This window comes from Stegostoma tigrinum, chromosome 12 (assembly GCF_030684315.1).
Source record: "Stegostoma tigrinum isolate sSteTig4 chromosome 12, sSteTig4.hap1, whole genome shotgun sequence".
In the NCBI taxonomy this organism is placed as follows: domain Eukaryota; kingdom Metazoa; phylum Chordata; class Chondrichthyes; order Orectolobiformes; family Stegostomatidae; genus Stegostoma; species Stegostoma tigrinum.
In genome coordinates this window covers 23,391,981-23,500,506 of record NC_081365.1, presented here as the reverse complement: position 1 = coordinate 23,500,506, position 108,526 = coordinate 23,391,981, and the positions used below count along the sequence as shown (strand labels likewise).

At 42.1% G+C, this 108,526-nt stretch overlaps 1 protein-coding gene across 1 annotated transcript; it reads left to right on the top strand.

The window, feature by feature from the left end:
- Positions 1 to 34,428: 34,428 nt before the first annotated feature.
- LOC125457017 (interleukin-10 receptor subunit beta-like) lies at positions 34,429 to 83,159 on the top strand. The gene is made up of 9 exons (XM_048540697.2): positions 34,429 to 34,578; positions 59,135 to 59,252; positions 65,285 to 65,442; positions 67,995 to 68,106; positions 70,857 to 71,044; positions 72,483 to 72,646; positions 76,846 to 76,993; positions 78,086 to 78,243; positions 81,162 to 83,159. The coding sequence occupies exons 1-9, from the start codon at positions 34,527 to 34,529 to the stop codon at positions 81,459 to 81,461; spliced, it is 1,398 nt and encodes a 465-aa protein (XP_048396654.1). The 5' UTR covers positions 34,429 to 34,526; the 3' UTR covers positions 81,462 to 83,159.
- The last annotated feature ends 25,367 nt before the right edge of the window (positions 83,160 to 108,526 follow it).

The following is a 108,526-nucleotide window of genomic DNA, read 5'->3' as shown; positions in this document are numbered from 1 at the left end:
ATCTTCAGCACATATATACCAACCTTTTCCCAGCTACAATCAGTCCTGAAGGAGGGTCACGGCATCCGAAACATTAACTGCTTTGTCTTCAGAGATGCTGACAAACCTGCTGGCCGCCTTCAGGTTCTGTTTTTGTTTTGGATTTCCAGCATCCGCACCCGCTACTGCCTGCCCCTTGATTTTAAAATGGATATTGTTATCGTCAACACCACAATAAACCTGGAAGGTATGGTTCAACATCACCTCCTCATCATTCCTTGTGGTTGAGAATGATGGCTTCAATGACTAATCAAAACAATGAGATAGTGTCAGCAGCATGTGCATGAAGAGGCAGTGTTTCAATTAATCAGAACTGGAAGAGGATGGAGATTTAACATATGCAAAAGGTGGGAGTTTGGAGAAAAGAACAAAAATAAGGTCTGTAATGGATGAAAAATGAGCTGATTAAGTGTCTAAAGGAATGAAAGAACAAGGTAGAAGATGTAGTTGATTACTCCAGGGACGATGATGTAGATACAGATTTTCCCATTCTCACAGTGCAGTATGACAGTTTGAATGTAGGGAAAAGAGAAGACTGGTCACCTGTGTGCACTTAGCTGAGACCAATGGCTCATCACCCACTGACTCCTAGCCCTTGCTATGATACCAAACAGTCACTTTTCACTCATGGGTGGTCTGCCCAATGTCTTCTGCTATATTACAATAAAGATAGGAGAATGTGCTAAAGCCAAGGGTGTGTGTGTTTGAGACTGAGATGTATGGTTTGATTGATGTTAGTTCAGGACTAGGAATAGGATTACAGATCTCTGTGACTGAGGTCTGTTGCTAAAGGATCTCTGGTATTGGCAATCTCTAAGGACTACTGAGCACCATTGTGTCTGATCGGAAACACATTAGACATGCTGGACACACTTTGCTAGGAGGTTGAGTCGTACCATCGTGATTTTTTGAAGGACTTTTATTCCACCCACTAGATAAAGCTACTGTATCTAATGTCATTCAAAGATAGTGAGAGCTGCAGATGGTGGATTCGGAGTTAACACAGTGTGGAGATGGAGGAAAACAGCAGACCAGGCGGCATCAGAGAAGCAGGAAGTTTGACATTTCAGGTTGGGACCCTTCTTCAGAAATGGAGAGAGGGAAGGGAGCTCAGAACTAAATAGAGAGAGGTGAGGAGGGGTGGGGCTGGGAATGGTAGGTGGGATGGTAATCGGTGAGTGCAGGTAAAGAGTAGTGGGGAGTGGTCAGTGAGGTGGGAGAGATGAACAGGTTGTGTCAGGTCAAGGAGACAGGGATGAGAGGGAGGGTTGGTCATGGGATGAGGCCGGGTGTGTGGGGAGATTTTGAAACTGGTAAAATCCACATTTAGGACATTGGGCTGTCGGCTCCAGAGGTGACATATGAGGTGTTGCTCCTCCAGTTTTGCCAGTTTCAAAATTTCCCCACCCCCAGCCTCATCCCATGACTAACCCTCTCTCTCATCCCCGCCTCCTTGACCTGATACAACCAGCCCATCATCTCTCCTACCTATTCCCTCCTCCCACCTCACTGACCAATCCCCCCCACTGCCTACCTGCACTCACCTATCACCTTCCCCAGCCCCACCCCTCCCCTCTCCCCTCTCTATTTATTTCTGAGCTCCCTTCCCTCTCCCCCATTTCTGAAGAAGGGTCTCGATCCAAAACATCAACGTTTCTTCTTCACTGGTACTGCCTGATGCTCCTCCTGCTCTACATTGTGTTATGTCACATCCTGTTTACCAGAGTCACTTGCTGTGACATCAGTCTGACACTTGGTGGCAGCATTTCACAGAGCAATGTCCTTTCATGATCCAAATTTCTCATTACCTTAGACCATAAGTCATAGGAGTGGAAGTAAGGCCATTCGGCCCATCAAGTCCTCTCCGCCATATAAATCATGGCTGATGGGCATTTCAATACCACTTCCCTGCACTATCCCCGTAACCCTTGATTCCTTCTGAGATCAAGAATTTGTCGATTTCTGCCTTGAAGGCATCCAACATCCCAAAACCTTCTGCAATTTTAAAATAACAAAGTGTGGAGCTGGATGAACACAGCAGGCCAAGCAGCATCTCAGGAGCACAAAAGCTTAGGTTTCGGGCCTAGACCCTTCATCAGAGAGGGGGATGGGGAAAGGGAACTGGAATAAATAGGGGGAGAGAGGGGGAGGCGGACCGAAGATGGAGAGAAAACAAGATAGGTAGAGAGGAGGTAGGGAGGGGATAGGTCAGTCCAGGGAAGATGAACAGGTCAAGGAGGTGGGATGAGGTTAGTAGGTAGGAAATGGAGGTGCGGCTTGAGGTGGGAGGAAGGGATGGGTGAGAGGAAGAACAGGTTAGGGAAGCAGAGACAGGTTGGGCTGGTTTTGGGATCCGTTGGGGGGAGGGGACGAGCTGGGCTCATTTTGTGATGCAGTGGGGGGGAGGGGAAGAACTGGGCTGGTTTTGTGATGCAGTGGGGGAGGGGGAGATTTTGAAGCTTGTGAAGTCCACATTGATACCATTGGGCTGCAGGGTTCCCAAGCGGAATGTTCATTATCACTGATGCAATTTTAAAATGTTCAGTTTCTTATGATTGCTGTTTAAGCCAATGGATTCTAAAACTGGTCTTGGATAAATGTTTACAATTTCTGTGTTGCATTTTGTTTACAGGCAATTTGTTTTCTACAACACACTGTTCAGCTGAATAAAAGTTATAATACAGTCTTGCCTGTTGTCCTTTTCATTCACAGTATCATGGGAGCCAACTTGGAGCATAATTGTTTCAGAGGTGGAAGACACCACCATGGTCTTCACCGTTGTGTCGAGGTGCACAATTCCACAACTTACACAGAGCCTGCAGCATGTTTTCAATACCCTAAAGTTCGTCTTCGTTGCCCGCCATGCAGAGTCAATACATCTGTTTATCCAATAAATTGTCACTGGCACTGAACACATTGTACATGTTTAACCTGTAGTCTCAGTTAATATGCAGGACTTTTTTTGCCTGACATAACGAACAATTTAGCGCACAATCTCTCCCCTTCATTCTGTACTCATTGACCTACAGTGGAACAGTCCTACCGGGCCAGAGGGCTGCTCTCTCATTAGACAGAGATGACTGGTGATGGTCGAACCTAAGCGTCCCACATCTCAGGTGAAGGAGGAAATTAAGAAACCAAGTCCTTCATATAACCTCAGCAAGTGTTGGAATTAAACCCACACTGTTGGTGACCCTGTGTTTTGCAAACCATTTTTTAATGTCCTCTAATATAAAGGCACTGCTGATGCTAGAGAGATAGTGGAGACTGCCAATGCTGGAGAATCTGAGATAGCAAGGTGTTGAGCTGGATGAATACAGCAGGCCATGCAGCATCAGAGGAGCAGGAAAGCTGACGTTTTGGGTCTGGACTCTTCAGAAAAATTTTTCTGAAGAAGTGTCCAGACCCGAAACGTCAGTTTTCCTGCTCCTCTGATGATGCTTGGCCAGCTGCATTCATCCAGCTCTACATGTATTATCTGCAGATAATAGATTTGTCAAGCAAACGATATATTGCATTTGACATGTTAACTTGGTGTTTTTTTTCTCCCCACAGTTGCTGTCAGATCTACTGAGTTTCTCCAGCATTTTTTTTCCCAGATACTCCATGGCTGTCTTTGTAATTCTGACATTCAGGAATCGATCACTTTGTTTAATGAGTCAAACCTTCACCACTCCCCAATGTCTGACTTACTGCATCACTAAAGAGCTGAAGTCATGGTTGGACCAGAAATGTTGCCTCTTAATCTACTCAGGCAGCAGCTTACTCTGCAGAAATTGATCTGCCTCTCCTGTACACAAGCAAACATTCAGAAAGATTTGACACCTCTGTCCACGACAGCAGAGTTATAGAGTCATAGAGATAGACAGCACAGAAACAGACCATTTGGTCCAACTTGTCCATGCCAACAAGATATCCTATATAAATCTAGTCCCATTTGCCAGCATTTGGCCATATTCCTCTAAAATGTTACTATTCATGTACCTATCCAGGTGCCTTTTAAATGTTGTTGTTATAGCAGCCTCCACCACTTCCTCTGGCAGCTCATTCCATGCACATACCACATCCTCCATGAAAATGTTGCCCCGTGGGTGCCTTTTAAATCTTTCTCCTCTCATCTCAAACCTATGCCCTCTGGTTTTGGACTCCCACACCTTGGGGGAAAAGACCATATCAATGCCCCTTATGATTTTATAAACCTCGTAACGTCACCCCTCAGCCTCCAATGCTCCAGGGAAAATAGCCCCTCTCTGTTCAGCTTCTCCCTATAGCTGAAACCCTCCAACTTTGCAACATCCTTTTAAATCTTTCCTGAATCCTTTCAAGTTTCACAACATCTTTCCTATCAGACGGAGACCTATAAAATCCTGCATCTGTGCAGAGAGAATTTCACAACAATGGGATCAATCCATATGCTTTCCAGTCAGTTAAATAAATTTGACATTTAGTTGTTGCAGGAAACATGTCAGCCAATTTGCACAGCAGGTTCCCTCAATAGAAATATGATAGTGACCAGACAATCTGTTTTTGTGATGTTGATTCGGGGATAGATATTGACCAGGACACTGGAGATAACTCTCCTGCTCTTCTTCAATATAAGTGTGGAGTTTCATACCTTCACCTGAGAGTTTGGGTTTGGTTTAGCACCTCATTTGAGAGATGGAATCTCAGAACTGTGCTGAGGTATCATTGTATATTTTTCTGCTCTTGTCCTGTAACTGCTACATGATGTAATTTTTTTAGTCAGAGAGTTGAGTGGTACTGACTGAGCTATACCTGAAAGGTTTTCTGTAGGTATAAGAGGAAATAGTTAATGAAAACAAATGTACGTCAAACAGGGGAAGTTATAATGAGGAACAAAGAGATGGCAGACCAATTAATACATACTTTGTTTCTGCCTTGTCAAAGAAGCATACAAATAATACTGCCAAAGCATTGGGGAATTCACATTCTATTGAAGTAAATCAGTATTGATAAAGAAATGGTGTTGGGGAAATTGGTGGAATTGGAGCTGATGAATCCCCAAGCCCTGATAATCTACATCACATAGTACTTAAGGAAGTGGTCCTAAAATAGTAGATGCGTGGATGTCCATCATCCAAGATTCTATAAACTCTGCAACAGGTCATATGTATTGAAGGGTAGACAACGTAAAGTCTTTATTTTAGAAAGGAGGTACAGTGAAAACAAGAAATTGTAGACTGATTAGCCTGACATTGGTGCAGGGAAAATGCTACAGATCATAATAAAAGGTTTAGTAGCAGATTTAGTAGATTCTTGGGAAACAGTGACAGGACTGGGCAGAGTTAGCGTGAATTTACAAAAGGGAAGTAATGCTTGACAAACTTGCTGGAATTTTTTGAGGATGTATCTTGTAGAATTTATAGGAGGAAGTCATTGGATGTGATTTACTTGACTTCCGGTAAGCTTTTGAATTGATTCCTTGAGAAGATTTTTGAGAAGATTTGTAGTTTGGGTTGTTGATGTGGTTGTTGACTTGCTCGCTGAGCCAGCAATTTTGTTTGTAGATGTTTCTTCACCATACACAAAAGTGTACCTCTGGTGAAGCGTTAGTGTTCTGTCCCATTTGCTATTATGTATCTTAGTTATTGTGTAACACAAGATGGTACCAGAACATGGCAACATTGTCCACTTTTCAATGAACCTAGGTACAAGCGACAATATTAAATAAATCTAAATCTAACTCTGTTCTAATTTCTCTCTTTTTCCAACTCCACCTATTAATTAACCATTTTCTATTCTAGATCTAACTTTCTCTTCCAGAATTTGATTCACTGTGATTTTTCTCTCTAATATTCTCTCCTCGTTCCCACACCTCTGCCATTTTAGTTTAACCCCACCCTAACAGCACAAACAAAGCCCTCAACCCTCTTAAGTTTGTTCAGATCCAATCCCGCTGGCTTGTACATCTTTTCCACAACACATTTCAGTGTCCCAGGAATCTAAAGCATTCCCACCTACATCATATTTCAAGCCACCCGTTCAGCTGTCTTATCGTCAGTGCTCACTTGGATATGGCACGAGGAGTAATGTGGAGAGTACTACTTTTGAGGTTTTGTTTGTTAATTCTGCACTCCCTAAATTCTTACTGCAGGCCTCTATTCCCCAGCCTCTATGTTATTGGTACCAACATGGACCATGACCTCCAGCTGATTGCCTTCACCCAGAAGAATGCCCAATAGCTGCCTGTGGCAACCTTGGCCATGGCACCAGAGAAGTAACACACTATTCTAGAGTCACACTGAAGGCCACAGAAACACCTGTGTGTTCCCCAAAGGAATGACCTAATGTTACTGCTTTCCCACCATTCTACCTGCCTGTACAGCTGAGCCACCAGTGGTACACTCCTCCAACAAACTACCAGCACCCAAAATAGAAAATAATTTCATTTCAGAACTACCTGCCAGGTGGTCACCTATTCTCCCATCTGCCACATGTTCCTTTCCCGAGGTGTGAAGTTTTCCCTAAAGTGCGATCCACATATTCCTCTGCCTCATGGATGTCCCACATTGACTCCAACCACCACATGCCAACTTTCTGCAGCCACTGGGGGAGATTTCCCCTTTCCCGTTATTTGCTGTGTAATCATGCTAGTTAGACAAGAAGTATCCAGATTATTCCTGACCTAACCTCTAAATCTTTGAGAGATTAATGAACGTTATTGAATTTTACACCATTGAGGTTCAATGCAGAGAAAATTCTCCGAACCGTTAGGTTGTGTTTCTTTTCTTCATTTGCAGCTGCTTTCTTATGTCTACAGTCATTTTGATATGAAACTGAACAGAGATTCCCAATATTATATTTGCACACAATTCAGCACTTAAACCTAAACATCAATTCAACACAGAAATGTCTGCAACAGCAAGTACTCCCACATCCCATTACTGTCATTTGTTCAATAAGTACAATGTTTGCAATCTATCAGTATTGTAACTGATAACAAAATGGCAACCTGCAGTGAGTATGCAGCATACCAGAGGTCACCTGGCAAACCAGGAAACACATTAGTGCAAAATTGCATTTCAATGCAAGGATCCCATTTTCAAATGGATGCATTTGCATGCATTTTCATTTAAATTGTGAGTTACCCGAGATACTTGTGATGCATAGGACTATTCTCGTGCATTAATATTGTTCAAATTTGTCTCTCTTTTGTCAGTAACTTCTCTGGGGGTTGATTAGCTCAGTTGGCTGGACAGCTGCTTCGTAAAGCAGAGTGATGCCAACAGCATGGGTTCAATTTCCAGACCGGCTGAGCTTACCATGAAGGACTATCCTCACCTGGGGCATTGGTGACCCCTACATTAAACCACCACCACCAGTCACCTCTTTCTAATGAGAAATAAACCCTATGGCCTGTCAGGACAGTGGTGGCTGACCTTGCCCGTTTCCAGGTTGTTAACTTTCCCTTTAAAGTAGCTGCTTGAAATGATGTAGTCAATAAGAACTGCAGATGCCGTAAATCAGAAACAAAAACAGAATTTGTTGGAAAACCTCAGCTGGTCTGGCAGCATCCATCAAGAGAATTCCTCAGTGTCCTGAGGATGGGTCATCAGGCCTGAAACATTAACTCCGATTTCTCTTCACAGACACTGCCAGGCCTGCTGAGATTTTCCAGCAACTTCTGTTTTTGTTGTGGATTCTGTTCTGAAATTTTCTTGGCTGAGTGCTGATATGCATTATTGTCTTAGCTGTCTCTTTCCTTTAGTTGCATTATTTGTATCCCCAAGGCAAATTTTTAGTTTAGTTTAACTTTGGCATCCTTTGTGATACCGCAGTTAGAACTTTTCTGCCTTGCACTGTTTGTTTATCTGTTCACTAATTCATGTGACCAGCCAAGCATTGTAAATCTTTCCTGATATATTTAAGGCAACAAGACTAAACTTTCAAATTGCTTCTACTGTGTTGCTAAGTGGAGTAGCTTCATGCCTATCATACTCTGATACCCTGTCTCGCCTTTGCATTAGGTTCTCGGATTAATTTGTCATTTTGGACTCAGCATTGTTCCCATAACAGAGATAATTTTGCATTTGGGGATTTCAGTTTTGGTTTGCCATCTGTTGTGACTTTACACAGATCTGCAAAGCTCATAATATTACAGGAAGCACCAGTCTCCATCCAGTACATGATTTATTGATGCTCTCATCCTGTTACCTTCATTGCAATTGTTACAAATATTTCTTCCTTAGGCTTGTTGTTGCTCTAAGATTCAACTGACTCCTGATTAGTACCTACAATTAGAGTCGTTGTCCAACGTGTCCATATCAATCATGTCTACTAGTTACAGAAGCTAATTTGTCTTCTTCTTAGCTGAACAATCGCATGTAAAGTGATTGAGATTTTTGCAGTTAGCACACTGTTTTCCCCTTGCTGCCTTTCTTTCATTTTATATGATGACCTCTGCAATATTTACAATCTACCCCTCAGCCTCAAGCTTTCTGCTTGTGTTTAAATGGATATTTGTCACCATTGTCAACATTGTTGCTCCTGTGAGATCCCAGCTGCTTGTCCATATAGTGGACAGATCTGAGCTACTGATAAAAATGGAGCACAGATCTTGGTGGTTCTCAACATGGTGCAGAAACTCTTCTGTTCTCCCATGTGTGTGCTATAGCTTCTAATTTACAATCAAAAGCTTCTATATAAGTTTCCAGTCTTAGAGACGTAGAATCATACAGCATGGGAAGAGATCTTTCAGTCCAACCAGTCAATACCACCCATAATCGCAAACTAAAATAGTCCTACCTGCCTGCTCTTTGGCCCTTCAAACCTTTCCCATTTATGAACTTATCCAAATGTCTTTCAAACACTGCAACTGTGCTCGCATCCACCACTTCTGAAAGGTCATTCCACACACAAAACATGCTCTGTGTAAAAAAAATTGCACCTCATGTCCTTTTTAGATCTTTCTCTTCTCACTTTGGAAAAATGCCCCCTGGTCTTGAAATGCCCCTTCCTCAGAAAAGACACCTGCCATTCACCTTATATATAACCCTTATGATTTTAAAAACCTCCATTTGGTCATTCCTCAACTCTTACACTCCAGTGAAAGAAGTCCCGGCCTATCCAGCCTCTCCCTGTAACTCAAACCTTCCATTCCCAGCAACAACCTGATAAATCATTTTTGAACCATCTCCAGTTTGACAATATCCTTCTAACAACAGTCCTAGTCTTGAAAAGTTCAATTGAGACAATAACCATAGCATTTAAGCGGTGGTTAGCGAGGGAGGGGGTGCAGCATCCCATTCCATATTTGCACAACAATCAGTGTGATAAAATGCTTCCCGGTTTCACTTCGAATTCAGCACAAGTGAGGAATTGAACCTAAAACCCTAGCAACCAGCTGAAAGATGCCGTTATTCCAACTGGCAAGCTGTTAAATATCTTAAAGTTGACCTATGTAACAGGTAGCAGAAAGAGAAGACTTTTATCTATAAGCCTGGCTACCTACCAACAAAATGTGTTAATTCACAGTGCCACAAACACCCAAATACATGTGCGACATTTTAGTTTGCCCAATGGAAATTCTATCACACATTATGTAGATGTTGACATTGTTTATATGGATTTTAGCAAGGTTTTCAACATGGTTCCTCATGGTAGGTTCATCCAAAGGTGAGATCCATGGTGACTTGGCTGTGTGCATTCAGAATTGGCTTGCCTATAGAAGACAGTGGGTATTGGTGGAAGGACATTTTTCAGGCTGGAGGTCCGTGACTAGTGGTGTTCCACAGGGATATGTACTGGAACCTCTGCTGTTTCTGATACATATAAATGACTCAGATGAAAATGTAGATGGGTGGGTTAGTAGGTTTGCAGATAATGCAAAGATGGGTGGAGTTGTGAATGGAGTGGAAGGTTGTCAAAGGAAGCAGCAGGATATAGATCAGTTGCAGATATGGGCAGAGAAATGGCAGATGGAGTTTAATCTGGGTTAATATGAGGTGCTGCACTTTTGGAGATCGCATGTTAAGGAAAAGTATACAGTTAATGGCAGGACTCTGACTAGCACTGATGTACAGAAGGATCTTGATGTTCAATAGCTCCCTGAAAGTGGCCTTACAAATAGATAGGTGGTAAAGAAGGCATTATGCATGCTTGTCTTTATTGGTTGGGGAATGAAGTACAAGAGTCAGGATGTCATGTTGCAGCTTTATAAGACTTTGGTCAGGCCACACTTGGAATAATGTGCTCAGTTCTGGTTGCCACATTACAGGAAGCATGTGGAGGCTTTGGACAGGGTGCAAAGGAGATTTATCAGGATGCTGCCTGGATTAGATAACGAGAGGTGAGAAAAATTGGATTGTTTTCTCTTGAGCAGTGAAGGCTGAGGGGAGACTTGATAGAAGTTTTTAAAATTATGAGATGCATAGATAGAGCTGACATTCAGAATCTTTTACCTAGAGTTGAAATATCTAAAACCAGCAGGCATGCAATTAATGTGAGAAGGAGCAAGTTCAAAGGAGACATGAGGGGTAAGTTTTTTTTTACACAGAGAATGGTAAGAGTCTGGAATGCACTGCCAGGGTTGATGGTTGAGGCAGGCAGGTAAGGGCATTCAAGGGACTTTGAGATAAGCACATGAACATGCAAGAAATGGAGGGATATGGGGCAATGGCAGGAAGGGGGATTAGTTTCATTTGGCATCATGTTTGGTACAACATCGTGGGCCCAGGGGCCTGTTCCTGTGTTCTACTACATTTTCTTTGTGAGGCATAGTGCTACTGTTGGACTTTCTTCAAATCTCTTACTCTTTTCAAAACAGCAGAAAATGCAAAGATTCATTGGATTGCACTAGTAGACATTTTTGGTCGGACTTGTACAGGAGAAGAAAAAAGATTTGCTTTTGATGATTTCGTGTCATTGCACATTTGCACATGATGACCGAAGACCATGTGCCAACATAACTTGTCCTGAGGCTTGAGACCCTGCGAGGACATCAGAAAAAATCTCCCCCAAGAGATTCGTGCTGATCCCTTGAGCCGTTACTTATTTTTCACCTTTCAAGAAGCATGCATCACTGCATCAGCTGCCACAGCAGAAGACATTAACAATCTGCTCATTGAAAGATCAACCTGCAAAAATGAGAGGAAGGGTAAAAATAGAACAGAATGGTAAAGAAATTAAATACAGAATAGAAACCACTCATCTCCATTTTAATGTTAGGTTCTATTTGAGAATATATTTACAGTTAGCTATTTTCCAACTTCCATAAATGTAAATTCATTGAAAAGTCTATGTACGCACATTAAGCAGCACCTGCTCAGCAATAATGTACTCACTGACACCTAGTTTGGGTTCCACCAAGGCCTCTCAGCTCCTGACCTCATTATGGCCGTGGTTCAGACATGAACAGGCGAGCTGGATTCCTGAGGTGAGGTGAGAATGGCAGCCCTTGACATTAAGGCTACATTTGACCAAGTGTGGCATCAAGGACCCCTAGCAAAACTGGAGTCAATGGGACTTGGGAGATAAACTCTATGCTGGCTGGAGTAATATCATTAGACATAGGGTGATGCTTGTGGTTGTTGAAGGTCAATAATCTCAGCTTCAGGACATCTCTGCAGAAGTTCCTCAAAGTAGTATCCTAGATTCCAACCGTCTCCAGCTGCTTCATCATTCCCTCCATCATAAGGTCAAAAGGGGGGATGTTTGCCAATGATGGCATAGTTTTCAGCACCATTCGCAACTCATCAGACACCAAAGCACTCCATGTACAAATGTAACAAAACCTAGACAATATCTAGGCATGGGTTGACAAGTGGCAAGTAATATTAGCACCACACAAATGCCTGGTAATGACCATCAAGGAACAATCTAACCACTGCCCCTTGATATTTAGCCGTGTTACCATCACTGAATCCCCAACAATCAACATCCTGACAGTTACCATTGACCAGAAACTGGATTCACTACATAAACACAGTGGCTACAGGAGCAGGTCAAAGATTATGAATACTGCAGGGCCTAGCTCACCTCCCGACTCCTCAAAACTTCTTGGGTTGTGTCACAGAATATTGCGCACTTGCCTGGATGAGTGCAGCTCCAACAACATTCAGGAAACTTGATACCATCCACAAAGTTGCCCCTTTGATTGTCACCACATCCACAAACATATACTTTATCCACCACTGATGCTTAGCAGCACAGTGACTACTACAAGATACACTGCAGAAATTTACCAAAGATCCTTAGACAACACCTTCCAAACCCATGATCACTTCCACCTTGAAGGACAGGGCAGCAGATGCATGACAACACCATGACTTGTAAATTCCTGTCCAAACCACTCACTATTCTGAAATATATTACCATTCCTTAAGGATCACTGGGTCAAAATCCTGGAATTCTCTCTCTAATTGTGGGTCCACCTCCAGCATATGGACTGCAACAGTTCAAGAAGGCAGCTCACCATCACGTTCTCAAGGGAAACTAGAGCCAGGCAGTGAATGCTTCCCCACATCCCCACAGGTGAATAAAAGAAAAACCAAATCTCAACAAACCACTCCAGTTTGTATTTTTCTAGCACCTTTAAGTAAAAGAAGAACACACAGTGTCACAGGAATGTTAGATAACAAGGTGTAGAGCTGGGTGAACACAGCAGGCCAAGCAGCATCAGAGGAGCAGGAATGTTATTCACTTGAATTGGCAGCCAAGTCACATGAGAATTTAATAAGATATTCAGAACTGTACTTGCTGACCAACACTAGTTTCCAGTCCATTAATGCCTGTATTTTAAATTCCTACCCATATGTTCGAATCCACCCTGCCGAACTCATTTCTCCTCACTATCTTTGTAATACCTTCCAGCATTCACTGAGAATTCTATTTTCCAACAACTATGGTCTTTAGTGTTTTAACTACTCTCTTCACTGCTCCTCCCACCCCACTCCCACCACTGGTGACCACATCATCAGCCCTGAGCTCTGTTTTAGTTATAATAATTGCAAAATTGTTATTCGATTCTGGTGAATACCATGGCCCTTCTAAGTCTTTCATTGATTTTGGTTTTCTGTATTGCTGCAAATTTCCAAGTTTGGAAAATAAACCAAATACATTTTGGACTGAACACTTCCTCCGACAAAAAGACAAAGGAACGTTCATTTCGTAACTTAATTGTGTGCTTACAATTTCTTTTCTGCAATTCAACTGCCACTGATCTGTCAACCTAAATACTTACAATTTAATTAAACATTTTAAAAACAACTTTTGTAGTTGAGTTCAACAGTCAAATGCATTTTTTTCCCTTTATTCATTCATGGAATGAGGATGTCCATTTATTGCTCATCCCTAATTGCCCAGAGGGCAATTAAGAGTCAACCACATTTCTGTGGGTCTGGAGTCACATGTAGGCCAGACCAAATTAAGGATGGCAGTTTTCTTCCCTAAAGGACAGTGGTGAATCAGATAGGTTTCCCCCCCACTGACAGTCAGCAATGGATTCATGCCCATCATTAGACTCTAAATTCCAGATATTTATTGAAATCCATTTCCACTATCTAGCATGGCAGGATTTGAACCCAGGTCCCCAGAACATTATCTGGGTCTCTGGATTAACAGTCCAGTGATAATACCACTAGGCCATTGCCTCCCCTGTTACAATATTAAATGTTACAATTTTTGTGTGCCTGGATTTAGTTGGCCACAGAACATGTTCTCAATTATTCGCAATCCAATTCCATTTCACAGGCAGAATGCAGTATAGCGACAGTTGTGACTTCAGGTTGTAGACTTGCTCGCCAAGCTGATGTGTTTGGTCTCACACATTTTGTCACCCTGCTGGGGAACATTGTCAGTGCATCTCTCGTGAAGCGTTGGTGTTCTGTCCCGCTTATTATTTATATGCCTCGGTTTGCTGGGGTGGTTGGTATTACTTACGGTTCTGAACCTGAAGTGATGCCAAACACCCCAGCAAACCGAGGCATATAAATAACAAGCAAGACAGAACACCAACGCTTTGTCAGAGCCGCACTGATGTTGTTACCCTCACAGGGTGACAAAATGCTTGCAGTCAAACACACTGGCTCAGTGAGCAAGTCTACACCTCATCCACAGCCCGAGCTACCAATCTTCTCAAAAACTTTAAATAGTCACTTGAGCTGAAAAGTACAATGCAGCAAATACTATGTTGGCTGCTGCAGAATAATACAAACTGAAAGGTAAGTGTGCCAATCCTGAAACTGAACATAAAATGAAGAGGAAGGTTTACATGTGGACAACAGGCCCATTGGTGTCTTCTCAAAGAAAAAAAATGAATTGAGAAAAGAATAGGTGTAAGGTCAGAAATTGTAAAGATAGCATACCAATGAAATCAAATTCAGGTAGATTATGAGAGGAAGGGAACTGTTACCTCAGTGCTGCACTGGAGTGTTAGCCCAGACTTTATACTAAGTTTGTGGAGTGGAAACTCCTAATTCAGAGTCAACAATCTTGCTGCTGAAAGACAGCATAAGTAAAGATGGACCTGAATAAAAATAATTTAGAAGTGAAATCAAAAAAATCCTATAACTTATTAAAAGAAATATTAGGAAGTTATTGAAATGATTAGCATTTTGGCAAAGAATAGATTTGCTTTTCAGAAGACATCCCACATCAGAAATATTCTCTACCCAAAATACTAAACTGTTCTTTCCTTTTTCAGATCCAGTCAGAATCTGTTGTGTGTTGGTAGCATTTTGGCACGGTGGCTCAGTGGTTAGCACTGTTGTCTCACAGTGCCAGCGAAGTGGGTTTGATTCCACCCTCAGGCGACTGGCTGAGTGGAGTTTGCACATTCTCCCCATGTCTGTTTAGGCTTCCTCCAGGTGCTCCGGTTTCCTTTGACTGTCCAAAGCTGTGTGGGTGAAATGGATTGGCCATGCTAAATTACCCATAGTGTCCAGGGGTGTGCAGGCCAGGTAGATAATTAGCCACAGGAAACGCAGGATTACAGGGACAGGGTAGGAGTGTGGGTCTGGGTGGGACGCTATTCGGAGGGTCAGTGTGACTTGATGGGTCCAACAGCCTGCTTCCGCACTGTAAGGATTCTATGATTTTGTTTCCTTTTCAGAATATTCATAACTTATTCAGGGCATACATGGTACCCAGCCTGCTGCAACCATTCTGACATAAAAATGAAACCTGCTACTACCTCGAAGGTCAGTCCTGTTAAACAACTAGTAAGTTAAATTTTTGTACAGTATATTAGTTGCCTATTTAGCAATGCTTGGTCAATGTTGATTTTAGTTTGTTTGTGGAATGTTATCCGGTAATTTATTTATGCATTCAATGGGAATTTATTTTTCAAAGACATAACCATCTGGAAGGTCAGCGAATGTGCAGGCTTCTCTCAGAATGAGAAACATGTCATTCAGAGAGCAAAGGGGTAGCATGGTTAGCACTACTGCCTCACAGCTCCAGGGACCCAGGTTTGTATCTAGCCTTGGGTAGCTGTCTGTGTGGAGTTCGCACATTCTCCCTGTGTCTGTGTGGGTTTCCTCCAGGTGCTCTGATTTCCTCCCAGACTGCAAAGATGTGCAGGTTAGGTGGATTGGCTATGCTAAATTGTCCGTAGTGCCCAAAGATGTTTGGGTTAGACAAGGGAAATTCAGGTATGGGGTCTGGGTGGGATGCTCTTCAGAGGAGCAGTGTGGACTTGTTGGGCCAAGTGGCCTGTTTCCACACTGTATGGTTTCTATATTTTGAAAAAAAGTCAACATTTCAACCTCGTATCTCCAAAATAGTCAGAAGAAAAGATGTCCTGAGTGTCTTAAAAGTTAATAAAAGAAAAGATCCACAAACATAAGACTATATATAATGTGTCAGAAGGGAAGGATCACCCCACAAGGCTGCTAAAGTGTAAGGAAATAATATTCACATAATCACTGAGCTGTCAAGGCAAAGGGAAGCCATTTGGCCTCTTGTGTCTGCACCAGTTTTACTACCTAGTGCTATCCCCTGCCATTTGTCCACACCATTACTGCCCAAAAATAAACCCATGTCCTCTTGAATGTCTTTAATGTCTCAGTTGAACCTGCCTTCACTTCCAGGCAGTGTATTCCATGCCATAACTAGAATCAAACAATACAGAAGTGGCCCTTCAGCCCGTCAAGTCTGTACTGTCAAAGCTAGAGTAAATCTACAATGGCCCTGCTTTCCAAAATTAGGCCCACAGTCTTGAATGTTATCACATTTAGAGTTCTCATCCAAATACTTTTTAAAGGTTGTGAGTTTACCCACCTCAACTACCATCCCAAGCAATGCATTCTAGATCTCTATCAATCTCTGGGTGGAATTGGTTTCCTGAAGTCCTTTTCAAACCTGTTGCCTTTCACCTCAAAATAATGCCCATTTTCTAATTGACCCTTCAACTAAAAGAAACAGCTACTTTATATTCACCCTGCCCATGCCCCTCGTAACCTTACACATCTCTATCAGGACCCCGTCAACCTTATCTGCTCCAAAGAAAACAACCCAAGCTTATCCAGCCTCTTTTCACAGCTAAAGATCTCTATCCCAGGCAAGATCGTGGTGAATTTCCACCGCACCTTCTCCAGCCCAATCACATCTTTCCAAAGTGTGGTGATCAGAATTGTATACAGTACTCCAGCATGACTTCACTAAAGTTTTGCGCAGCTCCAACTTCATCACCCTACTCTTATAATCTACGCTCAACTGATGAATGCAAAGACAAAGGCAACCACTTGCTGAATGACAATGCTTTTCCTCACATTACGCTTGCTTCATTTGCACATCACTTTAGTTCTATGCCCTCTCGTTCTGTTTAACGAGCAGAGCAGTTTCTTCCCTCTGCTCTATCCAGCTCCCTCATGGTTTTGAACACCATGATCAAATCTCCTCTCAGCTATCCTGTACAAGTTCACCATCACTCCCTGCTTTTGCACTCTATGGTCCTGTTGAAAAACCGAGAACACTGTCTTGCCACAATCAATGAACTGTGTACATATACAACTAGCTGCCTCTGCTCCTGCACCCCATTTAGAACTTATTTTTACCCATCATTGTTCTCTGCACTGACTGTCACCTGCCACCCACATATCCACTTCACCGACTTTCCATCGCACTTTTGGAGTTCCAAATTCTCCTCCTCACAGTTTACAATTCTTCAAAGTTCAGTGCCATCTGCACACTTTGAAATTGTCCCCTGCACACCAAGATCTAGATCATTAATACATACCAGGAACCCAATACTATCACCCTGGGGAACTCCACTACAAAACTTCCTCCATACCAGGAAAAAATCCATCAACCATTATTCTCTGTTCCTAATAATCAACAATTTTTTTCAGAAGTGTGTTTGTCACATAGCTGCTGGCACATCTTACGCCATTGGCATTAACATAGCAAGGTGCCATACAGCTACATGTCCCGCTGCCTAACTGATCACAGCTGACAAACAAGACAGGTTAAGAGATAACAAAGTGTAGAGCTGATCAAACACAGCAGGCCAAGCAGCAGGTTAACTGGATTTGTGGCTGTGCTAAAAGGCAAAGTGAAACAGAAGTATTGTGACACTATAAGTTCTGAATAATATGACAATGCAGAAAAAGATAAGGTGAACTGAGCATCTAGTGTATGCAAAGTAAGTCAACACTAAGAGTACAAGCTAAGAGTCCTGACACCAATGCATGAGCTGAGTCCCTTTCAATGTGTGCAAGGTGGCCTCTATTCTAGGTGATATGGATGTGTGCCATGATCATACGGTGATGCTGGTGTAGGTCCAATGCCAACTTTCTTGGATGAAGGATACAAGTAGTCCCTGCCCATGGAATGGGCTCTGATTTGTTGACTGCTGGCCAAGGTGGAGGCCAAATGAGCAAGCAGTGAGATGAAGCTGCCACTCCCACTTCTTTCTTGGGAGTTATTGCTGTTTACTTTCTCCTCACTGCCTGGTAAAGCAGCAAACTACATAAACATGGGGCGAGGTTCGGTAACAATGAGATATTAACGCCTGCAAATGGGCCCCTCGTCACTTACTACAAGATTCTCATCTCACCATTAAACTCTTGAGTGCAAAGGTCGGGCCTTTTCTTTTCAATGTCAAGAGTCTCACTTTTCTGATCTTACCATACTGGAGGAAGAGAAATCTATGGGTGAAAAACATTTTAGTTTTAGGGTAGAAAAAAAACAAAAGAATGCCAAAATAATAAAGGAGAAAGCCTCGAACCTAAAAGTAAGGTAAAGAAAAGAGCGCCGGTAATGCCACTCCCGCTGGCGACCCCGCTGATGTCACTTCCGCTGATGATGCCGACGATGACATTGACTCCACACCCACACACAGCCCTAGCTCTGCTACCAGCTAGCCCCAGCCCCAAGCCCTGCTGGGTATTCAACATTCACCCAGACCTCCCGCTCACCAAGGATGAATGGTCAGTCTTCAATAAAGGGCTCACCTTCATTCCCCTCCGCCCATTCATTCAATAAATGCCATTCACACTTGGTCATCAAACTGTTTTTCTGCCTCCTTTGCCTCCATGTTTATTTCTTTAACTGGGAGTCTAACCCATCCTCTACAAACCCCTTCACATATCTTTGTCCGGGGCACCACCCACGCCGTCCACCCCCTGCAAAGTGTCCAATTTCCTGGTCCCCAAAATCTCATCTTCACTATGGATGTCCAATCCCTGTACACTTGCAGTCCCAATGTGGATTGCCTAAAAGTCCTCCACTTTGTTTTTTTCACACAGTATTCACATAGAAATCCTACAGTGTGGAAACTGGCCCTTTGGCCCAACTGACCCTTGCAGCACCCCATCCCCTTATAACCCACCTAATCTATACATCCCTGAACACTACGGGCAATTTAGCATACCCAATCCACCTAGCTTGCACATCTTTGGACCCTGGGAGGAAACCGGAGCCCCTGGAGGAAACCCATGCAGGCACGGGGAGAATGTGCAAACTCCACACAGATAGTTGCCTGAGGGCAGATTCAAACCTAGGTCCCTGGCGCTTTGAGGCAGCTGTGCTGACCACTGAGACCCCATGCCACCCCCACTGCTTCTTCGTCTCCCACAGGCCCAACCAGCCCCCCTCCACCAACACCCTCATCCGCTTAACTGGATTAGTCCTTACCCTTAATAATTTCTCCTTTAATTCCTCCCACTTCCTACAGACTAAGAGGGTGGCCTTGGGCACCCACGTGGGCCCAAGCAATGCCTGCCTCTTCGTAGGGTATTGGAACAATCCCTCTTCTGCTGTTACATTGGTACTATTCCCCAGCTCTTCCTGTGCTACATTGATGACTCAAGCTCCCACGAGGAGCTTGAACAATTCATACTAACACTTTTCACCCCCACCTTAAGTTCACCTGGACCATCTCTGATACCTTCCTCTCTTTCCTTGACCTCTCCGTCTCTAAATCTGGTGACTGCCTCGAAACTGACATCTATTTCAAGCCCACCGACTCCTGCAGCTACCTGGACTATACCTCCTCTCACCCACTCTCCTGCAAGAATGTGATCCGATGCTCCCAATTCCTCCACCTGCGCTGTGTCTGCTCCCAAGATGGGGTGTTCCACTCCTGAACATCCCAGACGTCCTCTTATTTCAAGGACTGCAACTTCTCCCTTCCAATGATCGAAAATGGCCTCAACAACCTTCTCTTGGGATTCCTGCACCTCTGTCCTCACATCCCCTCCCCCCAACAAAAATAAAGACAGAATCCCCCTTATTCTCACATATCCACATCCAACATATCATTCTCTGCCACTTCCACCACCAACCATCTGACCTCAACCAGAGATATTTCCCTCCCCATCTCTATCTGCCTTTCATGGGGACTGCTCTCTCTGCGACTCCCTCATCCGCTGCACACTCCCACTAGCCCCACCACCCCCAGCACCTTTTCCTGCAACCTCAAAAAGTGTGATGCCCGCCCCTACACCTCACCCCTCACCTCCATCCAAGGCACAAAACAAACCTTCCTCATTACACAGGGGTTCACCTGCACATCTGTCAACTTGGTCTATTGTAACCACTGCTCCCAATGTGGCCTTCTCTACATCGGTGACACCAAACGTAGACTCTGAGACCATTTTGTAGAACATCCTTGCTCTGTATGTGACAAATGACAATACCTTCCAGTCGTCAGCCATTTTAACTCCCCCTCCCACTCCTAGCGTGACATCTCCATTTTGGGCCTCCTCCAGTGACACCACCCGCAAGCTAGAGGAGCAACACCTCATATTTGGCCTTGGAAGCCTACAGCCCGATGGCCTAAACGTGGAATTCATCAGTTTTAAAATCTCCCCACCCCAGCCTCATCCCATGCCCAACACTCCTTCTCATCCATGTCTCCTTGACCTGACACAACCTGTCCATCTTCTCTCCCACCGATCCCCCCGCCAATCCCACTCACCAATCCCCACCACTCCCTACCTGCACTCACCTATCACCATCTCACCGACCTTCCCCAGTCCTACCCCTTCTCACTCTTTTTTTTCTCAGCTCCTTTCCCCCTCCCCAAAATTTCAGCTTCCCTGCTTCTCTGATGCTGCCTGGCCTGCTGTGTTCCTCCAGCTCCACGCTGTTGTCTCTGCCTCCAGCAACTGCAGTTCTTACTATCTCATAAAGAAAATGCTACACTTTTATTGTAATAATAGAAGAATTAACACAATAAAGCTAATTGGTGGAAGTTAAGTAGGAGACCTATTGCAGTCGCCCAAATACCTAAGGAATCCTTGTCAAGAAAGGAAATAAGTGTACCAAGAAAGAATGTTAGAAGTGTAGGAGCAGTACAAATGGATTTTGTTCCCTTGGAACCTAAGTGGAAGGGAGAGATAGCTCCAAACTGGCAAATAAATTCTTCCTTGATTATTGCTGAAGAAAGTCAAGCCTTTGGAGGTTTTGAATATTTTACTTTATTTCAAAGGTAAGTTATTCCCTTTGTCTTCTAATCAAGGAGATAAACCTGCAAATATATTGAGAGACATTGGAGGAAGTCAGTCAGTTCAGAGCCTCCAAAGCAGTAAGGGGAGAAAAAAAGAAATTCTGAATGGTCTATACGTCAGTTTCGGAAAAGCCCCAGAAACAAGTTGTCAGATAGGAAACCATCCTGCAAGGTTGTGGAATGAATGTGTTTTAAGGAACTCATGTTAGTCAGTAATTGAGCTGCACTAGTAGCTTACTTAAGGGTTTGTAAGAAGAAAGCATCCAGTGAATGTGAAGGTTTGCTGGAAGAAAACCAAGCACAGCAGTATCAACTAAACCTTTAATGTGGAAACAGGGTGCTCCTTCACTGAGATTTGAGTTTCCTTAAACTTATATTTGAGGGTAATAGAGTTGAAGTTTTATTTCTGAGGTCTGTAATAATACCATGCAAATACTTCTTAAATAGTGTAAAATATTTTACATTTGATGCTATTTTGTTGAAAGCACAGTAGCAATTTCTATGAATATGTTCAGTGACTGATCACCGTGGTAACCAGATGGCAAAAGTACAATTTATGGTCGCTCAAGCCGAGTTTTACTCTGGAATCTGACTTGTCCAGTATTGGCGCAGCTGGGATCATAATATAAACACTAAAAATTAAGTCAAGCAACAACCTGCTTTTCCTTCAGGTTGTGCATTTAACAAAGTTACTGATGTGCTCTCCGTACCTGCAACTAATTTGAGCAAATAGTCAATGAGTTGGCACGGTGCCTCAGTGGTTAACACTGTTGCCACACAGTGCTGGGGACCTGGGTTAGGTTCCACCTTCGGATGACTGTCTGTGTGAAGTTTGCACATTCTCCCCATGTCAGCATGGGTTTCCTTCCTATTGTCCAAAGATTTGCAGGTCGGGTGGATTGGCCATGATAAATTGTCCATAGTGTCCAGGGCTAGGTGGATTAACCATGTTAATATGTAAGGTTACAGGAATAGGGTGGGTGTATGGTGGGCTTGGGCAGGATGCTCTTCAGAGGGTTGGCGTAGGGATTCAATGAGTTGTTATAGTTTACTTCATTGCAACTTGAACTTCTGTTTGCATTCAGAAAAGGTCTTCCATGAGATCATACCCAACACAATTATTTTGGTTAGGAGTCATTGTTTTCTGAAGAGACTTATTTGGAGGAGCAATAGGAAACAGAAAGAGACCTACAATTCCATGCAGGATTGACTGTTCTGCCAGTAAACATTACTGTGGAGCCTATGGAAATCAAATGGGGTCAAAACTGAACAGTAGGGCATTTAAAAAGGAATGGGTTCGATATCCATCGTTCCTGTAGGTAATGCAATTTACCACTGCTGAATTTTGTACCTGGAAGATGAATGCCTAAAACAAATGGAATCAAATTAAAGTCCATTGTGAAAGTTGTCCCGAAGATCAATGATGCCATAAAAGGTTAATTGTTAAACTATAGTGGATCCAGGAGCAGCAGGAAGGACTCGGCCACTGCTCCTTCAGGATACTGTCTACTTTCCTGGTCCCTTATCCCTGCCAACACCATGATTCCAATCTGCCTCCCATCCTTCCACCCAATCATGTACCACCTAACTGGTGGCTGTCTTAAAGCACCTATGATATTTAACCAACCAGCTACTAATTAACTTCCCTTTACCACTCAGATCTCGTAAGAACTGCAGATGCTGGAGTCAGAGATAACACAGTGTGAAGCTGGATGAACACAGCAGGCCAGGCAGCATCAGAGGAGCAGGAACGCTGACATTTCGGATCAGGACCCTTCTTCAGAATTTTCAGATCTTCTGATTTTCAGATTTTCTGAGAAAGGGTCCCGACCCGAAACCCCAGCGTTATGGTTCCTCTGATGTTGCTTGACCTGCTGTGTCCCTCCAGCTCCACGCTGTCCTTTACCACTTGTTTAGAATATGCAACTAATAAGCAGTTTATAAATGAGGGTCTGGAGTTAGGATAGTCAAACCTAGTGGTATTATTGCTGGACTGTTAATTTAGAGACCCTGATAATGTTCTGGAGACCAGGGTTTGAATCCCACTACGGCAGATGGTGATTTTGAATTCAATAAGTATTTAGAATTAAGAATCTAATGTGACTGTGAATCTATTGCCAACTGTTGGAAAAACTCATCTGGTTCACTAATATCCTTTAGGGAAGGAAACTGCCTTCCTTACCTGGTCTGGCCAACATGCAACTCCAGACCCACAGCAATGAGGTTGACTGTTAAATGTCTTCTGGACAATTAGGGACGGACAATAAATGCTGCCTAGCCAGCAACACCCTCATCCTGTGAATGAATGAAAATAAAAAATTGACAGCGTGGAGTGCAGGCAATGGAGCTTTAGACAACAGAAATTGTTGGAGAAACTCAGTGGGTCACAGGAAAGGAAGCAAAGTTAATTATTCAAATCCATTCGTCCTTCTTCAGAATAGTGGAAAACCTGTCTTTTTGGACACTCCAGACAGAAAAAGAAAAATGCAGTGGAGTACAGTCTTCAATTAGTCCCATGGACTTATTTCCTCATGAGCAGATCAAAAGTCAAGCATTGAGAACTACTACTTCCTATGTTAATTCTCAGTGTATACTCACAAGCTGCATGTGCCAATTGTTGGTTCCCTAATCGTAAAGCCAGTGATTTCTTGTAAACAGGTTTTTTTAAACTTGAAGGTGTTTTCCCCAAGTCCTCGCTTAATCATACATTTTGATTATCAGAGGTCCTCACTCCAAAGGCTATTCTTTATCTATGTAGTAGGTATTACAGGCTAGTATCACAGCCAGATACTACTCTATCCTTGCACAAAGTTTGTGTTGGCAATTTTCCAAGCAAGACATATTGTGAAATAGTCAGAGTTAATAACGAACTGTAGCTAATTAATTGCCCTTCCCTTAGGGCAGCACAGTGGCTCAGTGGTTAGCACTGCAGCCTCACAGCGCCAGGGACCCAGGTTCAATTCCAGCCTTGGGTGACGGTCTGTGTGGAGTTTGCACATTCTCCCCGTGTCTGCGAGGGTTTCCTCCGAGTGCTACGGTTTCCTCCCACAGTCCAAAGATATGCAGGCTAGGTAGATTGGCCATTCTAAATTACCCATCGTGTTCAGGGGTGTGTAGGTTATAGGGGAATGGATCTGGGTGGGATGCTTCAAGGGGCAGTGTGGACTTGTTGGGCCGAAGGGCCTGTTTCCACACTGTAGGGAATCTAGTCTAATCTAAACCAAAGAAATTCAGATGTCAGTGCTATCCAGCCATAAATTGCTAATATCACACAAACTGGGAATTAAATTCAGATTTTCTTGCATTTAATGTTCAACTCTGTTAAACAACTGGCCTGAATTGTAGTTGTTTTGTATCATTTGATGGTTGTTAAGGTGAGAAATATCCTTTGCTTCTGCTTCAAACTCAGTCTTAAAAGCCTCAGTTGTCCTCATAATTGCCTAAGAGCAGGTTAGTTGTTTCCATTTTACCTTCTATTGCAATATCAGTCAAGTATTGCAAAAACCAAACACAAAGCAAAGCTTCCTCTAGTCTAATGCTGTAACCCAGCCCTACAAGGGTTGCCCCGCCCATTGTACTATGGCCTGGTTTATTTTGGAAATCAGGAGTTCTGCCCCCAAAAGGATATAGCTGCTAGGACAACTGAGGCTTTCAAGATTGAATCAGTGATAATGGGAACTGCAGATGCTGGAGAATCCAAGATAATGAAATGTGAGGCTGGGTGAACACAGCAGGCCCAGCAGCATCTCAGGAGCACAAGAAGGGTCTAGGCCCGAAACGTCAGCTTTTGTGCTCCTGAGATGCTGCTGGGCCTGCTGTGTTCACCCAGCCTCACATTTCATTATCTTTCAAGATTGAGTTTGTTTGATTTTGTTATGGAACAGAATCAACGGAAGTTTTGCTAAGACAGGTAAAAAGCTGAGGTACAGGTCAGTCATCCAATTGGCAGAGTGAGCTCGGGGACTGAATGGTACGCACCCTGTGCAAAAAGGAAGTCATTAAGTCATCACTATTCCTTAAATAAAAGTACCATCATGAGCAACATAATCTTTCTAGGTGTATCGCCCAATAGATAGTTGGTAAAAGCATTGTTTTATTTCAAAAATATACATTATTCATTAAAAAAAAATCTATGTATATGTACATAGACACAAATGCAGTTTGGTTCTTACAGCCGCTTATCAAGGAAACAAAGAAACATTTGAGTTTGGCTGTATCCAAGCAAACCAAGGACATCTCTTACAAGACTATATTTACATAGATTTGAGGCTCTAGGAGGGTCCGATCACTGAATGGACTCCATCTACCTTCAGTAGGAAGGCCTCTCGATGGTCTTTCCCCACTGTACTTTGGCAGTAGCTGCACCAAGCTTTAGTGTGTTCCTCAGCATGTAGTCCTGGACCTTGGAATGTGCCAGTCTGCAACACTCAGTCAACTCCTTGTTCTGGAAGACTAACAAGTTTCGGGCCGACCAAAGTTTCAGGTTCAGTCTCTGATTTTCAAGGATTCTACAATTCAACACATCCTTCCTGAACTAAGGACAGAAAAAATGCCTTGTTCTGTAAAGTTGGGCACACAAATTGATTGTTTGAAAGAGAAAAGGTCAGGCACAGATACAACCAGGCCAGCTGCTAACGGTCCTAACACCTCACCTCTCAGGGATGTCTTTCATAAATAAGAGAAAATTATAGCAACACACTGTTTATTTCCAAACAAACGTCTAACTAAAATAGAAACATAAGTGAATATATGACAACCTCAAGCACACAGCACTTAAATTTAGTTCAGGTTGCTTATGTAAATCAGCAACAAAATCTCAGTGGGAATTAACAAAGTCATCTCAAATCATTGGAAGTAAAAGAAAGATCTTGGGAAAAAATTAAAATTCTATCCATCTTCCACTATCCATACACCTGATCGCATCTGAAATTCTACTATTCTTGTTTTAATTCACATAAAATTCTAATCACCCATTATCCCTCTGTTTGTAGATCTACATTAACTGCCATTCCAAGAGTGGTGTGAATTTAAAATTCTCTTCTTTGACCTAAAATATCTCTATGGCGTATGCCCCTCATTGTCCCTCAACAGTCCTACAAAGCACTGAGAACACACTCTTCTTACAATTATGGTCCCTGTTTTTTAATTCATTCACAGGATGTGGGCATCTCTGGCCAGGCCAGCATTCATTGCCCAGAGGGTAGTTGAGAGTCAACCTCTTTGCTACAAGTTGACAAGTCATATAGGCCAGACCAGACAAGAATGAGTTTACTTCCCTAAAGTACATTGGTGAACCAGATAGGTTTTTTCCAACAATCAACAAGAGATTCATGGCCATCATTATTTTTATTGAATTCATGCCATGGTATCTCCAGGTGACTAGTCTAGTGATAATATCATTAAGCCATCACCTCCCCTCTTGTGCATCTCCTACTTCCTTCACCCTGTCATTGATATCTTTGTCTTTTACGATCTGAGCTCCAAACTCTGGAACATAGGACATAGGAGAAGTATTGGGCAATTTGCCCTCAAACCTGCTCCACCATTCAATAAGGTCTTGGCTCATTCTGGCTGTAGTCTCAACTTCACTTTCCCATCTGCATCCCACATGCTTTGACTCCAAACTTTGGAGTTCCTTCACTAGATCTCCACCTCCTTCAAGAAGTTCATAAAAATTTACCCGTTTATCGGCACATTTGGCCAAACGTATACATGTCCCCTGCTTTGGCGGCATGCTAGCTTTTGTCCTGTGAAGTACCTTGGAACTGTTTACAATATTCAAAGTGCTGTATGAATACAGGTTGCTATTGCAGGTGATAGATCAATTGTGTTGCAAATGTCAATCACTCATTTCAGGTGGCAGTCATGTGAAAACTATTCTCTGAAACCAACAAAAACTGCAGACGGCAAAAATAGCCAACTGGTGAAAATACTTCCCTTATTCATTTCCTTGGCACGTGTTATGATTGCAAAGTGTGTCTCAATTCAAATAACTTGAGATAATGTTACCTTTAAAGGGGAATCTGAAATAATAATAATAGAAAATATTTAAATTACACTCGAATCTATGGATAGCTCAATGTTTTAGCTGGAAATGTTTAACCCGTATTTTACTTTAAATGTACAATTTGCTAAAAGCAACTTGGCTGGTAAAGAGAATTTTCACTCTAGTGTAACTGTATTTGGTTCCTCATACCTTTGCTCCAGAACAGATGGTAGGGAGTGATTAACCTTCAGGATGTTAAAAAAAAAACACTCATATTAGGTGGGGTGAGGCTGGGGAGAGGGGATGGTTTAGATCTTAAAAAAATGAGCAACGTGAAATTCAAACCCAGCTCAAAGCATATCGAGAACGCCCTTGACCGCGTCTCCCGTATTTCCCGCAACACATCCCTCACACCCCGCCCCCGCCACAACCGCCCCAAGAGGATCCCCCTCGTTCTCACACACCACCCCACCAACCTCCGGATACAACGCAGCATCCTCCGACACTTCCGCCATTTACAATCCGACCCCACCACCCAAGACATTTTTCCATCCCCTCCCCTGTCTGCTTTCCGGAGAGACCACTCTCTCCGTGACTCCCTTGTTCGCTCCACACTGCCCTCCAACCCCACCACACCCGGCACCTTCCCCTGCAACCGCAGGAAATGCTACACTTGTCCCCACACCTCCTCCCTCACCCCTATCCCAGGCCCCAAGATGACATTCCACATTAAGCAGAGGTTCACCTGCACATCTGCCAATGTGGTATACTGCATCCACTGTACCCGGTGCGGCTTCCTCTACATTGGGGAAACCAAGCGGAGGCTTGGGGACCGCTTTGCAGAATACCTCCGCTCAGCTCGCAACAAACAACTGCACCTCCCATTTGCAAACCATTTCCACTCCACCTCCCATTCTCTAGATGACATGTCCATCATGGGCCTCCTGCACTGCCACAATGATGCCACCCGAAGGTTGCAGGAACAGCAACTCATATTCCGCCTGGGAACCCTGCAGCCATATGGTATCAATGTGGACTTCACCAGTTTCAAAATCTCCCCTTCCCCTACTGCATCCCTAAACCAGCCTAGTTCGTCCCGTCCCCCCACTGCACCACACAACCAGCCCAGCTCTTCCCCCCCACCCACTGCATCCCAAAACCAGTCCAACCTGTCTCTGCCTCCCTAACCGGTTCTTCCTCTCACCCATCCCTTCCTCCCACCCCAAGCCGCACCCCCAGCTACCTACTAACCTCATCCCACCTCCTTGACCTGTCCGTCTTCCCTGGACTGACCTATCCCCTCCCTACCTCCCCACCTATACTCTCTCCACCTATCTTCTTTACTCTCCATCTTCGGTCCGCCTCCCCCTCTCTCCCTATTTATTCCAGTTCCCTCTCCCCATCCCCCTCTCTGATGAAGGGTCTAGGCCCGAAACGTCAGCTTTTGTGCTCCTGAGATGCTGCTTGGCCTGCTGTGTTCATCCAGCCTCACATTTTATTATCTTGGAATTCTCCAGCATCTGCAGTTCCCATTATCTCTGGCACACTTTTTGCTGCTTTTCCACTTCTGGATAACAAGTTGCACCTGTCTTGGAGAGACAGGGCACTTTTATCAACATCTGTAAATCTGGTTTCCAATGTGCAGTTGGGGCCCTGATGTAAATTTACCTGCTGCTGGCTCCAGAAAAATTAATTGCCTTCTGCAGCACTGCTCATGGACCAGGAGAAGTAGGAGTGTTCCCCTGGATCATTTAGGGAAGAATTTGGCCTCCTTTCTACTAGTAATGTCCTCTCTATATTGTCTCCAGCAATCACAACAGATCACACCTTCCTCCACACTCAACCCTGAGCCCTGAACTGCAGTCTACACATCTCCTGATTTCAGGGACTGTCCCCCAAAGTAACTCTGACTGCAATTTCCTGTAGCGGGTTTCTCTTTTGACAGCCTGTCAATTTTCGCCATCTGGGGGACATGAAACAGGATTTAAAAAGTGATAATTAGGTCCAAACATCAAATTAGTAAGACCTTTACAGTCCTGGCCTACGCACTGTATTCATTTATTGTCATAGAGATGTACATCATGGAAACAGGCCCTTCGGTCCAACTCATCCATGCCAACCAGATATCCCAAATTAATCTGGTCTCACTTGCCAGCATTTGGCCCATATCCCTATAAACCCTTCCTATTCATATACCCATCCAGATGCCTTTTAAATGTTGTAATTGTACCATCCTCCATCACTTCTTCCGGCATTCCATACACATACCACCCTCTGCATGAAAATGTTGCCCCTTTGGTCTCCTTTAAATCTTTCCCCTCTCACCTTAAACCGATGCCCTCTAGTTTTGGGCTTCCCCACCCCGGGGAAAAGACCCCGGTTTTTCACCCTATCTATGTCACTCATGAGGCTATAAGCTTCTATACTTTCAACTTTCCTCCTTGGTCCTGTTATGTATATATATTGAAAAGTTTCATGGTTTCATCAGTTGAATTCTCTATTTTATGTGTCCTCCTTTCATTTTACTTATGGCTATGGTTCTGTGGATAACAGACATCGATTTTTAAATTGTCTTGGAATGTAGACATCTCTGAAAAGTCTAACATTTATTGCCCAACCCTAACTGTCTTCTGGAAGGTGTTAGTGAGCCGTCTTTTTGAAATGCTGCAATCCTGAGCATAAGTACACCCATATTCCATGATTTTGACCCACCAACAGTAACTTAACAGCGATATCTAGTACTTCCAAGCCAGGATACTGTGATACTTAAGAGGTGAAGTTGTGTGTAGAGGTGTTCCCATGGGTCTGCTGTTTTCTATTTCCTAGCTAGTAGAGGTCATGAGTTTGTAGCTGAAGGATCTTTAGGAAGTTGTTGTTAACATATACAACAACATATACTGCTGCCACTATGTCCTGACAGTGAGGGAAGGAACATTTAAAATAATGGATAGGCTTTAATCACCATCATTTAGTACTGGACGGTGTCAACCTTCTTGAGTATTGTTGAAGCTACACTCATTTAGGCAAGTGCAGGCTAGTTGATTAACCATTATGGGGGGGAGGTAAATGCAGAGTTATGGGGATAAGGCAGGGGGCTAGGCCTGGGTGGTTGCTCTTTGACATGTTGATGCAGACTCGATCCATCCTGAAATCATAAAATATTGGCTAAAAAGGTTGAGAGTGGTACTTACACCTCTGAGTGAGATGAATTACTGCAAATGTTCCAGACAACTCTATCACCATTGTAAAGTAGGTCCTGTCCTACTGGTTTCAATATCCACCAGACGTATCAACATAGTTGTACACAGTCGGGAGTTACTAGTCCTGGGAATACTCAAGATTGATTCTGAAGACCATGAAAGTCTCAAAGGTTCAGATCAATCACCGCCAAGAAAACCTCTTGACGATGGGTATTTTTAGTATAAGGTAATGTTTATGAAGGATGCCTGACCAAACGTAGCTGGATTTATTGCTATCACATAATAAACTTTCCTGTTATCTCAGAACAGTGGCTCTTCTAAAGGTTCACCGCAGTAATGTATCCTCTAAGACTAATTATATATAGAGAAAACAAAGTCAAACAAGTATTGATGGCAGCAATCTACCTCAAATAACCCGTACCAGTACCACATACTGCTAGAGGTGGCAAATACCACAAGCAGCGGTCATCTGGGAAAAATACCTCATCAAATGTGGACAAAACCTGTAGACCTCAGGAGCCTATCAACGAATTAGTCGATTGGCAAGCATAAGCATGTGGCAACTAGAATTCAACTTAGAAATGTGTGCAATAATCTATTTGGGTAGGGCAAATAAGGCAAGAGATCACACAGTGTATTAGTGAAAACTGAAGTGTAGAGAAGCAGAAGGAGCTTGAAGTGAAAGTCCAATGATCTCTGAACCAAGCAGGATAGGTCACTGAGCTAGGCTTCTTTGTTCATGTGATGTGGGTATTGCAAGTGGGGCCAGAATTTATTGCCCATCTCTAATTGCCCTTGCAATCAGTTTAGAAACATCCACATTGCATTTGTTCTAGTGTCAAATGTCAATCAGAACAAATGAGGAAGGCATCAGAGATAATGGGAACTGCAGATGCTGGAGAATCCAAGATAATAAAATGTGAGGCTGGATGAACACAGCAGGCCAAGCAGCATCTCAGGAGCACTGATGAAGGGTCTAGGCCCGAAACGTCAGCTTTTGTGCTCCTGAGATGCTGCTTGGCCTGCAGTGTTCATCCAGCCTCACATTTTATTATCTTAAATAAGGATGGCATATTTACTTCCCCAAAAGGGATTTTATAACAGTGATAAATTATGGTCAGCACTAATGAGACTAGCTTTTAATTTCAGAGTTTTTAGAAACTTAGTTTAAATTCTAACAGTTGCCATGGAGGGATATAAATCAACATTCCCCAGAACATTAACCTGGGGTCCTGGACTACTCTAGTCTAGCGACATTACCAATACTCCAATATGTCCCCTCAAAAAGGTTAAAAAGATTTAACTATTACTATCTCATATTGAATGAGACATGGAATACAAGATAAGGAAGATAATATGCTACACTTTTATAAGCACTAGCTATGGCACAGCTAGTCCTGCACACAGTCTGGTCATCACATTCCAGGAACGATGTGAACAAACCAGAGAAGATACAACGTAAATTTGCAAGGATATTGCCAGAACTGGAAAATATTAACAATGAGGAAAGCCTTAAAAGGCTGGAGTTGTTTCTTTGAAATAGAGGACACTGAATGGAAATTTACTTAAAGTGTTTTAAATAATGAGCTGCCTAGCCAGAATGGACAGGAAGGATTTCCCTGAGCAGAGAGACCAATAACTACGGGGCACAGTTGTAAAGTGTTGTGTAGCCATATTAGAGGGGAGTTAAGAATTTTATTTTTCAGCCTAAGGATCTTGATATCACTGCCTAATCAGCTTCTAAAAGTACTTGAAAATGCACTTGAGCTCACTTGATAAGCACAGTTCCAAAACAATCTTGAAATGCAATATCATTTAGAGCAACTTCACTTAATCAGTACCCTACCTTAAAGCCAGCACTGGTTCAGAGTACATGGCAACAATGTGCATCATCTATAAAGTGAACCATAACAACTTGCCAAGTCTCCATCAACATCATCAAAGGTGGAATCTCAGAAGGTTGAGAACGCCAACATCTCCAAATTCCTCTCCCAGTCACACATCTCGATGGAAAATGTACCAATATGACTTCATTGTTACTATTTAAACAGCACTGGGCGTATCTTTAACAGAGTGATTGCAGCGGTTCAAGAAGGTGGTCCATCACTATCTCTTCAAGGGAAATTTGTTATGGCCAATGACAGCAATACTTGCAGCACTCCATACGGCAAGATGGCAGAATCAACTGACATCTGGAAATAGGTAAGCCCTTTTAATTGTATAAAATGATTTTTTTTTCCTTTTTTGCATTTTGTGTTAGAATTGCTTTAATAGAGTGGACTTTTCCTAGCAGTAGCCTTTTAAATTCATGTTTTTAATACATCATAAGGATGCTATGGCATCTTTTTTTAAGAGAGGGGATGTACATTTTCTTTTCTTCAGTGCAGTTGTAGCCTTCAGTCTTGATTATATTTAGAACTTTGGCTCGGAACTCAGACATGTGATAAATGGCTGTTTCAAGAATAATTTTTCAAGAGATGTCACTGTTGCAATTTGCTTTTTACCCTTTAGTTTCAATTTACCATCACCACCATCTTCTAGTACTCATTTACTGCCATAAATAACTCCACAGGTTTTGATATGTTACTACATGTGCTATATGTCACGGAAAATTGGGTTCATATTGAATTAGATATCTGCAAGTTTGCTAACAACCAACAACATACATTCATGTGACATTTCAGACTTATATATACAGTTTGATTTATGTCTTGCTTGGGTAACTATATTACACATTGAGTTGACTGCACAACAAACAGTCTGATTAGCAGATTGGCCGTCCGCCATAATGAATGATGACTGATGGATCAGAGAGTAAGAACGAGACCTCCTGTATGAGCGTTGCATGTTTTGATATTATCTATCTGTCTCAAAGATATAATGTCTTTCTGAAATCTGTGCAACAATACAATAGAAAGTATTGAGGACCTCAGACCTTATTCAATTCAAACAGAAAAATAAGTCACTGGTGTCAAGCCAGACCACAACATAAACTTGTTGGTCTTGTTTGGGATCATAACATGGGTGAGGATGTGAGTGGGAGAGGGGTTTGGTGGAAGGTGGATGAGGGACCTGGTGTGGTTAGAAATGTAGTTACATTAGGTAGGAGGGGTTGTCAGGGATTTGGGCAGGTTTTTCTTGAGGTAGATGTCTTTAAGTTTATTTACAACACTATTTACACAGCTGCAATATCATACACTTACAAAGCCTGTTCTTTTTCCACTGATGTTACTGCACATTACATACAAGTAACTGACTAAAGACACTAAAATGACTCTATTTAAGATAGAGTGACTGAAAGTGAGGTGGGCACTTTTATAATACATCACATAAAGGGACAGTACTGGATGGAATCTGTCAAAATGCAACAGGGCTCTTGTGCAGAGATAGTAAGAACTGCAGATGCTAGAGTCAAAGAAAACGCAGTGTGGAGCTGAAGGGACACAGCAGGCCAGGCAGCATTAAAGGAGCGAGAAAGTTGACGTTTCGTGTCGGGACCCTTCACAGTTATAATGTCCCCGCCTCTGACCTCGGACGCCGGCTTTAAGCCCCAACTGCTCCAAAGGTGCGTTATAACATCCCTGAGCATTGGTCAGAAAGTATCAGCAGCTTTCGAATAAATAAATCAAAACCCCCCAAAGTCTCCAGCTCTAACTCAAAGCTGGAGACGTTAGAGATGCAGATAAAGATATCAGAGATAATGGGAACTGCAGATGCTGGAGAATCCGAGATAACAAAGTGTGGATGAACACAGCAGGCCAAGCAGCATCTTAGGATTTCAGATAAATATCGAGTTCCTTGTTAAAGCTTCTGGAATATTATCTAATTATACCTGATCTCCAGAAACCGAAGACCTGGATCTCTCTCTCCCTTTCCTTATTCTATCAAAGCCCTTTCACAATTGTAAAGACTCCAATCAGGTCCCACCATAGCCACATCGAGATAAAAGATCTCCATCCTGTCTTATTCTCCCCTGACAGCTATAACCATTCCCGGTCTCAGACCATTTCTGCACTCTCTACAATGTCTCATACAAACATTTCCACAATATGTAGTAAATCTGAGTTGATTAGCAGTTGAAGGTTGAAGAGTGGCGTGTTGCTTTTGGGCTGTCTTTGCTTAGGAAGTTGTCATCCTTTGTGCACTGGAAATGCAGGGGATCTTTGACCAAGAGGCTGTTTTTGTTATTTTGATTTGAGAGCGTTGTGTTTTGGCTCGGGTCCCAGTTACGCTTCGCGTCACGCTCTGTCGGGGAAGGCGGTGAGGAGGAGGCAGAAGGAGCCGGGGTTGGGTAGTGTGTGTGTGCGGGGCGGGGTAGTCAAGTCTGCTAACGGACAGCCACCCAGAGAGGGAGCTGAACACAGTCTACCCGAGAGGGAGCAGCTCAAATATGATCTCTCTGATACCCAGGATCTCCGTCTTCGGCTTGTTGTGGGTGCTGGGTAAGGAGCGTGTGTCTGCAACCTTTTCCTGGGTTAGGGGCTGGGGAGACTGGGATCTGGCCGGAGGTAGGGCTGGGCGAAGCTGCTGTGTTCCGAGCCCAGGGCCGGCCTGAGGGGCACACCGTGCGGCTGGGTCTGGAGGGACCCGGCCGCCGGGACTCTGTAAGCACTAGGCACGGAGGCGAAGAGGGTGGGGGGAGTGCTGGTGGACGGGGATACAGAGAGGGTGGGATCGCCTTTCTCATTCACGCAGTGCCTCTCCCCACCCACCTCCCCGGATCGTTCGGAAACCTTCAGCCGGAGGAGACACTGAGAGCTGGGCCCGGCTTTCTCATTTCGAATCGCTCACTTCCTTCTCCCGACCTTGTTTCTCTTTCTCATCCGCAGCCAAAGAGATTTGAGTTCATAGACCCAGTACTCCCTCCTGACACCCTTCCTCCTCCGGCTCTCTAGTGCCGGCTCCCCTCCTTCACTGCTTTCCCCCTCCGGATCCTCACTCGCCCCATCCCCCCCATCACTCCCATCCCCCCCATCACTCCCATCCCCCCCATCACTCCCATCCCCCCCATCACTCCCATCCCCCCCATCACTCCCATCCCCCCATCACTCCCATCCCCCCATCACTCCCATCCCCCCATCACTATGTCCCTCTTTCCAATTTCCTCTTCCCCTCACTATCCTCCCCACTATCCCCTATTCTTCCCCACTATTCCCCTCTCCTCTGCCGCTAACCCTTTTCCTTCCCAACTATTCCCTCTCCTTCCCCCGTCATCCCCTCTCCACCCCCACTACCCCCCCTCCACCCCCACTACCCCCCCTCCACCCCCACTACCCCCCCTCCACCCTAATTATCCATGCTCTGCCCCCACAATCCCTCCTCTGCCCCCACTATCGCCCTCTCTGCCCCGACTATCCCTCTTCTGCCCCCACCACCCCCCTCTCTATCCCCACCACCCCCCTCTCTATCCCCACCACCCCCCTCTCTATCCCCACCACCCCCCTCTCTATCCCCACCACCCCCCTCTCTATCCCCACTATCCCCACTGCCCTCACTATCTTCACTGCTCCCTCACTGTCTCCATCATCAAAACAGCTCTCTCCCAATATTCTCACCCACTATCCCCCTTTCTCTACTATTCTCCCTCACCACTATCCTCATCAACACCTCCTATCAATGGCCTTTAAATGATTGATTTTGTTTGATTAAAAAAAATCTTTACAGGGGTTCGATAGTGGGCCATTTATAAATGGCAGATGATTTGTGTAAATACAGTATCTGTGGAGCTGGATCGTGACTGAAACCATAGAATCGTAGAATGTTACAGTGCAGCCAGTACTTTCTGGTTTTACTTTCACAAATTTACAATCTATCTCACATTCATTGAAGCTTCTCCTTCCTGAGTTCTCTGTGGGAAAAGCTGGTTTGTCCCACAGGTCAACAGTATCCACCATGTACCCATGGGGACAGCTCCTAAACCAACCCCCAACTCAAAACAGTGAAATCAAAACCCATTTGAGCCACACTGGCTTTCAAGCCAATCAACTCCTCCCCAGAAAGTTCCAGTTGCTATAGCAACATATAGATTTGCATGCATGCTATATCTAGAGGTAGGGACAGTGATGGTAAAGGCTCAAATTTGTTTCAGCCATGTGACTGACCAGGATGATCTCCTGCTCTTATTGCCTGCCATGTGCAATTGTTGGCAGCATTTACAAGTTGATTCTCAATGTGTTTGGCCATGTTATGAATGCCTTCAAGCCCTGAAGTGGGATTTGAACCTGGAACTTCTGGCTGAGAAACATGGGCACTACCCACTAACCAGACTTCCTACACTTTGGAGCATCATGAATACTAAATAGATGAGGAAAGCCATTGAGCCCATCTGAGGACTTACGTACAGAAATAACCTGCAATTCTACCAACTACACTTGATTGTCACTTAAGTAATTCCATTTTTGTTTGCTCTCCCACTCTCGCTCCAGTCAATCTATCCTGAAACTTGTTTCACATTAGTCTCTGTTTGTGTGAAAGCTTTCAAACATGACTTCTAAACTGATCTTACTTAGTACTGAACACAGCCAGCTCCCGTATCCACTGGAATCTTCATATTTCATTCCCATTCTGTGGTTCTTAATTATAAACAAAATGTGTTATCTGAACATATGTTGCATATAGTTTTAAGTACCAGAAATCCTTTTGTAAGACAAAAGCAAACATTTAATGTCTAATTCTCAAGTTGAAGTTACAATTGGATTTAATAGCAAAAAGGAAAATGAAATCAGCCAGCCATCAAGTTTCCCAATTACATTTGAACGATTCTTCTGGAAGGTGTGTATTATGGACTTTGGGAGAGGGTAGGGTTGGGTTTAGCCATGGTCTTCGTACAATTGATTATCCTGCCAATAATCATTGCATATGGCCAAGATATTACTCAGCTTCTGGAACCTTAAAGATTATTGCAACGAGACTCAATCAGGTTGAAATTGATCTTGAATGGCTAATTGGACAAATCTGGATAAATCAGATTGAAATGAATAGACTGTTTTGTACCATGCCTGAAACCTCAATGAACAATAAATGGGTGTAAATTGGGTTCCTGATTTGCTGTGATCGATTTAGCAACATCATCCAAAACCAAATTCAACCACCATGTTCCCCCATTCAGCATCCCTGTACAATAAGAGAAAGTATGTCGAGGAAAGAAAACCCTGGATAGCATTTTGGCCATCAACATTTTCCTTTTGTCAGCCATGTGCAAAGTGTAGGAAGGAATAGTTCAGAATCTTGTGGCTTGAAGATTTTATTTTCAATTTTGCTCTGGAAATATGGGTGATGATTTTAAATTTTCATTTATTGCTCATCCCTAGTGAACTTAACGGGGTGATGGTGGGATGTCTCTGTATTCTGTGTATATGATGTCATGTGACAGCTTATTTTGTTGTAAGGAAAATTGTTTAGCAGCAATGCCGCTATGCTATTTCTAAGATGTGGCATTTGATACAAAGCAGAACATGTATAATTTGTTGTGGGTTAGACACTACTTACTCTGTGAATAGTGTGTTGATGTAGCTGGCATGCTGGAACATGTGTTTGTTAAGGTTGATTGAAGTAAGATAGACATTGCATGATACATTGATTTAAAAAGATGAAATTCTGTTGAAAAACCAAGCCTGTGTTTCCTTTCTGTGGAAAAAGATCTTGAGTTCCCAATTTGATTAATGGCATGCAGTTAAGGAGGAGCTTGTTGGTTGCATCTGTGGTTTGGGTCATTTATACTTGTGATTTCTTCCTTTACTCTTAATGTGGATATTCTTGAGTAACAGTGATATGTTTTGCAGTAATAAATCTGAAATGGAGGATTTACAAAGACTGACAAAGAGTGGAAGATTCCTTACAAGCAGAAACACATTTAATCTTCAGTGTTCTCATCATTTAGCTATGTGTCATTTTACCAACCTCATGTGGAGATTCACGTCCTGATTTTTGCATACGACTGAGACTTCCTCTTTAGCTGTAGGTACTAATGATATGGATGGTATTGTACATCTGTCAAAGATGTCAAGCATACTATATCTCTAGAGATCGGGTGGCGCAATCATTTAAATGAATGATCTTGTACCACCTGGGACTCTTGTTTAAATCTAACCAACTGTGATAGCTGATAATCTTATTTTTTTGGTAACTGGGATCAGTCCTGAATGAAATGAATTTAGTCAGTGTGAATTCAGCTTCTGCTCGTCATGGACCTGAAATTGGTTAGCTGCTTGCTGTCTATGAGCAATTATGGGAATGCAACCTCAGAACTTTGGCAAGGTCGGGTGAGATCATCTGCTGCACTTCCTTTGATGGCTAAACAAGATCACTTCTGGAACAGCAAAGTCTGCCATGAATGCCTGTCATGAAGTTATCCCTTGCTGTTGGAGTGAAATGATCTTTACTGATGCCTTAGTTTTCAGGCCTGCTGTTTTGGTCTTTGGATCGAAATGGATAGTCATGTGACATTTACCATGAGGCACACATTCTATAGGCAGACATCTTAAGTTTCACTTCAGTAAAGTCTTAGTGTTGAGGACACTGTTGTGCTGTATTTTTGCAAGATGGTGTCAGAAGTGATGTGTGTCCAGATCTGGTATAAAAAGCACAGCTGTGAGCTGACTGATACAGGAAAAAAAAATGAAGAACATGCACTTCTTAAAGTAAACTGGTTGCAACTTTTCTCCTATTAACACCTGTTCAATTGACTGGGGATCTGAAGCAAAATTTGGAATTCTTCCACGAACAGTGAGAGATTTATAGTTACAATAAAAGCAACTAATTATAATGGTTTCAGTTTCCCAACTGTAAATTCTCCCTTTCTGATTCGTTGGAATTTTAAATATAAATAACAAAAAGAGAGAACTCATAAAAGCACAAGAGAAGGTTGTGAAATATAACTGAAAAAAAGGGGACAACTTATGGGACTGGTGCTGGGAGAATGTCAAGGGTCATCAGTCCAAGCATTATGCAAGCTCCAGCTGAGATGAGTGACATTTATTTGTTGTGTATGCTATGGAATTCCACATCCTTGCTCGTGTTGTCACAATGGGTCCTCAGAGTAATCTGCCCTCTCAGCACAAGAATGGTGTCATTATAAAGCTTTAACCTTACTTTCGAGGGCTTCATTTTTGGATTGCTGTTCACTTTGCCCATGTCTGTGAAGATTACGATGTTGCACAGTGTTTTTTTTATTAGTTCACTCATGGGATGTTGGTATTGCTGACTGGCCAGCATTTATTGTCCAGTTCTAGTTGCTCATGACTAACTGATGGTGAGCTGCCTTCTTGAACCATTGTAGTTCATGTGTTGTAGGTAGGCCCATGGTACCATTAGGGAGGAAGTTCCAGGAGTATGACTCAACAATGCATGAGGTTATATTTCCACGTCAAGTGTTGAGCAGCTTGGAGAGGAACTTGCAGATGGTGTTTTTTCCATGTATCTGCTGCCTTTGACCTCTGAAATGGAAGAGGCCATTGTTTTGTGTCTATCTGACATTCATATTGACCTGATGTTTTTCTTCTGCAGTCCTCATTCCAAAAGTTACAGTTGAACTAACCTATTGTATGGCATATAGTGATTTGTCAGAATCTTCAGCCAGTATCTCTCCGGTGGCTACCTGCACCTGTTTTCTTTTAGTCACGTTCTTGCATGCAAAATGATTCAGCTTCTTGCAGTGCGAGCACTATTTTACACCCAGTGGAGATGCCTCTTCACTTTGCATGATGCCTTCCACAGCAGTTGCATCCTACCATTAGCCTCAGTTGTTCTACCCCATATATCTAGAGTATCTGTCAGCAGAACACAAGACCTGATCTGTTCTGCCATGAATATGTTGATTTGCAACCTCAGTATTTCTGCACAGGAAAATTGCTCTCCTGAGTGCACGTTTGTCTTCTCTCAGTTGGTATCCTTTCAAGTTTAGATCCATTATTCCTAATACAATCCCATCTCTATTTAGCTTATTCTTTAATTGTGCAAATTTACAGGTTTCTACAAGCTGAGTTAATAATGTTGCATGCTGATAAATGGACTTTTTTTAACTTTGTTCCCTAGTATTGAATATGTATTATGATGTGGAGGTGCCGGTATTGGACTGGGGTGGACAAAGTCAGGAATCACATGACACCAGGTTATAGTCCAACAGCTTTATTTGAAAACACAAGCTTTCAGACCTTTGCCCCTTCTTCAGATGTCTGTGAGAGAGGTGATCAATTGATCAATTAAATATTAATCATTTTAAACCTTTTAACTGATTGGAGATTTAACAGCATCTGAGGTTTCTTTAGTACATCCTCATCAGTGGTGTGACCCGTTGATCTTTTGCTTGTAAATTCTGTGCCTGATACCCATCTCTCTCACAAACATCTGAAGAAGGAGCAAGGCTTAAAAAGCTTGTGTTACCAAATAAAGATGGTGTTGTGTAATTCTAAATATGTATCATGCATGTGTACTTCGTCACTTGGAGTTCAAAGTCTTCCATCAAAACTTTCACAGTTTCTGATGTTCACAGGGATTTAAGATGGAATATATTTTGAAACAATCAATCCTTTTCCCATAAGTGATTAAAAGATAGTGATTTGTACTTCTTTACTTGTTCTGGCTTGCTCAACGAATTTTGACTTGCCAAAAGAACAATCCTAGCTGAGTACAAAAATGTGTTCACAGGTTTAGGATGTCTTTATGGAGAAATAGATAAGAATTCAACATCTTTTGAGGAAAGTTCCAGCTGCCCTCAATACCAGCCAGAAAGAAAAGATAGAAGAGCTGAAAAAGAAGTGATCTCTTTTGTAAGAGCTGTCACTTTCTTGGTTAACAGCATGTCACCAATGAAACAACCTGGAAAGTTGAGAACATGTATTGGCCAAAAAAAAATTAAAGCTTTGAATAGATTTCACTAACACATGTCATCCACTGAAACAATTTTGCTGCAACTTGCGAAGCCAAAATTTTTCATCATTCTAAATCACATGATAATTATTGGCAAACTAAACTAGATGAAAGCAGCAGTTTTCCAACTATATTTTGGTCACCATCCTGGAGATACAGATGGTTGCACATGTTCTTTGGCATTCCCACTCCTCCAGAAGAGTATCAGTGAAGACAACATGAAATAATTAGTGGCCTTCCTCAAGTGGAAGCTAAAGCGAATGATCTGCTAGTATATGGAGACACAATGAAAGAAGCCATTGCTGACTGTGACCAAATCTGATGCAACAGCTCGCTGATTGAACAACAAAAATTACAATTGAGGATGCTCAATGCCAAGCGCATTGGCTATGTACTGACGCGTCCGCCTAGATCTTGAAAAGGTGAGAGCTGTATCTAGCAGTAACGCAGTGCCCAACAGATGTAAGTGCAGTGCAGCAATTTATCGGATTTGTCAATTATTTAGCAGAACTCTTGCTTAATCTGTGGTTAGAGTGTGAATCATTATGCCAGCTCATGATCAAGGACATGTAGTGGTACTGGGGCACAGAACAAGAAGCAGTATTCATTGAAATCAAAGAACCAGTGTCGAAATACAGTGGTATAAATGGAGAAGCCACCTTACAGTGTGAAACCAGTGACACAGGACTTGGAGCAACTCTAATGCAGAAAGATCAACAGGTTTCATTTGTATCCAGAGCACAAACAAATACAGAAAGACATTATTCTCGGAGACTGAGAACGAGTGCTGACACATTGTCTTTGCCTGTGACCACTTTCTTCAGGATTTAATTGGAAGTAACAAAGTGACAAGCCGCATCAAAACATTTTCCTCAATCTGCTACGATCTGCTGCAGAGCGACTGCAAGAATGTTATTCTGGTTACAGAGATACTGTATGATATACAAGCAAGGGAGGCAGAAACATATTGCAGTCATGCTTTCAAGAGCAGCTTGCCCATTGAAGAAAATGGCACATGCGAAAACTGAGTACGATATCTACCAGATTCAACATAAAGCAGCAGCTTATCATGTTCCGGAAGTCATCAGCCCTGCAGAGACACTGAATATTACAGACAAGATCCTTGCTCAGATCAAGCAAGCGATCCAACACGATGCAAATCTAAGTATTGTAAGAACTAGCAATATTAAGATGGTTCGAGAGTATCAAGGACACATCTTTTGCTATTGGAATATATTGGGTATGCAGAAATGAATTGGCAGGTCACCTATTGCACAAGTGAAATAATAGAGTCACTGTCCCAAATGTGTTGAGAGGTACTAAAGTGCATCTCTGCAGGCTAGCAAGGAATCGAATCAAGTCTGAGGAAGGTAAAAAACACGATTTACTGGCCAAATATGAGCACCAAAATCAAAGATGACATCAGCCAATGCAATGCACCTCTGGACCAGGTGGGACTTGAACTCATGCCTTCTAGTTCAGAGGTAGAGACAATACCAGAAGATTCCCCAAATTGGCTATGCAATGTCAAACCACGCAAGCTAGCGAGATCCCAGACAGACCATGGATGAAACTGGGAGAAGAACTCTTCACACTCGCAGGCGCTGATTATGTTGGCACCACAGGCTACTCTTGTGACTACTGGGAGTGGACCAGATGACTTCAATGTTTACAGCAGAGATTGTCGAGAATCTAAAAGCACACTTTGACCATTTATAGCATTCCTGATACAGTTATGAGTGACAATGGTCCTTAGTTCACAAATGAAAAATTTAGTCACTCCATGAAAGTTTGGGAATTCGACACCAGCCATCATCTCTACACTAGCTCCAGTCAAAATCATCAAAGGAATTGTAAAGAATTACGGCAAATCCAGCACATGCATCCTCAAGCAGAAAAACACCACAAACTGAGAGCATGGAAAGAAGCTCAGTACAATGTCTAATGTTGCACTGCAGACAAACCACTCTTCCAAAGCTTAAAAAAAACTACTGAAGCCAGCGGTAGTGACTTGTGTGAGAAAAAAATCAGTGAAATAGCAGAAAGTGAAATTTCATTTCAAAAAGACTGCTAAACTCATTGCCAGAGTTAAGCATTAGAGAGCCAATGTGAGTACGAACATTCAGTGATCTCAAGAAAAGCCAGTGGCAAGGTGACAGCATGAGACTTGCATGGACTAGTTATCACGTCAATTGTAGCGAGTGACTAGAATTATGGTTGTAATGACAGGCACATATACCAGCTAAAGCTGTGTTCCTCAACTGCAGGCTGCTGATCAGGGTGAGTTGAATGCACAGTCTATACAGAACACAGATTAGACATCAGAACCGGAGATCCACAGCAGCCCAACAACAGCTGCCATAGCAACAACGACTGATGTATGATGGAAATAATAAACTCCTAAGGCATAAGAACAGTGATATCTGTAGTTGGTGACTTCCCTGGCCAAAACTGTATGTGATAATTCTGAATTTTCTGAAGAAGGGTCGAGGCCCAAAACATTAGCCTTCCTGCTCCTCTGATGCTGCTTGGCCTGCTGTGTTCTTCCAGCTCTACACCTTGTCATCTCAGATTCTCCAGCATCTGCAGTTCCTACTATAAATGATAATTCATGCCTTTTTCTTCATTTCAATGTCAAAATAGGATGTTTGAATATAAATGGAATTAAATAAAATGTCTGTCCTAGTCTGCCATAGTCATGTGATCTCTATCATGGGGCACACACCCTGGAGGCAGACATCTTAAGTTTCACTTCAATAAAGTCCTCATGCTGAGCACACAGCTCTGCTATACACTTAAAGCAATTGGTTTTGGGCTTTGGTAATACCATGGTGGTGGCAAACTCCTGCCCACAGCTTAACATTGACTACCTCCCCAAAAAATATTTCCAGGCGGAAGCAGCTAGCTTCCAAACTGACTCCATGCCAAAGACAGCAATCTTTGATTAGAACAGGAATGCTTGGCTTAATGTTTTCCCTCAAAGGGTTTAAAACACACAATGGTTAATACTATTTGGCAGTAAGTTGACCAAATCAATCAGTAGGTTGCAAACAAATTTGTGCCATAAATGGTTCTATTTTGAGTGGATCCTATATTGCATTGTTTATGGTAACTTGGATAGCACATTGTTTTATTCCATCAGTCTCTGCACATGTATTCCACACATAGTCCTTAAATTGGACTGATCTCTTAATGGTATTCATGGGTGTTGCTATTGTTGGTTGCTCGTCTGAGTGATGTTGTTTCACCAGTGAATGTATGGATTATTGTGTTGCTATGGTGTAACTGTGTATATCCTCTTCACTTCCTGCACATGGTCATAGCCTGTGGTCAAATAGTTATTACTTTACAGAAAAACCTTCCCAAAAATTGGCAGAAATTTTCAAATGTGTCTCCTAGAACATGATGGGAGAAAGTGGATGTTTTCAACGTAATGGACTACAGTATTTTGAAGTGTGCTAAAACCAATCAATGTTAGCAAATGGCTTGGAGCCTTACATATGGTAAGTCAGAGGGTAGATTTCTATGAGAGCAAATGCTGCAGGTGTGGCACTAGAAGTGGGGATGCATCACCAGTGAAAACATTGTCTAGTCAGACGGTGCAGTTTAGGGTCGTCAACTGATTCTTGAAAATAAATAGCATTTTGTTACACACAAATAAATCTGCATGCAGTATGGGGAGAGTAGCTTTTCACTTTTCATGTTGTGTGGATATTGCATGAAAATATATATAGGATTTTGGAAAAAATGTTACTTTTAAATGTTGGATTTTGAAAACTGTATTCAGAGAAGTACATGAGACACAAGGTAATTGTAAACCCAATTTGAAATTCTTTCTCCAAAGTCTTTAAAACTGTAATTCACTGATCCAGCTGCTTCCCTAATTTGTAGTATGTCTGTTGGAGCAGGCACTGGCTAGCTTGAGATACTTTGACAGAACTAGGTTAACAAGTCTTCCAAAGGATGATTAAAATAGAGACTACTACCTATTCTTCTATCAATGCAGCAGGGTTAATATATTTGAACTTTCAAAATGATATTCAGTATGTTTCCACACAGTAGCTGTGTCTAAACTCAAACCATTTGGAGTTGGAGGACAAGTAGTAAGATAGCTACAAACACGGATTAGAGACTAAAGGTAATTGCACAGATTACAAATAGTGCGAAGTGATTATTCTACAAGGCTTGGTGCTGGCACCACTATTCAGCATTTGCACAAACAATTTAAGCATCAGAAATGCAATTTGAGAATTTGCAGACATCGCCAAATTGTCGGACAATGGCAGGGTGATATAGTTAGTATGGCATACAGAGGAGGATTGTGACAAGTTGCAAGAAGATATTAATAAACTTGCTAAATGGCAGGGTAAAGGGAAATGACCTTTATCAGAGATAATTATGAGGTAATACATTTTGATAATGTAACTAAGGAGATAAAATATTAAAATGTGACAAAGAATCAAAGGAATCTGCAGACCTAGATTACTCATCATTAAAGGTAAGAACGCTGTATTAAAGATAGTGGGAACTGCAGATGCTGGAGACTCCAAGATAACAAAGTGTGGAGCTGGATGAACACAGCAGGCCAAGTAGCATAAGATGCAGCACAGTACAGGCCCTTTGGCCCTCGATGTTGTGCCGACCTGTCATACCGATCTCAAGCCCATCTAACCTACACTATTCCATGTACGTCCATATGCTTGTCCAATGACGACTTAAATGTACCTGAAGTTGGCGAATCTACTCCCTTTGCAGGCAAAGCGTTCCATTCCCTTACTACTCTCTGAGTAAAGAAACTACCTCTGACATCTGTCCTATATCTTTCACCCCTCAATTTAAAGCTATGCCCCCTCGTGCTCGCCGTCACCATCCTAGGAAAAAGGCTCTTCCTATCCACCCTATCTAACCCTCTGATTATTTTATATCTTTCAATTAAGTCACCTCTCAACCTTCTTCTCTCTAACGAAAACAGCCTCAAGTCCCTCAGCCTTTCCTCGTAAGACCTTCCCTCCATACCAGGCAACATCCCAGTAAATCTCCTCTGCACTCTTTCCAGAGCTTCCACATCCTTCTTATAATGCGGTGACCAGAACTGTACACAATACTCCAAGTGCGGCCGCACCAGCGTTTTGTTCAGCTTCACCATAACCTCTTGGTTCCGGAACTCGATCCCTCTATTAATAAAAGCTAAAACACTGTATGCCTTCTTAACAGCCCTGTCAACCTGGGTGGCAACTTCTTAAAATCAAAGCACTAGGGGCTTCTAGAGGGATTCAGTTGGAAATTATGTTGAACTAGCCTTAGATGGACCACACTAGAAGTGCTGTGAACAATTTCAGCTACTGATTTATAAAAAAAGATTAAAGAGGCACTGAAGCACATACAATAAAAGATTTAATAGAAAATGAAAATTTTCTGCCCGTCAGAAAGAATTAAAACTCTGGGGCTTTGATCAGCCTTATCCCCTGGCCATGCTCCTGCTGGTCTACACCTGAGGCTAAGCCCACCTCAATTTGAAGACAAGTTTGGCATTTCATGATGTTGGGTGTTCTGTCAAGAAGAGAAGTTGCAAGTTACTGATTCAAAACTTGATTGAAACTTAGATTTCCAGGCATCTAGATCAACTTTGCATGCCCCTCCCCCACCAGCACTGCCCATCTTCCATCCTCCTGTCTTACTATCAGGCTAACATGTTCCTGCTTTTGATAATTTGATCCTGATGGTTGTTGACTTGGAAGATGACAGCATGAGAGCCACTGAAACATACCTGTTTCGGAAGAGACAACATTCCAGCAATACACACTGGAATCAGCTTTTTTAAAAATTTATTTACATTTTATATTTATTTGCGTTGACTGAAAAACAGCACATCTTGGGAAACAATTATTTGCTTTGTATGTGAAATTATTAAAACTTGGAATTCTGCCAACGCCAACAGTTTCAATGAAGATATGGCAAATGTTTTTCAATTGGATCTGCCATGTTCAAGGTAAATTGGAAGCTTTCAAAACTGTCAGTGCTCCATTCAGAAGGAATATTGAAATTTGTCAAAAATCTGGACTTCTGTCCAAAAGTAGAGCTTTAAACCTCATGGAAAACAGACGGAAAGTTTACTAACTTCTAGGTATTTCCACTTGTCAGAAAATATGAAAACATACAGCCCTTGCCTATATGTCAGGAAATACAAAATAGTAGGCCAGCATTATCTCCTGTCTATGAATTTTCCATACAGAGGAATATTTGGCCTACAGTCAATCAGTTCCCATAACGGATTACCTCAAATTAATGAGTCAACAAATAAAAGTAGCATGAATTCAAACCCACTTTGTATTTTCCCATGATTTCTTGGAGAGTACTATTTCATCATTTTGTAAATTACCACAGCATATTTGTTGATATTCAGTTAATTTTGCATCATCACTTTTTAACAGTCAAAAGCATTAATTTGCTTTTGAACCTAACAGCGTTACTATAGGGTAAGTATTAGGACCCAATTTAGCTTCAGCCCATCCATGGGATTGCAGTGATTCTTATCCAGAAAGGCCAGAATGAAACATTTCAAACATCTCTCCTTGTCTGTACCTTTCCTTGATAGTGCAGCTTCTACTGACAAGAATGATAAGTCAGTGTTCTACTAATCCTCTTTCCACTGCGTCTAGAGTAGAATGATTGAGCTGGGGTTGGTGACAAAAGTTGAGACACAGAAGGTTATAGTGGGTCATAGTGCATCCCCTGATCAATCTGTCTCTAAATAAGAGCTCTATGTTCTTGCGCTGGATTTCCAAGTACAGTTTTTTTTTAAATGCAGGCATTGACTCAGGTTGACAATGACAGAATATTGAGAAAGGAATTTATTTACGCAGGGCTGTTGTACAGATTTGGCAACTTAGTGGATGTCGGCAGTGCTCAGTAAAGAATGTCATTCAGATTGTGCCCTATGAAATGGCTATAAGACTGATGAATGGTGCTGTAGGAATGAATTTCTCTTCTGTTAAGTTCTTATGTGGTAATGAGAAAATAATGAGAAAAAAATGAGTGCTGATGAGAAAATATCCAATCTTGACAGATGTAGAAGAGCTTTGAGCACAGAATGCGTAAGTGTGGGAGGCTGGTATCACTTGTGTCCAATGGGTCCCTGGAAAGTACAAAATTATGGGGTGATTGGCAGTAATTTCTTTGAAGTAAATGTTTACTGTTTCTCACTGTTACAGCTAGATAAACTTCCTGATAAATTGTAATGTGCTTCAAAATGCTCAGATTTTTATTCAAATCTTATTGAAACCAAGTTGGGGAGTTCCTGCTTCTAGGGTAGAAGTACAATATCTGTTCTGGAAATCTGACATTTTCTGGAAACCTTTAGTACTGGGCTTTTTTCTGTGAGTTTCTGAGATATGAAACTTGGGAACTACACTTGTACTCGTTTTGTGTAGAATTCACCTCACACAGGGAATTCCTTCATTATAATTTTATCTGTGTGAATTTGTGGTGTAGGCAGGGGGATGTTTCCATGAGAGTGGAAGTGCGTTGCCATGGCTGAATTAGTTGAAGATTGACATTTGAGTGATGGAGTCAGAGACTGAAGCAAGAATTCGAAATGGTCCACAAATGAAATGGGCAAGTCCCAGGCAGAAACATGGAGGGAAATGTTCCTTGACTAAAGATGGAGTTTTTGGGTGTGTGCATCCCCAAAAAGTGATGTCCAGCCAGGACACCATTATCACTCTGCCCAAAATCTGGATTTCACAGGATTGGCTTTGAAGACAAGTGAGGAATCCCTACAAGGCTGTAAAACTTCTGTACAATAGTTAGATACTGTTTGAACCTTTAGTTCAGCCAGTCCACCTATTCCCTGACCTGTCAGCAACTCAGCAGGGTCACAGGGGTTTGTGCAAAGATGGAAGAGGTTCTTCAGCGAAACAGACAAGCTGAGGAGGCATTGAACAATTACACTGAAGAGCTCCAGATATGGCCATGCAAGAGGTTCAAATCACCTCTGAGAGAATGTACTATCACTGACTGTCACCTGTCTGGCACTTCATTCACCTACAGCTGTATTACCTTCCTGGCAGCATGTACCAGGCTTTAGCGGCAGATTATGCAGCTTCACTTATCAGGGGGGCAGGAGGATCAGCAACATGAGCACCAGGGGCAGGGGCAGGACCAGAAGCAGTATTAGCTATTTTCTTCTCAGGCACATGTGCCTCAAGAGGGGAAGGGGGATGGACAGGGGTCCTACTGGACAGGGAGGAAGACCCCCAGACACGGGCTGTACAGTCAGAGGATCAGTCCACTCAACATGTCTGAGTATGGCTCAGCATCTCTTGGCAGATCACTGCTGACACCTGCAGCATCTTAGAAACAGACCTCCTTTCCAGTGGGGCTTGTGCACATGCGTTGTCTGTAGTCAAGGAGATGCCTGTCATATTGTCTCTGTCACCAACAACATGGGATATCCTGCTCTTCTGAACCAAGTGGAAACAGGGCATTGTGACCATTTTTGACAGCTTGTGTGATTTGACAAAGGTGGCTGTGAGACTTGGAAGGCAATAGGATGAAAGGCAAGGTGAATGCTGAGTGAGGTAAAATGTGAGGTTCCATGGGGAACCGTGGGTCTGCATGGGGTATTGTTCTGAGGGAGTGTTGTGCAATAGATACTGTGGAACATCTGAGTGTGGGGCCTGAAACAAGAAGCTGCAACACCACTCGCAAACCATGCAGCCCTGGCACCCTGGATCCTTTTGCTGCACAGTTTCCACGTTCAAGGGACTGCATATCTGCTACGCACTTTCTTTGACTAATTCCATCCCCGTCTGCTCGGTTGGTGAAGCTGTCCTCTTCCTCCCACCGCTTGCAGAGCCCACTTTGCTGCAGCCCCTCAGATGCCACACCAGGAGCTTGAGATACGAATGAGGAAGCTGGGAGTGGGGGGATGGTGCGGTTTTCCCAAGCCTCCACTCCATGCCTGTGGTTGCTGAAGCCTCAAAAACCCAAATTCGGGTAAACGTTTGTAATCCCCCAGCATGGCCCCTTTAATTAAAATCCTACCATTGACAGATGCAGCGTATTATCCCTCTCGTTCCCAGGAATGTCCAAATGTTAATACTGTGATCAATTAACGTAACCATTTGGCAAGTGATAAATTTGGGAAAACACTTGCGGTGTACTGTAATGGGTGGGATTTTGCTGTAAGTAGTGCAAAGCATTGGTTCTTACTGCTGACCTTGGCGGGGGAAAGCTGTCTGCAAAAATGTTGCAGTCTCTGTGAAATGTAATTCCCCCTTCTAAATGGCAATCGATGTCTGGAACGAAGCTAAGGGGGATCTCCAGGCATCCAGTAGTGACAATCCAAATTGGTTGCCAGCGTCATTCCTTGTACATTCAGTATTATACAACAAATGTTGCCCAATTATAGAATCACATCCACTTTTCATCACTGTGTTCTGAGATTTGTAAGTAAAATCACTGACAGTAAGTTCTGGATTTTTGCATTACTTTGTACATGTGTGAACTCTTGAATTTGTTGTTAGTTTCATTTTAGGAAAGTGACACTTGCACTGTCAATACCACTATAGACACCAGGCCTATGAGTGCTTCCTACAAAATAGACAGCGGCATTTCACGAACATTTTCTCAGCAACACCTTCCAAAGTTGTGACCTGTACTCTCCAGGAAGATCATGTTGCTGCAGACTCTTGGTAACACCAATGCATGCAATTTTCCCTCCAGCTCAGACATCAAACTGACATTGAACTATATTGCCATTCCTTCATTATCACTGGATCAAAGTCCAGGAAGCCTCTTCCGAACACTAATGTGGGTTGATGTAAACAGATTGCAATGGTTCATAAAGATATTTCATCTTATCACCATTTGCTCAAGGCACATTAGGGATGGATAATAAGTGTGGTCTAGCCAGTAGAGCCCCTCATTCTATCAATCAAAGAAATAAAAATATTTTGAAATTCTGGTTTGCAGAATTCTGCATTTGGGGGTAGAAACCTTTTCCATCTGTCAGAGTTCTGCCTGTGATGTAACACAGCTTTTTTAACAAGAAAATACATCTTGTGGGCTTTCCAGTTGCAGGTGATGAATCACCACGCAATGCTGAATGTTTCCAAAGATGTCAATATTCATAGACATACATTCAGCCTGTTTTTGAGTGACCAGTATTGCAACGTTTGACAGCTTTGCTGATGAGAATTTTCACAACTATTTCTGTGTTTTGGTTCAAAGTCAGGTGACGTGTCTATGATAAGAAAAGATAACCCGTGTTGTTGCATCCCAGTGAAAAGTGACAAAAGAATAAAAATAAAATGAAAATAGCCGAATGCGGGGGTGAAAAAAAAGAGGAAAACAAAACTGAGGCTTCCAAAGTGTGTGTGTGTGTGTGTGTGGGGGGGGGGGGGGGGGGGGTAGGGGTGGGGTGGTGGTGGTAGGGGTGGGGGGCGCGGGGGGGTGGTGGTGGGGGGCGCGGGGGGGTGGGGTGGTGGTGGGGCGGGGGTCGCTGGTGGTGGGCACGCGGGGGTGGTGGTACGGGTTGGGGGGCGCGGGGTTTGGTGGTGGTGGTGGGGGGCGTGGGGATGGTGGTGGGGGTGGTGGGTGTGGGGGGTGGTGGTGGGTTGGGGTGGTGGTGGTGGCGTGCGCAGGTGCGGGTTTGGTCGAGGGTGAGACTAATTTGGTTGAAGTTTCTAAATTCGGTGATCACACTTTGCCTTGAGTTTTAATTCAGAGCCGGGAACTCAGAGTCATGGATAATTTCCAGATCCTGGGCCCTCAGTATCTGTGTTGCCTACGCAGCACCACTGTCAAACGTAAATGCTCAAGTTGTGCCAGAGATGTGGTAGGCACTCACTTAGTAAATGCCATATGCTACCAGGGGAATAGGAGCTGCCTGTAGGGCAGCAGTGGCAGATGGCAGTGAAGGTGGGAATTACAGAAAGAGGGAGGCAGTAGCCTCACTGTGCCCTCAAAATGAATCTGCGAAATGGCCATTTCAAGAGAATGCACCTCCATCTGGAGTAATATCCCATCAGGACTCAAAATACCGACATGTACCAGATGTTCGGGAACACTGATGTACCATCTTGAAGAGCTACTTGTGAAGTATACCCACTCTACCTCTAACACCTACAAACAGTTGAAAATCTGGCTTAAGCATTGCAGGGGGAGGGATCTTAAGCATTGAGAAGCACTACCAAGCAAAGTTTGACGATGTTACAAACCTTGTATAAACCCTACCTAGTGAAATCATTGATCAGATACATTCTACATTCTGCTGATTCTCTAATCCGGCAGTTTTCACACTTAGATATTTCAAGCTATTGCCACAACCTTGCTGAACTTGCTCAAATGTTCCTGAAGTTTTTGGTGAATTTGATAGAACAATATGAAAGCCAAATGCTTGGGGAGGAGGCAGGGGGTGTATAGGTGGCAGGGATGTTTACAAGTGAAGAGTCACAAGAGGTGCAGGGTGAATATGATCCCATGAACCTGTTTGCAAATCATTTTTAACTTTATGGTTAACCTTTATTTATTGCCTCCTATTGTCTGTATGCCTGATTTCAGACTTTGGTTCTGCCTTTCCCTTACATAGAACATTACAGCACAGTACAGGCCCTTCGGCCCTCGATGTTGTGCCAACCTGTCATACCGATCTCAAGCCCATTTAACCTACACTATTCCATGTACGTCCATATGCTTGTCCAATGACGACTTAAATGTACCTAAAGTTGGCGAATCTACTCCCGTTGCAGGCAAAGCGTTCCATTCCCTTACCACTCTCTGAGCAAAGAAACTACCTCTGACATCTGTCCTATATCTTTCACCTCTCAATTTAAAGCTATGCCCCCTTGTGCTTGTCGTCACCATCCTAGGAAAAAGGCTCTCCCTATCCACCCTATTTAACCCTCTGATTATTTTGTATGTTTCAATTAAGTCACCTCTCAACCTTCTCTCTAATGAAAACAGCCTCAAGTCCCTCAGCCTTTCCTCGTAAGACCTTCCCTCCATACCAGGCAACATCCTAGTAAATCTCCTCTGCACCCTTTCCAAAGCTTCCATATCCTTCTTATAATGCGGTGACCAGAACTGTACACAATACTCCAAGTGCGGCCTCACCAGAGTTTTGTACAGCTTCACCATAACCACTTGGTTCCAGAACTCAATCCCTCTATTAATAAAAGCTAAAACTCTGTATGCCTTCTTAACAGCCCTGTCAACCTGGGTGGCAACTTTCAAGGATCTGTGTACATGGACACCCTGTTTTGTTTATTCTTTCAGAGCAACTAATTTGACGTCCAACTTCTACCCCAAAATAATAAACTCGGTTCAATTTCCTTTCAGATACTAATGGACTTGTATTTCTAGTGTTTTCTGTTTTTCAAAATGTCCAACCTTATTTTAGTCTCCGTTTCAACACTCGTTTGGCTAATATTTTAAAATAGCTGCTTACGAAAATGCTGATTGATCTCTTTCTATTTATATCTGTATCTCTGACATCTCCCTCTGTCCACACTGCTCCTTAGTTTTAGATATTGTCATACCCTGTGTAACAGCAGTGGCTGCACTGCAGAGAGTAATTTATTGTGGAGCTTCAGGGATGCCTTGGAGAGTGAAAGTGACAGTTAACATACAATTTCTGTCGCCATTGTTTCTCTGCCTTTTCTTCCACCTACAGATTTCTTACTCTTTTTATATTCTTATTATGCTTTTGTTACTGGTGCTTTCCTTTTTTTCAAATGTTATCTTTTGCCTCATTGTTCCTTACTCCTGGCATATTTTCCCTTGGTTATTTGTTTCTACATTATTTAGGCACTTAGATGCGTTGCTCAGTATTGATTTAAGGTTACATTTTGGAAGATTATTTATCTTCAACTGGTTGTGTTCTTGTCTCTAAGACAGAAGATTGCAGTTTCAAACTTATTCAAGAAATGTGAGTACAGAAGGTCTAAGCTGACACTTGCATGCAGTGTTACAGGAGTGCTACAGTATCAGATGTGCTGCCATTGAGATGAGACATGAGGGCCCATTTACTCTCTGTTGGGCAGAAAGGTCTCATGGCACTACATAAGAGAAAAGCAAGGTAGCTTTCATTGTTTTACCAGCTCTCCTGGTCAATATTTATTCCTCAAGCAACATCTAAAGAAAGATTATTGTACATGCTCATCTTATTGTCATTTGTGGACCTTTGCTGAGTACAAATTGACTTCCATGTTTCCCACAGTACAACAACAACTGCACTTCACAGGTAATTGATCAGCTGGGACATCCTGAGGTTGCTATATGACTGCAAATTTCCTTTACCTGGTTGATGAATCAGTGCAGTGAAGGTTAGATGCAGATGAGAAGTACAAGAACAAAATGAAGAATTAAAAGAACTTTAGCATCATGAGATATTAGAATACAAAATCACACTGAGGACATTGTGGCTATTGAGACAGGTTACTACTATGCCTCTTAAAATGGCATTATGTGAGATTATAATGGGAAAGGTCTAAAAGGATGTGACATGAGGGCATTAGGATTGCTACATTGTATTTACAGTGCAGGAAGAGGCCATTTAACCCAATAAGTTCCTTGTCAATCCTTGTTCTCTACTCAAGCTTTTTTCTGCCCATCCTCATCTAACATCAACAGATTCTTGCTCGGCATTTCTCCTTCATGTATTTTTTTTGGCCCTCCGTTTGATATATATATTATTCGATTCACCTCATAATAAAAGTAATAGCAGTAGCAGAGTCACATGGATGATGAGTCCTGTCCTTGTTCCTTTGCCATTGTTTCTGCCATGAATTCTGCTCCAATATGTTTATGCTGTCTCAGACCTTCCACCCTCTGTAGACACTACATGACAGAGCAAATGTTTATCATGTGATGTTTAGAATGTTGGTAGCTTTTATGCCAAAACGAATACATGTAGCAATAAATGCTGTCAGCATAATGTGTCTTCGTGATTCAAGAATGTTTTTCTTTGCAAGGAATATTACCTGCATGTTTTTAATAATCTTTTTCTGTGACTTTGCTTGATCAGATCAAATCGGGTTCAGGTGTCTGAGAAAGCATTGTGGAATAAGTAGCAAATTCAAAGTTGTCATCTGTGTTTAAAATAACATGAACTTGGTTTCACACAAATGCATTAACCTCTGTTTTACCAATGTTGTATGGCATGTCAAATTAAAAACATATTTAAAGTTTTTGAGAAACCTCAGGTGAAGGATTAAGAATACAGTCAAAAGAGAAAGTAAAACTTCATGAAATTGAATCCTGTAATAGGATTTGATGGCCAAGGCCTTTTGTGTCTGTCGTGCTGTAAACTTATTATAAAAATCCTACATTTGCAATCATATTTCTATCATTACAGAAATTAGTTTACTTTTTGTAAATCCACATTTACTACTGACTTTTCCTAACTGGGATATGTTCCCAAATGACTTCAGCCTCTGATACCTCAGCCAAGTGTTTATTATTCTCTCAGATAGCAAGAACTACAGTTGCTGGAGTCAGAATTAACACAGTGTGGAGCTGGATGAACACAGCAGGCCAGGCAGCGTCAGAGGAGCAGGAAAGCTGACGTTTCGCGTAGGAACCCTTCTTCAGAAAAAAATTGTCTTCCAGCTCCACACTTTGTTATCTCTGTTTATTATTCACCTATGAGTTTGACCGGTGAGCGGCAGAATCGAACATGTTAATTGCAGTCTCTCCTCAGACCCAGCTTTACCACAAGACCCAGAATTATTGACTGCTTTTGATGGGTCTATTTAATGCTTAATCAAATGCTGGTAAATGTGTATAATGAAAAACATAAATTTTATACTGTACACAAAATGACAAAATATTGTGAAACATTGAAGTGGCAACATTCAGAGTCTTCCAAAAGCCTGTGGTTTAGTCTAGATTGGAAGGGAACTAGACTTCCTTTAGAAGTTGTGTGAATGGACTCACTGGAGTATTCATGTTACAGCGGTTCAAATCTCACTATTTTATTCTGAAATTTATTGAGCAACCTCCTCCAAAATTGGACTGTCCGCTTCAGAGCCAGTTGGGAAATAACTCGCCATTTTTATTTGTTTGAAATATAGTGAAGGGTACAAGAAACCTGCTCTTTATAAATGAATATCCACACTGATATCCATGTTCACTCATCTCAATTGTTTGCCATTCTCATAGTTAAGACCAAGCTGATGAAAAGGACTTTGAAACTGAACGTGCATATTAACCATCGTAAATTTGTAGTCAACCATGCAAGTTGATGATATCTTGGAAGCTGCTCCTCCAAGCCTTTGGGGGTCACTCAGCTGCCTTTGCCTACATCTAGGCAACACAACATTTGCTTCCACACACAACCTTGAAGCCAATTTACAGCCAATTGAATACTTTTGCAGTGGTGTCACTTTTCTAACGTAGAGGAAGTAGGCATGCAGTTGGAGTTCAGCAAGGCCAGACAAACTGCAAGATACGTGATCATATGAGCTGTTTGAGGGAAGTTGTCAGAGGAATAAACATCGGCAAGGAAGCTGGAAAAAACACAAGTCGTGAGCAGACTAATCGTCTTCTCCAGGGAAACTGATTACTCAACAGCTGTTGAACTATGGCTTATGTTGCAATTTTACAGTGGAACAGGGCAAGAAGGGACACACCAAAGCAAACTCTGCCAGCATGAGAATTGTACCTTACATTGTTGGCATTCATCTGTATCATTAAATTTCCCACCAGCCAACTGAAGTAACCAGTTTCTGACTGGTCTAATATTCATATCTAAATAGTTTCCTGTTAAGAGAGGTTATTTGTGTTAAGACATTTTGGTACCGAGAGAATTCAGTTGGGAAATCCTAATGCCTAACCACAAGAATGTATTGGATGTGAGTTTGCTCGCTGAGCTGGAAGGTTAGTTTTCAGACGTTTCGTCACCATTCTAGGTAACATCATCAGTGAGCCTCCGAAGCCTGACGAAACGTCTGAAAACTAACCTTCCAGCTCAGCGAGCAAACTCACATCCAGAACCTCAACCTGAGCTACAAATCTTCTCAAAACTCGCCACAAGAATGTATATTCCCACATAAAGACCAAAAGGACTGCGATGCTGTGAATCAGGAACAAAAACAGAAGTTGCTGGAAAAGCTCAGCAGGTCTGGCAACATCTGTGAAGAAAAAGATCAGAGTTAATGTTTCAGGTCCGGTGACCCTTCCTCAGAACTGACCTTTCCTCAGAGGAAGCGTCACCGAAACATTAACTCTGATTTTGTTCCTTCACAAATGCTGCCAGACCTGCTGAGCTTTCCCAGCAACTTCAGTTTTTGTTCTTGTTGTTATCATTGTTGTTGTTGTATGTTCTCACACTCAGTTAGCCTGAATTTCACTGCTGAGTTGGGACAATGTCAGCAAACCAATTGGTTCTGCAAACCCAACAGAGGAAAAGTACCCCAGATGGTCCACATTTCGATCCGGGGAGTGGATATTAACTGGGGTCCTACCAGCTGCTCCATCAAGCGTTTGGAGGCAACCATAGGGGCTACCTATCCCCATGGATCTTAGCCACCATGTTATTGTAGTGCCAACTCATGCCAACCTACGTCTTCCACCCCAATACACTTTGCCTCTTCAACTTCTGTGCCAACTCACTCAATATCCATCATGGACAGAACACAGGAGGTATTCTAAGTCAAAATAAATTGAAGTTCTAAGTGTCTATCGATTAATGCACTGTTCAAAAGTAACGTTCTCCTTGATTTAATTCCTATTTACCACATTTAAGCTCCTGCAGCAACTTAATTTTGTTTTTCAAAACGGGTATTTGTGCACATTGCTCCATCGCAAAAACTTTGTTAGTGCCAGTGGAACTGTCGATTTAAAATGTGAATTGACAAATGTCACACACATGATAATGAAAGATTGTGACACAAGTTTTCTCATGATAGCAGTCAGATTCATGCCTATACTGAGAATGAAATAGCAAAAATTATTTTCATTTTATACCTCAAGACCAATTTCTTTATGCAATTAGAGACCAATCATTTATCCACTTTTCACACACATTTATGTCTACTTTTAACAATCCCCAAACTCACTTGACCTTTCCAGATGGTATCTATGAAAATATCCAAAAGCTTACCCTAGCTTTCAAAATAACCCTGGCAGCTTTCGACTTTCTGGTAATGTAAAGCCAATAAGTCATCTTGTAGACATCCTTCTAGCGAAAACTGGATATCTTTGAAGGTACCTGCACTTTAATCTGTGTAACTGCCTCCATGCACGCAATGTACAAAATTCAACCTGCCCCCATTCCCCTCCTGATGATGTTGAGTGCCACATTCAGGAGTGAAACTTCCAGAGTTGGGTGTTTGATGCAGTTTTGGCTAAGTAAGAAATCCTCTTCCATCATTATGAATATTTGAACAATAACGTAGAGTAGATAGCTCCACCCCCCCCCCACTCATTCTCAGAATAGTCCTCTAGCGAAGGATCAGTCTTGACCACGTCAGTATTTAGTACCATTTAAACAAAACAACAGCTGTCCATGTTGTGTAGTTTATTTTGCAAAGTGTACAAATTTCACGTAACCTAAAAGTAACCTTTAATAATAAAAACCAATAACCTTTCCACTGGAAATCTTTTTTTGATGTTCACATGCCAAAATGGATTTGAATTTCACTGAATTTGTACCTTTCAAGTGTCACCTTTGAGGAAATGAGGAATGATTTTAAGCCTGAGGCGGCAGTGAGACTTCCTGTTGGCTATGTTAATATGTAAAATAACCACTGACTCTAGAAATAACTCCACAGAGGCTGGCTTCGCATCAATTAGTCACAGTTTAGTTCCACTTGGAGAGTCCTTGATACCGATCCTACCTTCCTCAAAATCAGCCCTCAGAGTGAACAGGATGGCTGACACTCCTGTTCTCATCTGTCAGCCAGGGCTTCCTGATTGTGGTCCAATCAGGGAACTCATATGCTGTGAGGTCCACCAGGCTGACTTCATTACAGTCGATACAAATCTAAACAAAGGGAATTATACCTCATCAGAAAGTTACGTTTGCAAGTTAGTTGAAACCATATCTAGCCTTCTTTTCCTTTCTTATATAAAAATAATTTCTTCATGATTAAACTTATTTTAATGTCATTATTTCTGTTCCTACAGCATTCGGACAGATCCCAGAACCAGAAAACCTGCGAATTGATTTTGTCGATTCAAAATGTATCCTCAGATGGGATCCTGTATTTTATCGAAGTGATTTAGTGACATACTCCGTTCAAAGGTAAGACATCACGCTTTAACTTAGAACAGAAAAAAATAGGATATGACGTTGTCTATATTCTGATTATTCACTTTCCAATTACCCAGGAATAATTTTCATAGAACATACCCTTGTATGATATGATGTCACATTGCAGAGCACGCTAACACTTCTGGTCTTGATGATATAAATCGATGTCATAGCTCCCAAAAATTTAAAGTATGGTTTTCATTCCATACTTAAGATATTGATGTACCCTAAGCGCAAGCGATTAATTTGGTAGATACTTAATCATCAGTTTCCATAACCCACCATGGTTTTAGGCTGGCTATGTTTAATAAGGACCATTCCACTTGAAAGTCTTTAGTAATAAAAGGCATTTCAAAACAGTTTCACACACAAGAAATTTAAGTAATTTTCCTAAACTGATCCCTGTGCTGTTCTTAGTGTATGCTGCATGTTCAGTCCTGAATTATTGTTCAAAAATAATTTACCATTTGCAGTTCTACATGTGTAATGACCTCATATCCAAATTTCCATATGAAAATGCCCTGTTAAATACATTTCCTCTCCTTGCATTTAATAGTGATGATTAATGTGCAGAGGGGTGCCAAAGAGGAGAACTGTCAGGCCAGTTGTTGTATTGTGTATACAACTATACAGTGACACACTGTTAAGGAATGACGATTATTTCAAGGAAGTGATTTAGCAAATAAAGTGCAAATGCTTAGCTTCAGGAACTTATAACTTTATTTTTGAACAGTGAATTAATCAATAGACCACTAAGAACTTTAATTTATTTCAACCTAGAATAGCTCTTGTGATCTGTCCACGATGTAACAATTGAAAGAACATTGAGGATGTGTGGGTGTAAAAAGTTCATTAATATTTGATGTAACAATTGAAAGAACATTGAGGATGTGTGGGTGTAAAAAGTTCATTAATATTTGACTGTTTCTATGAAAAATAATGCATCATTTCATTCTGTATTGTTTATATAGTATTTGGTAAGTTTAGAAAGTAAGTCACTGTGAAGTAGGACCTGCAGACCTATGCAGTAACATGTCAGAAAGAGAAATCAGGTCAAGCATATGTTAGGAATTGGTAGGCAATATGGAGCTTAAGAAACTGTTCAGGAGCACTATTATTGCAAAAGATATGATTCAGGTCATTTTGCCCCCATCTGTGAATAATTTTGTGTACAGTGTAAAAGATATCAGGTGTAGCTTTTTTCACACATGTTTCAGGGATGATTATCTTGGGGTTGTATTGTTTTTGGTAATATAGAGTCCAAGTCTAGTTACTATGAGAACATGAGAATATGCCTTATTAAGCTGCTGTAGTTAAGAAGAACATAGAACAGTACAGCACAGTACAGGCCCTTCGGTCCACGATGTTGTGCCGACCTATTACCCTACTCTAAGATTCAGGGATGTGTAGATTAGGTAGATTATAGGGGTATGGGTCTGGATGGGATGCTCCGAGGGTCAGTGTGGACTTGTTGGGCAAAAGGGCCTGTTTCCACACTGTAGAGGTTCAATTAATCAAACTATCCTGCGTACACTACATTTTGCTATCATCCATGTGCCTATCCAAGAGTCGCTTAAATGTAGTTCTGGTGCTAATCCTCCTCCCTGACTCCAGCCTGCCCTGACCCCTCCCAGTAGTGTCAGGTAGTGTGTTCTGACCAGTGATAATGATAGATCCATTGATTTTGTCAAACCAGAGGGGACCTTCAAATAGGATTTCTATATTTTTTCAAGGTGATTTAGTACATACTGTGTTCAAAGGTAAGACACTGCACTTTAACTTAGAAAAATAGGAAACAACATTGCCTATATCCTGATTATGTCTAATTTGGAATGCTGAGTGACTCGAAGGTGCGAAATGTTCTAATGAATTTACCATTCATGTCCTTCTTGGGGGAATAGATAAATGGGATAAATGTTTAAGCGATTAGAATCAGAGAGTATAAGTAGCCCCCAATTATATTAATTTTTCTATGTATTTGCTTTATGGAATCAGCTGACTGACATGTTACTTATTTCGTTTTAACAGGCATCTCTTTCTGTGTAATTCCAACACAAGATATAGATCAAAAATCAAATTATTGGATGTAATATATTTGATTAACATGGTACTCTCTAAAGTACAAGTTCATGTGGTTTGGTCCTAAATTTATTGGCACTGCAGTCATAATGGGAAAGGGACAAAACATGAGCAAGAAGTCCTGCAGTGATGTAAATCAGATGAGATCCGGGAATATTGGGTCTGTTCCTGGAAGGAAATCTATAATCAGTAGAACCTGAGGCAGGAAGAATGCATGTCTGCCCCATACATTAGCTCTCTCTGCAACATAAAGACAGGGCTGGCAAGCATGTCCTCAGTCTCATGACTCCTTTCCAGCCTGTGATCTGAACACTGACGCACATTTTAAGAGTTCAGATGTGATTCATTGGGGTATCCAAACCAGACACTGGACCTAGAAGACCTCAAAATTGTCTCTGCTTTGTTTCCCTTTTTCATGTATACTCAGCATGTAAGCAACACTAGGGCATGACTATTTCATATACATCCCTATTTACCCTGAAAGGGTATCCTCCTTAAATTATTGTGGTATTTGTAATGCTGTTCCCACAATATCTCTTTAAAAACTCTAATAATAGCTGATGACTTTTCAATAAACAAGAGAACATGACGTTTAGAAGATTGGGAGTTGGGAGAGCAAGAGAACAAAATATTGAATCCCTACGATGCAGAAAGTGGCCATTTAGCCCATCGAATCTGCACTGATCCTCCAAAGAATATACCACCCAGAACCCCTCTCTCCCGCACCCCCTGCCCCCCCAACACACACACACAAACAAACACACACACACACACACACACACACACACACACACACACAAACACACAAACACACAAACACACAAACACACACACACACACACACACACACACACACACACACACACACACACACACACACACACACACACACACACACACACACACACACCCCTTCCCGGTATTTCCCATGGCTAACCCACCCAGCCTGTACATCCCTGGACACTGCAGGGTGATTTAGCTTGGCTAATTCAACCAAACCAGCACACCTTTGTGGGAGGCATGGGAGGAAACTGGAGCTCGCAGAGGGAACCCACAAGGAAGTATGTGCAAACTCCACACAGACAGGACCCAAGGCTGAAATTAAACCTGGGTCCCTGGTACTGTGAGGCAGCAATGCTAATGTGGAAGCAAACAAGAAGTGAGGAGTTCAGTGGGAGCTTTAAAGAAAAATAGGGATTGTGCTGTTGAACAAAATGGTGAACAGTGTTTTTAGAGAGGGTAAGGTGTGAATGAATATGGAGTGGGTCATTCACAGAATACAAAGCAGTGGCTTCATATAGATTGGGCCTTTCAAAATGAACAATGAGTGGAATTTTCAAAGAATATTGGCACTGTCAGACAGAAGAGAGAAGTTACATCAGTGATGGGAGTTGGCAGGAATCTTGAATGGGATTTTCCATTCTTACTTCCCAGATTTGTTCATCACATAAGTTTGTGGCCTGTCAGTGTTATTTGTAGAACATCATTTGACCCAGTGAGATGAGATTACCCAGCAAATACACGACTTCTGACTGTAAACCTCCCACCTGGTTCTCTCCCTTTTTGGCACCCATTCAGGTTTTCATCACACTTGGCTAAAGTCTTGGGGAAGCTTGCTGTTTTTCCAAGAAAGCTTACCTTTGCTCAGTCTTATTAGCCTGGATGCAGGCAGAAGAAATCATTGGAAAAAAGGTAGAAATGCAATATGAAATTAATATGGAATAGAGGAACAGTAGTAGGCTTTTCAGCACTTCAAGCCTGCTCCATCATTTGATATGATCATGTCTGATGATCCCAACTCAGCTCAACATTGCTGCTTTGTCCCTGCTTTGATCTCTTTTTAATCCTAAGACTATATCTACCTTTTCCTTGAAAATCTTCAGTGTTTGGCCTCAACAGCTTCTAGGCGAAGAGAATTCCACAGACTCATCACTTTCTTGGTGAAGAAATTTCTTCCTCTCTCCATCCTTAAAAGCCTCCTCCTTATTCTTCGACTGTAACTTCTGGTTCTGGACTCCCCCGTCATCAAACCTGAAGAAGGGTAATGCCTGAAATACCTGTTTGTCTACCTTGGATTCCAGCATCTGCAGGGTTTTTTTTGTCTCTAGTCAGGAATATACTTCTTGCATCTGTCCTCTCTAATCCTGTTGGCATTTTATAGGTTTCTGTGAAATATCCCCTTATCCTTTTAAACTGTAGTGACTTTAGCCTTAATAGATACAATCTTGCCCTGCATGTAAGTACCATCATCTCCAGAATCAGTCTGGTAAATTTTCTTTGCATCCCCTTTATAACCAGAACACTGTTCCTCAGATAGGGAGACCTAAACTGTACCTAATACTTAAGGTGTGGCCTTACCAATGCCCTGTATAGTTGCAGCAAGATATTCCTGCTCCTGTACCTCAAATCCTCTCCCTATGAAAGCCAACATTACACTTGCCTTCTTCACTGCCTGCTGCACCTGAATGCTCACTTTCAGCGACTGGTGTACAAAGACACCCAGGTCTCATCGCACCTCCCCATTCCCTAATTTATTGGCATTCAGAAGATAATCTGCTGCCTGTTCTTGCTATCAAAGTGGATAACCTCACATTTATCCACATTATACTGCATCTGCCATGTATTTTCTCACACACTTAACATGTTCGAATCACACTAGCTTCTCTGCATCCTCATCGCAGCATACCCTCCATCCAGTTTTGTGTCTGCAAACTTGGAGATATGCCATGTCGTTTCCTCATCTAAATCATGAATATATATTGTGGATAGCTGGGGTGTCAGCTGTCATCCCTGTGATGTCCGAGAAAACCAACTGCTTATTTCTGTGATAATGGGAACTGCAGATGCTGGAGATTCCAAGATAATAAAATGTGAGGCTGGATGAACACAGCAGGCCAAGCAGCATCTCAGGAGCACACACTTGCTTATTTCTGTTGTTAGTTTCCTGTCTGCTAATCAGTTCTTAAACCATTATAGTGCCCAGACCCAGGCACTTTAATTTGGCATGCTAATCTCTTACATGGGAACTTACCAAAAGCCTTTTGGAAATCCAAATAAACCACATTGACTGGCTCCCCTTTATCCACTTTATTCATTCCAAGGTACTCTGTAACCATGGAGGCTAATGGAATTTCACAACACAAAGGGCACCTCAGCTTACTGCATTCTGTTAAGGCAGCAATTGGATTGTTCCTTGTTTTCTCAGACCTGTATAATTAAATTAATTAATTGCAAACATTTACCCATTTCCTTTTGAAAAACTACTTTGGATTCTACTTTCATCAATATTACCTAATAACCTTCTGTAGGTATTTTAAAAAGCCTAAAATTATGGTTATGGTGATATCATTAAAAAGTTATGTTTGTCAGTTACCAATTCACTGTTCGTTGGAAATAGCTTTTCCCACCATTCAGTTTTAGATCATTTCCAATCAACATGTTCAATGGTGTTGAGCTTCTGGAGCAGGTAGGACGTGAAGCCAAACTTCGAGATAGAGACAGTAAAACTGCACCACAAGAGCACCCCCCCCCCCCACCAACTTATTTTATGGATAATAGCAAATGATAATATTGAACATCTGTAGCGGAACTCTTGTGAAGAGTCGAGGCCCAAAACGTCAGCTTTTGTGCTCCTGAGATGCTGCTTGGCCTGCTGTGTTCATCCAGCTTCACACTTTGTTATCTTGGATTCTCCAGCATCTGCAGTTCCCATTATCTCTTAAAGTTCCCTGCTGTATTGAAAGGAACGCTACCTCCTCTAGGCTATATCAGTATATAATCTGATCCTGGTGTTTTTTTTCTCCATCTTCCACATAGCCTTGATTCCTAGCCCATAGTAGGGCACCCAAAACTAATTGCTGAATAATTTTACCTTCTGTTTGGCACAAATTGATATGCTGTTCACTTGGGTCAATGTCTTTGTTGTTGCAACCTACTTTTTCTAGAACATTCGAAAGCCATAAAAATCGAAGTTGGCTGGATGTGCAGAACTGCATGCTGACCACTGAAACAAGATGTAAATTGTCGAACGATTTCAATGTGGCTTACAACCTAAGAGTGAGAGCAGAACATGGAATTGAAAGATCAAACTGGGTTGAAGCAGGTAAGAGATAAACTTCCGTTAGTAACTTTTTTTCTAAGTTGTTTCTGGACTAGTTCTGCTTTTCACACACTGAAACTTCAGATTGAACACTAGGAATTTCTCTGCTGTATCAGAACATGATTGAATTGGATTTGTGTTACTGTGTCATAGAGACTGTAAAAGCTCCATAAGGACTGTTGTGACATAGTGGTAGTGTCCTTATTTCTGAGTCAAGAGGCTTAAAGTCAAGCCCACCTGCTCCATCTGAATGTGACAACATCTCTGAACCGGTGGATTTGAACATATCTACAAAGGCCTCAGGTTCAGTTCTTGACTTCTATTACTTTGAGTTGAGAGAACCCTAAGGAAGAATGCACATGTTCAGCCAGAAGGATGCCTGTTTGTAGATACGAGTGTTTCGTCTTCTGTGTTAGAATATATGAAATTACATACGATGAAAAGACATTGAATCAAGTAGCAGACAATTGTCAGCAACCATGGAACTGTACATCAGTAACTGTTACAGAATTGCTTTGAATATACAGCACAACAAATATTTAGTGGTAATGCTGATATTTATGCTTCAGTTGAGCCCTCTTCCATCTTTCTTAATCTATATCTAATGACATAAGCCTGTATTCCATTCTCCCTCATACACTGGTCGAGCTTCTCTTTGAAAGCATCTGTACTATTTGCTTCAACAACACCCTATGGTGGTAAGGTTAGATTGTCACTAGTTTCTGGTGAGACAGCTCTTTCTGAATTTCCCATTTACTTTCGTGATGATTTTTTTTGAAGGGGTAGTCAGGTGGCTCAGTGGTTAGCACTACTGCCTCACAGTGCCAGGACCTGGGTTGGATTCCAGCCTCGGGTGACTGTACAAACTCCACACAGACATTCTCCCTGTGCCTGCATGGCTTTGCACTGTTTTCCTCCCACAGTCCAAGGATGTGCCGATTAAGTGGATTGGCCATGCTTAATTGCCCTGCAGTGTCCAGGGATGTGCAGGCTGGTTGGATTAGCCATGGGAAATGCAGTGTTACAGGGATAGTGTAGGGGGTTGGGTTTGGTGGCATAACCTTTGGAGAGTAAGTGTGGATCCAATGGGCCAAATTCTACAACTATCTTATATTGATAGCCTTTAGTTTTACTTGTCCCCAGAAGTAGAAACATTCTTTCTATGTACCTTCTATTAAAAAATTTCACAATTTTAAGGAATGTATTGTCATTCAGGGCAGAATATTATAGAGGTCTCCAGAGTAAGTTCGACCTGTACTCATTGGAGTTTAGAGGAATGAGGGGTGACCTAGATGAAACATACAGTGATAATGAGGGTACGTAATGGGCTAGATTAGAGGTAAGGAGGAGTTTCTTCTTTCAGAGAATAGTGAATATGTGAAAGTTTTTACTGTGGAGGGCTGTTGAAGCAGGGTCATTAAATATATTCAAGGCTGAGATAGATTTTTAAACAGTAAGGGAATCAAGGGTTATGGGGACAAGGCAGGAAAGTGGAGTTGAAGGTTATCAGATCAGCCATGATCTCATTGAATGGTAGGGTAGACCTGATGGGTTGGAATGGCCTATTTCTGCTGCAACATCTCAGAGGTCTATAATGAACCAGTACCATATACATGCACACTAACTCTACTTATCATTGAACCCCCATTCCCCCCAACTGCTGTGCAGTATAACTGCCCAAGGATACTGATGGATGGAACAACATAGCTAGAACCTATGCAGAGACTCGTACAACCAGATAACAGTGAAAAAACAAACTTTTATCAACAGGACAAATGATTTATGTTACTATCAGGCCTGTCTCTCACCTGTCCTCATCCTTTCCCTGCCTCTGTGCCTCACTACACTTACCTGGTGCGCAGGTGGGATGGAGGGGCACTTGCTCTGTAGTGGAGACCTTTGACACTATAGGTTCACCAGGATGATGCTGGGAGCATTTAGCCAGGCATGGGTGAAGGTTTTCCTATGAAAGGTGAGTTAACCCTTCTTGACCTGATCTTCCAAGTGTTGGAAAGGACAGGCAGGGACAGGTGCAGTGTCCTGAAGGGAATGCATGGCTCCTCCTCTAGCTGAGTGCTTCCCAGCACTGCCCTCTCTCCATGTAAGAACAGGGCACCTGGACTCAAGTGAAGGCTCCCCAGCTCCACACTTACCCTGCCCTCCTTCCTGACCACCCGTACCTGGGAGTGATGGAGTATATAGGCCATGACTGCCCAATGTCCCGTAGGGCTAATTCCATGTTTACTTCAAGCAAGAGAACTATCTTGATCTCAACAGTGAGAAATTGCATTTCTTAATGGTGCTGCAATACTATACTCTTATGAAATGATGTATGGCATTCTCAATCTGAGCTCATGATGGACTGGCTGCATCTAGAATTGGAAAAGCCCTGGGAGGTGTGTACCTGCTAAATACAAACATATTTATTTTACCAATGATTATGCTGCATTGCACAGTCACTTTATATAATTGAAACGAGATTTTTCTTTTAATCCTTGAGATTTTTATTTTCTCTTACTTATTACATCTGATGTTTGTCTTTTTTGCTTTTGTAGTGGCTGAACCAAAAAATGTGAGAGTTGATTCTTTGAATAAAAAGCATGTTGTCAAATGGGATCCAGATGTTTACCAACTTGGCCCTGTGACCTATTCTGTCCAGTACCAAGGGTAAGAGAATGCACTTTAACTCAAAAGCATACATACAGCCTGGATATTGTTGTCACAAGTAAACTTACACTGATGTCAAATGTGCAGTAGTAGTCTGAACAAAGAAATAGCAATCATGGTTAATCTTGGGCTTCAACTCACATATTCCTTCCTGTCCATTCCCTATGTCCCTTGAATACCTGAGAGACCAAAAACCTCTCTTTTATAGCCTTGGAGCTCAGTATCACGACCAAAGCTCCATCTGACCATAGTTTCATCCATAACAGTTTGAAGGGTACATTTCTACTTCCTGTTTAATCATTGAATTGTGGGATGATGCAACAGAGAAAAATTAGAAAGACATTGCAAAGAATTAATAATTTTACCTTAGAGTAATTATTGGATAGGCTGGGGTGGTTGACCTTGTAACAAGAGGAGTACAAGGGATAATTGTTGTGTAAAGCTAGGAGGGGCCCTGATGAAGTGAGTAGGATAGAGTAATTTCTCTGATTATGTGAGATTAAAACCAAGGGTGTATATTTAAATTAATTGAGAGAATGATTAAAAGATAGTTGAAACAAATGTTTTCACACAGAGAGCGAGGGGGTCTTATTGCCTCAAAGGGTGGTGGAGGCTGAAAGCCTCAATGCATTGCAAAATGCTCGATTTGAAGAGCCATGAGTTGGAACGTGAGATTAGACAGCTCTTTTCTCAGCTGCCGCAGACAAATTGACCCTCCTTCAGCACTGTATATTTGTTGTGTAGGCTGACATATGCAAGGCGGTGAAATGCCTGGCACCCTCCCACCACTCTGCACTCCTCCCACCCCCTCCATTCCCAGTCAGCCAAAGGTCAGGGGGGAGCGCTAGTCCATAAGCTAATCATCGTCTTAAATGCAGATCCTAAAGAAACAACACATTGCGGGCGTTGAAAATCTGAAACGAGAGCAGGAACTGCTGAATATGCTCAGCAGATCATGTGACCTCCATGGAGATAAACAGAATTAAAATGTCAGGACAGTGGTCTTACATGACTATTTCATCACATTGTTCAGCTTTATTCAAAGTTGCCTGCTTCTTGGATTGTTGCCAGGAAAAATTCAGGCAGCAAGAGCTCCAAACATTTCCTTGGTAATTCGTAAGTAAATTTTCTGCCGTGTGTAATTGTTCATATGGTCATCAAATTTACCGTGTCTTTCTTGTGCCAGTTGAGGAACTCTCCCACTGTTTACAGAGTTACATGAGGCCTCTTTAATACTATGCAGAGTGATTTTCTCCAGTCAGATTGAATGCGTTATAATTCTCATTGCTATTTATTAGCCCAGTTAATTTCCTCTGGTGTTATATGTTACGATACATAAAATTAAACAAACCTATTATATAACATTCTTTAAAATTACTTCTCCATATTTTGCTGGCTGTCTTCATTTTGCTTTTGTATTTAATTATCTTTCTCTGAAAACATCTTCTATTGCTTTCCACATTTTGCAAGATTAAATCATTAGTGCAATTATAATTATGTGTGATAGTTTAAAGTTCTGATGGAAAATCCCATTCCCCACTTCCCCACATCATTAGCACATTCCAGGAACTGTGTTGGTTATAGATTTAGATGTGTTTATCAAATAATTGAAATAATATATTTTTTTGTCTATATAATTGGGAAAGTGGTTTGTGCTCCTTGGTGTCTGGGAGATTCATCATGTAAAAGCTGTCAGAGTTCTGACAATAAGCAGACAAGAAATATGAGGTTGCCGCGCATGTCAATAACTGAGCAAAGTTGTTCCCTTTAATAATGCTTAGCTTTGTACTGGTATTGATTGACGTTGCAGTCCTTAACAAATTCATTTTGAAATTCTATGACAGCCAGGTATTTGATTTTTTTTGGAGTGTTTAGATATTGTCTGACAGACTAACATTAATGTACGAAGGTTAAGGAAAGGGAGTGTATAAAGAGATGGACCTGGAAATGATTGTGATTGGTATTATTGTACGATTTGTCTCAAATTCATTTCTGTATTGTTTATACATGCTGGCTTTTCATTATTAAGGAATATTATTGCTCAAATGTTTAAGCATTCATGTTATAATTACTTCTCATAGTAATCCCACGTTACAATATCAGTTAACATGCAGGGGGCCTCATCTGATATGAACTAAAAGGCCTGAATTTTACAGTTCTAAGAATTGTGATGTATTCTGCATTCATTGCTACTGAATATCAGGACGTCCTGGTAATTTTCCATAGTATGAGCACTGTGGTGCACAAATCAGAAGTTACGATGCACCAATCAGTACTGCTCCTGAGAGTTCACTGCTTCTAACAGCCAAATGGGACCAACTTAAATTTGGCAGACTGCACAGTAACTCTGAATTACCATCCATTATGGATCCTCCTGGCATTTTGCAAACACTCTTTGAGAAGGCTCACACCAGAAAATATCTTCCAAGTTTTAAATTCAGTTGATTTTCTAAGAACATTAATATAATTGTTAAAAGTCCTATGATTAATCATGCTCTTTCATTTGTTTTAATGTAAGTCTCCTTTCTAAACAACTCAGTTAAATTTTATTAAGAGGTAAATTAAATTATTTTTTAGCTTGATTTATCAGATTGTTCAGTTGATAGCAAAATACAGGTCAGAATGTCCTTGTGCCAGGCAAAACTCTTGACATTGTTGCTGTCTGCCGAAGATAAGGTACCTTTTTGACATTAATTAATGTGTATCACCTTTTAGTCAATCTTCACAATGCAAACTTTTACTTTGTCCAGAAACTACGAAAGAATGCACAATGAAAGTTGGTCAGAAGCACAGAACTGTACACGTGTCACTGAAACGGATTGCGATTTGTTGGACAGTTTTGCGTTCTACGCAAAGTATTATCTAAGAGTGAGAGCAGAACTTGGAAGTGCAACGTCACCCTGGGTTGAAATATTGCCCTTTTATCCATATAAAGACAGTAAGAAATCTACTTACATTCAGGATGTTTATTTGAATATTTTTGCCTTCATACCTTTAAACTTTTTAATGTATTCAAATGATTAGTTGCCTTGTTCTAACAGGTATTTGATTGCAAACACAAAATGCAGTCACTGTATCTTAAAATAGAACAGCATGCTTCCAGTGCATTTCATGCCCTCGATGCCCCAAAGCCTTTATAGACAGTGTTGGAATTTGGATGACATAGCAACCACTTTGCACACAGCAAGGTGCCATAGGCAGCAATATGACAATGAATTGATAATCTGGTTCAGACTTTGTCGAGGCATGCATACTGGTCAAAATCCAAGGCTATCATCCTGTTCTTCTTTAAAACAGGACATCACGGGATCTTTTACAATGACCTGAGCAGACAGTAAGGACACAATTATAGGCCTGGACTGCAAGATGGCACTTACAAGGGTGCAATACTCCCTTAATATTGCATTGAATCGTCAGCTTAGGCTTTGTGAACCAAGGACTCACTGAGCCACAAATGTTGAAGTGACTGACTGAATCTGTTTATTATTTACTTAGAAATGTATTTACTTACTTAGTGGGTAATAGCAACTTTGGTTGCCCCCCGCACCCCCGTATTCCTCGTCCTCTCCATCCCATACCCCAACGACAAGAGTAGAAATACTAATTTCAGTTTCTGGAGTCACAAAAACATTGTTGTTTCTTGTCGAATTGCAGGTGGTCAGATTTGGTTTCAGTCTATTTTGCCTAACGTTCTTAGAAAGCTGATTGCTTAAGATGGATGGTGTCTGACATGTTGCAGACTTAAAGGTGCCATTATCTGTTTTCACGTGGTCGTAACGAAAATTTGTAGCTCAGGTTGTGGATGCAGTTGCTCGTTAGTTCGCTGAGCTGGTTGTTCCGTGGTGAGCAGATGTTTTGTTTCTATTCTAGGCAACATCATCAGTGCTACCTCTAATTGAAACGTTGATGTTCTGCTCCATTCCAAATTTACAGGCTCTTCATGGGTGTGGGCCTTGTGACTTATGGTTCTGTTGTTTTAGCAGTGGTCTGGGATGGGTATGGAGAGATATAGACCAAATGCAGGCAAATGGGACCAGTTTAAATTGTGAAAAATGGGTGACATAGTCGACTTGGTCCAAAGTGCCTGTCTTCATGCTGCAGACAGTATGACCTCAGATGTGATGCTTGGCCACTTTGTTAGATACTGGAGGGCTGATTATGCCCTAGGAACCTCAAACTATACTCTTCAATAGGTCAGCATCTACAGATAGGACTGGAAAAATATAATGGAGATAGGCAAAGAGGGTGAAGCTCTAAGCTAGAATCCTTAAAATGTCAGTTGATCAGGTTTTTAATAGTGTATAAATTACACACTGAATGTTGTTGAAATTTGAAACACTGGATCTCTGATAATGTACTCTCTCTTTAAATTACAGCTGTGATTGGGCCTCCATCAGTTGATGTGCTGTCTGAGGCAGGTGTACTACACATCACCATTGCAGGACCAGTCACTGAAAATAAACTTCCACTGAGCAATGATTATGAAGATCTTGCATACCGTATATTTTATTGGAAAGAGAATGAAGATGGAAATGTGAAAGTAAGTTTATTTTAAGCATTTCTTCTGCAGCAGAATTAAGAAATGTCAATTATTAGAACTCAGCATTCAGCCTAATGGTGTTATTCCAGTTTTAATGCCCCACAATAGCTTCTCCCACTTTGCTTCATTCCATCCTATCAATATATTCTTCTTGTGCTTCCTCTTTCATCTACTATATCCAAAGCCAAGTTCTTAATTTAAGTAAAGTCAATTATGCACGTACAAGGGGCTAGAATGCTAAGAAATTAAAATTGGGAAATTAAAAGCAATGGTGAAAATTTAGAAAAATAATGCACAATTCTTAACCAACACGCATTTCCATGAGGAATAAAAATTTAATGAGAAAAGTAGCCCAACCATCGTTCGCCAGAGAAGTTAACTTGAGGCTTCTGAAGTTGTCAAGAAGAGCAATCAGTCTGAGGACTGGGATGTTTTACACATCAGCAAAGGAAGATGAAGAAATTGATAAAGAGGAAGAAAAAAGCAGGACTTGAGAGTCAACTAGAAAGATAAGTATGATCTTCTGCAAGAATCTAAAAATGAAAAGAATAGCAAAAGTAAAAATTAAGCTGTTTGAAAGAAAGGAGAAATTATATTGGAGAATAAGGGAACTACAGCAATGACAAAATGTGTCCGACTTCACATTTGAATATACAAAAAAAGTCAAACCAAGGGCTTGAGGAACTTGAAATAATTGTTAACAGTAGAGAAACTACTGGAGGAATTAATGTGACTCAAAGGTAAAAAATATCCATGGGCCTAAGGTTTTTAAAGGTAAGTTCGGGGGTAATAGATGCATTGGATGCATCTTCCAGAATTCTCTAATGTCTAAAATTGTCTCTATAGATTTGAAGGTAACAAATGTTATCACACAGAACAGAGAGAAGAAACGGGAAATTATAGGCTTATTGTCTTGACATAAACATTTAGGAGAAAATTGGAACTATTAGGTAGCCAGGCACTAAAAACAAGTCACAATATGATTAAGCAGAGTCAACATGGTTTTATAAAAGAGAAACTGTGTTTCACAGATCTGCTAAGAGATTTTTCGATGTGTAACTGGTGGGGTAAGTGGAGGGACCCAATGAATATAATTTGTTTGCATTTTCAACATTCCATAAACTATAATTGGGTATAATCTCCCCAATGTTTCTACAAATTAATCCATTTGTTAACCAGTTAGCATTCCATTCATACAGCACAATCGTTGGTCTTCCCCTTGAACTGATATTCTTGTGAAATGTCCTGATGAATGCAAGGCAAAACGTTTCGACAAAATATTTCTTTCATAATATTTAAAATGTTATGTTTCCAATATCTCTAAAGAAAAGTGTTCTGAGACAGAGTTATATTGGACTCAAAACATTTACTCTGTTTTTCTCTCCACGGATGCTACCAGACTTGCTGAGTTTCTCCAGCATTTCATATTTTTACTTCAGATTTTCAGCATCTGCAGTGCTTTATTTTAACTCTCCAGATTTTTGCAGCATCACTTTTAGCAATTTTGTTTATGTTAACGATTGATGTACACCAGCACCTCTTACTTTCAGTTCTCAGTATTCTTTTCACTTACAGATTTCAAATTTTATTGTGATTGATCTGTCATCATATATTAGAATGGAAGTGTCTCAAAGAAGGCACGTTTCTGGGGTTTTGCTTTGTGCACCTACAACCTAGCAACTATTTTCCACTCTATACACTAATAGAACACAGAATATTACAGCACAGTACAGGCCCTTCGGCCCTTGATGTTGCGCCAACCTGTGAAACCAATCTGAAACCCAGCTAGCCTACACTATTCCATTATCATCCATATGTTTATCCAATGACCATTTAAATGCCCTTAAAGTTGGCAAGTCTACTATTGTTGCAGGCAGGGCATTCCACGCCCTCACTACTCTCTGAGTAAAGAACCAACCTCTGAATCTGACCTATATCTATCACCCCTCAATTTAAAGCTATGTCCCCTTGTGCTAGCCATCACCAACTGAGGAAAAAGGCTCTCACTGCCCAACATATCTGATCCTCTGATCATCTTGTATGCCTCTATTAAGTCGCCTCTTAACCTTCTTCTCTCTAATGAAAACAGCCTGAAGTCCCTCAGCCTTTCCTCATAAGACCTTCCCTCCATACCAGGCAACATCCTGGTAAATCTCCTCTGCACCTTTTCCAATGCTTCCACATCCTTCCTATAATGCGGCGACCAGAACTGTACACAATGCTCCAAATGCAGCCACACCAGAGTTTTGTACAGCTGCAACATGACTTCATGACTCTGAAACTCAATGCGTCTACCAATAAAACCTAACACACCGTATGCCTTCTTAACAACCCTATCAACCTGGGTGGCAACTTTCAGGGATCTATGCACATGGACACCGAGATTTCTCTGTTCATCCACACTACCAAGAATCTTACCATTAGCCCAGTACTCTGTATTCCTATTACTTCTTCCAAAGTGAATCACCTCACACTTCCACATTAAACTCCATTTGCCACCTCTCAGCCCAGCTCTGCAGCATGCCTATGTCCCTCTGTAACCTGCAACATCCTTCCACACTACCCATAACTCCACCGACTTTAGTGTCATCCACAAATTTACCAACCCATGCTTCTCCAGCCTCATCTAGGCTGTCTGGATTCAGAATTGGTTGGCTGACAGGAGGCAGAGAGTGGTTGAAGATGGTAAGTATTCTGCCTGGAGGTCAGTGCTGAGTGGTGTCCCGCAGGGCTCTGTTCTTGGGCCTCTGCTCTTTGTAGTTTTTATAAATGACTTGGATGAGGAGGTTGAGGGGTGGGTTAGTATGTTTGCTGATGACACAAAGGTTGGAGGTGCCGTTGATAGTATCGAGGGCTATTGCAGGCTTCAGCGAGACATTGACAGAATGCAGAGCTGGGCTGAGAAATGGCAGATGGAGTTCAACCTGGATAAATGCGAAGTGATGCATTTTGGAAGGTCGAACTTAAATGCTGAATATAGGATTAAAGGCAGGATTTTCGGCAGTGTGGAGGAACAGCGGGATCTTGGTGTTCAAGTGCATAGCTCCCTCAAAGTTGCCACCCAGGTGAATAAGTTGTTAAGAAAGCATATGGTGTTTTGGCTTTTGTTAATAGTGGGATCGAGTTTAAGAGCCGTGAGGTTATGCTGCAGCTCTACAAAACCGTGGTGAGACCACACTTGGAATATTGTGTCCAGTTCTGGTCGCCCTATTATGGGAAAGATGTAGAGGCTTTGGAGAGGGTGCAAAGGAGGTTTACCAGGATGCTGCCTGGACTGGAGGGCTTGTCTTACGAGGAGAGGTTGACTGAGCTCGGACTTTTCTCTCTGGAGAGAAGGAGGAAGAGAGGTGACCTGATCGAGGTGTACAAGGTAATGAGAAGTATGGATAGTCGATAGCCAGAGACTTTTCCCCAGGGCAGGATTGACTGCCACGAGGGGTCATAGTTTTAAGGTGTTAGGAGGAAGATGTAGAGGAGACGTCAGAGGGAGGTTCTTCACCCAGAGAGTTGTGAGCGCATTGGAATAGTTTGCCAGTGGTAGTCGTGGAAGCGGAGTCATTAGTGACATTTAAGCGACTGCTGGACATGCACAGCAGTGAATTGAGGGGAATGTAGGTTAGGTTATTTTATTTTTGGATTAGGATTATTTGATGGCACAACATCGTGGGCCGAAGGTCCTGTACTGTGCTGTACTCTTCTATGTTCTATATTCTATTTATAAAAATGACAAACAGCAGTGGCCCCAAAACAGATCCTTGCAGTACACCACTAGTAACTAAACTCCAGGATGAACATTTCCCATCAACTACCACCCTCTGTCTTCTTACAGCTGGCCAATTTGTGATCCAAACCGCTAAATCACCCTCTATCCTTATTTTCTGCAGTAGCCTACCATGGGGAACCTTATCAAACACTTCACTGAAATCCATATACACCACATCGACCGCTCTACCCTCATTCACCTGTTTGGTCACGTTCTCAAAGAACTCAATAAGGTTTGTGAGGCACGACCTACCCTTCACAAAACCGTGTTGACGATCCCTAATCAAATTATTCCTTTCTAGATGATTATAAATCCTATCTCTTATAATCCTTTCCAACACTTTACCTACAACCAAAGTAAGGCTCACTGATCTATAATTACCAGGGTTGTCTGTACTCCCCTGCCAACTAATTGGCTTATGCTTGTTTTCTTTTAGATAGATAACAAATCCGTTACAACATCAACTGTTTTGCTCGATCTCCAACCATGGACCAGATACTGTTTGAAAGTACAGGCCTATTCTAAGGCGAGTTCTAAACAAGGACAGTTCAGTCCTGTGATTTGCGAATCTGTCACTGCCAATAGTAAGATTTTTACATTCTTCATTATATTTTAATAATTTTAATGTTTATGATAGTTGGTTTTGTTGTTGATGTTCTTGGCCAATTTCACCTTACTTGCTGCATTCAGGAAGGGAGGGATGATATTGCATGCTGAACACCAGTTGCCAATAACATAGTTGCAGAATCTTACAGCCCAGGAGGATTTGGCCTGTTCCGCCTGTACCCGCACTTTGAAAGAGCTAACCAATTTAATCCTGCATTCCAACTTTTACCCCTTATTGAATGACATAAGTTCAAAACTAATAGTTTGACTTTACCTTCCTATTTAAAGTGCTTGAACATACTTTGGACTCCCAACTCATCTCATCCATTGCTCCCAATTTGAACTGACCAGGTTATTTTTTCCCCTTTCCACCAAAGTGAGATTGCTTTAATGAAAGTCACCAACAGTATCCTTTGTGATTGTGACTACAATCATGTAATACACTTTGACCTATTTGACTTCTTTGCAACGTTGGATAGTGTTGACCATCCCATCCTTCTTGCTCCCCTTATACACTTCCATCCCTGTTTCTCCTGATGTAGTCACTGTATCTCCAGCAATGGCTAAATCCCAACCACCTGCATTTTTGTGCAGACACGATATGCAATTTTTGGGAGATAATAAGAACTGTAGATGCTGGAGTCAAAGATAACACGTGTGGACCTGGAGGAACACACAGGCCAGGCAGCATCAGAGGAGCAAGAAAGTTCTGAATAAGGGTCCCGACCCAAAACATCAACTTTCCTGCTCCTTTGCTGCTGCCTGTCATGCAATTATTTGATCTGCATTGAACCTCTGTTCACGCTGAACACTGAATTAATGATATAACCAATTACAAAAGAAGATATGATGACTTTACACTGAACGCTGTGATCTGTTTTGGAAATGGGACCAACACTGAGGTAATCCTGACCTTGTTTCACTGTCTCTGAAGTCAGAACCCAAACTGTAGGGAGTCCAAGATACAGTTAGCAGTTCAGCTGTAGTTGGCATGTTGCAATATTTGCATTGTTCATCTCTTGTTTTACTAGTCTACCTACAACAGTGTATGTTTTTTCTTTTGTCTGCAGCTAAGACAAGAGCTTTGGCAGTGGCACAGGTCCTTTTTATAACATTGCTTGCTGTTTTGGTGGTAACATTGGGTTGTTTCTTCTTTGTCATCTATGCTCGCAAAGCCATCAAGTACCTGATGTATCCTTCCTACAGTCTCCCAGTACACATTAGAGAGGTATGACAACTCTTTTATCTGTATTTCTTTGTTTCAGTACATTGAGAAGGTTTTATTGACTACTGTTTGGCTATATAGTGTTGGAGATATTATGGTCCCAGCTGATGTTATTACTGAACAAGTCAGATCCCAGACTTAAAAACTGGCTTGATGGATCATATTTTGTTTATTTTTATTTAATGAACTGGCCTTTCATGGAAACATAGTGATGCAATGTTGCAGATCTGATTTTCACAACAAATTAGAAGTTTATTATGCAAAGAAAAGAAGATAAAATGGAATTACCCAGACTTTTTACATATAACACAATTTGAAAGATTTTGAAATAAAGTAAAAATACAATTCCATCATGGCTCAACCACTAAAGAAGTTTCTTCTGTATCATATCTATAATTTCAATTGACTGTCTCTCTCAATTCCTAGCCTTGAGAGTTTGGTAGCTTCTTCCTTGATTATTCACACAATTAAGCTTAGAGTTCCTCAACATTGAGTAAGCCCTCCGGGGTTTTAACCAAACACTTCTGATCTAGAACTTGCAAACAAAAGTCTTATTACAGAGGCAACCCAGTTCTTAACAATTTTAAATGACTTCCTTTCTTTAAGAGAAGCTGTTTCAAACATCAAACTCTCAGCTGGACCTGTGTAGATTGACAAACAAAAGCTTTCCAATCTGTGGGTTTCCCTCCTATAAGCAAAAAAAGTTCCAGATCCTTTTAATAGAAAGCAAACTAATACTCCTCTTTGTTGCTCAGAAAATTTTCCCAATGCAAACAAATCCTTATTGTTACCACCAAGGTCTCTCTCTGTCTCTAAAAGGACTTGGCTACAGAAATACTGACAGATTAATCATTAACCCCCTCATACACATGGAGCAAATCCCACATGCCACTAGTTCAAAATCCAAATTCTAAAATAATTAGTGTTAAAATATGTATAAATCAATCAAACACCTTACATCACACAGAGATGTACCCAAACATTCTGTGACAGGAAATGCATGGTTTCAACCATGATCTTAGTCATGGTATCAGGTCCAGTTGTGCATTTCTGACAAGAAAACAGAAAATGGAGCACCGCCTCAGCCTACCCTTGCAAACCTACTAACTCCCAGTCAACTTGCATATGACCTTGTGGCTCAGGGTGATCTAAAGAAAAGGAGAAAAGGTGAAAAATAAGCAAGAAATTAGATTTTCATTTTCTCTCTTTAAAGTAATCTATAAATTCTGCTCTTCAGTAGATTAACAGTAATCTCTTCAACTCTGATTTTTGTTTTTCTGACATTATTTGCTGAAAGCGAGGCCCTTAGTTAAAAAGGTTCCAGCAGTGGTTACCATTAGCAGTCAATGTTATTTATTCACAAACCAGAACATATTTACTCCAGACTTAGCTGCTTGTTTAGCAATATTAATTTGTTGCTAGTAATCTAGACAGTGAAATCACATACTTTGGAGATTGACATTATTATAATGTTGTAATTTTTTGAATCAGGTTTACAAGCAAAATTATGTTGTAATGCTGTGTAAAGATTATGGAATTGGGGACCAATCGGAACATGACAAAAGTTAGGATGTTGATGTTAAATTCCAACACAAGATGATCGTCATTCACTGATGTGTGTTCAAACTCCCATGTACCCACTTTGCAATTATGAATGTGCCACCATGTAGTAATTCATACAGCAGTAAGGAATTTGAATTATTTGCTTTCTTCTTGAGATCAGCTCTACAGTTTGTGCTGATACTGTTAAGACCTTGAACTCAGCCTCCAACATTCTCCCCTTTGTAAACTTGAGCTCATTCCGCAACATGCACCAAATACCAGTCACCCATTCCTCCTTTGCTAATGTTTTCTGGCTCCTGATTAAACAGTGTCTTGATTATAAATTCTCATCCTTGTTTTCAAGGCTGTTCATGAGCTGGCCCTTCCCTAATTCTGAAATCATCTCCAACACCAAAATTCTCTGAAATATCTCAACTACTTTAGTTCAAGTCCCATAATTTAATTGCTTCACCTATTGATGGTTGTGCTTTCAGCTCCTCAGCCTCAAGGTCAGGAATTCTCTTGCAGAACCTCCCCACTTTCCTTAAGATGCATCTCAAACCTATCTCTTTGACCACACTTTTTTGCTTTATTCACTCACGGGATATGGGTGTCTCTGGCTTAGGCAGCATTTATTGCCCATCCCTAATGAGCCAGAGGGCAGTTAAAAATCAACCACTCCACTGTGAATCACAGTTAGGCCATACCAGGTAAGGATGGCAGACATTAGTGAAGCAGATGGATTTTTCCCACAATGGCTTCATGGTCACAATTAGACCCTTAATTCCAGATTTCTTTTTATTGAATTCAAATTCCACCATCTGCCACGGTGGGATATCAACCCATGTCCCCAGAACATTAGCTGAGTTTATGGATTAATAATCTAGCAATAATACAACTATCCTGAATGATTTCGGTGGTATAACGTTGCCTTATCTGGCTAGGTGCCTTGTTTTCTCAGACCTCTATAGAGTCAAGTTTTTATTGTACTACTTGAAGGTAGATTCTGAATAGTAAATAGCTATCTTCCAGTTCAGTAATCTTAGAATTATATTGCTCTTCTGAAGTTTCCAGTATCAAACTGCAGTTTAGGAGAAGATTACATTTCCAAGCTTTCAGCCCCAAAATGATGGCAGTGGACTGGGGTCAAGGAAGGTGTGGATGAGGGGGGAATAAAATGATAAATTATGGGTGCTTGGGCCGATGGGCAAGTAAGGACAAAATAACAAAATCTTTAGCGTGGGAACTTATTTTGGGGGGGGAAATCTGTTGTTGAATTTAACAAGAGCCAAAATGGTGCTAATTTAGCGTTTTTAGTTAAAATGATAAATAGGCCTATTATAAACTAATGTTAATAGTTGCATTTTTAAATTTTTCAGTACTTAACTGAGCCATCCCAACAACCAATGCTTGCAACACTGAATAAAGAAGATCTGCATGAAGAGCATTGGGACAAGCTCTCCATTGTCTCACAATCTGAAATTCCTTCGGTATTACTGAATTCAACTAAAACTGATACTTCAAAGTCAGAGAAGGATAAAACCGCATCTGGTGGGAAGATACTTAATGAAGAAGATGATGTGCAAAGCAGTCAATCAAGTGTGGATTCTGGACATTATTCCAACAGTACGGAAAATTCTGTCAGTAAAACTCCACAGAGTTCAAGAAGAAACACCTAAAACATATCAATTCAAAGACAATGTGAATTTGGTGGACTAACATTAGCCTTTCCTCTGCCTCCTGAAATTGACTTTGTGGTTTACTAAGAACTGACGTATTTACTTTCACAAAAGGAAATGAAACTGAGAATCTCTGTATTCAACATTATTTTTAGTGCTCAAAAACGAGCATTTGGGACTTAATCGGAAAACATAAATAACTTCAAGGTACTAACATTTTAATTCATAGGTCTGCTGAGGGATGTAAACAGCCAAGCCACAATCTAGTCTATAAACTCAAATTGGAAAATCGAAATATTTGTGCCAAATATTTCTTACTGTACAGGCAGACTTAAAAAAAGATTGCCCTCCAAGTTATTCTTTTTAAAATTGGAACTGGTTAAAGGAGTTGGTAAAAGCGAGCATGCCTTCTCTATTAAGCCAGCACCAGGATGGACTCCCAGCTGACCCTGTTGTGGGGTGAGGGCAGTGTGAAGTGTCACATTCTAGGGTTCTCTGTGGCCCATGAAGGGGCCCGCAGGTGGCAATGGTACCTCCACCACACTGCACGCCCTCCATAAATGTCTCTTCCACTCGGCAATCATAATCACTGGGACCCAAGTGACCCCTCCCTTCCACACACAGCCATCCGACCCATCAAACAAGACGTCTTCTCAAGATTGCTGGCCATGGATGCATCCTCATCGTCCAGGCGGAGTGCCAGCTGTGATCATTATGAGTGATGGTGCTGCTGAGCTGCCAACCCTCTGATTGGGACCTTCATGTGGAGGCAAGCCTGGTAGGAATAGCCACTAAATTGGTCTCCACCAGAAGAGTGAGGTTATCTGCTTGCTTTTGACCCTGAAGGCAGATCATGTCCAACTTCCACAAAACCTGAACCTTCCTTTCCACATCTGTCTAAGGCACTGTTCGCCAGGAGGCCTCCTGAGGCGATTCTCACCAAGTTACTTTATTTTCAGTGACAGCACTGTAGGTGTACTTACACCAAGTGGATTGTAGCAGTTTCAGAAAGGCAGCTCGCCATTATCTTCTCAAGGGCAACAATGGATGGGTGATACATAATGGCCCAGCCAACAATGCCCACATTCGCATGATGAAATAAAACAAAAACTAAAGTATGGGTTGGAAGGTTGAAACATTCAAGATGTTGTCAAGTCCAAGGTTTGTTTATCTCCGTGAACAGACTCCATGGAGTATGTTTTTCTAAAACAACTTGGTTCCCCTTTGAATGATAGTCTTTCTGTATTGTGATTTGACGGATTAAGCTGGACCTCCTGGCCTTCTCTCACAGTTGGTGTGTGGGTAACAGATGTGGTAAGCAGGATAAAACATGAATGACTTCACCCTGACCTCATGTTCCATGTGGGGCTAGGAACCAGGTCTCCACTTAGTATTAATCCTGCTGTTGTGGGTTAGCAATGTGAATTTGCCCTGTGCAAAGAACAAGTGTCCTTTTACCTCAGATATTGCACAGCATTGCTATTAAGGAAACTATAGCAAAGCAGTTGTGTTACTGAACTAGCAGTCAGGAGGCATAAGTTCAAATGACATTTAGAAACTGAATTCTGTTGATGAGGAGACTTGGAATGAGAAAACTTATCTGTAATGGTATCAGAGATAATGGGAACTGCAGATGCTGGAGAATTCCAAGATAATAAAATGTGAGGCTGGATGAACACAGCAGGCCCAGCAGCATCTCAGGAGCACAAAAGCTGACGTTTTGGGCCTAGACCCTTCATCAGAGAGGGGGATGGGGAGAGGGAACTGGAATAAATAGGGAGAGGGGGAGGCGGACCGAAGATGGAGAGTAAAGAAGATAGGTGGAGAGAGTATAGGTGGGGAGTTAGGGAGGGGATAGGTCAGTCCAGGGAAGACGGACAGGTCAAGGAGGTGGGATGAGGTTAGTAGGTAGCTGGGGGTGCGGCTTGGGGTGGGAGGAAGGGATGGGTGAGAGGAAGAACCGGTTAGGGAGGCAGAGACAGGTTGGACTGGTTTTGGGATGCAGTGGGTGGGGGGGAAGAGCTGGGCTGGTTGTGTGGTGCAGTGGGGGGAGGGGACGAACTACGCTGGTTTAGGGATGCAGTAGGGGAAGGGGAGATTTTGAAACTGGTGAAGTCCACATTGATACCATATGGCTGCAGGGTTCCCAGGCGGAATATGAGTTGCTGTTCCTGCAACCTTCGGGTGGCATCATTGTGGCCGTGCAGGAGGCCCATGATGGACATGTCATCTAGAGAATGGGAGGGGGAGTGGAAATGGTTTGCGACTGGGAGGTGCAGTTGTTGCCATGTCCATCATGGGCCTCCTGCACTGCCACAATGATGCCACCCGAAGGTTGCAGGAACAGCAACTCATATTCCGCCTGGGAACCCTGCAGCCTAATGGTATCAATGTGGACTTCACCAGTTTCAAAATCTCCCCTTCCCCTACTGCATCCCTAAACCAGCCCAGTTCGTCCCCTCCCCCCACTGCACCACACAACCAGCCCAGCTCTTCCCCCCCACCCACTGCATCCCAAAACCAGTCCAACCTGTCTCTGCCTCCCTAACCGGTTCTTCCTCTCACCCATCCCTTCCTCCCACCCCAAGCCGCACCCCCATCTACCTACTAACCTCATCCCACCTCCTTGACCTGTCCGTCTTCCCTGGACTGACCTATCCCCTCCCTAACTCCCCACCTATACTCTCTCCACCTATCTTCTTTACTCTCCATCTTCGGTCCGCCTCCCCCTCTCTCCCTATTTATTCCAGTTCCCTCTCCCCATCCCCCTCTCTGATGAAGGGTCTAGGCCCGAAACGTCAGCTTTTGTGCTCTTGAGATGCTGCTTGGCCTGCTGTGTTCATCCAGCCTCACATTTTATTATCTGTAATGGTAACTGGTGGGTGGTATAAAAACCAAATTGATTTATTTGTGTCCTTTAGGGAGGAAAATCTGCTATACAGTTTAATTTGCATGTGAAACAATACTATAACAGTGTGATTAACCTGTAACTGCCCTGTTTTGACTGAACAAGCCTCCCAGATATTGACAATAGTATATATTGGTAACACGCATACCTGATTTACTGGAGAAAAACTCACTTTATAAACTTGACATGAATCCTTGATTGCCTACATTTACAGTGTAAAACAATAGGATACTTTGACTGTTCTATTTATAGTTAGGTTAACTAAAGAATGAATATTCAGTAAAGAATTAAGTAACATTTCTTTGGAGAGAAAATTTAACTGCTCTTAAACTTTATAATGTCTATAACGTGCTTTTTGCAAAGTGAACTAGTTTACAGGCTTCACTTTCCACAGCAATTGTCTTTTCATTTTAATATTAAATTTGGCAAAGGTATTACTCAAGTTAGTCAGAACAATTCAAGAAAGAAAACTTTCATTCTGTGCTATTTTAACACATCTCATTTCCATTGGCTGAAATGGGAAATAAAATATTATTAACAGTAACTGGTACTGAATATGTATTATTAAGCCATACTCTAGGTGTAGTTGGGGGAAGTGGATTTTACAGCCTGACCATGTAGATTACATTTGCTAAAATCCCAAAAAGGGATTATGTGTTGAATTCATTTTACACACAATCAACTTTTAATGGATATGGAAATAACATTTATTCAGCTGAATTATTAGTTGCTGATGTGAGCATTAAAACATGTTTTCTAAATAAAAAGCATAAATAACTTAAGGCAATAATCATTCTTGCAACAGTTCTGTTCATAATGTAGTTTCTTCCAAATTAACTGAGTTTATGTCATAAATGTTTTCAATATTAAGTGGCCTATTTGCTCTAGCAAACACAAACTACAGACTGCCAACAAATGTCTTAGGTCTTACTCTTGGGTTGTTTATCATTACTGAGTAAGCTTTTGCTACTCATGGGCCCATGGATTATTAAACTGCATGATTACCTCCTACTATTTTGTGAATAGGGCTAAATGAAATGGGCTAAGGCAATGCTCAGATGGAGCATAAACAACCAGCAAAGATCAGTCAGGTCAGATGATTCAGTTTTATGCCCTATATTTTACGCAATCTATAGCTTGTCACAGATGTGAATTGTGAAGGCAGAGTGTCCAGCTCAGTCAGTCAGACTGTCTCAGATTCCCAACTGAACTGGGCAACTGTTATAAATTCTGACAACACAGGGTTGCATTGAGGAAAGTGTATGCAAGATTTGAAAAGAAAACATTAAAAACAAATCAAGTGTCAATGTGAAAAACTAGCAACCTTGTAGTTGACTTCACCAACTCAGTACAACTCTCTTCAAGATTTTATGATTTATTATTTTTGTTGGGATTCAGAATCTACATATTCATGAAAACTAATGTTCCTTGTAGTTAATTGAACGGTATTGATTACAACACAGAAGAAGGCCAGTCAGGCCATTGTGTTTGTGCTAACCCTCTGAAGGAGCAATTCAATTTCTGCAACTTATGCTTTTTCCTGTAGCCCTGCAATTAATTTTCTTTTCAGATAGTGATCCAGCTCCTTTTTGAAAACCTCAAATGACTTTACATTTCCCGTCAAGCTCAGAGTGACAATAACCGACATCCTGCCCTGGACTTGCTACGTAGATGCCACAGTTAAGAAGGCTCAACAACGCCTCTTCTTCCTCAAGCAGTTCAGGAAATTTGGCCTATCCATTGAGACTCTCACTAACTTTTACAGATGCAGTATTGAAAGCATACTGTCCAGGTGCATATCAGACTAGTATGGCAACTGCTATGCCCTGGAGCATAAAGAACCACAGAAGGTGGTGAGCACAGCCCAGACCATCACGAAAGCTGACCTTCCATCCATGGACTCCATATACACAGCTCACTGCCACAGAAAGGCTGCCAACATCATCAAAGACCCATAGCACAATGACTTACAATCTCTTCCGTCAAGCAGAAGATACGCACAGAAGCAGCAGATACACAGCAGAAGCCTGAACATGCACACAAGCAGATTCAGGAACAGCTTCTTCCCAGCCATTGTAAGACTGATGAATGGACTGTCTAGCCTCAAATAATTCTGATCTTGCTAATGTTAATCTCACGTAGTGCACACCCTCTGCAATGTAACACATATGCCTCTGTCTAAGTCTTTTGGTCTATACATCCTTGCTTATTATGATCTGTCTGTACCCCACTTAAATCAAAGCTTTTTCATTGTACTTTGGTATACGTGACAATAAATCAGTGAGTTATAGACCCTACAGCTCACTGCGTGAAAATATTATTCCCCATGTTGCTATTGCTTCTTTTGCCAGTGGCTTTAAATCTTTGCCCTGTTTCATCCATCAATGGGAACAGCTTTTCCATACGTGATCTATTAAGATCCCTTCTGATTTTGAACACCTTTACAAATTCATCTGTCAATTTTCTCCACCTTCCAACTTCACCAATCTTTCTAGATAACTAAAGTTTCTTATCCCTGGAACCATTCTTGTGAAGCTTTCTCTGCAACCTTTCTAATGCTTTCACACCCTTCCTAATGTGTGGTGCTGAGAACCGAATGCAGTGCTGCACTTAATGCTGAAGCAGTGTTCCCGTTTATATTTGTTCATGGAATGTAGGCATTGCTGACTAGACCAGCATTTATTTCCCATCCCTTGGCACTGGTGAGCCGCCTTCTTCATTTGCTACAAGCTGTGAGGGGTAGGCACATCCACACTGCTGTTGGGAAGGGAGTTCTGGGTCTGGACCAAATGAGTGAAGATTCAGTTATAGTGTGGAGCTTGCAAGGGAATTGACAAATGATACTATTCCCTTGCATCTGTTATTCAGTCATTCTAATTAGTTGAGGATGGTGATTTGAAAAGTGCTGTTGAATGAGCTTTGAGTTGCCTTGTTGTGCCTTGTAGATGGTACACACAGCTGTCAATATGTGTTCATGGTGGAGGGAGGGAATGTTGTCTGTTGTGGATGGGTGCCAATCAAGTGGGCAGCTTTGTCTGAAATGCTAAAGTTTCTTGAGTGTTGTTGCAGCTGCATCCCAACCAGGCAAGTTGGAAGTAATCCAGGACACAAAGTCGTGAACCCAGTGAACAGGCTTCTAGGAGTCAAGAAGCAAGTTGCTGTTTTATATAGATCATGGCAAATGGAACATCAAGAGGGATGGGCAATAAATATTGGCCCAACCAGCAAATCAATGCTTACAGTGATTTTTCTAATATCACTATCTGAAAAACGATGCATCTTAATATTGTAAAACACTGCCAATTCTTCAGCTGCTTCTGCCTTCTCTTAAATAATAAGTGTTTACACTCATGTTTCTGTTGAGAAGCAAAGATTATTCAGTTATTAGTTGTTTCCCTGGCACTGATACGTACTACAGCCTACACATTTACAAGGGGGAGTGAAGTTAGATGTGTAGGTCTTGGTTTTATCAACATATAAACATAAATACTGAATCAAGACACAAAGCATGTTTTACGTCTTTGTGGAAAAAATAAGTGACAATGGAATTGCACATGTTTATGTGTAGTCTCTGTTAAAAGAATGTAAATAATGTCATAAACCAGGAAAGTGAACATTCATATTTTATGAGCATCCAGACAATGTTCATTACTATGATAAAACAGACAACTGCAGATGCTAGAAATCTGAAACAAAAACAAAAAAAAAATTGCTGGAGGAACTCAGGAGATCTGGCAGTGTCTGTGGAGTATTCTGAAGATGGGTCAGTGGACACGGAACATTTACTTTCTTTTCTCTCCACAAATGCTACCAAGCATCTGCAGGAAAACGAAATGTGAGGCTGGACGAACACAGCAGGCCCAGCAGCATCTCAGGAGCACAAAAGCTGACGTTTCAGGCCTAGACCCTTCATCAGAGGCCCGAAACGTCAGCTTTTGTGCTCCTGAGATGCTGCTGGGCCTGCTGTGTTCGTCCAGCCTTACATTTCGATATCTTGGATTCTCCAGCATCTGCAGTTCCCATTATCACATCTGCAGGAAATTCTGTTTCTGTTACATACATTAGTACTTTGCATTCAGATATCTTAACATCCGACTTTGACAATTGTCATTTCACATCTTTGCAATCTGGTGTTTACAAACTACTGGAATTTTCAACTCAGAGTAAAATTAAGTAAAACTGCTTTGTAAACTGTTCAGCAAATTTTGGTGGACCAGTGTTTAACTGTGGAAAGAATAATCACTATGTTTATTGTACTAGCCATTGTTAACACACATCACCAATACTTCAACGAACATCTCATGTGCAGGTACCTTTGTGAATTCCAATCAGATGCACAAGCATTTTTGTCTTCATGTTTCTGTTTTGATTATGAACTTAATGAAAGTAATTGGAATTAAAGACAGTTTAACTCATTTTTCTAATGTGCTTTGAATTTGACTAAATGTTGTGTTCATTACTTTGAGGGGGAGACAACAACAATGCCATTCTTTACACATTATGCACAAAATTTTACAGTCAGAGTTCAGGCAATTAGATATACTGCTGCCTAAAAATAGACTTTTGTTCTGAAGTTCCTGGTACCTGGATTCACCAAGGCAAAAATAGATGAGCAGAACCACATCTATCCATACCATTAAGCACAGACCCAGGGCAGAATATTCTCAGGCACTGAATGACATGGAAGTTCGGAAAATTGCATGCAATGGCCATTGGAGAGCTTCTCAATATCACACGTAAAAAGCCTCACTTTCCAACCAAGTGTTGATTGGTAAGACAAGGTTCTTGATGAATGGGTAGAGGCAATTTGCATGTATTAACATATTATTACATGATCTTGCCTCAGTGATATGCAGTTTCTCATTTGGCCACTGCCACTCACAAACTGGGTGCTGAGAATTCCTGATGTCAGAACGGTTAACTGCTTACCCCTCTGGACATCCATTTTGGACACCAGGTACTGACATTTCTGGGCAGCCAGTGTAGGCAGAGACAGAAAAGAACCCTGCATGTGGACATTGGCATCTGACATGTGCCAGCCTTACCACACCATCATGCCACATCCTTAAACCACTAGCAATGTTGCTGTACTTTGTAGGGCACTAGCACCTTTCAGTGTAATGCTGCTGCCAGGGCACATTACAAGGACATGCACCCAGTGCATGGAGTCAGCCACAGTTCAGCTCTGGGCTCCTTGCTCGTTCTCTTAGCATTCATTAACTTTGTGCCCACTTCAGTACTACACAGTATCTCTGCCTTCCCGTTTTGTGCTTTGCCTCCTTCAACCAGAACATAAATGCCTACAGTATTTTTGCCTTGCCTTACCTAACAACACTGGCACAAAGTCAGGTAGCCATAATGTTCAGTCCAGGATGTGGGCTCATGGCTTCACAATACTATGCTGTGCCAATCTCACACCTGCACCATGTGCCAGTTGCAAACGCAACAAACACACTGTATGTGCTTCAACAGGTGGCTATGTCTCAATGGTTAAAGGAGGTAATCTTTGGTAAAGCCAAAGGATTGGCAATCAGTCAAGAGGTCCTGGTGAACAAGTTCATTGCTGCTTCTCCACACTGTCCATGTGTACACCATTCCAACATCCTAGCAAACATAATTTCACCTAGGCCTTCCTCAGGTATTCTACTGAGCATTGTAGGAGTGAGCTATTTTAAGCACATTTCACCATTCAATGAAATCATTGGCCAATCTGGCTTTTGTATCTGCATCATGGCTGATGCTCCTCCCTTTTCATTTCCACTCTGCATTGTTGGAACAGTTACCATAAAAGTATTTCAATTCTGCATGATAAGTTGGTAATAAAATGTGACCTGGAGGCTGCTTGATCAGATCATCTACCAAGGGGTCTGTGGCTTCTCCATTAGAAAGAGATTTGTTGTGGAGTCATTCTCTTGGCAGCTGAGACCAGTCAGCTATTAACTGCAGGAGACAGAAAAAAGAATGTATCATAGACAAGGGTGAGCTCAAGCAAGTTAAGAGTGCATTCACAGTGGCTGTAATGGGGGAGGGACCACAGCAATGGACAATGGTCTTACATGATCACTGGGATATGGATGTTTTTGCATCACCAAAGGAACGGGCGTTGTTCCTCACCAACCAGGGCTAGAGTTTCCTGTAATGAGGCAATGGTAGAGATCGAATGAGATAAAAATAGATGCCCTTTTTGTCAACTCGTAGCAATGTGGATGAAGATTTAGATCACCTCCCAATAGCCAGCCACTACGTCTCAACAATTTCTGTATTAAAGTATTCATTTTGCATTACAACTTCTTGCAGACATGTATTGGCTTGTATGATTTATGACCTGAAAACTCTGTTGCCTGACATTTGTTGTTTTCTTCACTTTCTATTTTGCTATCTGTAATGTAAGGAAACAGGTTTTATTAGTTTCCAAGCAAGGTAATGGACATAGACTATAGAATAGATTGAATAATCTAATATTGCCAATGGGGATTTGCACTTGGGAAATGGAAAGCAATTTAGAATATTAGGGCAATAAAGTTGCAGAATTATCACCTGTCTGTGTTCCAAACTAAATGCAGGGTCAGTCAGGAAATCAAGGATTCAAAGAATTTGTGTTTTGGCTACTATTACTCATCTTCCCCACAAAAACGCTTTTAGTGAACTTTCTGATGAATTCTACTTGGCTTTTGCCTCATACCCTTGGGAATATGCTCTCTCCAAATGCGTGTCAAATTGTTTTCCAAGATTTCTTTGGAAACTGATTCCACTACTTATCAAAGATATTATATATAATTCAGTCACAGGGTGTGGGCATCACTAGCTATCCTTAGCTGCCCAGATCACATTTAAGAGACAACCACATTGCTGATTGTCTGGAGTCGTGTGTAGGCCAGACCAGGCAAGGATGGCAGTTTCCTTCCCTAAACGACATTAGTGACCCAGCTGATTTTTCTGCCATTTGTCACTATTATACCCCTAATTGCAGATTTTTGTTGAAACAAACAGAGAACAAAGAAACCTACAGCACAGGAACAGGCCTTTCGGCTCTCCAAGCCTGCGCCGATCAAGATCCTCTGTCTAACCTGTCATCTATTTTCTAACGGCCTGTGTCCATTTGCTCCCTGCCCATCCATGTACCTGTCCAAATATATCTTAAAAGATGCTAACGTGTCTGTGTCTACCACCTCCGCTGGCAACGCGTTCCAGGCGCCCACCACCCTCTGTGTAAAGAACTTTCCATGCATACCTCCCTTAAACTTTCCTCCTCTCACTTTGAACTCATGACCCCTAGTAATTGAGTACCCCACTCTGGGAAAAAGCTTTTTGCTATCCACCCTGTCTATACCCCTCATGATTTTGTAGACCTCAATCAGGTCCCCCATCAATCTCTGTCTTTCTAATGAAAATAATCCTAATCTATTCAACCTCTCTTCATAGCTAGCACCCTCCATACCAGGCAACATCCTGGTGAACCTCCTCTGTACCATCTCCAAAGCATCCACATCCTTTTGGTGATGTGGCAACCAGAACTGTACACGGTACTCCAAATGTGGCCGAACCAAAGTCCTATACAACTGCAACATGACCTGCCAACTCTTGTACTCAATACCCCGCCCAATGAAGGAAAGTATGCCATATGCCTTCTTGACCACCCTATTGACCTGCGTTGTCACCTTCAGGGAGCAATGGACCTGAATACCCAGATCTCTCTGTTCATCAATTTTCCATAGGACATTTCCATTTACTGTATAGTTCACCCTTGAATTTGGTCTTCCAAAATGCATCACCTCGCATTTGCCCGGATTGAACTCCATCTGCCATTTATCTGCCCAACTCTCCAGTCTATCTATATTCTGCTGTAATTTCTGACAGTCCCCTTCACTATCAGCTACTCCACCAATCTTAGTGTCATCAGCAAACTTGCTGATCAGACCACCTACACCTTCCTCCAGATCATTTACATATATCACAAACAACAGTGGTCCCAGCACAGATCCCTGTGGAACACCACTGGTTACAGGTCTCCAATTTGAGAAACTCCCTTCTACTACTACCCTCTGTCTCCTGTTGCCCAGCCAGTTTTTTATCCATCTAGCTAGCACACCCTGGACCCCATGTGACTTCACTTTCTCCATCAGCCTGCCATGGGGAACCTTATCAAACGCCTTACTGAAGTCCATGTATATGACATCTACAGCCTTTCCCTCATCAATCAACTTTGTCAGGTCCTCAAAGAATTCTATTAAGATGGTAAGACATGACCTTCCTGTACAAAACCATGTTGCCTATCACTGATAAGCCCATTTTCTTCCAAATGGGAATAGATCCTATCCCTCAGTATCTTCTCCAGTAGCTTCCCTACCACTGACGTCAGGCTCACCGGTCGATAATTACCTGGATTATCCTTGCTGCCCTTTTTAAACAAGGGGACAACATTAGCAAGTCTCCAGTCATCTGGGACCTCACCCGTGTCTAAGGACACTGCAAAGATATCTGTTAGGGCCCCAGCTATTTCCTCTCTCGTTTCCCTCAGCAACCTGGGATAGATCCCATCCGGACCTGGGGACTTGTCCACCTTAATGTCTTTTAGGATACCTAACACTTCCTCCTTCCTTATGTCAACTTGACCTAGACTAAGCAAACATCTATCCCTAACCTCAACATCCGTCATATCCCTCTCCTTGGTGAATACCGATGCAAAGTACTCGGTCCGAATGCCACCCATTTTCTCTGACTCAGCGCATAACTTTCCTTCTCTGTCCTTAAGTGGGCCAATCCTTCCTCTAGTTACCCTCTTGCTCTTTATATATGAATAAAAGGCTTTGGGATTTTCCTTAACCATGTTTGCCAGCAATATCTCATGTCCTCTCTTAGCCCTCTCAATCCCTTTTTTCAGATTCGCCCTACATTCCAGATATTCTTGCAAAGCTTCGTCTGTCTTCAGTCGCCTAGACCTCATGTATGCTTCCTTTTTTCTCTTGGCTAGTCTCACAATTTCACCTGTCATCCATGGCTCCCTAATCTTGCCTTTTCTATTCCTCATTTTCACAGGAAAATGTCTCTCCTGCATGCTAATCAACATCTCCTTAAAAGCCTCCCACATATCAAATGTGGATTTACCTTCAAACAGTTTCTCCCAATCTACATTCCTCAGATCCTGCCGAATCTTGGTATAGTCGGCCTTCCCCCAGTTTAGTACTCTTCCTTTAGGACCACTCCCATCCTTGTCCATAAGTATTGTAAAACTTAACGGAATTGTGGTTGCTATTTCCAAAGTAGTCCCCTACTATAGTCTCCACCACATGGCCGGGTTCATTCCCCAACACCAGGTCCAGTATAGCCCGTTCCCGAGTTGGACTACATACATACTGCTCTAGAAAACCATCCTGGACACATCTTACAAATTCTGCTCCGTCTTGACCCCTAACACTAAGTAAATCCCAGTCAATGTTGGGAAAATTAAAATCTCCCATCACCACCACCCTGTTTCTCCTACACCTTTCCATTATCTGTTCACATATTTGTACCTCTGTCTCATGCTTGCTATTGGGAGATCTGTAGTACAGCTCCAGCATGGCTACTGCACACTTCCTATTTCTGAGTTCTACCCATATTGCCTCACTGCTTGAGTCCTCCACGGCGCCCTCCTTCAGTGTGGCTGTGATATCGTCTTTGACCATTACTGAAACTCCTCCACCCCTTTTACCTCCCTCTCTATCTGCGAGACATGAATAGTGTTTTTTCCGGCTCCACCATCTGCCATGCCAGAGTTCAAGTTCAGGTGCCCAGAAGCATTAACTGGTCTCTGGATTAATAGTCTAACAATAATATCACTACGATATACTTTACATGAAATAGTTTGCCAGTGGTAGTCGTGGAAGCAGAGTCATTAGTGACATTTAAGCGACTGCTGGACATGCACGTGGACAGCAGTGAATTGAGGGGAATGTAGGTTAGGTTATTTTATTTTTGGATTAGGATTAATCCACGGCACAACATCGTGGGCCGAAGGGCCTGCACTGTGCTGTACTTTTCTATGTTCTATGTCCTATCTTCTATCATTCCTGAAGCAGCTGTTCCTATTTTCATCTTCTTGCCAATAATTTTAAATCTATCAATCATTAATCTCCTTGCCAGAGGAAGCAATTTCTCCTTACATGCTCTTTCAAACTCACCATATTTACAATACCGCCATTAGGTCTCCCTTGACTTTCCCAGCTGGAGGGAGAACAATTGTTGCCACTTCATACTGTCCATATATACACTATTCCAACATCTAGTAAATGTCATCTCAACAAAGCCTTCCTAAACGAATCTACAGAGCATTATAGGAACATACATAATGCAGGGAGGCGTTGGCCTAATGGTATTATCTCTGGACTGTTATTCCATAGACCCATATAAGTTCTGGGGACCCAGATTTGAATCCTGCCATGGATGATGGTGGAATAAGGAGTCAAATGATGACCATGAATAATTGTAAATTTTTTGGAAAAGCCCATCTGGTTCACTAATGTCCTTCAGGGAAGGAAACTGCTTTCCTTACCTTACCAGGCCTGGCCTAGATATAACTCGAGAACCACAGCAAGTGATTGACTCTAAACTGCCCTCTGGACATTGGGGATGGGCAACAAATGCTGACTTGGCCAGTGACATCATCATCCTATAAATGAATTTTAAAAATATAGCTCAGTAGGAGTGGGCCATTTCAAACCAGTCGAACCATTCCATAAGATCCTGTTTGATCTGGTTTTTGTTCCTGCATCATTCCCAATGCTTCACTTTCCCGACTGCCTCCTCCAACCCCAACTGCCCCCAGTAATCCTTGACTCCCTTGTATATAAAAAAATCTAAGACAGCCTTGACTGAATTATAAAACCCCAGCCCTCTCTCCTTTCTGGAGAACTCCTCATTTTAATATCCCTCTGAGACAGAAAAAAAACTATTCATGTCTAGCATAAGAAGAGCATTATGCAATTAATTGTAAGCAATACTTAGTAGCCTTTGTACTCAATGCTCCTACTGACAAAGTCAACTGTCTGAAGGGGATAATAGTTGTTCTATTCTTCAGAGAAATAAGTCAAAATTTTTACAGGAGACCATGTAACCTGATGAGACCATGCAAGGTCACCTCTGTAGAGGGATCCCTAAGTCGTAGTAGTTTATTTTCCTTCTATCTAATTTCACTTTGAAATAACTGATCGGGTTCAAGGCAAGACTGGCATGAGGTACCTCAAACTCATTCTGTGTGTCCCATCCTCTCAAGGAGATAGACAGGTAACATCAGTCCAGAAATGACAGCCTGGCACTCCAGCTGCTTTTTCTCAAGACATCCCCATTGGTACAGAATACACAGGACTGCTGACAGAATTTTTACAGTACGTTCAGCCCCATTGTGTTTGTTCTATCTCACCTTGCGCCATTCTCCCACCATCATTGTTCTGATTCAAACAACCATATAATTTCTTTTTAAATACCTCACTTGAACCTGCCTCCACCACACTCTCACACAATGCACTCTGAACCCTGAGCACTCTTAGCATGAGGAAAATTTTCCTCATATCATTTTATTTCTTTCACCAATTATGTTTAATCAGAGCCCTCTCATTCTCATTACCATGAAGGAAAGCGTTTTCTCTCCATTGGCTCTGTCCATATCCCTCATGATTTTGAACCCCTCAGGCTTCCCTTCTCTAAAGACAACTGTCCCAACTTCTCCAATTAATATTCATAACTAAGGTTCCTCATTCTTAGAATCAATTTCTTAAACTTCTTCTGTACACTCCCCAATCCCTTCACAGTCTTTCCATAATGCAGGATTTGGAACTGACACAATATTCCAGCTATCTCCCCACTGATAAAGCTTCTGATACTGTTTTCTTACTTAAGGTTTTGGCGTAGATCTGTAGCTCGGGGTGTGGATGTTGTGGTTGGTTGGCTCGCCGAGCTGGTCCGTCGTTGTTCCACAGGCGTTTCATTGCCCTGCTGGGTAACATCACCAGTGCAGCCTCTGATGAAGCGCCGTTGTGTTTTCCCACCTGGTATTTTAAACTCTGGAGTCCATTGAGCTGGATTACCTCACTCCTGGTTTTCCTTCGCAGTGGAGGTCGAGCTCTATGTGTTTGTTGATGGCTTTCTTCGTGGAGTACCAGGCTTCTAGGAATTCCTGTGCGTGTCTCTGCTTCGCTCTTCCCAAGATCTTGGTGTTGTCCCAGTCGAATTGGTGGCTCTCTTTGTCCAAGTGGATAGAGATGAGTGAGTATTAGTCATGTCTTTTCATAGCTAATTGATGTTTGTGTACGCTTGTTGTTAATTTCCTTCCTGTTTGTCCGATGCAGTGCTTGCCACAGTCTCTGCAGGGAATCTTGTATATGACATTGCTCCTGTCCATTGTGGGTAGTGGGTCTTTCGTTCGGGTGAGCAGTTATCCTAGGGTTTATGGGCTTTCTTATTGACTGCTCTCTCAAGCTCGTTGCCATTTTATTTCACTTTTGCAATGACACACTCAGCAATGTCCCTCTACTCTTGCATACCTTCCAAATAGGACTCATTATTTAATAGTCTCTCTCTATGTTCTTCCTTCTAAAATATATTATCTCACACTTATACGTTTTGAACTTTACCTACCACCGATCCACCCACTTCAAAAATCAACCAACTTGTCTACATCCTTCTGAATCTCTGCACAGTCTGCTCCTGTATCATACATCTCCCAGTGACTCCACTGCCCATGACCAGCTCAGGCTGAGGAGACTATGTCTGCACTTTGAGCAGATGATGTTCAGCATCCGGGATCCTCTGGGCCCAGAGCACCCACTAAAGCATTCAAAATCACCGGGGCGGTGGGGGTGGGGGGAGATGGGTGGCGGTGGAAATTGTCCAGCAGAGGAGTAGAGGTGATGTGTTTTGGTAATGTTACTGGGCTAGGAATCCAGAACCCCAGGTCCTGTGTCCATGGGTTTGAATCCCACCCTGGCAGGTGGCGAAATTTCAATTTAACTTTTAAACCATCTTGATTTGAAAACTAGCCTGATGGCCACCATGCAACCACTGTTGTAAAAGTCCATCATTAATGTAATTACCCATTCTAGCCTGCACATGACTCCATCCCTTCAGCAATGAGAGTGTCTCATAACTGCTCTTGGAAGTAGCCAATCAGTTCAAGAACGACTAAGGATCGAAATGGCCAGGTGCTGGCCTCGACAATGACTCCCACATCCTGTATGAGCATTCAGAAAAACTCACTTTATCACAGTTGCAGATGTCTGGGCAGCACCTATATGTAATCGAGCCAGAGGGAAGAAAGGCCATTCGTGAAGGAAAAAACAGAGTTAACGTTTTGGGTCCGGTGACCCTTCCTCAGAACGATGGTGGCTGGGAAAACATCAGCTCATATGCAGAAAACAGGGAGGTGGGTGGGGTAGGGAGTTAACAATAGGATGGAGCCCAGAGAGAGAGAAGAACAGTTGGACAGACAAAGGAGTTGATAACAACCAGGCTGGGAGGGTGAATGGTTGTTCATGGGGATTATTAGTGACTAACTACAGATGGTATGTAATGGCAGGCTTTGTGATAACAAGGTCTGGTGTGTAGGGTGGGGGCTGGGACACAGGAAAGCTTGGCCCTAAAATTATTGAACTCGATATTGAGCCCAGAGGGCTGCAGGGTCCCTAGGCAGAAAGTGGGGTGTTGCTCTTCCAGCTTTTGTTGAGCTTCACTGGCACACTGCAGCAAGCCAGGGATGGAGATGTCGACCAGGGAACAGGGTAGTGCATTAAAGTGGCAGTTTAATCAGGGCCTTTTTTGTGAGCAGGGGTCATTCCCTCCAGGTCACCCTGGTCATACTTCTTTTACCCCAAACACCAACCCTCCCCACCCTACAGCCCTACGGCACCTTCCCCTGTAACCAGCGAAGGTGCAACACCTGCCCATTTACCTCCTCCCTCCCCAGTGTCCAAGACCCAAATATACCTTCCACGTGAAGCAGCACTGCATCTGTACTTCCAAGAATCTAGTCTACTGCATTCGCTGCTCACAATGTGGTCTCCTCTACATTGGGGAAAGAAAGCATAGACTGAGTCATCACTTTGCAGAACATCTACATTCTGCTCGCAAAAAAGACCCTGAGCTATCTATTGCCTGCCATTTTAATGCACCATCCTGTTCCCTGTACAGGGTAAAAAAAAACCAGCCTCTTCCTATAACTCAAACTTTTCAGCCCGGCAACATCTTTATAAATTTTTGCTAAGTAGCATTGGAATTCATAGCTGAATCATGGAATGGAGCAGTATGGAGCATGATAGCTCAGTATTACCAGTATGCATATGAAAACCATTTCCATGCCAGTTTTGGACTGCCAGGCCAGAAGCCATTACATGGATTACAGCCTTAAAGGTCATCCTTTAATGCTGTGAAACTCCAAAGGAAAAGTAGGCAGCGGTGTAATTTCAGTAGCAAGAAAGCACTGATGCCCATTGATGATTGTTGGAAAAATCCATTTAGTTCGCTAAAGTCCTTTAGAGAAGGAAACTGCCATCCTTACTTGGTCTGGCCTATGTGTGACTCTAGACCAACGGTAATGTAGTCGATTCTGAACTGCTGTCTGGGCAATTAGGGATGGGCAATAAATGCTGCCTAGCCAGCGATGCCCTCAGCCTATTAATGATTTTTTTTAAAAATCAGATTGTTAATATTATTCCAAGATAATAAAATGTGAGGCTGGATGAACACAGCAGGCCAAGCAGCATCTCAGGAGCACAAAAGCTGACGTTTCAGGCCTAGACCCTTCATCAGAGAGCTTTTCTGTGGATCCTGCGGAGGATAAAAAACAGCAGGGGTCCTTTGCAGGTCTGGGAGAGGGAGGCTCTGAGCTGGGGCAGGCTGGATTGCAGTGCCTGGAGGTGCCGGCGCATGGCTGCGAGTGTCTGTTTCAGGACTCGCAGGGAGAACCGCTTCTGAAGGGTCTGAATGTTCTGGGTGTAGAGGTGGTCACGGTTGGGGCCAAATTGGGAAGGCTGAAATGTGGACTGTAGTCCCTTGGGGATGATCTGGTTCCGTAGGCAGGTGCTGAGGAAGGTGATGTGGCTGTGGTACCTGGTTTGCTTCAGGACATGGTCAAGCAGTTTCAAGGCCGAAGAGATTACAAGAGAGTTGCAATGGGAGAGAGATTCCCTGAGGTTGGTCCGGAGGGAGGAGGGTAACTTCTTCAGGTTAGGCATCCCTGGAAGAGGCTTCGCAGTGAGGTTGAAATAGTATCAGAGATAATGGGAACTGCAGATGCTGGAGATTCCAAGATAATAAAATGTGAGGCTGGATGAACACAGCAGGCCAAGCAGCATCTCAGGAGCACAAAAGCTGACGTTTCGGGCCTAGACCCTTCATGAAGGGTCTAGGCCCGAAACGTCAGCTTTTGTGCTCCTGAGATGCTGCTTGGCCTGCTGTGTTCATCCAGCCTCACATTTTATTATCTTGGAATCTCCAGCATCTGCAGTTCCCATTATCTCTGTTAATATTACTCTCTGTTTTTAGATCAGTGACTTCTTTAACAACAGGCATTAGTTTTACAGATTCGTTTGCAGCACAGGTTAACAATTATTGGATTTCCTCAGGCTATTCTCATTCAATCTCCATTCTTTATATGAATGAGCTTTGATCAGAATATCAAGACATAACGATCCTGAAGTTGTGTTATTCTTATGGGTCTCAACAGAAATTGTTCCTTATTTGTGGCAGCTCACAACATTCTATGAGCTGCTACTCATGATAAAGGTTACTGCCTCAATATTTTTCTAGTGGCGGAAACTGTAGGGCCTGGTTGGTCTGGTATGGTAAAGAAAAACCACTTCCTGGTCTAACTAGAATAGTCCTTTTTTAGTTCATCCATGGGACGTGGTCATCTCTGACTAGGCCAGCATTTATTGCCCATCCCTAATTGCCCAGAGGGCAGTTAAATGTCAACCACATGCTGTCACATGTAGGTCATATCAAGTATGGTCTGCCTGGTCTGGCGCACAGGCTGTATGAAGAGAGGCTGAGGGACTTGGATCTGTTCTCCTTGGAGAGAAGGAGGCTAACAGGGGATTTAATAGAGACATTCAAGATGATCAGAGGATTAGATAGGGTGGACAGTGAGAGTCTTTTTCCGAAGACGATGACTTCAGCTTGTATAAGGGGGCATAGCTACAAATTGAGGGGTGATAGATTTAAGACAGATGTCAGAGGCAGGTTCTTTATTCAGAGCATGGTAAGGGCGTGGAACGCCTTGCCTGCCTATATAGTTAACTCTGCCATATTAGGGGCAAATAAACAGTCCTTGGATGAGCAGATGGATAATGATGGGATAGTGTAGGGGGAGGGGCTTAGATTAGTTCACAGGTCGGCGCAACATCGAGGGCCAACGGGCCTGTTCTGCGCGTATTGTTCTATGCTCTGTGTTAATTGCAATTTCCTTCCCTGAAGGATATTCGTGAACCAGCTGAGTTTATCCAACAATTGACAATGTTTCATGGTCATATTCGTCTTTTCATTGAATTCAAATTCCATCGTCTGCTATGATGAGGCTTGAACCTGTCAGAACATTAGCTAGGTCGCTGTATTAATAGTCCAATGATAACACCACTAGCCCATTGTGTCTTCCCTTTCTTGTAGTTAACGGGATACAGTTTATTCCATGTTAGCTACCAGTTAGAGCTGACATTGACATTGTTACAAAGGCATTGAGAAGGAGCTGATGTTATGTCTCACTTCCTCAAAGCCCTAAGCTGTTCTGCCAACATGTCCATATGGCATCACCATAGTGAGTGGTGCTTATGAAACCCCTTAGTTTTAACCCTATCAGATTTATGATCAAAGTAAATTATAGGATGCCAGTGGAAATATTCATAAAATGATGGAGATAAAAATTCTATTAAACAAATGAAAGTATCATGAAGGGACTAGTTTGTTGACCTTAGGAAAAATGTCAGTTAGGTATATTGTTACTGTGAAATGTCACAATGTGAACCACAGCTACTTATGTAATAAAATAGATAATAAGATTAATCAAAGTCTTGAATCATTACAGTTTGAAAGCAGGCTGTTCAGCCTATCGAGTTTACACAGAACCTCTGAAGAGCATCTCACCCAGACCTATCCCCACATAACCTATCCCTGTAACCCTGCATTTCCTATAGTCAGTCCACCTAGCATGCATGTCTCTAGACACTGTCGGCAATTTACTGTGGAGTTGGGGGAACCCAACCTGAAACGTCAACTTTCCTGCTGCCCCGATGTTGCCTGGCCTGCTGTGTTCCATCAGCTCCATATTGTGTTGTCTCTGACTACAGCATCTGCAGTTCTTGCTATGTCCATGAGCAGTTTAGAATGGCCAATCCACCTAACCTAGGTGGGTAGGAATGTATAGCAGGATTGAGAACAAGAAGCACAGTTTTAAGGCAATAAGCACAAGACAAAATGGAGACATGGAGAAATCTCTTCACATAGTGAGTGATTCAGATCTGAAATTCACTACCTGAGCATATGGTGGCAGCAGGCTTATTCAGGCTGTCAAAAATGAATCAGATCATTATCTATCTACCCACACAGACTAGATCGGTTTAAAAAGGCGACTAACTTTCTCAAGGACAACTATGGATGGGCATTAAACATTGGTTCAGTCAGCAGTGGAGGTGAATTGAGACTGCTATCTTTTTTGGAAATATCATCTGTTACCAATGTCTTTGGAAAACAGTCTCTTTAAGGGTGCAGGGATTATAGAGACAGTGTTTCTATGTGATTTCTGCTAAGCAATCACAAATATCTTTGAAGGATTCTGTGAGAAACATGTCTGATAGAAAGACGCATAGCCTCTTACCCATTTAATTTTTCCAATATGCAGATAATACTTCAAAATTTTTAAATCTGCAGCTGCAAAAATTTCCTTAAAAATTTGAATGGATTCCAACTTGTGATCTAATTTACACATGAAATGGAATACTCAACAGGCTCCCTTTCTTTGAAATAATCATTGAGAAATCAACCAGGGGTTTACTTTGCTACTGCATCAAAATCCTGGAAATGCCTCTAGATCTGTATTATGGATGGGCCAGCTGAACAGCAGCAGTTCAAGAAACCATTCGCTATCATGTTTTCCAGAACAATTAGGACTGGACAAAGCTGACCTTGCCAGTGAAGTTCGGATCCTAAGAATTTTGATATAGTTTGTCTATCATAAATGTACCTCTACTAGTCAGTGTGCACACTGGGAATCCTATTGTTCCTCAAGCCATATAATGGCCTTATCATAAACAAGGCGCAAGCTATTTGATCATCCTGCACATTTGATGCTGACATAGGATACATCAAAGCCTATTCTGCAAGGTCAGCTGACCCTGAGAACACTGTATGCCATGAAACCTCATGAAAGGCCTCAAGGTGACCACTGATGTCATTAAGCAAAAAAGCATTCTGCCCACCATACTCATGATTAATGTGGTTATGTGCATTTTAGTGCTGGTGTAATGCTAGACGTGTAGGCTGTACATTGCAAAGAAACATAGAAACATAGAAGATAGGAGCAGGATGAGGCCATTCAGCCCTTCAGGCCTACTCTACCATTCTTCATAATCATGGCCAATAGTCCAACTCAATAGCCTAAACCTGCTTTCTCCCCATAATCTTTGATCTTATTCACCCAACTCCTATATCTAGTCGCCTCTTGAATACATTCAATGTTTTGGCACCGTTCACTTCAAAGAGCAAATTTCTTCGACCATTTGCAATCAACAAGAACCGTGCCAAATCAGAGCATCACACTGTCAATTAATAAATGTAATTCTGCAATTGGGCAACATTGTATAGCCAATCCTGATTTTTATTATTTCTCACACCCACACAATTTTTAAAAAAAAACAGGAGATTAGAATCCCCTCTGAAAAAAACACAATCCTGACTCTGTGAAAGATAGCACTGACCACCAGTTTAGAAATATTAGTCTGGCACACAGTGTGGTATTTTTGTGAGCCCTGCAAGCTACATGTGTTAAAACACTGAGCCATATTCATTGAAACCAGAGAGTATATGTGAGCACATTGTGTGTGTTTAGACAAAACCTGGCTGACAGCTGTTTGCAGGGCATTTTTCAGGGCAATGTCAAACAGTCTGTTTTAAAATTTGATTTGATTTGATTACTGTCACATGTTTTATTATAAAATACGGTGAAAAGTGTTGGACAGTGTCACCACTCTCTGGTGCCGTCTTAAAACACAGCAAAATAAACCAAAACAAAGACAATGAAGGCAGAAAAATAAAGAAATAAATAAAAAGTGCCCAGCTTCACAATGCTTATTGTTAAGTGCTCCAGTATGGGCCTGTTGGCCAGGCACAAATCCCCTTTGCTGTGCCACTGCCACTGGAATGAAAGTCACCATTCTTCAGCACCACCTCACCTCCACCGACATCCTCGCCACTATGTCTTCTCGATGGATCTCACTAACGCAGATGCCATCGATGCTGCCAGCTACTGCATGGGCCCAAACTTGACTCCGCCACTGCTCTGAGCCCGCTTCGAGCCCCCCTCGTCGATGCAGCCACAGTTGTTAATGTCAGGTTTCGTTCTGGGCCCAAACTCACCTCTGCCGCCATGGGTCCTCTGGACCCGTCCCAAGGTCAACACAGCCCTACCTATACGTGGGGTCCAAGACTGCTCATGACATTTCAAATGCAGTCTCACCAGAGACTTATACACCCTCAGCAGTACATAGCTGTTCTTGCATTCTAGCCCTTGCAAAGTGAATACAAATATTGCATTTGCCTTCCTAACTTCCTGACCTGCATGTTTACCTTAAGAGAATCCTGAAGTACTACTCTTACATTGCCTTGAGCTTCAGATTTCCAAAGCCTCACCCCATTCAGAAAATACGCCTCTATCCTTCCTGCCAAAGTGCACAACCTCATATTTTCTCACACTGTATTCCATTCGCCACTTCCTTGCCCAGTCTCCTAGCCTGTCCAACTCATTCTGCAGCCTTGCCACGTCCTCAACACTTCCAGTTCCTCCATCTGTCATCTGCAATCTTTGAAATGATGCCCTCAGTTTCTTTGTCCACTCATTGATGCATAACATGAATATCATTAGTTACTGGTTGTCAACCCGAAAAAGACCCCTTTATCCCCACTTCTAACCCTGAACTCCAGGGGTTCTACTCCTTTAGCAGTGTCCTTTGTGAATGCAGTATACCACATCCACTGTACCCGGTGTGGCTTCCTCTACATTGGGGAAACCAAGCGGAGGCTTGGGGACCGCTTTGCAGAACACCTCCGCTCGGTTCGCAATAACCAACTGCACCTCCCAGTCGCAAACCATTTCCACTCCCCCTCCCATTCTTTAGATGACATGTCCATCATGGGCCTCCTGCAGTGCCACAATGATGCCACCTGAAGGTTGCAGGAACAGCAACTCATATTCCGCTTGGGAACCCTGCAGCCCAGTGGTATCAATGTGGACTTCACCAGCTTCAAAAATCTCCCCTTCCCGCACTGCATCCCAAAACCAGCCCAGTTTGTCCCCTCCCCCCACTGCATCCCAAAACCAGTCCAACCTGTCTCTGCCTCCCTAACCTGTTCTTCCTCTCACCCATCCCTACCTATCTTCTTTTCTCTCCATCTTCGGTCCGCGTCCCCCTCTCTCCCTATTTATTCCAGAACCCTCACCCCATCCCCCTCTCTGATGAAGGGTCTAGGCCCGAAACATCAGCTTTTGTGCTCCTGAGATGCTGCTGGGCCTGCTGTGTTCATCCAGCCTCACAATTCATTATCTTGGATTCTCCAGCATCTGCAGTTCCCATTATCACTGACACATGTCCTTAGAGGGGAGATAAATTGACTCCTGGACTCATGTTTTTCTCTAAAGGAATATTTAACAGGAGTTTGATGTATGGATGTGACTATATGCTTTAGCCAGGATTACAACTGACCATTTTAATGCACTAGAAACTGTTTTAATGCATATTTAAATTGAGTGTAAATTTGTAAGATAATTTTCCTTCTTTTATCCTTGCACATTTGTCATTTTTACAGTGACTGAGCAATGTACTTGAAATGAATATTTGTATTGACAAAAGAGTTAAAACCAATTGAGTTGCTAAGGGATTACAGGGTCATTCATTCTTAAGGCAGAAACAGCACAGATGAGAAAGGGAAAAGTTTAATGCGATAGGTTTTCTTAGATTAGATTAGACATGGTTTCTCCTCTTTAAAACATTAATCTATGTTATGTTGGAAGGAAACTTGAGCTTAGCTGATGTCAGTCTTAAGTATACAAACAAGAGGGGAAATGCTTGAAAAAAGTCAGAAGACATCCTAAGTCAACAGTTCAGCAAGATTGCAGGGAAAGAGTAAGAAAATTTCACAACTTTCATTACTTCCAAGAAGAAAAAACCACAAGTGTTAGAAGTGCTTATCCAAAGTAGTGATATTACTGTACATAGATAAGAAAACCCAAAATTTTGCAAATCAGAAGTAAAAACAGAAGTTTTTGGAAAAGCTCAGCAAGTCTAGGTGCTCAGGTCCATTGTACCCTGAAAGTAGCAATGCAAGTTGATAGAGTGGTCAAGAAGGCATACGGTATGCTTTCCTTCATCGGACTGGGTATTGAGTACAAAAGTTGGCAGGTCATGTTACAGTTGTATAGGACTTTGTTTCGACCACATTTGGAGTACTGCGTACAGTTCTGGTCATCACATTACCAAAAGGATGTGGATGCTTTGGAGAGGGTGCAGAGGAGGTTCACCGTGATGTTGCCTGGTATGGAGGGCACTAGCTATGAAGAGAGGTTGAGTAGATTAGGATTATTTACATTAGAAGGACGAAGGTTGAGGGGCGAACCTGATTGAGGTCTACAAAATGATGAGAGGTGTAGACAGGGTAGATAGCAATAAGTTTTTCCCCCCAGAGCGGGCAACTCAATTATTAGGGGTCATGATTTCAAGGTGAGGGGGGAATAGTTTAAGGGAGATATGTGTGGAAAGTTCTTTACGCAGAAGGTGGTGGGTGCCTGGAACACATTGCCAGTGGAGGTGGTAGAGACGGGCACGATAGCGTCGTTTAAGATGTATCTAGACAGACGCATAAATGGGCAGGGAGCAGAGGGATAGAGATTCTCGGAAAATAGGCGACAGGTTTAGATAGAGGATGTGGATTGGCAAAGTTTTGGAGGGCCAAAGGGCCTGTTCCTGTGCTGTAATTTTCTTTGTTCTTTGTTTGTCCAGCAGCATCTGTGTAGAGAAATCCGAGTTAATGTTTCTGGTTGAGTGAGAACAAAATTGCAGACAATACTCCACAGGTGATTGCACAAAGGCCCTGTATAATTGCAGTATGGCATCCTTACTCTGAACTTTAATCCACTTGCAATAAAGAGGAGTATACTATGAGCCCACCTAATTGCTTTCCCAATTGTCTACTTTCATTGATATACAAGGATACCCAGGTCCCCTTATAGATCCACACTTACTTATGTATCACTATTTAAATACACTTCCTTTCTTTATTTCACACCAAATTGCATAAATTTACAATGCACCACATCTGCCATGTGTTTTCCCGTACATTTCATTTTTTATAAACCACTTTGAAGCCTCCTTGCACTCTCCCAGCCAGGAATTAGCAAGGAGGAGGAAGTTGGGTATTGAAATTTGTCGTCGACAAAGTTGGACATTTGTGTAGATAGGCACACGATGTTACAAATGGATATAGACTGTTTACGCAAATCGGCAAAACTGATACGTAAGGAATGCAGGAAATTGTGAGGCCATTCAGTTCGGAATCCAGACCACTGAAAACCACCACATAAATACAATAATGATAACGGAATGTTGGGTTTTATCTCAGTGGTCAGGAATTCAAAAGCACTGATTCTACACCTGTACAAAAGCTTCAGAGTGCACCTGGAGCACTGCGCTCCATTTTGGGTGCTGCACCGCAGAAAACATATCAGCCTTGGAGTGGATACGCTGTTGATCAGAGTGATGCTGAATTTTAAAAGAATTGGAGTACAGGATCCATTACAGAAAGCTTGGAATACTTGAAAAACTCAGCAAGTTTGACAGCATCTGAAACATTTATAACTGCGTCCCATATGACTCTTTCTTAACAACTTTCATACTGGACTTGAAACATGAACTGCTTCCTACTTCATGAATGCTGCCAGAGGTATGGACTTTCTCCAGCATTGTGTTTGTTTCAGATTTCTAGCATCCACAGTATTTTCCTTTTAACAAGAACAATTTTTGTGAATGGCTTATTAGGGTAAAATAATTTGACATAGCAAATCAAACAGCTGTTTATTACATGAGGAATGTAACATAAGAAAAAGGCAAGCTTTACTGCATTTATACAGGCAACGGAGATGCACCACATCTGACATGTGTTTTCCCGCACATTTCATTTTTTATAAACCACTTTGAAGCCTCCTTGCACTCTCCCAGCCAGAGGTTGTCTTTTTACATAAGGTTTTCTTTTGAGAACCAATTAGTTGCCTTAGAAGCAGAGGAAGTTCATTTCATTAATTCCTGGGGTATAGGTCTTATCTCGTGAAGTAAGGTTGAGCAAATTGAGTCTATACCAATTGGTATTTAGAAGGTTGAGAAATGATCTTATCAAAACCATAAGATGTAGAAGTAGTCTATTCAGCCCATTAAGTCTGCTCTGCCAATAAGATCATTGCTGATCTGAAAATCACCACCACCGCTTTTGTGTCTTCTCCTATGACCCTCAATTCCCTTACTGGTAAAGCTATGAGATGCAAGAACAGAAGTTGGCCCTACAGGATCCTGAGGTGAACAGATTCATTAGGTATCAGGCTATTTCTCTTCTGTATAAAACTAGGGGACAGAGTTAAGAATATGAGGTACCCATTTTAAAAACAGTGAGGAGAATTAATTTTTCTCAATGAGTTGTTAGAATGTCTTCCTCAAAAGGTAGGGAGGATTATGGGTCTTTACAATTACTCAAGACAGAATTAATCTTCTGACAGACACCAGTCAAGGATTATGGGATGTAACAAGGAAATTGGAGCTGAGACCACAACAAAAATCAGTCATAAGAGCAAATTACTGCAGATGCTGGAAATCTGTACTGAAAGCAAAACAATGCCAGAAATCACAACAGGTCAGGCAGCATCCATGGAGTGACAGCAAGC

Bases quoted from the DNA above. Each gene is read 5' to 3' on its own strand.
- LOC125457017 (XM_048540697.2), top strand. From the start codon at position 34,527: ATGATCTCTCTGATACCCAGGATCTCCGTCTTCGGCTTGTTGTGGGTG. The intron at 59,253-65,284 runs GTAAGACATCAC...TACTTTTTCTAG, and splicing joins GTGACATACTCCGTTCAAAG to AACATTCGAAAGCCATAAAA. The intron at 65,443-67,994 runs GTAAGAGATAAA...TTGCTTTTGTAG, and splicing joins ATCAAACTGGGTTGAAGCAG to TGGCTGAACCAAAAAATGTG.